Here is a 141,603-nt window from a genome sequence, read left to right on the forward strand (position 1 = left end):
CTCGTGGTTTCGAGCGCTGCCAAAACAGAAAGGTTGTTTGAGAGTATAATAACCCGAGTGATACTGCAGGGAATCCTTATTAAGGCCAACTCAATGGCCAGGAACTCAGCTACAAAAAACTCTGCCTCTCCCGTAACCGAGAGTAGAGTAAGCATGAAATGTTTACGGGCATAATGCGAAGCGCACGCGGACACGACGAGACGCAGGCCTGACAAGAATGTATATGCAGCGCGTTCGAAACTGTCCGAAGTGCGCAGAGGCAAAGCGTTTTCCGCACCACTTTGCGTATGTGACACTGGTGACGTTACCACTGGATTACGTCACACATAATTCATGACGAAGTTATGACAAATTACTGATTAGTGTGTAATGACTGATTAATGACTAAATACTAATAAACTGCTAATTAATGACGCTTAAGCTTCGCCTTTAGGAGTGGAACTCGACAGCGTGTTGTAGCGCTGCCAGGCAGTCCGCGGAACGCCACCACCCGTTCGGCGTGATGCCTCGTCCTTTAAACGCGACGCTTTTTGAGGAAAGGAAATTACGCAGTAATTCTCTGCCATCTCGGTGGACACCTGAGCCGCACCTTACAGGAAGGTAGGAACACCACCACCCGTTCGGCGCGATGCCTTGCCCTTTGAACGCAACGTTTTTTGAGGACAGGAAATGGAGCAGTAATTCTCTGTCATCGCGGTGGACACCCGAACCGCACCGTAAAGCATTTCATGCTTAAATATTGTGGCATGTATGTGCGTTTTGCACGCGTTATTAGAAATCGGAAATTATAATTCCGTGCATTATCAAACGCACAGCTCGACTGATATCTTGATAAACATTGAGAAGGCACTGTCAGCAGTTATTTTTTGTGACTCGTTTGGAGACCAACCGGCGCTTGCATGCCGGTCGCGTAGGAGGGCTTACAGAGTCTCGTTAATCTCTCTCGCTTCGGCGAGCGCGGCTTCGGCCGCTTATCCGATTTTTTCAGCAGCGTCCGCTCCGGCGGACGCAGTTGTTGCTGCGACGCGCGTCTTTCCTTTCCTCTCTCTCTCCTTCCTCTGATCTTTAAACTCTCCTCTATCTGCACGTGGCAGCGGTGGTGGCTTGGCTCGAGCCAGTAGCAGGCCCGTGCAATTTCCTTTTCATCCTTCTCTCAGTCACAACAACAACAAATCTCGTTAAGTCTCGTACGGTGCCCGGATGTTCTCGTTTCAGAGCCCGGATGATGGCTCTCGGTCTCGGCGTGACGTCACCACACTGCCGACAACGGGAGCTAAAAGCATTTCATGCTTAAAATAGGGGTATAGTCAGGGGCCCGAAATGAGTAGCTCCAATCAAGAGCCCCTGAGTAAATGCCAATAGCTGCCTTTTCATTTTGCTGGGAGGCATCTGCATAAACGGCAGTATGGTTAGGAAAATTGTCTAGGTACTCCTCTATAAGCCCATTTAACACATTGGCGGGCAGGTTCTTAGCATTCCTTGGGAGGATGTTGTTAAATAAGACTGCCGTATCAACCCCCCTGTGGTTGACTAGTCCTTAAGATCTCATTGATACAGAAATATTTGACAGCAGAGAATGAGTGAACACCACCTGAGAGAGCTTATACCAAGGCCTGATACTACCAGAGAGTTGGGTTCGTTGTAAATATAGGGTCAGCCAATCCAGGAACAGGCTCCAAAGACCTTAAAAATGTCCTCACAGTAATAAGCTCAAACCGCGAATTGAGATCAGGTATCCCCACCTCCAAGTACAACACAGCATTAGCTACTGATTTAGGCAGACCTAAGCAAAGACGCAGAGCGCGTCGCTCCATAACAAACAGAGGTTCACGCTTGTACTTTGGGCACCCAGAAAAGAGAATGGAGACGAATTCAAGTATTGGCCGTACAAAGGTCTTATAAAGAAGGAGTAGAGTGTCCCGTCGCATGCCGAATTTTTTGTTGCTGATCATCACCAACCGGCCAAGGGCACGTTCACCCTTAAGCGCAATGCTTCTACTGCGAGGCCGCTAGTCAAAATGCTGGTCATATATTATACCCAAGTATTTTGTTGAATCAACTTGCGGGATCAGGATAGAGTGATACGACAGAGAGATGTAAAGAGGGCTTGCCGGTGGGAAAACAAGGATGGCACACTTGTTGACATTTAAAGTTAACTTCAGGCTGTCTAGCCAAATTTCCAAAGCATTTAAATACTCTTGCAGTAATTGGTACAGTATATGAATGTATTTGGCAGAAGCGAAAAAAGCAATATCATACGCATACACAAACTTTGACGGCTGGGTGAATAGGGATATCCCGCATTAGCATGTTAAACAATAAAGGGTAAAGAACGGAACCTTGTGGGACACCTCTAGACCGGTCGTATGTTGTAGAAGTTAACGTACCCTTAGAACAAAACATTGCTCTATTCCTTACGAACTCTCTTATCCAGGCAAAGAGGTGCAAAGGAGGTTGTACATTAGCCAGTTTATGAAGCAAAATGCTGTGTCCCACGCTGTCGTAGGCCTTTGCAATATCTAAAGTAACCAGAGCTGATACCTCATTTTGCCTCATAGCAACCTTAATACGGCTCTCCAAGACTATATGCGCGGTCCAAATCGAACACCCCCGGCGGAAACCAATCCGAGCCTAGCTAAATCCTCCAAGACTCAGAATATGACTCGTGAGGCGGCTGAAGACTACTCGTTCTACAAGCTTAACCAAATTAGATGTGAGAGCAATCGGCCGAATATTTTCTAGATCAAAACCCTTCTTCAGCAATAAAATAATTTTCGCTGTTTTCCAATTTTGTGCAACCGAGGCTATTTCCAAAGGCCAGTTCACAATCAGCAATAGGTACGGGGCAAAGTCTTGCATTAAGATTTTCAGCATGCCAACTGTTACTCCGTCAATCCCAGGGGCAGCAGATTGCAGGCAATTAACTGCCGACACAAAATCAGATATAAATACTTTAGTGAAGTCTTCACCCAAATGAAACGGGATTGATGGAAAGGTAGTTTTTGCCCTAAAACGCACAGCAAGGCCTTGAGCTATGGACTCTAGTTGATCTTTTTCGTCCTGAGGTGGCAGTACTGTGGACTGAAAGATATGAGAGGCGGGCAGCACATTAGTACGTTCCATGAATCTATAGAGAGACATTCGTTTTGACTGGGTTAGACAAACAGGTGTTCAGGCTGGCATTGTAATCATCCTTAGCTTTAGATATTGTTCTTTTAAAAGAGGCTGCAAAGAATTTGTAATTTGTCCAGTTATTTGGGCACTGGTTATGCGCTAGACTCTTCCATGCGCATTTCCTTTGACGATAGGCTTTTTCGCAGTCGTCATTCCACCAACTCGAAGGAGTCTTATTTTTAATTGCTGACTGGACTGACGGTGCCTACACGCATTCAGTGGGTTCAAGCTCGCACAGATGTCCACAGCATCGCACCTGACATGACTGGACTTTAAAGACTGCTCGTCGAGTGGCGTCTAACACGGAATTTAATACTTGAGGACCCCCGTCAGATTTATCGGAGGGGACAGCAGACGAGAGGTTGAAGGTTTTGAACAGTGTAGTATCGATAAATTTTTGTGCCGAACCAGTCGCCCTGACTGGGCTGCACGCAATAGTGAAAGTGATTGGGTAGTGGTCACTTGACGTACCGCAGTCAGCTGTACAACACGAAGGTAGAGCAATACCATTAACAGCTAACGTTAAATCAATAGTTGGTCGAGAGTTTACCTTCATGTAAGTTGTGGCGCGACTATTGTAACCGCATACAATGTTTGCTGAAATCCAAGACCAAAGTAAATGCCCGCTAAAATTTGTTCTGATATCCCAAATAACATGATGAGAATTGGTCACCAGCTAGAACTACTCTTCTGTTGTTGCGCAGTAACGCATCGAGCCCATCCGTACTACCGACACCTCCGGGGAAGTAGATATTTGCCACCGTAAGAGGGGCGCACTGCGGAGTAATGATTTCAACTGCAAGTATCTCACAATCAGGTCGCATAATTTTGTGAGACACTTTAGCACGATGAAACAGTTTCGTGGAAATCAATGTTAGTAAGCCCCCACCCCTGCCGTGAAATTTTTAATCGCGAGAAATTTTTAATCGCGAATGGCCGATTAGAATTGAGGCACGATTCCTGTATTAAAATATTTTCTGGACTATGTTTAAGTATAAGCTGCTGTAAGTCGGGGAAAGAAGATGAGATAGAGCGACAATTCCACTGAAGTACAGATATTCCCGCTATGATTATTGCTTTAAAAACGAAGCAGCAACAGCCTTTTTCAACACATCTGTTTTCTTTGAAATTCTAGGCGAGCCTTTCTTAGTCTTAACATGCGGAAGGTCAGATTTAGGAGGAGAAGAGGACGCACGACGCTTCTGAGATGAAGTAGTGATTTCAACATCTGACTAACAAGCGTTAGAGAGGTAGACTAGGTCAGAGTCATTTACACCCACGGACGTTGAGGTAGAAGAGGTGGTGGGCTGAATATTATCAGCAGTTGCAAAGGAGAGAGGACAGGTAGACAAGGTTAGGTTACCTAAAGCCGATGAAGCAGCTTGCGCGGAAATGACCTGGGACAAGGCATCGCTGACCGTTGTGATCATGCAGTCAAGTACACCAGCAGCAGCCTTCTCCACCGCAGCAACAACGGATTTAGTTAAGGCTGCCTCCGCGTCAGTAGCGGTAGTGCGGGCAATACTTGCGTATGAGCTCTGCCGTCTGTAAAGGCGGGCATATGCATCAGCGCGCGAGCACCTGTCACGCTGAATAATGTCCATGACGATCTCTTCACCGGCACGCTTCGGGCAGGTGGGGTCGTCAGCTGTGTGATCAGAGTGGCAAAGGCAGCAGTTACGCGGCTCAGAAGTGCAAATGTCGGGTGCATGATCACCGCCGCAAACGCGACAGCGCGTTGCAGACTTGCAAGATTTGGCACAGTGATCGAACCGCCAGGAATTCTTACATAGTAAAGGACGGGGCAGCAGTGGGTCCACACGGTACACAATAGGCCAAACTTTGATCTCGGATGGAAAAGAGGACCCTGCAAATGTTGCAATAACCGACTCAGTTGGTATACGAGAGCCTTTGGGAGAACCCCCAGACAGTGTTCACTTTGGGACCTCCTATTGTCAACAACATGTGACAATATCATCATTTCCGCTTGTTCCCGGCCCAATTCTTCTCTTTTCGTCTATCACTCTGTTCCATAGCTCGCTGCTCTGTCCTCAATTTAATGTCAACCCTTTCGTTAGCCTCTGCCCGATTTTTCTGCCCGACCGGTGAGTACCGGTAAGACAGAGCCGGTATACCAGGTGTTTCAGTGAAGCCCGCAGCTAATTTTTAAAAATAGGGTTGTTGCAATGAAAAGAAGCTTTTTCCCGGCATAGCAGTACAACTATAGATGAACGTCAAAAAATAGATGCATCATGTTACTAGTAAAGTGTTTGACTAAATTATAATAGCAAACTTTTTTAAGTATTAGCGTTATGCGCCTGAGTGCATATACAGATTGCTAGCCGGCGGTTAGTAATGGCCATATTAGTTTTTAAATTTCGAAATCGCGATTACTTTTACCCCCGTGGCTCGAAAAATTATAGCCGTTTCTCGCGCCGTTCGACAAGCGCTCGCCGGCTGGGAGCGCGAAGCGACGTCCATGAAAGCGCGACTCTCCATGACGACATATCGTTTGACAATCGCTGCCCTGCCCTCGCTGGAGTAGAGAAGTGCCGAGGAGCGGGGAGTATCGCAGCGCGGGCAGGGCGGCGATTGTCAAGCGATATGTCGTCACAGAAATTCGCAACTTGATGCACGTCGCTTTGCGCTTCCCGCATTCGCTCAGTTTTCGAATATCCCCCCGCACATAGTTCTCTCACCAAACTCGAAGTGGTTGTGTGGAGGCACCTCCAAACCAACACCTTCCCCAACCCCGCGATATATGCCCGCATATACCCTGGGGTCTACTCCCCTTCCTGTCAACTATGTGTCCAACATACCACTTTATCCCACATAACCTGGGCTTGCCCTCGGGTCTCCCCTCCTCGAGATTTGCAGCTCTCGAATCCTGACCAGTGGGAGGCCGCATTCCTCAGTTCCGACTCGGACACACAGATCCGGGTTGTGACAAGAGCCCTAGAAGTCGCCGGACGCCACGGGCTCATGGCCGCTTGATGAGGCTATAAACCCACAGTACCTGCTACTTTTGTCAGCGGCAATAAAGTTTATCCTCCTCCTCCTCCTCGAGCGGTACCAGAAATATACCAAATTTGTTGAGCCACAGTGGCGAGGGTAATCGTGTTTCTGAAATTCCTAAAAGTTATATGTCCTGACGGCTGGCTACAAATATCTAACTGCAGTAAGACACCTATTGCTAAAATGCTAAATGTTTCTATTTAGTCAATCACTTTACTAGTTAACGTGATTCGCCTTTTTTTTTCCTTGATGTGCGCCAACAATTGTATTACTATGCCGTAAAAACCTTATTTCTAAATATTAGTGCCGGGCTTCCCTCAAACACCTTATATTTCCCTCGTGAGGAATATTACCAAGCTACTACTCATGACCTGAGAGCACTTGACGAATGCACCAAGTCCACTTCCTGCTCTGCTGGTTATTTCACTCTCGTGGTGCCGGTTTGCGGTCACTAACTGCCTTAGATAGATCTATTTCCTTATCACTTCCAATGTTTCACTGCCTATCCTAATCTGTTGTGCCCTTCCGAGGCTGTTGGCGTTACTTTAGTTTTATGAATACAAATTTTAGACCACCGCGGCTTTGACTGTCCAGGTCCTCAATGCGATTCGTTGCTGGACATGTTATAGTCATCAGAGAATCACAGCATCAGAGATTACTATGGTAACCTTAAGTAACTTTAATTCGCAACGCTTCCCATCTAAGCTCTCCGAGAAGTGGCGCTTATTTATTTGGTGCTGTCAACAGCAAAGGGTAATTTTTCTGTAAGTATAACACAGCCGTCATAGAATTAATACAGTGCCTTTCGTGTTGCGCAAATGGCATTATGAGTTACCGTTTATGACACCTACACACTCGTATTCTTTTTCTACGTTTTAGTGCCGTATCGCAGCCCCACCGCTGGCGCTTCGTTCAATCGCGTGATTTTTCATTTCGTACGAATATTTTCGCAAGCAGCGAAAATTTCTAGCAATTTTCAATTCATGTTCGATTCGTCTATATCCCTATTCAATCCGGTTTATAGCTACAGCATTCGAATTCTATTTGGCAGAACAGCTTGATTTTTCGCATTTGATTCGCCTTTTAGCTGCAATATTCTAATTCAATTAGGTAGCAGAGCTATATCTTACTCTTATTCAATTCGGCTTTGAAACGTACTATTCGCACACTGCTAGGCATTTCCCATTTATTGGATCAAATGGAAAGAAGGTTAAAGGTATTATGGATAGTGAAGGAAATGCCTCTGTAATTAATTAACCATTATATGATGCAGTTGTCCCCAAAAAACCGCAGACAAGAAGACAGGCTCGTAGCCAGGAGTTTTTTTGTTTTTTTTTTTGTAAGGGATCCAAAGTAATTTCTTGTATCGGACGAGGTGGTACTTTCGCAACAAGAGTGCTGCTGAAAGAATTTTGAGACTTATCTTTATAACAGGCTGCCGCTTTCTTCAAACACGTGCCTACGAAATGACACTTCATACTAATCAGCAATTTTTTAATGTTGATTAGAAATAATAAAGGGCTGACAATAGTCCCATGAGGCACGCCACATGTTACATCAGAAACTGAGGAAGAAGAAATGTTGACTGCTGTGAACTGCCGGATAGAGGATCGAAAGTTATAAAGGCACAACAATCTTACACAGCCTAGCCAAAGTTGAGAAAAATTCGGGAGAAGACGTTAGTGGGCAACGCAGTCGGGTGCTTCATAAAAGTGTGGAATATTAACGTCTACATTCAAATGCAAGTCAGTTTTTTATTATGACATTGCACGTCACATAAAATTTTTTCCCGAAACATTGCTGGTTAGGAAACTCACAACAAGGAACTATATTACAGGAGACCGTAAATCCAAGAACCAATAATGTGCCTGAGCAACAGAAGATGCATGTTACTAAAATGGGACGTAGCTTACAAGTAAATTGGTTTCCGTTCTGAACATAGAAAATATCGAGTCAATTTTCAACTTCTTAGGTAGCAAACCAGATGATAAAGGTTGCAGGAAGATGAGGCACTGTGTTTGGCTGGATATGAACACAGTGTTCTTTAGTACGCTAAAAATAATGCGAAGACCTTCATTTGTGGAGAGAAACTTTATGTGATATGAACAATATCTTCAGCGGTCATTTAAAAGGACCCACATACTGGTTACCATGATTAAGTAACATGGTAATGGTAAATTTGGTTATTCTTCTACTGTGAATACAGAAGAAAAGTATCTGTTAAATGGACGCCGCGTTCTCTATCCAAGGGTGGTAGTTGGTCATCATCACACAGATAAATATCGCTACTGACACTCTCGGACGATATTACGAGCCGAAACTATTTAGGATCTGATTTTAGGAGCGAGATAGGGTCACGCAAAAATTTATTTTATTTGGAATCGCGAATAAACAAAGCAATAACATTTTAAACGTTTCCTGTATCATTCCAAGCCGACGGAGCAGGCGCAAGCATTGTCTTTCTGTACAAACTTCTTTTTGTTTGTTTCTAAGACAGCGAATTGATTTGTTAAACCACGAATCAGATTTACCTTTGGATATAAAAACCAAAGAATCGTATTAGTAAGCTGATTAGCTACCATGTTAATGAAAAGCTTTTCTATTCAGTAGTCTTCAGCGGTATCTGTCCTCATTTTCTCCTATGGAAACTATATCTAAACGTGTGCAAAAATACAATGCAGGTCAACGTGAGTTTAAGAGGCAGTTCTGTGCGGCGGAGCGCGCGTGGCATGTCAGAGCAGGAAGAAGGTCCCTGAACACCACGACAAAGACGACGACTGCGATGAGCACGCGGTGGAGCATTTGATTACAGAAGAGAGCCACTTATTGGTTTAATTTGTTGAGAACGCTGTTTTCAATTTCTGCGTATTTCTACTAGTAAGATGGTACCTATGACATAGTACATGCACACAGGGTTTTGTTTCTTTACAAAGATTAGATTTATTTGCCGAAAAATATGTAATTCTATTCGAGAACCGCCGTTCAAGTGGCGCATTGTGTTTGTTTTCTAATTAAGAGCATTACAAAAACGCTTCAAATTTCACACCGCGTATGGCACTGGCACTAGACGAGTTTTTTTTTTTTACGTATTAATGTACCGACGCTTATTCGATGTTCATGCGGCCGCTATAGCTCAGCGGCAGAGCGCTGGTCTCGTAAACCAGCGGTCGTGAGTTCGATCCTCACTGGCGGCATTTCTTTTATCTCCGTTTGTAATGGTTGCACCTTTTTTTTTTATTTGTTCGCAAATTTCCATTGGGAGTGCAGTGTTTTAATGTGGCCGCAGCCACTGGTTCGCGCATGCCGGGTATATAAGTTTGATCTCTGGGCGTCTTGTAAGACGGCTTCATTTTTGGTATTCTACGTGCCGGAACTGTATGTAGGCTATGAGACGCTGTAGTATTGGGCTGCGCTCACATTTAAACCATGCGGGGATTTTTAATGAGCACTGATATACACACCACGCGGATATTTTTGTTTCATTTCATGATGATAATATAATAAATGTATTATGACGACAACGGAAGCCACTAGCAAGTGGGCGGTGAAGGAGCGCCATTGCCCTGCCCCCGGCTGGCGAGCTCGCGTTGCTCCATGACGCCAGCACGCTCGCCGACGGCTGGGAAAGGCAACACGGTGCTCAAAAGCAGAACGAACATAGCAAGGATCTCTTCTGAATTTTGCCTTCAACCAAACTCGACCATCGCCTCTGAAATGCGGCGGCTGCGGTCTGGACTCAGACCCTGACCATAGGGTGCGTCTTGTAAGGCGGCGATTGTATAACTTGGTCAAAAAAATATTGCGACTCTGCCTAGAGACGTTGCACACTGATCAGTTTGTTTTGACACGATTCCCGTCGTACTGTGGCAGTTTTGTTCTCACTCTTATCTTCAGACTGCGTACTCTAACTCTACCCTTCTTTCGTCCCCCCCCCCCCCCCCCCTCGAGGTGGAAGCGCAGTTCTGGTGCGTAGTAAACCGGTAAGCTCGAAAGAAACGGCTTGTATTTTTCATAATATAGATTAAAACTTTATTCGAAGTGTATAGTCATACATGTCAAGAAGAAGGCCAAAAGGGACAACGCCTGATGAGGCCCTTCCTTCTCATCGTGGGCATAATGCATTCAGACGGTTATAAATAGAAAAATACATACAGAAACCGCGTAATATAAGCGTCAAAGCTTGATGGCATAATGGGAAAAATCTTAATCTGTTGAAGAAGTAGAATACCTGCCATTAGAATACCTTTCATGCAGTAAAAAGAACACAACAACACCGCATGCTGCATTTGGCGAAACAGCAAACTGAGGCTAATCTCAAAAGCAAATTTGGATATATCACAAGTTAACAGACACCAGCTACACCTTTTGGTATAATAATGCAGGCTATAACAGCAAAGGCGGTCTTAAGCAACAATAAGTAGCCTCGTGTTGTTCGTCTCTCGTCTCTTGTGTCTTCTTTTGCTGCGCTACAGAATATTGGAACTATGTACCAACAAGCCCAAAAAGCCACGCTACTGAATAAGTAGCCTCATTGACAAAGCACACTGATAAAACGCTTAGGACTTAAGACTGGCGACATGCATCACCTCTGGGGTTAATGCAGAGCCGGAGACTTGGGGTGCAGATTCGTGACTTCTTGGGTCACGTTGCTTAGTTGCCTCAAGACGTAGTAAGGACCCAAGTAACGATGCAGTAGTTTCCCAAACATGTGGACATGGCGGAAATGGCAGATATGCACGACATCAAAGAGGTAATTGTTGTGCTGGAACAACTAGGCAGCGACAGCATTTATCACGGCCGCCTTGATCATGCGCGCGGCACGACCCGCAAAGTTCGCCCTGAGGGCGCCAGATGACGCCACGTGCCGATGTGCTGGATGCAGCACGCTTCATGCATCTTGAACAACCAGCGCGTGAGCAGTGCTGGCGCCCGATACGGTCGCGGTACTAGAGGTACGAAAAGTCTCTATTAGATAATAGATGCTTTTAGCACAGCGCGCGCCGATACCGCGCACCGCGCGCAGCCACTGCACACGAGCTGATTGGTCCCGGCGTGGCAGGCGAGCGGGCTTCTCTGCGTGCCGTGACAATCTTTTAGCTCGTGCTCTGCACCTGTGCAGAAGGCTGTCCGCACGGGATGCGTTCTTTGCAAACGTCCGCTCATTGCCTACAATCCCGCTACTCTCAGTTGCACCAGATTTCAGCCGGGGCTCGGGATGGAAAGACTATTTTGACTCTCCTCTGAAAATTCCGTGCGCAAACTGCGCTGTTATGACCAAAAAACACGGGTCATCACGCATTCATTCCTACAGAGGGGTAGTCTCGGCGTATCACGGATTACATCATCATCAGCCTGTCTCTTCAATTAACCCTGTCCTGCGCAAACTGCGGCCGCCCTAACCCGCCGACTTAACCTCATCCGCCCACCTGACTTACTGCCGCCTCCTGTTGCGTTTGCCTTCTCTTGGAATCCACTCCCTCGTCGGTTACCTTGCCTTCAAATTACACGCCTTGCCCAAGGCCATCTTTTCGTTTTCATTTCGACTAGGATGTCACCACATTTTTTTTTTTTTTACGCAAGACAGCAGTCAGAAGCCGCTACCCTTTCATACGTCATACCCCGTCCCATTTTGCGGAATAAAGTTTTATACTACAACTACTTAAGTCGCATTGATCACCATATTGCCGCGAAACTTTGTCGGCTTTGTTCTTTGATTATTTTCGTTTATCGCCATTGGCATACGGCCTTATTCTTTGACTGCTAAGCAAAAAGCGACCAGAGCGCTCTGGCAGAAACACTGTCATGCGTTGCTGTTTCCGCGATTTTCGAGACAATTGTCGTTTTCTCGTGCATCCAACCACGAACTATCAATACTCTCTTTGAATTAACTACGGCTGACAACGACCGCCATTCTGACCTTCGACGACCGCCCAACACATTTGCCGCTGTCACCTCCGAATAGTCATTTGTGTTTGCGGCAGAGGCTGGACAAAAAAGAAAAAACAATTTGTTTCACGTTCGTCCTTCGAATGCCGTCAACCCCTGTATCCTTGCTGCCATCCGAGCCGCCTGGCAACATTCGCAATTCTTAATGGCGCACTTGAGTATTAAGAGCTCTTCTTTTTACGGCGGAACCTAACCTACACGCTCCGAGCATATTTAGAAACTTGGAATTATTGTTCTGTGCTGCCGATTTTTCTATTAAATTGGGTTAAACGTCCGCCTCCCGCCTTTTTTTGTTAACTGACCTTCGAGAGTAGGAGTCAAGCAACGCATGGAGTGCCTTTCAGCCAGTCGTGTGGCGGCTTGCCGCTCTCGCATCGGTGGAGTGATACGTACGAATACGCGGAGTGATCTGCGGAAGCAAAAAGTCCACCTGTATTTTTATTTCCATGGGCCTAATCTGCAGCTGTGTTGTCTGCGACTGAAAGCATTTATTCAGGGAATTCATACTGGTGTGGCACCACAGGGACAGGGACAGAGACAGAGTGACAACAACACAAGTGCTCACTAACAACTGACAAAGTTTATTAAAAGCACAAAAAACTGCATACTGGTGGTGCCACACCAGTATGAATTCGTACCAACTCGCCCAATTTTCAACCCTTTTGAACTTTATTCAGGGAAACCTAAAGAACAAAATAAAGGCGAAAGCGAAGCCGCCACGCGACTGGCTGAAAGGCACTCCACGCGTTGGTTGACTCCACCTACTTTCCAAAGTCTGTTCGAAAAAAAAAAAACGGGAGCTGTCGTCAATTAAGGCAGGTAAATGAAAAGCATTGAAACGTGAGGGAACATGCATGCTCCATCCGCGATTACGGATAACAGCCGGCTTTATTGCGAGGCGCCACAGGAACAAATTTTTTTCCGCAAATTCGCTTCCCGTAAGCTTTCTTCCTTGACTGTACAGTACATGGTTAACGGCGTGTGTTCCATCTTCAGTCAAATCACTGCATCAAGTATACGGGTGATATAATGCTATAGTTGTCAACAACTAATTCTCAACAACTCAACAACTCATTCTCAACAACTTGTCATTTTCTATGCGCCGTTGGTAATTTACTTCTGCAATAAAGCTGACAAGCAACGTAATCAACGTTTCTGTTATTAAGACGTAGCCAAATAATGAAAGCGAAAACTGCTTCAGGGTGCCAAAAAAAAGTTGTGCAATGGACACACAATAATTTACTTGCAGTTCAAGTTGCAACGTGTGACAAAACACTTTTTTCCTGCCCTGTTTGCTCGCCGAATAGCATTGTGTGAAGCATATTTCGAAAAAGCGTTTGTTTCAGCGCGGTAGCACTAGGTGCCTCGCTAGCCAAAAAGCCGTCCTGTCTTGGGGTGAAGCCTTGGAGTAACTCGGGTAAGCTTAGAGGAGCGTTGCGCCAGCTGCAGCCAATGGGAGGAAGCTCGGAGAAGCTTGGAGAAGCTCGCAGAAGCTCGGAGAAAGTCGGAGAAGCCCGGAGAAGCGTCGCGCCAGCTGCAGCCGAGTGGAGAGTGGTTGTAAAGAAGAAGAGCGGTTGCATGAACATGCAGATGCCAGAAAGAAGAGGCAAATAATGATGGCACTGGAGGAATGTGCCATGTTTACTAAGGTAAACATGGATGAAGCCGGTCTTTCAACAGGTTCCGTGACTGAACGACGTGCTCGCCGAGGTGAACAGCAACGCAAAAGGAAAGAGCGCCAACCTGAGTCAACCGATCCAGTAGACACAGCGAGCCGGCAAACTGAAGCAGAGCGGCGAAGACAGTATAACCTTGCGAAACGGGATGCTGTAACGGATGAAGAGCGAGAAACTCGGAAAAGGACGAGAAAGAAAAGTCGAATGCTAAGTCGCTGGATTAACCTGCACTCGAGAGGAGGGTTGGTACAAGTAGCTTCAGAGACCACCGAACAGACGTAGAGGTGGCTTATCGCAAGAGGGAATCCGAGGAGCGACTGCAAGAACATTTGGGTGCAACTAGAATTTTCGAGGATGTAAAAAACTAAACAAAGATAAACAGAGCTCAGCAAGGGCAAGCGTTCTAGCGCATTTAAATTACATTTAGCTTCACCAGGTAAATCGGGGGCAAATTTTTCTTCAGGGCGACGAATTTTGAGCTCGAAGTCCCCTCACCATCCTATCGAGTTATTCAGTCTAGAGTTCTCGCGCCTAAGCCAGACGAAGAGTGGTTCGTAGTACTCCAGCAAAGGTTGGGCTGAAATCATTGGTGTGCCCGTTGCCATTTGCAAGGCCTCCCTCCAGTCTATGGAAGCGCCGAAGGCCATCATGCGTCTGAAAAAAGAAAGAACAGAAAAAAGTAATAAAAGTTATAATCTGCTTAAAGCGGCCATACCAGTGACAAAATTTAAGCGACAACTCTGTACAGCGTTTCCGAGCAGAAAAAGCAGATAACAGTTGCCAAAAAGCAGTAATACAAGCAGCGCAAAAGAAAAAAATGTAGGGCTAAGCTCACCGGCTTACCGCATTAGTGAGCAAGAGCTGTTATCGGTTTGTTGTAGCCATTTAGGTCTGCATCTGGCCATAGAAACTATAATGTTAGCCGCAAGGAAAAACATAGCCTTGCTCATGCGATACAGAGAAATCTGATCTGGCAAGCCGTTGCGTGCCAGCTTTTTCCTCTAGCACCTCCCTCCGCCTCCTCTCCCCCAACCGAGGTGAAAGTAATTTCTGTTTCTCAGCTTTGGCACCTGCGAACCACGGTAGGGGACCGCCACCAGCCCCAATTTACAGGGGGCAGCTGAGTTAAATTCAATTTAAATAAATTAATTTACAGTAAGTTAAATTAAGTAATTAAGTCCTTGTGGCTTGTAGATTCCCCAGTAGAATGTCGGGCTGCATGGTTAAACCAATCCTCTTGCAGCTTTCTCTGTAACCCACAAACGAAAAGACATCTGAAGCAACAATTCTGCGAAATCATTTCAATTCACCTCGATGATTAATTGATATTTTTATTATAGAACGCTTTTAATGCAAGTCGAGGTTCTACACTCTCGTAAAAAATTTCCTTGAAGGGGAAAGTGGGCTGAAAGGGGCGATGGGTGGCGCTTCTGGAGGCTGGAGGTATGGTGGAGTGGGGGGTCGAGAGTGACAGAGGGTGAATGGGTGGTGGGGACATAAGGGTGTGGGGTGGAGAGGTGGCTGATGGGAGGTGTTTCTGGAAGATAAAGGCTTCACTCTTGTAGGCTAAAGATAAGTGCCAGCGTTTTCATAGAGCGTCTACACTGAATTTTCCAGTGCTTGTCGGTGTCTCCGTTCCATCTCTTCTTTGATGCGCTGTTGATCGACGCACTATGAATATGTCCCAACTCGCCGAAACTTCAGCTTTAGCCAGCATTTTCGCTTTGTTACACAAGTACTACTTTCACAGTAAAATTAGAAACAGTAGCTATATGGTTGGTTGGTTTATGGGGTTTAACGTCCCAAAGCGACTAAGGCTATGAGAGACGCCGTAGTGGAGGGCTCCGGAAATTTCGGCCACCTAGGGTTCTTTAACGTGCACTGACATCGCACAGTACACGGGCCTCGAATTTCTCCTCCAAAGAAATTCAACCGCCGCGGGCAGGATCGAACCCGCGTCTTTCGGGACAGCAGCCGAGCACCATAGCCACTGAGCCTCCGCGGCGGCAGTAGCTATATGCGTACATGCTCACAACATTAGAAGGACTGATCATTGGGGCCACCTATTGAGACATGAAATGCAAAGCATCAAAGTTTTTCTTTATGACAAACATGTGACCGAGCCAAACAACGGCATTATTGAGCATATATTTTCGGCCATATGAGGGGTGCATTGGTGACACATCTTGGATTCCTTGGCTTGATGTTTCATTCCATAAGTACCGTGCGACGTATTAGCGCGCCTTTTATTGTCTTTATTTCTGAGCTTCTGCGCAAAAGCTCTTTGTTGGGCGGCAGCGTGTGCTTTCAAAGAAACTTAATATTGTATTAAGTGCCCACCATGTCTCCCCTTTTGTCTTCGTATCTCGCCAGTTGCGCTCTCTTATACTGAATATTCTGTTAACACAAACCAGAATGCCTAGATCTCTGTGCAGGGAGGTACTATATTTTTATTTGTTAGACCTCCGACAGTGCTAGCAACGCAAACCAAATTGCCTCTATCACTTTGCAGAGATGAAACACAGCGTTATGCAGCTGGCCTTCGGCAGTTTAGTCAGCAAATATGCTGTGCGGTATTCTTAAGTGGTAGCTGAAAATATCACCAGTTTCCTACTTCGAATGAGCAAGTGCATGCGAATATATGTACCACATACTTTGTTAAAAGCTATACTTTGCGAGTTATTCCAGCGAAAAGCATTCACCAGCACTGCACGTACCTTATTTTATCAACAGCCGGTGTTTTCCTGTCCACGCAGCAAAAGGCCATAGGCTCCTTTTGATGGCCTTCTGAGCACATTGTTTCGAGCAGTTGGTAGTCAAGGAAACGCGCGAAGAAATACCTGCAAAAAAAATGCCATTTTTTTTGTTCACACACGCAAACGCATTTGCTCGGTAAAAGTGAAGGGCTTATCGGAAAAAAAAATTATTTTCGTTTAGCGTCTTAATCCTCAGTATTTATGCATTCAAGCGGTGTACCAACCTCTTGCACAGTAACAGCTGCAAAAAAATGCGTTACGAACAAGTTGTCATGAACAAGACACTCGCGACTCGCTTACGCGGTACAGTAATGGTCAGTAGCGGCCCTTCACTCCAATATGCGAGGTCCCTATCAGTTTGTTTTAAAGCTCATTTTTTCTTTTTTTGTATAATTGGGAAAACTTAGCATAGTGTGTAGCACTAGCAGTACCACCTACCACGACCGTCTGCTACCACTCACAAGGCGTAGGTGTCCCCGACGGGCCAGGTGCCGGTTAGTTGCGCGTGTATGTGACGCCTTGGGGCCACCTACGTATCCACCGTCGGGATCGGGGACTGGCAGTCGCGGTAAGCACTGATGATATAAGCTGTGCGGAAGCTTTATTCTATCATGCCGGTCTGTTATGTCACACACTTCGAAAATATCTTTGGCCAGCGTCCTTGTTAAAAAAAAGGAAGATGGCGCTTACGGGTAAATTCCAAACACGTTCGAAAGGCGCAGTCGAACAAAAAGCGTTGAGTCGTGTGATTCGCCCAGCTTCAAGGAAGCGTGGCAAGCTCGGCACGGGGCACCTGTACGCGAGGTGAATTTCGCGCGGCCTACTAGCTTCGAGCATTCTAGGGATGCTGGGAAGAAAGGGAAGGCCCTAGGAATAAGGAAATGTGCACAGTTTGCCGACAGTTTTGTAATTTTACCCGAGGAAAACTGCGGTGCGCTCTATGGTCGAGTCTCCTCAGTGATGTCTTGTGTTTCCTGGCTACATAATTTTATTTCATCTAATGGAGACTATATATATAAAAACTCCCCAAATTAGAAATCCAAGAATGCGAAGTGGGAGCCAGAAGCAGGCACGCTCCTCAGTGGCTTGGGGAGGTTCTCAAGCAGGAGGGGTGAGCCTTAGCTATTGAAATTGGGTTTGTTGGGCAGTTTCACAGGAAGCGTCAGCAGTAGACTCTACACATTAGCATGTGCTACAACCTCTTTGGGTTAGAATCTGAAACACCTGGATTGTACTTGGGTGAAATTGCTACCGCGAATTGTGAATTACAAAAGAACGATGCAGCAATATTCAAGGGCGCCCGAATTCCATCTCATACAACACGTGCTTAGCTGTTACTAGCGATGATTTCCAGTGGCACTCTAGGGCGAAGTAATCTCCGTGTTTGTGAATTATTAAACGGCTATGTCCAATGCTTCCGCTGCAGATCATTAATCACGTCTTCTAAGGTACTTCACGGCCATTGTGACCCCTTATGAGACGACGATAATCTGTTATTAATGGCTTTTTTCAAGCTGCAAGAGGTAGATCTAGCAATCCGTCAGTTGCATCCGTCTAAAACGCCTGGTCATGATGGCATTTAATGCGAATATAAAAACATTTCAAACCTATTCTGAGTTTCGTCCTTTTTTTTTCAGATTTTCGCAATGACTCTTGATGCAGAGGCCTTTCCTCAACTTTCCGCTAAAAATACGCGCTAATTCCATAAAGTACTGATGAAGGAAAACTGCATCCGTGGCCGGCTATTGGCCCCTCACGTTGGCAAATGTGTACAAAAAAAAATGCTCGCTGAATTTTTATCAATTCGTCCGAAATACGCGATGTGGCTTCTCATTGACTGTTACCAGTCGTGCGGTTTGAAAGGCTGCTCTATTCAAAGTAACATAAAGATTGTCGCACAACTCTCGTGATATCTGATGCCGCACAACTCTCGTGATAATCTGATGTCGCACAACTCTCGTGCCGCACAACTCTCGTGCCGCACAACTCTCGTGATATCTGAAGCCGCACAACTCTTGTGCCGCACAACTCGAATCATGCTCCAGCTATGATGAGTAGCTTGCACTGCATAAGGTCAACCTTGCGAAGGCAAGGATCATGGACGTCATTCATTCCTGTTTTCTCTTCTCGAGCGCGTTATTGTTGGGTCAGCTGTACATAAACGGGTTAAACTTAGCTACAGGAATTGTTCGATTCCCTAGATTATTAATGGTGAGTTCTCAGCGCCTGTCGCAATGCGGCCATCCGTAAAGGAAGGCGTAGCCGATGTCCCTGCTACTTTTCGCCTTTTACCTGGAGGCGCCTTCTTTGAGAGCTATACGTAGTAGTATTATCAATAGTTTCACTGTTTTCTGCAATGAAGTCAAATTCCTTGCATATGCTAACGATATTGTTTTTTTTTCTGCATTGGCAAACCCAGCAGAGACGAGACTACATACGAAAGACCATTTTTGCATCGTCTTTGGCATTCAGATGAATTCCTTTGAAGGTTCGGGTCTGTGGTTCGGTTCATGGAGTTCAATAGCGCCTTAAGCTGGAATAAAATGGTTCCACTTCACACATTTAAGTCAAGAGCACATTAGTGATGGAGCGGGCCGGGACCTACAGTGTTGTGCTCAGACTTTTGTTTCGCATCGCTTTCAAATCGTTAGTCGAACCCAGGCCTGTAAAATTTTCACGGCAACAAAAGTATATTATATACTGCAGGCACTCCAATGTGCTAAAGGCTACATCCTAAGCTCTCAAATCAAATTTGCGATATTTATATATGGTCATCCAGTTTAAAGACGATGTCGCGCGATAATCTTTTCAATCTTATTTGTGCGGGGGGACTGGGTTTGGCGCGCCGTTGTGTCAGGCAATTAGTCGCTCGTTCCTTTTTATTTTTTTGGCTACAGCTTCCATCTATTATCAGATCATTCCTCAAGTCAACTTTGTTTACCTGCTTTCCAACTTAGTGGTGTCTTCAAATTTCACCGAACTCCCCTCTTTACTCGGATTCATGCAAGATTTTTATGTTTCGGTGCGTTTTTTTTTTTACACTTCTCTTTTCTAATGAATAGTCATACTCAGTTTCGCGTAACATTATATGCAGGAATTACTATCAAAGCTCTTTCCGCTTCCACTCTATCGCTCTCTCTATTCTGGTAATAAGGAGCACCATGTTTTAACGCGAGTGCGTAAAATGGCAATTACACCTTGCACTGAAACATTTTTCTTCAAACTGCGCACCGGAGCAGAACCTAATAAAATGTGGTTCCAAAGAAAAAAAATGTTTTCTTTTCTATGAACTATTGTCTGTGCGATGCACTGGAAAATATAGAACACCGCGCTCGTGGCTGCAAAGGTGGAATTTTTTATAGGGACAATCTACAAAGGATACTGAAGGAATACTTTCATTTGAGTTCCCACAGCGTGCGATACCTTGTGGCCACTCAATACGAGCACGAACCCTATGACGCGACTTTTCTACTTGGATTAGCAGCCTGCGAAAAACGCTGTTATAGCACCCGAATGATGAGCCTACCGTTTCCCCCACAACACTTTTTGGCCAGGCGATGCTCCAGCTGAAGGACCGTTAGGATGAACTAACTTTCCGCTGGACTGGTCTCTGTTGCTGATGCATTCTCTTTCTTTGCCACCCATTGGCTACGTTAGTTGCTTTAAGTTGCACGTTACGGTTTGGTTGTGTTTTCTTTTAAGTTACTGCTGCGTAACAACTATAGATGGTTAATAAACAGTCGCTGCATATAGCTCCCTCCTGTACATAAACCCGTGTAATAAATATGTTGAGAAACAAAAAAAAGCACTTGCACACTTCAGTGGCAGAGTGCTGGTCCTGTAAGCTAGTGGTCTTGACTTCGATTCTCAGGGGTGGCTTGACATTGTGATGTACTTCCCCCTTATTTTCATTCCTTCCACTGTTCCCACCTTACTTTTTTCCAACAGTAGATCCGTCAGTGGTTTTCGTATTATGGGTCACGAACTGAGGTTTTAGCGCATGCAGACAACTGCGTTTTTCTGAGCTGATAAGCCAAACATCAAGTAGGTTCCTCCTTTCAATGGAGGGCTTTGGTTCAGTGTCAGGAGCTCGGATTAATTGTTCTAAGAGTTGCGGTCTCTAGGTTGGTATGTGGGGATCGACACCTGCTTAATATGCTCGTGTGGCATGGGCATGTATGCCACCCGAGTACCTTGGCGTGACTTTAAGTGTCTATATGCATAAAAGAAAATACTGCTACGCAATGACGACAACACAGAAAAGAAAAAGAAAACATATGCAGACACTACCAACGATTTATTGCAAGAAAAGGGCATATTTATAACCCTCACTCAGCACGTAATAACGCTCTATCGCTCTCAGCGCTGCCAGTAACAAGTAATCTGCAAATGAGAAGGCTAAATACAAATCGCAGAACGCTTCTTCTAGCCTGCACTTAAAGCACTAGCTGGTTTAAAACAAACGTCAGAAACAAAAAAAAATTCTTAGCAATGGCAGCGTCAGTCAATCATAAGAAAAGCAGTGTCATGCATAGGAAGCAAAAGCAGTCAATACCTAAAACGTAAAAGCTAAACAAAAACAAAGTAAACAAGTTGGAGGCTTATCAAGGTTAAGCCCAGTGGATGCGAAGCAGCCTTCGTTTTGCATTCTTATTATTAACGTCCTTAGCGTTTGGAGGCATCTTGACCGCATACACGCCCGGCGCAAAGACGCTAGCGCGGTTGCGGGCACAGAGACTGAAGCGACGGCGGGCGCGCGCCGCTTCATCCCTGGGGTGACGTCACATATCACGTGATGCAGCGATGGTGGCGCCGCCGCCACGTCGCGCGCGACGGCGCGAACCAAAGCGTGGAGGCCTCCGCCGGGCGACGTCCGACGGCGCGATATGAGGCCCCATCTGCAGCCGGTGTGACGTCATCACGTGACGTCACATCATGTGATCTCACTTCAAGGTCAATGGTGGCCACCGCCGGGCGTCGCGCGAAGGCCCAAAACCTACGTTAATATGCTTCGCATAATAACAAAAAAGCCACAACAACCACACAGCTAGGCTCAGCTGTCGGACGCAAATTAAGGAAGACGGAATTCTTGGCGGCACAGGTCGTCATAAAAAATTAGAGATCACGGCGGCTTCCCGCATTGGAGGAATGCGAAAGCATTGACGCCTCCTCGGCACTCGTCGCCCCTCTTTGTTTTATTGCGAAAGCAATACTACTTGCACTTTCACGCCGTTGCGTGCCGCGGCCGGTGACCACCATTGACCTTCATTTCACCTTGATTGCATTAGATTGGATTAGATTGGATTAGATTAGATTAGATTGGACTTGACTGGATTGGATTAGATTAGATTACATTAGAGTGGAGTGGAGTGTATTAGATTGGATTGGATTGCATGGGATTGGATTGATTTGAATTGGATTGGATTATATAACCGATGCATCACCACAAGTCTAACCACAAGCAGCACCACCAGCTGCACTTCCAGCTGTACCATGGCGTACATACGGATGTTGCTTTCGCAATTACCGGGCTTTACCAAGCTAAGCCACAGGGAATTTTTTTCTCTTTGGTTCTATATAACCTTCTTTTCCTCTGACGTCATGGTAGCCACATTCCATGAAGGCGCGCATGGCATCATTCGTCTGCATCGCAACTACGTTGGTGCGGCGGCTCACCGAGACACCGCGGTGGGCGTTCTGCTCTAGCGTCACAGTGACGTCACCAGACGTCATGGTAACCGCATTGATCAATTATCTATGAGTCCATTAATTATAGATAAATTGATTATGTTTCGATCAATTCATCATTAACCCCCAGATTATTAATTATAGGTTAATTGATTAATTACATCCCAATTGATTGATTATCAATTTTTATCCTTATCGGTCAATGATTGATTACCCATTTCGGTGTTCAAATTCTCCGCATTAATTGCTTTTATGTGGAGTTACTATATACCTGTCCAAACCATTCAATCCTCCATTGCTTTTGCTTCAAGCTAATTAACTAATTACTCCAAATCAATCAATTGTTTTTATCTATTACTTTGTATTTTATTCACCAAACCCGTTTCCATCCATTTCGACCTATTATTTTTTCACTAATTTTGTACAATTCCCTGCTATTGCTTGCCGTCCGCGCTATTTCGACATATATAATTTCGTCCTTTTGACTTTAATTATTCGCTGTAATTAAATACCTAACCATCTCAGTGACAGTTTTTCGCGTATCATCCTCACACCATCTTCTATCGATCACAGCCATTCATTTAATGCTACCCCTTCTGAGGACGTCACAACTGCTGCGGACACGTTTTGCGGACATGGTTTCGTGACACGAGCCCGCCTACATACCCTAGAAATTATTTCGCATTAAAATGTTTCCTCATAGAAAATTTCATTTATTCGAACCGTTACAAGGCTATCAGTAATACGTGCGTTCCCCTTATTTTGAATCATAAAGGATTCCAGAATTTCACGTGCAACCTGATCGCGACTTCTGTTAACCCTACTAAGCACTGGCTCACACTCTCATTCTTCACAGTAGGAAGGCAAATTCGACCCCCCCCCCCCCTCCAATCTCTAGCGATGTTTTGGGTTCCCGTGCTATGTCATTGATGCAACGACCCGTCTGGCCTATGTAGAAACTTCCACATGTCAGTGGGATTTCATAAACCATGCCGACGGCGCAGGAAAGAAATGGCTCCCCATGCATCTTATTGCACTTTTGGTTTCTTATTTTGCCCTATCTGTGAGCATAACCCTCTCAGCTTTCTCGGTGCAGAGAACACGACGGGTAGTTCTTAACAGATTGCCGCCTTTTTCACAGCGTGCGCCACTCAGTGTATATAGGGGGCCACTAGTTGCCGTCGTTGCGCCACAGTATTTTCAGTCATGCACCAACTCGCCCCATGGGCGGTCATTCTAAATCGTCAATAAGCAAACTGCACTTATTATTTATTTCTACCTTGGGGATCACATTGTTTAATCTGTAAACAACCGAAAACAATAGACCACGTTTTTTGCACTTAGGGAGGGGATTTACTTTTGGGACATCTTGCAAAAACTTTAAAAAAGGAATTTGCGCTAGACTGTCATGGTAATCGGTACCTCTCTGTACAGAGTGAGGAAGGGGCACCATTCAACCTTATGATGCTAACGGGCCTCCACTGTATTTGGCGCTCCAGGATGGCAGGATATCATGGCGATCCTGACCCACGGCCAGCACGGATCTATTTTCGGGAAAGCATGCATAACTATACTGAAATTCAGAAACTTGCTCCTGAAGCTCCCCAGTGCCTCGAAAGAGTGGACCCTCTGGGGCAGCTAAGAGAATTTTAACATGACGAAGCCACAACCCACCAGGCGGATAGTGTTATTGTTAATTATTGCTCATTCTGTCGTGTAATTGGTTTTTTTTTCTATTGTGGCTCTTGCCGAAGTCAGGCAATAAAGAAAAAAATAGCTCAGCGTCAGAGCGCTAGTCCTGTAAACCAGCGGTCGTGAGTTCGTTCCTCACTAGCGGCTGAAGTACCGCAAGAAATTTTTTTCTTTAGTTAGGTCAGCATCCATATGCCAATTATTCCGACGAGATAGAAATCCATAGACACGATGCAGCGAGAGACGCACTAGCGCTTCCCTAATGCCCGCTCCGAAAGGTCGCCTGTAACAAGCGCCGCTACAGCTGGAGAAAGACGAAGACATTGTTCGAAGCAGACACGTTTCTCGATGTTCTCCGCACAAAAGGTTCAATCGGCCGAGGTACTGCTCAGGCTTTTGCCGGCCGTAATGAATACCGTATCGTTCTGACCCGACTCCCAACCGGTAAGCTGGTGACCGACTCCGTTTTTCTGCATGAGTACCTTGCCGGGCGCCCGTACAGGGCACAAGATTTCAGAGACTCCTTGCGAAACGTCAGAGACCTAAAAGAAATTAGCTCCATCAGACAATTGCAGATGTCTCACTTCTGGATGGTTACTTGCAAATCGGCACAATCAAAAGAAAAGCTCATGCGGTGACCTCTTGGTGAAGAGCCGCTGCTTTGTTGTTGTTGACCCGGAACCGAAGATGGTGATGCTGGAGCTTTTGTGGCTTCCCGAGCGCTTGGAAGATTGCTTCATCCGTGAGGCACTCCAGGTGTACGGGAAGGTGACATCTATCTCGGTGGATATTTGGAAAGTTTCAGACATGGACCAAAAGAGAACTTTAAGCCGTGATGTCGTCCTGTCTCTTCCTGAAGGTGTCGGGGTTAGTGACGTTCCACATCAGCTGATTGTGTGTGGCATACAGAGGCTAGTTCTGATTCCGGGAATAACAACTCTCTGTCTTCGTTGCAACCGCGCTGGACACATTTGTGGGCACTGTCGTACGCCCCGGTGTGAGGACTGCCGGCGTTTCGGCCACACAACGGAGGAGTGCGTCCTGACGTAACTATATCACCCGGATGTGGCTCTATTTTGCAATCCCACAGGATGTGATCGTAGTTGGCTCGTTGGCAAAAGTATTTCCAGTTCGGGTCGTGTAAATCCGGATAAATGTGTACTTAAAAGAGTGCAGAGTATGAAGGTTCCGGCAAGGGTTAAAACGTTCTTTTTTGAACTGGGTCATTAGGGGTAAAAATATGGCTGGATCAGAAACGACTTTTTGCGCTTTGGGGCGTACACGGCATTATATGCAGAAAAGATGAAACAGTCGAACACATGCTTCTAGAATGCTGGGATGCCATAATTATGTGGGATGTGCTCCTGCGGACACTTAAAAAAGAACTGCCCGTGAATCCTCATGGAATTAGATTTCTTCTGGTAGAGAGCGATGACGGCATCCCACTAGATCTCATAGTGCTGCTTCCACTCCATTGCATCTGAAGAAGCAGAATGGCTGTAGAGCAAGCTGACACAGATGCACGTTCTGCAAGAAAGCTCTTTAAGAAAAGTATGAGGGCATATGTGGAGGAGCAAAAGGCTATGAATTTAGATCCTGAATGGCTAGCGGTTGCTCAAGGGCTCGTACATGTAAGAGACTTTTAATCCTACGACTTCAGCCGAAGGGACGCTGAGGCTTTTACTTTAAACCCTAACTTTCCTTTTTTTCACTGTGCTGAAGTTGTGTCACCTGAACTGTGCATGTATATGCTCAGGTAAGGCATGTATATGTTCAGGAAAGTCTCTCAAGACATTTTTTTTTCTTTAGATAGCATCAATATACCCATTAATGCGAGGAGACAGAAATCCATGGACACGACGAAGCGAGAGGTGCGAGCGCTTCCCTAATGCCCGCTCCGAAGGGCCGCCTGTAACAAGCGCCGCTATAGGTCAGTGGCAGAGCGCTGGTCTCGTCAACCAGCGGTCGTGAGTTCGATCATCACTGGCGGCTGATGTCTCTCAAGAGATTTTTTTTTTCTTTAGTTAGGTAAGCATGAATATACCAATTAATGCGACGAGACAGAGATCCATAGACACGACGCAGCGGGAGGTGCGAGCGCTTCCCTAATGCCCGCTCCGAAGGGCCGCCTGTAACAAGCGCCGCTATAGGTCAGTGGCAGAGCGCTGGTCTCGTCAACCAGCGGTCGTGAGTTCGATCATCACTGGCGGCTGATGTCTCTCAAGAGATTTTTTTTTTCTTTAGTTAGGTAAGCATGAATATACCAATTAATGCGACGAGACAGAGATCCATAGACACGACGCAGCGGGAGGTGCGAGCGCTTCCCTAATGCCCGCTCCGAAGGGCCGCCTGTAACAAGCGCCGCTATAGGTCAGTGGCAGAGCGCTGGTCTCGTCAACCAGCGGTCGTGAGTTCGATCATCACTGGCGGCTGATGTCTCTCAAGAGATTTTTTTTTTCTTTAGTTAGGTAAGCATGAATATACCAATTAATGCGACGAGACAGAGATCCATAGACACGACGCAGCGGGAGGTGCGAGCGCTTCCCTAATGCCCGCTCCGAAGGGCCGCCTGTAACAAGCGCCGCTATAGGTCAGTGGCAGAGCGCTGGTCTCGTCAACCAGCGGTCGTGAGTTCGATCATCACTGGCGGCTGATGTCTCTCAAGAGATTTTTTTTTTCTTTAGTTAGGTAAGCATGAATATACCAATTAATGCGACGAGACAGAGATCCATAGACACGACGCAGCGGGAGGTGCGAGCGCTTCCCTAATGCCCGCTCCGAAGGCCCGCCTGTAACAAGCGCCGCTATAGCTCACGTACGGGGCCTTGGAGCAAGACGACGACAATGTCAGCTTAGTCGCCTTCTCTTAGATAATGACTTACATATAGTGGGAGTCCAAGAGACAAAAATTGAGAGCCAGGAGCTCACCGACCGAATGGTGTCCAATTTTCGTGCTCATTTCGATGTGTGTATTTCTCACGCGATTGGTGGATCAGGTGGTTGCGCCATATTCATACGCAAAAACTTTGGAATCTGCGTGCAGTCAGTATTTTCATGTGACAGTGGACGCCTCTTAATCGCAGATATCGTCTTTGGCGAATTAGAGTGTCGCGTCATCTGTGTATACGCGCCGAATATTGACATGGAACGGCGGGCATTCTTTGAAAGCCTTGAGGTGTTCCTAAATTGTCAGAAAGTGATAATACTGCTAGGTGATTTTAACTGTGTTTGCAATGTTTATGACCGCGCAAAACATTCGCGTGTTCGTGACAAGAGTGCAGAATTTCTTAATACACTTGTGCACGAATATGACCTTGAAGACATTGGTAGCGTTTTCGCCAGCGGTACTCGTCCGCAGTTTACACACTTCCAGCAAGACAGCCATGCAAGGTTAGACAGATTATATGTCTCTGCCGAATTGATACCCATGTGTAGCGAGTACGAAGTGAAACCCATCGCATACAGCGATCACTGCTTGGTAACGGCCGCCTTTGGAAAGACGCAGAGAAAACGAATCGTTAGCTGAGACTTGTGGAAAATGAATGCGCAGCTGTTGGATGATGAAGCTTTTGTCGACGCTGTAACGAAAGAACTGAAAAATTTGACTGCAAGCGAGCCAGAAAGTTACGCCATTCGTTGGGAAGATTTTAAGCAGAAAGTAAAAACAATGGCTATTGAAAGAAGTAGTGTCATTCGACGCAATCAGAAAGAAGCAGAGACAAAGCTTCGCCAGCAACTGCAGTTTTTTGTTAGTATGGAGAATGTCGAACCTGGTCTGTGTGTTAGAGGAATAAAGGAAGTGAAAACTGAACTTGAACGGATAGATTAGGAGAAGTACAAGGCGGCAGTAGTGAGATCAAGGTCCGAGAAGCTGTGGGCGGGAGAAATGCCAACCAAGCGGGCTCTCTCAGATGAAAAAAGATACGCATGTCAAAAAGAAATCCGCCAACTAGCTATAGGTGAAAACGTCACGTCTAACAGAAATGAAATTAAGCAAGCGATTGCCGAGCACTTTAAAGAAATTCTAAGCCATCCAAGGGACCTTAAAGATTGTTTCCAAAAAGAATTCCTTCCGTTGATGCCAAAGCTTGACGAAGAAGTAAGGACACAGCTAGAACAACCAATCACATCAAGTGAGATAGAATGCGCAATAAATGAGCTGGCAGTCGGGAAAGCACCTGGGCCGGATGGCTTAGGGGCCATTTTCTATAAAACCTTCCGGTCTGAGGTTGCCCAAGTTCTTTATCACGTTGTTAGCGAAGCGTATGACCAGAAAAGACTACCCTTGTCCTTCACAACCTCGCATATCGTGCTAATCCCGAAGAGTGATGATGCTCAGAAACGTTTGTTGCCAGGCTCATATCGCCCAATAACTCTTGCTAACGTCGACTATAAAATATTCACCAAAGTTCTACCAAAGCGACTGCAAGGCGTTATTAAGAAGTTGGTTGGACCACACCAGACTTGTGGCATTAAGGGCCGCACTATCGCGACGAATGTGCACGTGGCTCGAAGCGTGCTCGAGTGTTGCGATGCGCTGGGCGATCACGTCGCGATGATGCAGCTTGACCTGGCAAAAGCCTTCGACCGTGTCTCGCACAAGGCATTGCTCTGCATACTTGAACACACGAATGTGGGCGGTGTGATTACGGAAGGCGTCACGATGGCGTACAAAAAATGTACAACGCGTATTATTGTTAACGGTGAGCTGACTGATAGCTTGTGCGTGCTCTCGTCGGTGAGGCAGGGATGCCCCCTTTCACCACTGCTGTTTGCCGCTTATCTTGAGCCACTCTGTCTGGCGATGGAACATAATGCGCGCATAACAGGTTACAGACTACAGGCTGCCGAAGTCAAAATTCTGGCGTACGCGGATGACATCGCGGTGTTCTGCGCCAGCAAAGATAGCATTAGAGAGGCAACTAATGTCGTCGAAAAGTTTTGTGATGCGACTGGAGCCCAGATAAACTGCGATAAAAGTCATGGCTTCTGGCATGGCGATTGGGTGGACACACCAGAAGCCTTTTGTCGGCTCACCTGGTCAATGGTGCCAACGCAGTACCTTGGTGTGCCTCTCGGAAATTATCGCGACCCTGAACCGTACTGGAGGGATCAAGCCTTGATGGCTAAAGAAAAGGCGAACGGGTGGCAAGGCAAGCAACTGTCAATGTTTTCTAGAGCCACTGTCTGCAACCTTTTTTGATATCAAAAATCTGGTACGTCATGAATGTGTTGTGTGCGGCGAGGATGAGCATTCAAAAAATGCACCGGGTTTTTGCTATTTTTATTTGGGCCTCGACTTGGGAGCGGTCCAGTCGAACGAATTTGTTTTTGCCTGTAAAGAAAGGAGGTCTTGGCCTGGCTCACTTGTTTCTGCGACAAATTGTGGCACGCTTTGTTTTTTTACGGGATCAGAATGATATCTTCCTGCGCACAGTTATACAAGTAAGACTGTATAGACTTCTGCCTGGATTCGTAGTCTCGTCTGTTCAAAATATGTGCGGAAGGGTGACTGGATACCTGCATGAAGTTGTTTTCTCGTATAGGCTGTTGAATGTACGTTTTTCCCAGCAGTACCTGTCAACCGTTACAAAGAAAAAACTCTACAGAGACCTTGTAGATGTCATGCTCCCTGTACCTTTGTACCGTTCTCCACATCGCGGTGGCCCAGGACAGGACGTCCTAAAAAGAGTGAAGAAAATGCCTATACTACCCTCCGCCAAATCGTTCTTTTTGAAGTTACATACAAACACCCTCCCAGTTAAGACCTGGCTTCACGATAAAGGACTCTGCATTCCCTGGAACACTGACTGCTTTTTATGCAAGAAACCCGAAACAATAGAACACGTATTTCTAGACTGCTGGGACCCGATCTTTCATTGGGATGTACTCCAAAGAACTTTAAAAAAACAGTTACCCCTGGATCCGTACGGCATACGTTTCTTGCCTGTGAATCCCTCAGAGGAAATACCTTATGACCTCATTATGATCCTGGGCCTCCACGCGGTGTGGAAAACACGAATGCAGTTTGAACACGCGGACTTGGTTGTTCGCCCGGTTCGCGAACATTTCATTGAGAGCGTTGTGCGCTTAAGAAATGTGTACAACGCACTGCCTGATCCACCACAATGGATAACTGTACTAGATGGATTAATGTCGCTCAAAAAATTTTAAAGTCGTGTCGGCCGAAGTGTGGCCGCCATGTTTTATTTCTTGTAACCTCTTGATTTGTACGTCAAAATCGGCAATAAAGAAAAAAAAAGCGCCGCTATAGCTCAGTGGCAGAGCGCTGGTCTTGTAAACCAGCGGTCGTGAGTTCGATCCTCACTGGCGGCTGATGTCTCTCAAGATATTTTTTTTCTTTAGTTAGGTAAGCATGAATATACCAATTAATGCGACGAGACAGAGATCCATAGACACGACGCAGCGGGAGGTGCGAGCGCTTCCCTAATGCCCGCTCCGAAGGGCCGCCTGTAACAAGCGCCGCTATAGCTCAGATTCAGTTGGATCTTGCGAAGGCCTTCGATCGGGTTTCACATGACGTTCTTTTTTGCATTCTTGACCATTTGAACGTAGGGCGCGTTGTAGCGGAAGGCGTGAGAATGGCTTATGCGAACTGCAGCAAGCGAGTAATCGTAAATAGGGAGTTGACCGACCGAATAGAAGTTAATTCTTCAGTGAGGCAGGGATGCCCTCTTTCGCCCCTACTGTTCGCGACTTACATAGAGCCACTCTGCTTGGCCATAATTAACAGTAACCGTATTTCCGGCTTTCAACTGCAGTTATCCCATATGAAAGTCCTCGCCTATGCAGATGATGTTGCCATTTTTTGTTCAAACAAGGACAGTGTTACTGAAGTTACCAGCCCAGTCGAAAAGTACTGTCAACAAACTCGCTGCCTGATAAACTGGGACAAGAGCTGTGGGTTTTGGCGCGGTAATTGGGATGATGCACCGGAACACTTCTGTCGGTTGCAGTGGTCAAAACTGCCAACGCGGTATCTTGGCGTGCCTCTCGAATGTTATCGGGATCCCAATGACTGCTGGAACGATGAAGCGTCAAGGGCGAAGGATAAGGCCGACTCGTGGCAAGGGAGGCAGCTATCAATGTTTTCGCGCGTCTCTGTCTGTAACATTTTCCTTGTGTCAAAGATATGGTACCTAATGAATGTATTGAGTGCATCCCGAGCCAATATTCAAAGGATTCACCGTGTCTTTGCTGTTTTTGTCTGGGCGTCGACATGGGAACGAACCAGTCGCACCAATTTGTTTATTCCTGTCAAAGGTGGTGACCTTGGTCTTGTTCATTTGTTTTTACGCCAGGTTGTATCACGATTTATGTTCCTCCGTGACCAGTCGGACAGTTTTTTGCGGACTGTTATTCAGCTGCGATTGCAAAGGCTGCTTCCTGAACTTGTGGTGTCTTCGAGTGAGAATATGCGTGGTTCCGTCGTGGGGTACATGAGAGAGGTTGTACTCTCGTTCAAGCTTCTCCAAGTGCGGTTTTCTCTTGACTACTTGAGTAAAGTTTCAAAGAAAAAGCTGTATAAGGAATTAGTGGATGTAATGATGCCAATTCCTCTTTACCGAAGCCTGCACCGTGGGAGTCCAGGGCAGGATGTTCTAAAAAGAGTTAAAAGCATGCCAGTTAACCCATCTATGAAAACGTTTTTCTACCAGTTACATTCAAATACGCTCCCTGTTAAACCATGGCTGAACGAAAAGGGGATTTTCGTCCCCTGGACAACTAACTGTATCCTATGCAAGAAACCCGAGACAATAGAACACGTATTCCTGGATTGTTGGGATCCCATCTTTCACTGGGACGTCCTCCAAAGAACTATCAAGAAAGATCTACCCCTGGACCCCTACGGTATTAGATTTTTGCCCATCCAAAATGAAACAGGAGTGCCCTATGACTTACTGAAGCTGGTCAGCCTCCACAGCTTGTGGAAAACCAGAATGCAGGTGCGGCATGCAGATGTAAACGTGCGGTCTGTGCGAGAAAACTTCATTGCAAGTGTCGTGTGCCTGAGAGAAGTATACCGGGCACGAGCTGAACAGCCTGACTGGCTCTCTGTACTAGATGACTTGGCTGTATTGAAAAGATTTTAATCACCCTTGTATCAGCCGCATTGGGCTGAGGTGTTTTACAATTTTTTGTAATCTTGGTTCTGTGTCAAAATCGGCAATAAAGAAAAAAAAAGCCGCTATAGCTCAGTGGCAGAGCGCTGGTCTTGTAAACCAGCGGTCGTGAGTTCGATCCTCACTGGCGGCTGATGTCTCTCAAGAGATTTTTTTTTTCTTTAGTTACGTAAGGATGAATATACCAACTAATGCGACGAGATAGAGATCCATAGACACGACGCAGCGGGAGGTGCGAGCGCTTCCCTAATGCCCGCTCCGAAGGGCCGCCTGTAACAAGCGCCGCTATAGCTCAGTGGCAGAGCGCTGGTCTTGTAAACCAGCGGTCGTGAGTTCGATCCTCACTGGCGGCTGATGTCTCTCAAGAGATTTTTTTTTCTTTAGTTACGTAAGCACGAATATACCAACTAATGCGACGAGATAGAGATCCATAGACACGACTCAGCGGGAGGTGCGAGCGCTTCCCTAATGCCCGCTCCGAAGGGCCGCCTGTAACAAGCGCCGCTATAGCTCAGTGGCAGAGCGCTGGTCTTGTAAACCAGCGGTCGTGAGTTCGATCCTCACTGGCGGCTGATGTCTCTCAAGAGATTTTTTTTTCTTTAGTTACGTAAGCACGAATATACCAACTAATGCGACGAGATAGAGATCCATAGACACGACTCAGCGGGAGGTGCGAGCGCTTCCCTAATGCCCGCTCCGAAGGGCCGCCTGTAACAAGCGCCGCTATAGCTCAGTGGCAGAGCGCTGGTCTTGTAAACCAGCGGTCGTGAGTTCGATCCTCACTGGCGGCTGATGTCTCTCAAGAGATTTTTTTTCTTTACTTACGTAAGCATGAATATACCATTTAATGCGATGAGATAGAGATCCATAGACACGACTCAGCGGGAGGTGCGAGCGCTTCCCTAATGCCCGCTCCGAAGGGCCGCCTGTAACGAGCGCCGCTGTAGCTCAGTGGCAGAGGATTCCATTTCCGGACGCCGCGGTGAACGGACGCGTGTGTCATGGGCTCTGTAGGAGCGGCTTCAGCGGCCCAGCAAAGCCGCGATAACAGTATTTCAAGCTCCGATGACCGAGATTATCAAGTGTTTTTGCCTCAGCTACCTACAGGGCGAGTTGTCTTGAACAGTTTTTTTCCATGCCGATGTGCCTGGAAGGCCATATTGTGCGGAAGATTTCCGTGACACACGGGCTAGCCTAGGCCTACTACCTGCAGTTATCGCCCTGGGGACGTACCAGATTGGTCATGTATGGGCTGTAACCTTCAAAAACGGAGACTGCGTGCAAAAGCTTTTGGCTCTGAAGGAATTGACTGTGAAGGAAAGGCGGTGCGTTGTGATAGATCCTAACAACCAAGCTTTGCGTATCAAACTTCACTGGATGCTTCACAGCGTACTTAACGATGAGACACAGGCAGCACTCTTGCCGTATGGCAGAGTGACGGACGTCTCCCGGGAACGGTGGCATGCTCAAGGTGTGCAAGACGAAGCGTCCTCGACACGCTTGGTGGCCTTAAATTTGAAGACGGACGTGATAGTGGACGACTTGCCACATCAGATCCGTGTTGCAGGTGTACTGGCGCTTGTGTGGTGCCCGGCAGGGCCCCTCTATGCTTGCGCTGTCGGAATGCCGGCCACATTCGACGTGACTGCCGCGTGCCACACTGCGCACTATGGCACCGATACGGCTACGGAGAAGAGCAGTGCGAGAAGACGTATGCCTCTGTCACGCAGAAAGTTACGAGGGAATTAGACGTCAACGACCTGCTGATGGATGAAGCCGAAGCTGAGGAATCTTCGAAAGGAGCAAAGAATAGTGGCGAGGACGCGAAGTCTCCAGAACAGAAGTCCAGAGGTTACCACAAAGCCGAGGGCAGTGATTCTGCGTCTCCCACTACTTCTAAACCGGGGCGTACTTCGACAAACATGACTACGGGCGCAAGCCCTCTAAGCTCGCACGGTGGAACAATTCCTACGAATGAAGCTGAGGCAATGGACGCCAGAGAGAAAGGCACAAGCGGTGTGGTGGTGAAGAGAACTCATGATGAGTTAGCTACCCAGAATGGACCACCAAACAAGCCGAATAACGATGAAGCCCCGCCAAAGACGCCGGGAGTGCGTCGGGCGACGCTACGCCCGAAACCGAACATTCCGCCGGATAGAAGTTCGGCGGTGATTCCCACTTAGCAAACTTGGTGCCCTCGATGGTGCCGGGCTACTTGTGATTCGAAATGGAAGAAACAACGGAACCTTCCAGCAACACATTCCAGGTACGGTTGAAGATTTCACTGGACTTGGTTTTATTGCGAAAGCAATACTACGCTCATTAACGGCTTTTCGCGTAGCGGCGACCGGTAGCCACGGCGCGCCGCGCTCCTCCCGCTAGAGGCGCTAGTGACGTTTAGCGTGACGTCATACCAGGAGCGAGAGACGGGCTACCAACTCGGCGCGTCCGGTAACAGCGGCCGGTAGCCACGTGTGAGCTGTAGACGGGGCACACTGCGTTCCTTCTTTAGACGCGGCGCGCCGCGTTTCTTCCGTTTATAGGCGCTGCGCTCGCTTTCACAACCTACCAGGCCTAACCAAAGTGAAGCCCCCACCAATTTTTTGATTTGCCAGGCAGAGCAATGACATGAAAATTGCGAGGGTGGGGGGGGGGGATGTAATGTATCTGGGTCCCTACATACGCACCCTTGCTCTTTGGCTGCATGGTGCCACGCCTGCCTGCCGCCTGCCAAAGACCTAAAGGAGCTTATCGCTGCACCTTACAAGCATATAAGGGGCCCTCAAACTACAGGTAACCACTCTTCGAGGTGGTGCAGTGGCTAAGGCGTTACGCGACTGCGTTGGGCAGGTGCACGGGCTAGTAACCCGGCCTCGGAGACTGCACCCAGGTTGGAGAAATGGGTGCGAAAACGCCCCTGTACTATACGGGTACACGTACAAAGGGAAGGCTTCCGTAGGTCTCCACTGCGGAAATAGAACATTTCGTAACAAAACGGTAAATTAACATAAATAGAAACAAGAAAACTATAACTGTAAGAAAATATAACTAATTGAAAATAAAAATAATAGTACTGCAACTGTAAAATAAATTATATAATGTAAAATAAAAATTAATAATACTGCAACTGTGAAATATAATATATAATGTAATTAATAATTTCAGAATAGTGTAAAATTGGGATCGCTTACCGCGGCCGCTAGTGCGCATGCGCAGATCTGCGCGTGCGCATTGGCGGCTGGCGGCCGCGGTGAGCTGAAGGTGGAGGGTGGGTGGGGGTGGAAGCTCGCAGGTGTCATAGAATTTTTTTTTTATAGCGAAGAGCATACCTTTCGGCCTAAGTTAGGAATGAGTGTGGAGGATCTTGGACACGGAGGATAGAAAAGAGTGCAGTCTAGTTTCAAGAACAAAGCCGCCTATAAGGTCCACATAACGGCTTTAAAGTATCGACTCTCATATGCGCGGTTTGAACGAAATGCTAACTCCCTGAGGAGGCGTACCAGCGCTGAAGCCTCCGCTCGCCGCGTCCACAATATCGACCCCGGTGGCCTCTATCCGATGGCCTCGAAATTTGGAAGTGTGATTTTTGGTCTGTCATGTTGTTATTTTTCACCTTAGACTTGATAGAACAGTGTCAGTCATGTTTGTAATGACACCGTTCGTATCTTTCTGCTTGATTCACTTTAATCAAAATGGCAAATAACTGAAATTCTTCCCTACGCATAGCGACAATTGATGTTAGGGGCTTGGCTGCATGGCGGTGGCAATACCAGCTTAGCCGCCTTTGCATGGAAAACGAGCTAGATCTAATTGCGGTAAAAGAAACACAGGTGGAAGAACAAGAGCAGACTGATCGTGTGTTGTCACCTTTCACAACGTTTTATAATGTCTGTGTATGCCATGCCGTAGGAAGATCTGCTGGCTATGTTGTATTGATACGCAAAATTGTGGGGATTTTTGAGGAAATGATTACGGCCGCCACGGTGGCTCAGCGGATTGCACTTCCGGCTTTCGAGCGGAGCGGTCGCGGGATGGATAGCTCCCACGGAGCGGTTTTTGCGGCGCAAGCCAGCCGCGGTAACAGGTTTTTTGCTTCTGGTGCTGATGATTATCAAGTTATTCTGCCAAATCTGCCTACCGGTCGCATCGTCGCCAACACCGTTTTTATGCACGGTGATCCAAGGGCCCGTCCGTACCGTGTCGAAGATTACCGGGACACTTTGGCCGAGCTCGGTGCGCTCCCCAACGTTTTAGCGTTGGGGGCGTACCAGATGAACCACGTGTGGGCGGTGACGCTGACAAGCGCCGATGCTGCCCAGAAGCTACTTTCCGCCTCCGATGTCAAGGTAAAAAATTGTCGTTGTTTGCTTATCGACCCAAACAACCGGGAGGTTCGCTTGAAGCTGCATTGGCTGTTGCACGGAGTTACAGATGAAGATGTTCGTGTGGCATTGGCGCCCTATGGGAAGGTGACGGAGGTGACGCGAGAAAAGTGGCGTGCCCTAGGCGTTACGGAGAAAGGTTCGACGACACGCACAGTGGCACTAAAATTGCACGCGGGAGTCAAGATAGACGACATTCCCCACCAGCTGAAGATAGCCGGAGAGTTGACCCTTGCCGTTGTGCCAGGCCGCGCTCCGCTTTGTTTGCGCTGTAAGAGCACTGGGCACATACGTCGAGATTGCCAGGTGCCGCGATGCAGGCGTTGTCGCCGCTTCGGCCACGAGGACGACCAGTGCCCCAAGACGTACGCCAGCGTCGCGGGACCAGTGGATGCAATTGATTCTTCAGATCACCTCATGGACGAGGCAGACTCGGAAGAAGCAGCAAGGGCGAGCCTCAGTTCGGCCACCGAGAAAGGCTCATCGGACACCGGAAAAGATAAGCACGCTGTCGTCGCAGACGAACCCGTCGCCGAGCTTCGACAAGATTGCCCAGATGATGGGGGTGAGGGAGCGCAGACCAGCAGTGCTGACAGCAGCCTTCTCAACGTACCCGCTGTGACTCACAGCGAACCGGAGCCAATGCAGGGGACCGATACGGACAGTGCCAACTCAAGTGGAAAACGAGCTCACGATGCAGTGGAAAAGGTGTCTGGTCCTGGTGCAGTCGGGACGGATGAACCACCAGCCAAGACGACTCCTGCGCGGCGCCCTCCCTATCGTCCTCGCCCGAATACTTCGGTGGAGCGGAAGAAGGCGGAGACACCGCCTTTGCCGCTTTGAGGGATTCTTTGTGCCAAGGCACTCAGCAACACAGCCCAGTTGTGAGGTAAGCGCCATGCCTCCGGTATTTACTCCGCCTTGGAAAAAAAAAATCGTAATGGATAAGTCAATTCGTGTCGCGACTCTAAACGTTCGTGGGCTTGCCTCTAGGAGGAAACAGAGTCAATTGTACCGATTGTTAAGCGACTTTGACTTGGACTTTTTAGCAGTGCAGGAGACAAAGGTTGAGGGCGATGTGGAAACCGAAGGCATGGTGCACCGATTCCTAGCGCGATACTGCGCTGTTGTGAGCCATGCCGTGGGTACTTCTTCTGGGTGTGTGCTATTTGTGCGAGAGAGCCTTGGTCCAAAAATTGAATCTGTAATAACTTTCCCGTCAGGTCGCCTTATTATATGCGATGTTTCATTGTTTTCTTCAAAGTGGCGTGTCATTTGTTTGTACGCGCCAACTGTGGCCGAGGAAAGACGTCAATTTTTTGAGCAGCTGAAACAATATATTCGCTGTGACAGGCTCCTCATTGTTATTGGTGATTTTAACTGCGTCCTTTCAGCCCATGATAAAACTAGCACCCGCCCATACAAAGACGCTAGCACCACTCTGCTAAGCGAGATAATAAGAGACTGCAATTTGGAAGATGTGGCCGAATGTCTTGGCGGTGGGAGAGCTGCACAGTATACCCATTTTCAGGCATCCAGTCACGCTCGGCTAGATAGAGCTTACGTGAGCCTTGATGTAATACCACTTTGCAGGCAATATCAAGTGAGTGCTGTTTCATTTAGTGATCATTGCTTAGTCAGTTTTGTAATAGGTAGTGCAAAAGAAAGAAAAAACAGTTTCGAGTGGCAGTTGTGGAAATTAAATTCAAAGATACTCAACGACGAACAGTTCATGGCGGCTATAACTAATGAATTTCAAGAAATGAATGCGATGAATAACAAGACAAAGAGCGAAAAATGGGAGATCTTCAAGCAGGCAGTCAAGATGAAAGCATTAGAGCGATCGAGCGCTATATGCAGAGAAAAGCGAGAGGAAGAAAAAGTGATGCGCAGGAACCTGGAAAAATTGATAAGTGAAGAGTGTCGAATGCCCGGCTTTTTCATGGACGATATTCGAGCGCTAAAGCACAAACTAGAGCAGTTTGACGTCGAAAGATACCGTGGTGCTCTGGTCAGAGCAAGGGCTGATAGGCTGATAGCGGGAGAAGCACCTTCAAAGAGAGCGCTGAGCTCAGAGAAGTGGCATGCACGGCGCAACCAGATAACGGAAATTGAACATAATGGAAAAGTTAGCGATACGGCGGAAGACATCGAACGCGCCTTCTACGAGCACTACCGCGCTTTTTTTGCCAATCTTTCAGTCGACATAGATCGTTTCAACAACGATTTCCTGTCATTGATGCCAAGGTTAGAGGACACAACGAGAGATATAATAGAGGCACCTATTTCAGCCGAAGAAGTGCGAAGCGCTATCGAAAGCATGCATCCGGGGAAATCTCCAGGACCAGATGGTCTGACTTCAGCCTTTTACAAATGCTTAAAAGGTGCTCTTTCTCCAGTGTTGGCGGACGTGTACAACGAGGCATTCGATAGAAATGTACTACCCCCTTCTTTCTCGTCTTCCCACACGGTCCTCATACCGAAGTCAGAAGACCCAGTTGTACTGCGCAGAGTGACGTCTTACCGACCCATTTGCCTCACGAATTGTGACTACAAGATAATGATGAAGGTATTGGCTAAGAGGCTGCAGACAGTTATTCACGAGTTAGTGGGGCCGCATCAAACATGCGGAATTAAAGGCCGGACGATTTCAACAAATATACACATAGCGCGAAGTATACTCGAGTGTTGCGACGCAATGGGTACGCAATGTAGCAATGCTCCAAATAGATTTGGAGAAAGCGTTTGATAGGGTGCCTCATGATGTTCTGTTGAGTGTTTTAGATTATGTAAATGTCGGTAGAATTATAAGAGACGGGGTTTCCATGGCGTACCGGGATTGCTCAACGCGGCTAATTATCAACAAGGTGGTGGGAGAGCGCATCCAAGTCCAGCGCTCGGTGCGCCAAGGTTGCCCCCTCTCGCCGCTGTTGTTTTGCTTGTACATTGAACCACTTTGTTTAAGTGTCATAAAGAGTGATTGTGTACGCGGTTTCAAACTGCAGGAAGCGGAAGTCCGTCTCTTGGCTTACGCAGATGATGTAGCGATGTTCTGCGCTGACACTGAGAGTGTCGCGCATGCTGTCCAATGTGTAAAAAGGTTTTGTACTGTTAGTGGTAGCGCTGTAAACTGGTCTAAGTGCCTGGGATTCTGGCACGGGGATTGGCCGGCGACTCCAGCCACTTTTGGCAACATGACAGTAAAGATCAGGTTCTTCTTCTTCTTTGCACTACAGGTGCACCGCCAGAGACGGTTGGTAACTCGAACTGAAGCTCTTCGCACCAGGGGTGCCACGTCAGAGACGCTCGTGTGATCAGTTGACACGCAGGGATAAAAAAAGGGCAATAACTGAGGTTTATGTACAGATATTTACAGCGTACAGAAGTTTAGACACTCGAGACAAATTAAAACAGCAAAGGACAAACAACAAAAAAAGGTGGATCTGGCTAATACTAGGGGAGGCCCCTGCTCGGCGTTGCCGAAGATGCGTTGCATCTGACCTTAGCCCAGAACCCAGCTTCCGGCTCCGGGGCCCAGTTTTAAAGCCCTAAAGGCCCAGCCCACATTCGGTAACTTCCAATCATGTTGCGCTCTTAACATGGTTGGTTCATCCAGGGCATGGCCAGCCCTCCAGCTTCCGTAAGGTAGAGCGCTCTCTCCACACAAAATAAAACAAAAACACAAATATACATTCGTGCCAGAACGTGCTCGAATCGGTTCCGCGGGGCGGGTGGACACCCGTACTTCCCGGCGCGTTCGCGAGCGGCCGCGTTCCAAGAAAGGAGACGCTCCGCTTTGAGTGCCCCCAGCCGCGTTCCAATGACCCCCGCGAACACTACCGATCCCTTACACGCCCTTCCCAAGATTCTACAAAGGGCTCAAATGCCACTTTTAGAATTATAACAAAGGGATCGGTACGGGTCACAAAACCACCCTGTGGGTGACATACCGCGGATACACTAGCACTGGCACAAACAAAACCAAAAGCAAAATAATGCACATGGGCGACAACACAAAATTAAGGAAAATGCGTAAGGCACCAAGAAAACATAGGCAAATTGCACACTAAAATACACACAGTGGCATGCCTGCCGTGCGCCGTAACACAGCGTCCAAGTTGGTGCGTTGCACCCAGTTCACCACCTCCAAGTGGACACACTCGTCCTGCTCGCGAACGAGCACACACACACACACACAGACACTCGCAACTTGAGCGTTCAGTAGCACTCGCACGACGTCCGTAAGTGGCCACGTGAGCCTCCTTAGTCGCACCGAGCGTCCCTGTGTGCGTTTCGAGCCACCACGTGTTGTCAGTAACACAATTAACGCCTAAACGGTAACTCACTCATTAGGCTCTCGCCACAACGGGGCGTGAACTGAAAAGACGGTGCCCTCCAGGATCAAAAACGTCCTGGTCATCGATAGGTGAAAATCTCTGACCATGCGACGCACTTGAGAGCACTCTCTCTCCGGCGCACCAGTACGACTCGCGTGGTGCGTAAAGAGCATAGCCCCTGGCCCGTCCAAATATAGCAGTACAGTCAGTCTTGCTACACTTGATATGCCGACCTCTAGCACGGAACATACTGTTCCTCGCGTCGACTTTCAGCGTGAAAGCCACGCACCTGCCTCCTGCCACTCCACCTCGCCCGGGGCCATCTGCACCTTTACTGCACGAGCAAACTTTGAAACCGCCGCTCCGTGCTTGATCAGCGCCCGCTGGCCCCGTGGCATAGTCTGACTCCGAGGCTCCACGAGCTCCATGACCGTCACTTGACCCGGGCTTGCCTTGCGGCAAGTCGCCACTCATTTCCGGGTCCTCAACTGACCTGGTCGGGCACACACCGGGTGCGTTCAACAACTGCGCGGCGTTCTGCCCGGTCGGCCCAACAGGCCCACCTCCGCTCTTTGCCTCGGATGAAGGGCTCTTGCCACCAGAAACGCAACGGGGCACTTCATGCTCCATACCCGACACAGTGTGCGGTTGCGTCAACGCCAGAATTTCACTGGCTGTTACTAGCTCCGCGTCAGAAGTCACAATCTTAGTTATAGAGCCTACAGGAATTGCACCGCTGTCCTGTTTGTTATCGGACACCTTGGTCACGATTGGCCCTAGATCACTAGAATTGGGCTGCTCCTGTTCTTTGCTAGCCGCCCGCGGTGGCGGAAAAGCTGTGGTATTTCCGCGTCCTTCAGGAATCCTGTTTTCACTTCCTGAACCTTTCGCGGCATTTCCTAAGAAAGATGCGTTCCCGCATACCGGCTGATTGCTTTCAGCGTCCTCACTGCTTTTTCCCTGACCTGTGCATGACAAGCATAATCCTTTGTCTTCCAGCACAGGCTGCCTCACCTCTCGGGACTCGGAGCAGTTCTCCCTGGTTAGTTCACTAGCTTTCCTAGACGCCTTGAGCTCAGCGAGCTCCAGCGCTAGCTGCTGGCGCTTTGCTTCTAATTCATCCAAGACGCACTTAACATCCTGAGGTTTCTCTTCGCACAGCGGCGCCTTTCCTCCATTCACTCTCGCAAGTTCAGCCTGAAAGTACGCTAAGCGCGCCTTCGCTAATTCCACTTGGGACCTCACATCGAGTGAGGGCCGGCATGGATAGCCCTCCATACCGCCGTCTGTACTCCTCAACTGTCCTACCGGCTCGAACACATGCACAGGGACGCTAACAATGCGACGAAGGAAACTCACAGTTTCGATGCGTCGATCCGCATTGCCAGCTCCTTGGCGTCGCAGTCCACCGCCACTTTCACCGGACGCCTCGATGAGCTGTCGCACGCCGCTGGTCCGCCGCCGGTGACCGTCGAGTTCTCGACGCGCTGCTTCCTTGACCGGACGCAGTCCCGCGTCGCTGGACTACTGTCGTGGTCCTTGCGTCCTTGCCGCCGTGTCTCCGCAGGTCCGTTCACGAACGCTGACCTGTCGCCTTGTCGTCACCTTTCTCCCTGCCTTGTCTTCTTCCTGCGCCGTCTTCCGATGGCCGCAGGATCCTTGTCGACTGCGCCAGTAAAGATCACACAGGTTCTTCTTCTTCTTCTTCTTGTCTTCTTCCTGCGCCGTCTTCCGATGGCCGCAGGATCCTGTCGACTGCGCCAGTAAAGATCAGGTTCTTCTTCTTCTTTGCACTACAGGTGCACCGCCAGAGACGGTTGGTAACTCGAACTGAAGCTCTTCGCACCAGGGGTGCCACGTCAGAGACGCTCGTGTGATCAGTTGACACGCAGGGATAAAAAAAGGGCAATAACTGAGGTTTATGTACAGATATTTACAGCGTACAGAAGTTTAGACACTCGAGACAAATTAAAACAGCAAAGGACAAACAACAAAAAAAGGTGGATCTGGCTAATACTAGGGGAGGCCCCTGCTCGGCGTTGCCGAAGATGCGTTGCATCTGACCTTAGCCCAGAACCCCGCTTCCGGCTCCGGGGCCCAGTTTTAAAGCCCTAAAGGCCCAGCCCACATTCGGTAACTTCCAATCATGTTGCGCTCTTAACATGGTTGGTTCATCCAGGGCATGGCCAGCCCTCCAGCTTCCGTAAGGTAGAGCGCTCTCTCCACACAAAATAAAACAAAAACACAAATATACATTCGTGCCAGAACGTGCTCGAATCGGTTCCGCGGGACGGGTGGACACCCGTACTTCCCGGCGCGTTCGCGAGCGGCCGCGTTCCAAGAAAGGAGACGCTCCGCTTTGAGTGCCCCCAGCCGCGTTCCAATGACCCCCGCGAACACTACCGATCCCTTACAATGACCTTCGTTAGAACTCCAGTCAAATACTTGGGTGTGCCCCTCGACTGTTACAAGGATAATGAATCGTACTGGAGGAGAGAAGTGGACAATCTTCGAGATAGAGCAAATAAGTGGAATGGGTGGAATTGGTTGATGTTTGCGAAGGCCACAATTTGTAACATTTTTTTAGTTCGCAAAATTTGGTACACCCTCCAAGTCTTGCATTGCTCAAGGGTAAACATACAAAAATTTCATCGCGTGTTCGCCGTTTTCATTTGGGCATCATCTTGGGAGAGAACAAGCCGCACTAATTTGTTTTTGCGAGTTCGGAATGGAGGACTTGGTTTGGCGCATTTGTTTTTGAGACAAGTGGTCAATCGCTTCTTTTTCTTCATGGATGTGAACCATCCTTTCTTACGTACTATCTGTCAACTTCGCTTGGGGATGCAGCTGCCTAATATGGTTGTGCCCGTCGGGAGTTTGCCTGGCGGCGTCCATGGCTTTCTGCGTGAAGTCGTGATTTCGTGCAGGTTTCTGTCAACACGTTTTTCACTTGAATATCTGAGCGAAGTCAATGGGAAAAAGCTCTATAAAGATCTCTGCGATGTGGTTCTGCCAGTAGCGCTATATTGGTCTCTTTACAGAGCAGGCCTTGGGAAGAACGTTTTAAAGCGCGTGAAAGCAATGTCAATCCCAGCTGGTGTAAAGTCTTTCTTTTTTAAACTCCATACGGGAACTCTCACTGTAAAACCGTGGATGGTCGAAAGGGGTTTTTTTGTTCCATGGGGTACACATTGTATAATATGCAGAAAAGAAGAAACAATTGAGCATGTGTTCCTGCAGTGTTGGGATGCTGTGTTCCTCTGGGATGTGCTCCAGCGTACCATCAAAAAAGAGTTTCCACTTGACGCCTATGGAATTCGTTACTTACCAATAGAAAGTGATGACGGAACCCCTTTTGACTTGATTATGTTAATGTGCCTGCATAGTATTTGGAAATGCAGAATGGCGGTTCGGCATGCTGATCCTGATGTAAGACCTGCACGACTGTATTTTAGAGAAAGCATCAGAAACTTTTTTGAGGAGCAAAAGTTGCAGGAATGTGTCCCAGAATGGCTGTCACGTTTGGAACCGTTATTGTCGATGAAGGACTTTTAAGTACGTCCGCACAAGGTGTGCGGTCGTTTTTAACTTAGTGGGTGATTGCGGTTTGTTTTGTACGTATATGTGAATACCGGAAATAAAGAAAAAAAAAGAAAGCCACGGTGGCTCAGTGGCTATGGTGCTCGGCTGCTGTCCCGAAAGACGCTGGTTCGATCCCGGCCGTGGCGGTTTAATTTCTTTGGAGGAGAAATTCGAGGCCCGTGTACTGTGCGATGTGAGTGCACGTTAAAGAACCCCAGGTGGTCGAAATTTCCGGAGCCCTCCACTACGGCGTCCCTCATAGCCTTAGTCGCTTTGGGACGTTAAACCCCATAAACTAAACTAATGATTACTGTATCTGAAACTGGTCATCATCTTCGACTTTTTGTTGACGAGGGAAAAGTGGCGTATGGTTTGCGTCTATGCCCCCAACAATGTCAATGAGAGATGTATTTTCTTTGAACAAATTAATCACTATCTGCCTTATGAAAGGAATGTTATTCTGCTGGGAGACTTTAATTGCGTTTGCTTTTCGGAGGATAGATCTAAAGTGGCATACGTACGTGATCGAAGCGCCGACTTGCTTAGCTCCTTGGTGGTTGACTATAACTTGGAGGAAGTAGGTCAGACAAGAACAAACGGCGGGCGGCCACAGTTCGCTCACACCCATCAAGGTAGTCAAGCAAGGCTTGACAGAGTTTACGTGTCCCTAGCTTTAATTCTCCAGTGCAACAGTTACAATGTTATACCTGTTTCATTCTCTGACCATAGCCTCGTGAGTTTTGTCATTGGCAATAAGCAAAAGCAGCCATGATTTAACTGGCCCCTGGGGAAGTTGAACGCTAAATTGCTCAATGGTGAACCCTTTGTTAAAGGAGTTGGGGAAAACTAGGGCGGCTAGTGAATGATGAGCCAGAAAATTACTCGACTGCATAGGAAGAATTTAAAAATGGAGTTGAAATGGCAGCGATTGAAAGAGCAAGCATCAAGCGTCGAAATGAGATTAAGAATGAGAAATATCTACAGCGCCTGCTAGAATACTTGTTAAACACAGTGAGATTGGAGCCTGAAAAAGTGGCAGACGAATTAAGAATAACCAAAACTGTACCTGAGGTTATCGGCAATGAAAGATATAAGGCAGCTATGATTCGTGCACGAGGCGAACGATTATGGTTTGAGGAAGCACCGAATAAACGCTCTCTTACTGACGAGAAAAGGTATGCATCAAAAAATGAAATCAAATAGATCCCCTATAAGAACGAGGTGTCGGGTGAGCAGAAAAAGATAGAGCAAGCGTTTGTGGAATATTATCGCGAGTTGTTTAGCAACGTTACTCGTGTCAGCGACACTTTCATCACGGAATTCATGACTGGTATGCCAAAGATAGCAGATGACGTCAGAGACAGTCTTGAGGAAGAGATAAGTGTCCGCGAAATTGAGGCCGCTATCGGCGAACTGCCGGCAGGAAAGTCCCCTGGACCAGATTGCTTAGGAGCCTATTTTTTACAAAGCGTTCGCCCATCAACTAGCATATGTGTTGCAACGCGTTATCAATGAGGCGTATAAAACAAGGCAGGTGCCACCGTCCTTCAGAGCTGCTCATATCGTTTTGATTCCTAGCACGGATGATCGTGACAAGCTTCTGTCAGTAGGTTCATACAGGCGTATCAGCCTTACGAACACCGATTACAAAGTTTTATGGAAGTGCTCGCGAAGCGGGTGCAAACTGTGATCAAGCACTTAGTTGGGCCGCATGAAACATGCGGCATCAAAGGTCGAACGATCTTCACGAACACTCACGTAGCCACAAATGAGTTAGAATGCTGCGATGACATGTACGGCCAAGTTGCCATGTTGCAACTCGACTTGGCGAAAGCTTTCGACAGGGTGTCACACGAGGTCCTCTTCGGCATATTGAAGCATGCAAATGTAGGCCAAACAATTTTAGACGGTGTAATGATGGCCTATCGCGCTTGCTGTATTCAGCTCATAATAAATAAGTCATTCCAGTACAATCTGCACTGAGACAAGGATGTTCACTGTCTCCTCTCCTGTTTGCTATATATGTCGAACCCTTTTGTTTAGCAGTAATTCATCAAACAGCAATACGAGGTTTCAGAATCCATTCTACTGAGGTAAAACTGTCGGCGTATGCTGACGACAGAGCCGTATTCTGTCAAGATCGCGAGAGTTTGTTGGAAGTGGTCAACCTCGCTAAGGCTTTGTGTAAGCTAACGGGCTCAGAGATAAACTGGGAAAAAAGTGTTGGTAGATGGCATGGTAACTGGGACATCAAACCAGAAAGGTTTGCTTGTACGACATGGACAGGCACACCTACGACGTATCTTGGTGGGCCATTCGAGCACTATCGGGAGCACGCAATGTACTGGAGCGATGCAACGGAGAAAATGAAGGAGAAGACGGGAAACTGGCAGGGTAGCGGCCTTTCAATGTTTGCGCGTGCCTCTGCGTGCAATTTGTTCTTGATAGCCAAAGTTTGGTATGTGTTGCAAGTGCTTTGTATGACCCGCGCAAATGTGCAGAAAATGCATCGGGTTTTTGCTGTCTTCATATGGGGCTCCTTTTGGGAGAGGGTCGTACAATCGAGGCCTGGGTCTTTCTCATTTGTTTATTAGGCAGATTGTGTCACGTTTCTTTTTTCTGCGTGACCAAAGCGACAGTTTTTTCCGCACAGTCATATATGTTCGACTTGCGAAAGCGCCTCCTGAATTTATTGTGACTACAAGTGATATAAGATGTCGCTGTGTGACTGGTTGCTTTCATGAAATTGTTGTTTCTCTCCGCATGTTGCATTCAAGGTTTTCAATGAATTACCTCTGCTCTGATACAAATAAGCAACTGTATGCAGACTTAATTGAAAATCTACTGCGAGACACCAATGTACAGGTCTGTTTACTGTGGGGGCCCAGGAAAGGACATTTTAAAACGGGTTAAAAAAATGCCGGTAAGAGCTTCAGTGAAATCCTTTTTCTTTAAGCTGCACACGAACACACTACCCGTAAAAGCATGGCTAGATCAGAAGGGATATTTATACTCTGGACAATTAAGTGCTTACTGTGCAAAAAACCAGAAACTATTGAACACGTATTTATTGACTCTTGGGACCCTATATTCTATTGGGGCATACTGCCGCGAACTCTAAAAAACTACCAATAACGCCATACGGGATCCGGATTCTCCCAGTCAAGTGTGATGAAGGCATTCCATTTGATATGTTTATGCTGCTGGGCCTCCACAGTCTGTGGCAAAACAGAATGGCAGTCCGCCATGCAGATGTTAATGTTCAGTCTGTACGTGAAAATTTTATTCAGCACATGGTCTACCTGAGAGAAGTCCATCAGGCGTTACCTGACCCCCCTGAGTGGATTAATGTATTTGATGAAGTGGTGTGTCTGAAGAAATTTTAACTGTATTCCGCCAAACGAAGTCAGGCTGGTATGTTTTGTCTGTATGTTGAATGTCATGATACCGCTAATAAAGAAAAAAAAAGCTATAGCTCAGTGGCAGAGCGCTGGTCTTGTAAAGCAGCGGTCGTGAGTTCGATCCTCACTGGCGGCTGATGTCTCTCAAGAGATTTTTTTTCTTACGTTAGGTAAGCAAGAATAGACAGTTTTAGCTGAGCGTTTTTACGGCCAGCGGAGAGGAGTGGACAGCCGCAGATGCCACTGCGCATGCGCACGTAGCTGGGCCGGACAGCGTTTTTACGGAGCGAAGCTTACGCCCGCGCTGGGAAACCCTCTCCAGCGGAGCGGTAGGCAGCGCGCGAGCGTGCGTAAGAGCGCGCGGGTGTGTATGGGTATTTAAAGGGGCTGCGAAACACTGCTTGGGGGTATACCCTCTATACATCAGGTGGATTCTTTATGCTGACTTAAAAAGAATTACAGGAATCGATGCACAGGAACGGGAGTTATTCAATGAAGAAATTTCAAAATACAAGCAAACAAAATGCTGCCCTCAACTCGATTTTGGCGGGTCTTCCCACCCCTATTTCGCTCTCCCGATGACGGCACCTGGCGCAACCAATCAAAACAGCCTGCCAGAGCACGTCGCGGAAGTTTGCACTACATGGTTGCCTGCTCTCTGTAACTCGTTCTTGCTGAGACTGGCAGCGTCATTTCCATGCCAAGAGCCCCTTGTGGTGTATTTTTATTTTACTTGCTTTTCAGGTCTTTTATCTAAGACAAACAAGTTGTTTTTGTTGATCTAATATAAAACGAGGACAGGTGGCAAAACGTTTCTCTATTTATTCACATAATTTGCAGTATATTTACTGTTTGTACAATCATCAAACTCGCGCCAGCTGATGTCATATCCGCTGCTGAAACCCGCCACGTGTGGGGACACCATCAGAACCATGAACTTGCTTTTGGGAGGACATTAAAATATTAAAGAACGGAATATACGCGGTATTACCGACGCTAATAGCACCATTGTAACTTACTGTATGCGATCAACAGGCAAAATAGTCAACTAAGATAGTGTTTCTGGGCCCGGCAGCCTCTTTTGTACATCTAAAGCGCAACATTTACCCAATAAATAACTAAAAACGCAGAATCTACCTTTACTAAATAGTTTCAGCGCATTATTAGCACAATTAATTGATATTATTTTCACTCTAACTCGAATTGTGACCTATCAGTGGAGCAGCAGAGCAATTCGATTCTAGTCCGCTCGAGAAGACGAGCGATCCGCCCGGCTAAAACTGTTTTCTAGCGCTCGTCTCCGCTGGTGTATCCGCTCGCCCGCTCCGCCCCGCTGGCCATAAATACGCACAGCTAAAACTATCTAATATACCAATTTATTCGACGAGATAGAAATCCCTAGACACGACGCAGCAGCGGGAGGCGCGAGCGCATCCCTAATGCCCGCTCCGAAGGGCCGCGTGTAACAAGCGCCGCTATAGCTCAGTGGCAGAGCGCTGGTCTTGTAAACCAGCGGTCGTGAGTTGTTTTATTTATTTTATTTATTTAAAACATACTGCAGTCATTGAAGACCAAGCAGGAGGGCAATACAGGTCATCAGTAAACGCAATTCAGCACCACCACTAGCAAGCAATCACAAAAAAGCAACACAAACAATCATAAGCAATCAAAGGGTCAAAGCAATCAAACGCGCAGCATGTAGTGCAAACACAGAAAAAGAAAGAAAAAGAAATGAATCAGCAAAAGCGAAGAGTAACATCAACCCAGAGCTTTTCGTACTCGTTCTTCGAAAACATTTACATCATGCACGGAAAAAACTTCTATTGGGAGTGCATTCTATTGTGAGACAGTGCGTGGAAAAAATGAGTTCTTAAACCTGTTAGTACGCGCAAAGATTGGTTCCAGGTTGTAAAGATGGGTGTGCCGAGTTTGACGACCCTCACGTGGATGAATGAACAATCGCGCATTGATACCAAGTTGGTGATTGCAGAGCCGATACAGAAACCGCAGCCTGGAAATCTTTCTTCTGCTTTCTAAGGTCAAAATGTTGTTAGCATTCATGAGAGACGATGGTGAATCTAATCTGCGGTATGAATTGAATATGAAACGAACTGCCTTTCTCTGTACCATTTCTAGTTTATTTACGTCTTTTTTCAAGTGAGGGTCCCATACTGTACAGCCATATTCCAGCTGAGGTCTGATAAGGGTATTGTATGCAAGCAGCTTAACATTGGAAGGGGCCGACCTTAATTTGAAACGAAGGAACCCTAGTTTCTTGAGGGCTGATGTACAGATTTTATTAATGTGGCTGGTCCAGTTCAAGTTGTTAGTTATCGTAACACCTAAGCATTTACACTCGTTGACCTGAACTAATGGATATTCGTTGATTTTGTACAAAAACTGAGCCGGAGATTTCTTGTTAGTTACCCGAAGAAGGACAGATTTTTCTCTGTTTAATTCCATAGACCAAAGATTACACCACTGGTTCACAGCATTAAGGTTATTGTTCAAAACGATTTGGTCCTTGGTACAACGGATAGTTTTGAATAGGACACAGTCATCTGCAAACAGCCTTATACTAACGGATGCGGTGTCAACTGAGGCAACGATGTCATTAATGTATATGAGGAATAAAATAGGGCCAAGGACACTTCCCTGGGGGACCCCAGAGCCAACCGGTAGAATTCCAGATGAGCAGCCATTGACGTGGACGAACTGTTTTCGGTTAAGGTAGGCTTGAATCCATTTCACAATCGGTAGAGGAAGACCAGTGTTCTGGAGCTTTAAGATTAGTTTGTTGTGTGAGACGCGGTCAAACGCTTTACTGAAGTCAAGAAATACCATGTCAATTTGCTCGCCCCTATCAAGTGAGGATGCCACTTCGTGAATGGTAGTTACTAGTTGAGTAACAGTTGAAAGACCTCTCCGAAATCCATGCTGGAAACGCGTTAAAACACTGTGTTTTTCAAGAAATGCGATTATAAAATTGGACAAGACATGTTCCATGAGTTTACACGTACTGGAGGTTAATGAAATTGGGCGATAGTTAATAACATCAAGGCAGTCACCTTTTTTGAAGATTGGAATAACTCGGGCTATTCGCCAATCATCAGGAAGAACACAGTCCCGCAATGATAACTGGAACAGATGAGTAAGAATATGGGCCAGGGGTTCCGCATAGCGGCGCAGGAATACGTTGGGTACATCATCAGGTCCTACAGAGGTCTTCACTTTAAGGTTGAGTATCATATTAAAGACACCTTCGTACGTAATGAAATCAGGTGACAGATCCGGGAGGGAAGAACCAAACTGAACGTCGTCGTGAGTCGTGGTGAAAACAGAGTGAAAGTAGTGATTAAAATGGTTGGCAATGACTGACGCGTCATCTGCAATACAATTATTAACAGATAACTGGTTCGGTTCTTTCTTAGTTTCACTGAGGTATTGCCAGAACTTCTCAGGACTGTCCTTTAAAAACCTCGGGAGAGAATGAGTGAAGTATTTTGCTTTTGCGTCGGAGAACTGACTGGCTAGCTTAGTTTTAAGGGCTTGATGGGTGCTATTGAAATGACCTCTACGCTTGGCACGTTTTAACTTGCTATGGATATAAATAATTTCTCGTGTCATCAATGGGTTCTTTTTGTTAGTTTGGGCACGTCTGCTTGGTACATGATTTTCTAGGCAGAACTGAACAATCTCCTTGAATGACGTCCACAAAGATTTCGCATTATCACATAGATTGTCAGAAAAATGCCACAGGGTGTCCAAAATGGCTTGGTCATTGGCCCGTGAAAAATTTTTCACAACGCGTACAGATTGTTGCTTGCTGCCTTGCCGATTTTCAATGGGAAAAGACAAGTTTACGACATGGTGATCAGATATACCAGCGTCTACTGATACCGTGTAATCAGACACACTCCTGTTGACAAAGATTAAATCAAGAGTAGAACGGGCATTCCCGATTTCACGAGTATAATCAGTCACAGTTTGCACAAGATCGCACGCGAGCATGATATCAGTCAAAGGGTTACCAATGACATCAAAGACAGATTTTGGGTTACCCCAATTGATTTCAGGTAGATTAAAATCGCCAGCAAGAATAAGGCGATCTTTTTTAAGCAGGCATAAGTGAACGTAAAGTCTAAACAAATAATCAGGAGAACACGATGGCGGTCTGTAAGCAGCACACACTGTGAATACATGGCCCCAACAATTTACTTGGACAATTAAGCTTTCATGATCTGGGATTTGATTAAGGACTACTCCATTTAGAGGGTTTTTTAATATCACTGCTACACCACCTCGTCGTGTGGGTCGGTCCCGACGAAAGATTTGGTGGGAGCTGGGTACCAGGACAGAATCACTGACAGCATCATGCAACCAAGTCTCAGTGATGACTGTTATGTGTGGGTCATGCACTAAAAGAAGGTACTCAAGTTTATCCGTCTTATTGAGGAGACTCTGGGCATTCAAGTTTAATACTCTCAGATCTTTGGATTTAGCACCTGCTTTCTGTCAATAATTCGTGGAATTTCGCGACGAAGGTTCCGGGCAGTCATCTTTTGCTTCACTTTGCGATGGAAGAGCCACACGCTCATTTCGTGCGTCATCCCAAATGTATAATACGCGGTCAATTTTCAGCTTATCATGAACAAGGCTCACGCGTTTCTTGGCATCTCGTTCTATCTTTGAACTTTCCCACAATAGTTTACGTTTGCGCAGCGTGCACTGGCTATAATCATTTTGAACATACGTATTTGACCCTTTTAGTTTTTTTTTTTGAATTTTGCAACACAGCCTGCTTTTCCATGAAATCTTGAAAATACGCGATCACGGGTCTTCGGCTGCCTTGCCGTCCAAGACGATGTATACGGGCAACAGATTTGCATTTTAAACCAAGTTTTTTTTCAAAGATCCCAGTTATAACCGCATTTCTTAAAGTGTCTTCGTTTTCATCGGGAGGCTCGTCTATACCATATACGATAATGTTTGAGCGTCGGCTTCGATCTTCGAGATCAACCAATTTGTTTTTCTGCCATGCCATCATGTCTTGCATGGCAGCGGTTGAATTCACGAGAGAAGCCACCTGTGGGGGATTAGAGCACAATTCTTTCAAACGTCCGCTCAACGAGGATAGCTGTGAATTAAAACCGCGTAAAAGTTCTTTGGTGTTCTTGATACGGGTTTTCATTTCTAGAAGTTCACTACGTATTTCAGCCTGTCCGTCCAAAATACTGCGGCTGATGGCGGCTGATGTCTGGCGGCTGATGTCTCTCAAGAGATTTTTTTCTTACGTTAGGTAAGCAAGAATATACCAATTAATGCGACGAGATAGAAATCCCTAGACACGACGCAGCGGGAGGCGCGAGCGCTTCCCTAATGCCCGCTCCGAAGGGCAGCCTGTAATAAGCGCCGCTATAGCTCAGTGGCAGAGCGCTGGTCTTGTAAACCAGCGGTCGGGAGTTCGATCCTCACTGGCGGCTGATGTCTCTGAAGAGATTTTTTTGCTCACGTTAGGTAAGCAAGAATATACCAATTAATGCGACGAGATAGACATCCCTAGACACGACGCAGCGGGAGGCGCGAGCGCTTCCCTAATGCCCGCTCCGAAGGGCCGCGTGTAACAAGCGCCGCTATAGCTCAGTGGCGAGATTCCACTTCCGGCTACCGAGCGTGACGGACGTGTAATGACAAGCTCCGTCGGAGCGGCTACAGCGGCCATGTCTGGTCGCGGAAACAGGAATTTTAGCTCGGACAGCGAGTACCAGGTTGTGCCTAGTTTGCCTACAGGGCGTTTTGTTTTGAACACAGTTTTCCTGCACGGGGACATCAGTGCTCGCCCCTACAGGGTGGAAGATTTTCGAGATGCGCTCGCTCCACTGTCGCTCCTGCCCGAAGTTATCGCCCTGGGGGCGTATCGCATTAGTCATGTGTGGGCCGTAACCTTCAGGGACGCCGACGCTGTGAAGATTATCAACATCGGTGAGCTCAAAGTGAAAGGTGCCCGATGTCTTGTGATAGATCCTGCAAACAGGGACGTCCGAATGAAGCTACATTGGCTCCTACACAGCGTACCGGACGAAGACGTGCGGCTTGACCTCGCTCCGTTCGGGAAGGTGACGGACGTCACAAGGGAGCGATGGCGTGCACAAGCCGTGTCGGACAAGGGTTCAACTACGAGGCTGGTGACCCGTAAGTTGAACGCCGGCGTCAAGATGGACGACTTGCCCCACCAGGTGAGCCTAGCCGGAGAGCTTGCGCTTGTGGTCGTCTCGGGCAGGCCTCCCTCCCCTTTGCCTGCCCTGCCGCGGAACGGGCCATATTCGACGTGAGTGCAAAATCCCACGTTGCGGTGTTTCCCGTCGTTTCGGGCACGAGGAAAGCCAGTGCGCTCGGACGTACGCCAGCGTCACCGGGCCATCGACCAGTGAGGAGACGACAGAGCTGCTCATGGATGAGGCCGATGATGAGGACGCATCGAGAGCGGCGAGCGGGCCATTGGCGAGCGAGACCGCGTCGGCTGCTCCTCGGGCGGATCAGTTAAAGGCGCAACTTTGCCCTGTCGACACTCCGTCGCAGTCGCCTCCAGCTCCTGCACATGCTGACGATGTCGGGACGAGAGATGCGAATGCAATGCCTGGGGACTCTCCGGTGAGCGCCGCCTGTACTGTGGCTGAGCCCTTGGACATTCCTCTAACAACCAGTGTCACGGCCGGAAAACGGGCGCATGATGACAGCGCAAGTAAGGAGCGGCAGCGGGATGCCAGTGGGGTGATGGGCCTCCTCCTAAAACGCCAGGTATGAGGCGAGCGTCCTACAAGCCGCGGCCGAACATTTCGGCCGACTCACGGCAGGCGGGGAAACCGCCTCCGTAGTTTTGCACTCTATAGCCTGAGGTGGGGCGTGGGTGGTTTGTGCTGCGAGCGTGGTGGTAGACACCATACGATAGGGTCCCTTTTTTTCACTCGATATGGCTATCAATCTCGCGGAAGAGCTGTGTGTAGCAACTCTGAATGTACGAGGCCTCGGGGCAAGAAGGCGACATGCCAGTTGAGTTCTTCTAGAGAACGATCTGCACGTAGTAGCAGTTCAAGAAACTAAGATTGAAAGTGAGGGGGCAACTGATCGAATGGTGTCTGTTTTCCGTACGCATTTCGATGTATGCGTGTGTCACTCTGTTGGCGCCTCATGTGGCTGTGTTCTCTTCATTCGTAACAACCTTGGTATCACTGTGCAGTCCTTGTTATCCTGTGAAAGCGGCCGACTTCTTGTCGTTGATTTCATGCATTGCGGCCAGAATTTTAGGGTTATTTGTGCGTATGCGCCAAATGTAGAGACTGACCGAAAAATGTTTTTTGAGCGCTTCCAGACATATTTAAAATGTGACAGGGTGCTGGTGTTAGTGGGCGATTTCAATTGTGTTTTTCATGCCTCAGATCGTGCAAATGGTGCTTCGGTGCGAGACAAAAGCGCTGACATCTTGAAAGAAGTGGTCTACGAGCACTATTTAGAGGATATTGGGAGTGTATTCTCATATGGTACCCGTCCGCAGTATATTCATTTTCAGGGAAATAGCCATGCACGGCTAGATAGACTGTATGTGTCAGCAGAGCTTGTACCTCTATGTACCATGTACGAAGTAAACCCTGTGCCCTTTAGTGACCATTCCCTAGTAATAGCAACTTTTGGAAACAAACAAAAGAAAACTCGTTTCAACTGGCACCTGTGAAAATTTAATACTAAACTATTGGAAGACGAGGGGACTGGCACACTTATTTTTGAGCCATGTGGTCTCGCGTTTTATGTACCTCCGAGATCAAAACGATATGTTCCTACGCACCGTAGTCCAAAGTCGGCTAGGTCGATTTCTTCCAGAGTTTCTGGTGTGTTCGGGCCAAAGCATGGGTGGGGCCGTGAGAGGGTATCTGCGAGAGGTCGTACTCGCGTATAGGATGTTGCATGTGCGAATTTCTATGGAATATTTGTGTGACGTAGGGAGGAAAAAACTGTATCAGGATTTAGTGGACATAATGCTACCTGTACCAATGTACCGTTTCCCGCATCGTGGAGGCCCAGGAGCAGATGTTCTTAAGAGAGTAAAGAAGATGCCAGTATCGCCATCAGTCGAATCCTTTTTCTTTAAACTTCACACTAACACATTATCAGTAAAAACATGGATGCAAGAAAAAGGCATCTTCATTCCCTGGTCAACAAACTGTTTTGTATGCAAGAAAGCTGAAACCATAGAACATGTCTTTTTGAACTGTTGGGACCCCATCTTTTTCTGGGATGTTCTTCAAAGGACTTTAAAAAAAGACACCCTTAGATTCTTACGGCATAAGATTTTTACCGTTACATGACGCAGATGGCATTCCATTGGATGAGATTATGCTCCTGCGCCTACGTAGCTTTTGGAAAACAAGAATGCAGTTCAACAATGCTGATGTAGAACTTCGTTCTGTACGGGAACATTTTATTCAAAGTGTTGTACGTTTCAGAGAAGTGTATCGAGCACTCCCTGAACCGCCAGAATGGGCTGATGTGCTTGACGTTTTGACGCAACTGAAAAAATTTTAACATACCGTGTTAGCCAAAGCTTGGTTGACGCGTTTTATCTATTGTACATTTTTGTGAACGTCGAAGTCGGCAATAAAGAAAAAAAACTATAGCTCGGTGGCAGAGCGCTGGTCTTGTAAACCAGCGGTCGCGAGTTGGATCCTCACTGGCGGCTGATGTCTCTCAAGAGATTTTTTTTTTCCTTACGTTAGGTAAGCAACAATATACCAATTAATGCGACGAGATAGAAATCCTTAGACACGACGCAGCGGGAGGCGGGAGCGCTTCCCTAATGCCCGCTCCGAAGGGCCGCGTGTAACAAGCGCCGCTATAGCTCAGTGGCGATTCTACTTCCGGCCACCGAGCGTGACGGACGCAGGATCATGAGCTCCAGCGGAGCGGCGATAGCGGCCCTTTCCAGCCGCGGAAACAGGCTCGAGGACAATGAAGATAGCGACTATCAGATTATTCTGCCAACTTTGCCCACCGGACGCGTTGTTTTTAACACGCTTTTTTTGCACGGCGATGTGCGGGTTAGGCCATACAGGGTCGAGGATTTCCGCGACGCCCTTGCCAACGTTGGTGCGCTCCCCGACGTGTTGGCGTTGGGGGCGTATCAGATCAACCATGTGTGGGCTGTCACCTTAACCAGCACAGAAGCAACAAAGAAGCTGGCGGCGTTCAAGGAACTGGAAGTTAAAGGTCGCCGCTGCCTCATCATCGATCCCGAAGACCAACAAGTGAAGCTGCGACTCCACTGGATGTTGCACGGCGTGGCAGATGATGACATCCGGACGGCCTTTGCGGCTTTTGGGAACGTGACCGAAGTGACCCGGGAGAGGTGGCGAGTTCAAGGCGTCAAGGAGAAGGGGTCCACCACGAGGGCGGTGCTCCTGAAATTGAAGCCGGGCATCAAGGTAGATGACTTACCGCACCAGCTGCGAGTCGCCGGGGAATTAGCCCTTGTCGTTGTGCCTGGGCGGGCGATGCAGTGCTTACGCTGTCGAGGCACGGGACACGTCCGCCGCGAATGTAAGGTGCCCCGATGTTCGAAATGTAGGCGCTACGGACATGAGGAGGCTGACTGTGTGCTCACGTACGCTTCGGCCGCGGGACCTGGAACGAGGGAGCGGTCGGCAGAGCTCACTATGGACGTAGTCGAGGCAGAGGAGGCGGCAAAGGGAACCGGAGAAGAGCGTACGCAGGCACAGGAGACAGACTCGTCGGGAGACTCCCCTCGAGACATCAGTGCTGCCAGCGGTGCGGGGAGGAGTGACGCTACACCTGACCTCCCTAGGTCAGAGGAAGAGACGTCACCTCAGCCGGCAGACGACATGGAGCAGGATAACGGGGAGGAGCACCCGGACACCAGCGGTACTCGTTCGCCAAGCGTCACAGCCCCAGCCAAGCGACCCCACACACAGACCGATCTCGAAGGTGACAAGGCAACAGTCCCCGGTGTCGACGAGCCGCCAGCAAAAACAGTCCAACCCCGGCGGTCCACACTACGTCCGCGGCCAAACCTTTCTTCGGAGAGGCGTGCAGCGGACAAAGCGCCCCCGCTGCCAGTTCAGCCGCTCGCACCAGACGGAGGCGGTTCCAACGACGGCGTCTAGCCGCGCGCTAGACGAGGAAGGTAAGCACCATGCTCTCGGTCTATTCACCCTTTATGAAAATGGCGCCTGAAACCCCTTTGAGTGTAGCCACGTTAAATGTCAGGGGATTGGCAGCCAAAAAGAAGCAGAGCCAAGTACACCGCCTGCTAAGTGACCATGATATCGACGTGCTTGCCGTACAAGAAACAAAGGTTGATGGGGAGGAAGAGACCGGGAGCATGGTGCAACGTTGCACGGCTAGATTTTACGCCATTGTGAGCCACGCGGTAGGGACATCGGCTGGGTGTGTATTGTTTGTCAAAAAGCTGCCCGGACTGATTGTACAGGCTCACTACTCATGTCTGTCAGGACGGTGTGTTGTAGCCGATTTTGCATATTCCAATGCTGAGTGGCGCATTATTTGTGTGTATGCCCCTAACATTGTTGAGGAAAGAGCAGTGTTTTTCGAGAATGTTATGCAGCAGTTAAGTACGGAGAGGCAGGTTGTAATGCTGGGCGATTTCAACTGTGTACTGAATGCTCGGGACAAAACCAGCACACGCGGCTTCAGAGACAAGAGTACTGATGTGTTGTGCCAGTTAACAAGCGAGTGGAATATGGAAGATGTGGCTGAGTACCTGGGGGGAGCGCGCGCCGTACAGTACACGCACTTCCAAGGTGCGAGCCACGCGCGCCTTGACAGAATTTATGTGTCGCTGGATTTGATTCCCGTATGTAATGAATACCAAGTTGTGCCCATGACATTCACGGATCACTGCTTAGTGAAATGCGTATTCGGCACCAGAAAACGAAGGAATGCATTTAGCTGGGAGTTATGGAAATTTAACAACAAATTGCTCAGTGATGAAGCCTTTAGACAGGTTGTACTAAATGAACTCATTAAAGTAAGGCCGGGCACATTGTACGAAATCTGGAAGCAATGGGAGATGTGCAAAGAACAGATTAAAATAAAGGCCATTGATAGGTCCAGTTGCCTGCGGTATCAGGAGAAAATTAAAGAAACCCAGCTAAAGGTTTTGCTGGAAAAACTACATGAGCAAGAATGTAAGGCACCCGGCAAATGGATAGAAGATATTAGGAAAATAAAAGAACAGCTTGCGTTGATGGAAGAAGACAGATACCAAGGAGCGTTAGTGAGGGCAAGGGCGGAAAGCTGGAGCATGGGCGAGATGCCCTCGAAAAGAGCACTGGCATTAGAAAAGGCTCATGCAGAGAAAAATCATATTGATAAGATTGCATGGGGTGGCATGCTATCGTCAGATGACGAACATATCAGACAAGGCTTCTTCCAATATTATCAGCAGCTTTTTAACAAACAGGACGTCGACATAAACTTGTTCAAAGAAAAGTTTCTTAAGGCTATGCCACGACTAGACGAGGACACGAAGAAAAGATTAAAGTTGCCAATCACAGAACTCGAGGTCGAAAAAGCAATCGATAGTTTAAATATGGGAAAGTCGCCTGGGCCAGACGGCTTAAGTGCAGCTTTCTATAAGGGGTTTAAGAACGAAATAGCGCCAATATTGACTGCGTTGTTCCAAGAAGCCTACGAAATAAACAGATTGCCGCTGTCATACGGGTTATCTCACACTATTCTAATTCCCAAGACAAATAACGAGGAAAAGCTCCAGCAGGTCACAGCTTACAGGCCAATTTCCTTGACTAATGTCGATTATAAAATTTTAATGAAAGTGCTAGCAAGGAGGCTGCAGTCAGTAATTCAGGATATTGTCGGCCCTCATCAAACGTGCGGGATAAAGGGGAGATCAATTATGACTAACATACACACGGCAAGATCGGTTCTGGAGTGTTGTGATCTGACTAATGAATGTGTGGCCATCCTCCAACTAGACCTCGAAAAAGCATTTGACTGTGTCGCCCACGAAATTTTGCTCAGTATTCTGGACCACGCGAATGTAGGTTCCGTAATTCGAGAGGGCGTGGCCATGGCGTACCGCAGCTGCACTACGAGATTAATTATAAACAAGAGTCTGGGGGCCCCCATTCGGGTGCAACGTTCGGTACGCCAGGGCTGCCCCCTCAGTCCACTTTTGTTTGCCATTTATATAGAGACACTATGTTTGAACATTATTAAGAACGAGGCTGTTCAAGGTTTTAGGTTGCAGGCAGCTGAAGTCAAGTTGCTTGCGTACGCGGATGACCTAGCGGTGTTTGCTGTGAATCAGCAGAGCATACGGGAGGCTGTTGTGTCTGTTGACAGTTTCAGGAAGGCAACCGGAAGTAAAGTGAACTGGGCAAAGTGCCAGGGACTTTGGCATGGGGGTTGGCCATCAACCCCAGATCGTTTTGCGAATGTGACTTGGGTAACTATCCCCCCAAAATACCTAGGAGTGCCACTAAATTGCTACCGGGACAGTGATGCATATTGGAAAGAACAAGCGCACGAACTACGGGAAAAATCAGATAGATGGAAGGGGGCACATTTATCAATCTTTGCGAGAGCGACGGTGTGTAACTTGTTCTTTTTAAGCAAACTGTGGTACGTCATGCAAGTGTTGCACTGTTCCCGGGCAAATGTACAGAAGATACATCGCATTTTAGCTGTTTTTGTTTGGTCCTCGACCTGGGAACGGTGCCGACGGACGAATTTGTTTAGACGTGTGAAAGATGGTGGCCTTGGGCTAGGACATCTGTTTCTGCGCCAGCTTGTAAACAGGTTTTTCTTTTTCCGAGATGTGCGTGACCCTTTTTTGAGAACTATGTGTCAACTAAGGTTGACCCGTGTTTTGCCTGATTTTGTTGTGGGAACAAATTATTTTTCCGGAAGAACTTTAGGTTACTTCAGAGAAGTTGCTGATAGCGTTAAATTTCTGGTTGTGCGTTTTTCGAGAGAATATTTAAGTGACGTGAAGCGGAGAAAGCTATACGCAGATCTGTGTGATGTTGTTTTTCCAGTGCCAATGTACAGAGCTTTGTACGATGGAGGCCACGGAGGGGATGTTCTGAAAAGAGTAAAAAGAATGCAAGTACAGCCAGGAACCAAAACTTTCTTCTTCAAGTTACATACGGAAACACTCTCAGTTAAAAGGTTTTTAGAGGGAAGGGGTTTATTCCTACCGTGGGGTTCGCATTGCCTAATCTGCAAGTGTCCCGAAACAATAGACCATGTGTTTCTTCACTGTTGGGAGGGGGTGTTTTTTTGGGATGTTTTGCAACGAACAATTAAAAAAGAGCTGCCGCTTCATCCCTACGGTATCAGATATTTGGCAATTGAAAACCAGGACGGGTTTCCGTTTGATCAGGTAATGCTCTGGGGCCTCCATAGTATATGGCGCTCCAGAATGGCGGGGTATTACTGCGATTCTGACGCGAGACCAGCCCGCATGTATTTTCGGGAAAATGTACGTAGATTTGTGGAAGTAATGAAACTACAAGCATGTGTACCCGATTGGCTACCCAGGATGGAAAATTTGGCTCTGTTGAGAGAATTTTAAACTTGACAAGGCCTGCCAGGAAGATCTGGCAGGTTGCTGGTTTTCAAAGTTTGGTGTCTGTATTTTTGTGTTGTTTTCTTGAAGGCAATAAAGAAAAAAAAAAAAAAGCTATAGCTCAGTGGCAGAGCGCTGGTCTTGTAAACCAGCGGTCGTGAGTTCGATCCTCACTGGCGGCTGATGTCTCTCAAGAGATTTTTTTTTCTTACGTTAGGTAAGAATGAATATACCAATTAATGCTACGAGATAGAAATCCCTAGACACGACGCAGCGGGAGGCGGGAGCGCTTCCCTAATGCCCGTCCCGAAAGGCCGCGTGTAACAAGCGCCGCTATAGCTCAGTGGCAGAGCGCTGGTCTTGTAAACCAGCGGTCGTGAGTTCGATCCTCACTGGCGGCTGATGTCTCTCAAGAGATTTTTTTTTCTTACGTTAGGTAAGAATGAATATACCAATTAATGCGACGAGATAGAAATCCTTAGACACGACGCAGCGGGAGGCGGGAGCGCTTCCCTAATGCCCGCTCCGAAGGGCCGCGTGTAACAAGCGCCGCTATAGCTCAGTGGCAGAGCGCTGGTCTTGTAAACCAGCGGTCGTGAGTTCGATCCTCACTGGCGGCTGATGTCTCTCAAGAGATTTTTTTTTCTTACGTTAGGTAAGAATGAATATACCAATTAATGCTACGAGATAGAAATCCCTAGACACGACGCAGCGGGAGGCGGGAGCGCTTCCCTAATGCCCGCTCCGAAGGGCCGCGTGTAACAAGCGCCGCTATAGCTCAGTGGCAGAGCGCTGGTCTTGTAAACCAGCGGTCGTGAGTTCGATCCTCACTGGCGGCTGATGTCTCTCAAGAGATTTTTTTTTCTTACGTTAGGTAAGAATTAATATACCAATTAATGCGACGAGATAGAAATCCTTAGACACGACGCAGCGGGAGGCGGGAGCGCTTCCCTAATGCCCGCTCCGAAGGGCCGCGTGTAACAAGCGCCGCTATAGCTCAGTGGCAGAGCGCTGGTCTTGTAAACCAGCGGTCGTGAGTTCGATCCTCACTGGCGGCTGATGTCTCTCAAGAGATTTTTTTTTCTTACGTTAGGTAAGAATGAATATACCAATTAATGCGACGAGATAGAAATCCTTAGACACGACGCAGCGGGAGGCGGGAGCGCTTCCCTAATGCCCGCTCCGAAGGGCCGCGTGTAACAAGCGCCGCTATAGCTCAGTGGATTCCATTTCCGGCCACCGAGCGTGACGGACGTGTGTGTCATGGGCTCCGTAGGAGCGGCTTCAGCGGCCCAGCAGGGCCGCGGTAACAGGAATATTGCTTCAGACAATGAGTACCAAGTTGTTTTGCCTAGTTTGCCAACAGGGCGTTTTGTTTTGAACACCGTTTTTCTACACTGTGATGTTAGGGCCCGCCCGTATCGGGCAGAAGATTTTCGCGATGCGCTCGCCGAGTTATCGCTCCTGCCGGAAGTGATTGCCCTCGGAGCCTACCGCATGAGCCATGTGTGGGCGGTGACTTTCAAGGACGAAGATGCGGTGAAAAAGATTGTCGGCATGGGTGAGCTGCTGGTGAAAAAGTGCCGCTGTATTGTAATTGATCCTGCCAACCAGGACGTTCGCATGAAAGTGCATTGGTTGCTGCACAGCGTGCCCGACGACGACGTACGGTTTGCCTTCGAGCCGTACGGGAAGGTCACAGACGTCGGCCGAGAGCGGTGGCGGGTGCATGGCCTAGCAGATAAGGGCTCAACTACCAGACTGGTCACCTTGAAGTTGAAGCCGGGCGTAAAGTTGGACGACCTGCCGCACCAGGTGAGCGTCGCCGGAGAGTTGGCCCTCGTGGTCGTGCCAGGCAGGGCTCCGCTCTGCCTTCGGTGCCGTGGCACGGGCCACATTCGTCGCGACTGCCGCATCCCCAAGTGCAGTGCGTGCCGACGCTTCGGTCATGAGAGCAGCCAGTGCGAGCGGACGTATGCCAGCGTAACAGGACTGACAACCACCGACGACGCCTCAAACCTGCTCATGGACGAGGCGGACATGGAGGATGCAGCATCGGTGGCAAGTGCAAGAACGGAGGTAGCCGAAAATACGGTGATTCCACTGCCGCAGCAGGAGCAACCCGGAACCGAAGCGGTTACTGCAGAGCAGCATCAACCGCCTTCGCAGGATTCTTCGACAGCTCCGAGCGCCGAGCTGAAAACCTCAGTTGATTATGAAGCGGCTCCCAGCACCTCAGAACCCGAGGTTATGGACATCCTTAGCGCTTCAGCCAGCCTGCTGGCGGGGAAACGACCACACGACAAGACCCTTAGCGTTGGGACGAAGGAGGACGGCGGGGGCGGAGACGAGCCACCCACCAAAGCCCCAGATATGCGGAGGTCTACCTTGAAGCCGCGACCGAACATTCCGGTCGATTCGCGGCAGGCGGGTAAACCGCCCCCGTAAATTTAGTTTGTCTAGCTAAGGTGGGTTGGGAGGGGTTTCCGTAAACGCCATGGCCCTCATCATGAGCGGTTCGTTTTTCGTGTTCGGGCTTGGAAAGAGGTGCCAAGTTTACTTGGACTGTCCTTTTTTGTTGGTTAGAGTTTTATTTTTTTTTCCTGGCCTTCGACGCGCTTATCGCCACAGTATCATGACCACAGACCCTTGGGCTATTGTAATGGGCACCATTCTACCGTGTAACCATGGCGGTTAATATCGAAAGAGCGCTACGGGTAGCGACGTTAAACGTACGGGGCCTTGGAGCAAGACGACGACAATGTCAGCTTAGTCGCCTTCTCTTAGATAATGACTTACATATAGTGGGAATCCAAGAGACAAAAATTGAGAGCCAGGAGCTCACCGACCGAATGGTGTCCAATTTTCGTGCTCATTTCGATGTGTGTATTTCTCACGCGATTGGTGGATCAGGTGGTTGCGCCATATTCATACGCAACAACTTTGGAATCTGCGTGCAGTCAGTATTTTCATGTGACAGTGGACGCCTCTTAATCGCTGATATCGTCTTTGGCGAATTGGAGTGTCGCGTCATCTGTGTATACGCGCCGAATATTGACATGGAACGGCGGGCATTCTTTGAAAGGCTTGAGGCGTACCTAAACTGTCAGAAAGTGATAATACTGCTAGGCGATTTTAACTGTGTTTGCAATGTTGATGACCGCGCAAAACATTCGCGTGTTCGTGACAAGAGTGCAGAATTTCTTAATACACTTGTGCACGAATATGACCTTGAAGACATTGGTAGCGTTTTCGCCAGCGGTACTCGTCCGCAGTTTACACACTTCCAGCAAGACAGCCATGCAAGGTTAGACAGATTATATGTCTCTGCCGAATTGATACCAATGTGTAGCGAGTACGAAGTGAAACCCATCGCATACAGCGATCACTGCTTGGTAACGGCTGCCTTTGGAAAGACGCAGAGGAAACGAATCTTTAGCTGGGACTTGTGGAAAATGAATGCGCAGCTGTTGGATGACGAAGCTTTTGTCGACGCTGTAACGAAAGAACTGAAACATTTGACTGCAAGCGAGCCAGAAAGTTACGCCATTCGTTGGGAAGATTTTAAGCAGAAAGTAAAAACAATGGCTATTGAAAGAAGTAGTGTCATTCGACGCAATCAGAAAGAAGCAGAGACAAAGCTTCGCCAGCAACTGCAGTTCTTTGTTAGTATGGAGAATGTCGAACCTGGTCTGTGTGTTAGAGGAATAAAGGAAGTGAAAACTGAACTTGAACGGATAGATTCGGAGAAGTACAAGGCGGCAGTAGTGAGATCAAGGTCCGAGAAGCTGTGGGCGGGAGAAATGCCAACCAAGCGGGCTCTCTCAGATGAAAAAAGATACGCATGTCAAAAAGAAATCCGCCAACTAGCTATAGGTGAGAACGTCACGTCTAACAGAAATGAAATTAAGCATGCGATTGCCGAGCACTTTAAAGAAATTCTAAGCCATCCACGGGACCTTAAAGATTGTTTCCAAAAAGAATTCCTTCCGTTGATGCCAAAGCTTGACGAAGAAGTAAGGACACAGCTAGAACAACCAATCACACCAAGTGAGATAGAATGCGCAATAAATGAGCTGGCAGTCGGGAAAGCACCTGGGCCGGATGGCTTAGGGGCTATTTTCTATAAAACCTTCCGGTCTGAGGTTGCCCAAGTTCTTTATCACGTTGTTAGCGAAGCGTATGACCAGAAAAGACTACCCTTGTCCTTCACAACCTCGCATATCGTGCTAATCCCGAAGAGTGATGATGCTCAGAAACGTTTGTTGCCAGGCTCATATCGCCCAATAACTCTTGCTAACGTCGACTATAAAATATTCACCAAAGTTCTAGCAAAGCGACTGCAAGGTGTTATTAAGAAGTTGGTTGGACCACACCAGACTTGTGGCATTAAAGGCCGCACTATCGCGACGAATGTGCACGTGGCTCGAAGCGTGCTCGAGTGTTGCGATGCGCTGGGCGATCACGTCGCGATGATGCAGCTTGACCTGGCAAAAGCCTTCGACCGTGTCTCGCACGAGGCATTGCTCTGCATACTTGAACACACAAATGTGGGCAGTGTGATTACGGAAGGCGTCACGATGGCGTACAAAAAATGTACAACGCGTATTATTGTTAACGGTGAGCTCACTGATAGCTTGTGCGTGCTCTCGTCGGTGAGGCAGGGATGCCCCCTTTCACCACTGCTGTTTGCCGCTTATCTTGAGCCACTCTGTCTGGCGATGGAACATAATGCGCGCATAACAGGTTACAGACTACAGGCTGCCGAAGTCAAAATTCTGGCGTACGCGGATGACATCGCGGTGTTCTGCGCCAGCAAAGATAGCATTAGAGAGGCAACTAATGTCGTCGAAAAGTTTTGTGATGCGACTGGAGCCCAGATAAACTGGGATAAAAGTCATGGCTTCTGGCATGGCGATTGGGTGGACACACCAGAAGCCTTTTGTCGGCTCACCTGGTCAATGGTGCCAACGCAGTACCTTGGTGTGCCTCTCGGAAATTATCGCGACCCTGAACCGTACTGGAGGGATCAAGCCTTGATGGCTAAAGAAAAGGCGAACGGGTGGCAAGGCAAGCAACTGTCGATGTTTTCTAGAGCCACTGTCTGCAACCTTTTTTTGATATCAAAAATCTGGTACGTCATGAATGTGTTGTGTGCGGCGAGGATGAGCATTCAAAAAATGCACCGGGTTTTTGCTATTTTTATTTGGGCCTCGACTTGGGAGCGGTCTAGTCGAACGAATTTGTTTTTGCCTGTAAAAAAAGGGGGTCTTGGCCTGGCTCACTTGTTTGTGCGACAAATTGTGGCACGCTTTGTTTTTTTACGGGATCAGAATGATATCTTCCTGCGCACAGTTATACAAGTAAGACTGTATAGACTTCTGCCTGGATTCGTAGTCTCGTCTGTGCAAAATATGTGCGGAAGGGTGACTGGATACCTGCATGAAGTTGTTTTATCGTATAGGCTGTTGAATGTACGTTTTTCCCAGCAGTACCTGTCAACCGTTACAAAGAAAAAACTCTACAGAGACCTTGTAGATGTCATGCTCCCTGTACCTTTGTACCGTTCTCCACATCGCGGTGGCCCAGGACAGGACGTCCTAAAAAGAGTGAAGAAAATGCCTATACTACCCTCCGCCAAATCGTTCTTTTTCAAGTTACATACAAACACCCTCCCAGTTAAGACCTGGCTTCACGATAAAGGACTCTTCATTCCATGGAACACTGACTGCTTTTTATGCAAGAAACCCGAAACAATAGAACACGTATTTCTAGACTGCTGGGACCCGATCTTTCATTGGGATGTACTCCAAAGAACTTTAAAAAAACAGTTACCCCTGGATCCGTACGGCATACGTTTCTTGCCTGTGAATCCCTCAGAGGAAATACCTTATGACCTCATTATGGTCCTGGGCCTCCACGCGGTGTGGAAAACACGAATGCAGTTTGAACACGCGGACTTGGTTGTTCGCCCGGTTCGCGAACATTTCATTGAGAGCGTTGTGCGCTTAAGAAATGTGTACAACGCACTGCCTGATCCACCACAATGGATAACTGTACTAGATGGATTAATGTCGCTCAAAAAATTTTAAAGTCGTGTCGGCCGAAGTGTGGCCGCCATGTTTTATTTCTTGTAACCTCTTGATTTGTACGTCAAAATCGGCAATAAAGAAAAAAAAAAAAAAAGCCGCTATAGCTCAGTGGCAGAGCGCTGGTCTTGTAAACCAGCGGTCGTGAGTTCGATCCTCACTGGCGGCTGATGTCTCTCAAGAGATTTTTTTTTCTTACATTAGGTAAGCATGAATATACCAATTAATGCGACGAGATAGAGATCCATAGACACGACGCAGCGGGAGGTGCGAGCGCTTCCCTAATGCCCGCTCCGAAGGGCCGCGTGTAACAAGCGCCGCTATAGCTCAGTGGCATTCTGCTTCCGGCAGCCGAGCTGATCGGATCGCGGGGTCATGAGCTCCAGCGGAGCGGCGATAGCGGCCGTTGACGGCCGCGGAAACAGGATCGACGAAAGCGAAGATAAGGATTACCAAATCATTTTGCCGACACTGCTAACAGGACGTGTTGTTTTCAACACCGTTTTTCTTCACGGCGATGTGCGAGCGAGGCCGTTCCGCGTCGAGGACTTCCGTGACGCCCCGGCCGAGACCGGTACGCTCCCCGACGTGGTTGCGTTGGGGGCGTACCAAATCAACCATGTGTGGGCGGTTACCCTGCGGAACACGGAGGCAGCAAAGAAGTTGCTCGCCTTCAATGAGCTGCAGGTCAAGAGACGCCGCTGCCTCATCATCAACCGGAAGACCAGCAGATAAAGCTGCGGCTACACTGGATGCTTCACGGTGTGGCCGACGACGACAACCCGAGGGCATTCGCGGTGTTTGGCAAAGTGACCGACGTTACGCGTGAGCGGTGGCGGATACAAGGCGTCAATGACAAGAGCTCAACGACAAGAACCGTCCTACTGAAGTTGAAGCCAGGCTTGAAAGTGGAAGACCTGCCACACCAGGTACGCGTCGCCGGAGAGTTGGCTCTTGTTGTGGCGCCTGGGCGTCCAATGCAGTGCTTGCGCTCCTATGGTACGGGCCACGTGCGGCGTGAATGCAAGGCTCCCCGCTGTACGAAATGTCGGCGGTACGGCCACGCGGATAACGAGTGTGTCCGCCCTTACGCGGTGTCTACGGGCGGTGCATCGAAATACGACTCTGCGGAACTCCTGATGGATGTATTCGAAGCCGAAGAATCTGCGAAAGGCATAGAGGAACCCGAAATGCAAGCAGGCTCGATGGGCTCTTCGGGACCCTCCAGCAGCGATGCTGGACGGAAACCTGAAGGGGCAAAACCTTCTAGAAAGGAGATGGAGGCGTCGAGTGGTGGAGAAAACGTGCCGGCGCGCCAAGAAACCGAGCCAGCGACTCTGACCGAGGAGAACCTTGACCAGAGCGGCGCCCGCACGACCAGCGTCCCTGCCCCATCGAAGCGGCCACACGCCCAGACTGGAACCGAAGGAGACAAGGCGGAAGCCCCCAGCGTCGAGGAGCCGCCAGCAAAAACGACCCAAGGGCGGCGGTCCTTCATCCGGCCACGACCTAATGTGTCGACGGAGAGGAGAGCCCTCGACAAGCCGCCCTCTCAGCCGGGCCTCGTACCAGCACCGGATGGCTCTGGTGTCAATGATGTCGTCTAGCCAAGCGCTAGACGCGAAGGGTAAGCACCATGCTCCCGGCCTCTTTCTTCTGCATGAAAATGGCTCATGCGTTCCCCATGAAGTCGGTACACTTAATGTCAGGGGACTGGCAAGTAAGAAGAAGCAGAGCCAAGTGTACCGCCTTTTAACAGAGCATGGCATTAACGTCCTGGCAGTGCAGGAAACGAAAATTGACAGGGAAGAAGAGACCGGGAGCATGGTGCGACGTTTCACGTCTAGATTTTTTGCAGTAGTGACCCACGTTGTAGGAATGTCTGCGGGTTGTGTCATCTTTGTAAAGAATGTACCGGGACTTGAGGTTCAGGCATATACCGCGTGTCCATCGGGTCGATTTGTTTTTGTTGACTTCCTGTACGACAAAACATATTGGCACATCATTTGTGTGTACGCCCTAAATGCGGTGGATGAGAGGACAGTCTTTTTTCAAAACGTACAAAAGTACTTTAGTTGTGAGAAATCCCTGATCGTCATGGGCGACTTCAATTGCTACTCGGAGGCTGTGACAAAACCAGTGCACGGGCGTTTAGGGACAGAAGCACTGAGGTACTCTCAGAAATTATAGACACGTGCAACTTCGATGATGTGGCCGAATGTTTAGAAGGCGCGCGATGTGTGAGGTTCACACATTTTCAAAGGTCTAGCCATGCGCGGCTAGATCGCATTTATGTGTCGCCGGACGTCATTACAAAATGCAGTAGCTGCAGTGTAGTATCGGTATCATTTTCTAATCATTGTTTAGTGTTGTGTTGGATAGGGACAAAGAAACGAGGAAATCAGTTTTCTTGGGAGATGTGGAAATTAAATAATAAGCTCATTACAGACGACATCTTTAGCAGGAAATAAACGAAGAAATCAGCAAATTAAAGCCGAACGGGGAACTGAAAGTATGGCAGCAGTCGGAACTTTGCAAACAACAAATAAAGATAGCAGCAATTGAAAGGTCAAGCTGTATACGACAAGAGGAGAGGCGTGAGGAGGAAAATTTAAGGTCCTTACTGGCTAAACTTCTCTAAAAAGAAAGCGAACAGCCAGGCAAATGGATGGACGACATCAGAAAAATAAAACACAAAATTGAACTCTTCGAGGAAGAACGCTATCGCGGTGCACTTGTGAGGGCTAGGGTGCAAGATATAGCTGTTGGGGAGACAACTTCAAAACGAGCTCTAGGAACCGAAAAAAACGCATGCTCAGCGAAACCACATTGAAAAGATTGAATGGGGCGGGGCGTTATCTGGGGACAGCGGGCATATACAGCAGGCATTTCTTGAATATTATCAGGCGCTGTTTGCAAAGCAAGAAGTGGATGTGAGCGCATTCAAGGAAAAGTTTCTTGGTGCTTTACCGCGATTAGATGACGAACAGAAAGAAAGGCTGGAGCTATCGATAACTGCGTCAGAGGTCGAGCAAGCTATAGAAAATTTGAACCTGGGAAGATCTCCTGGACCTGATGTGTTAAGCGCAGCTTTTTACAAAGCATATAAACACGAAATAGTGCCAGTACTGACAGCAGTGTATAATGAAGCCTACAAAGTAAATGAATTGCCCCCATCTTATGGTAAATCCCATACAGTGCTAATTCCTAAATCTGACGAAGTAGAAAAGTTACAACAGGTCACAGCATATCGTCCTATCGCCCTCACAAACGTAGATTATAAAGTTTTCATGAAGATTTTAGCCCGTAGACTACAGTCAGTAATTCAAGATATAGTCGGTACCCACCAGACGTGTGGGATCAATGGACGCTCTATTGTTTCCAATATTCATAGAGCGAGGTGTGTGCTGGAATGCTGTGTTAACACAAATAGCGGTGTAGCCATCCTTCAGTTAGATCTTGAGAAGGAATTTGATTGTGTTTCGCACGATCTCCTATTCTGCATACTAGACCATGTGAATGTAGGGTCCATTATTGGCGAGGGAGTGGCCTTGGCGTACCGGTACTGCACGACAAGATTAATTGTAAACAAGAGTTTGGGGGCCCCCATTAGCCTGCAGCATTCGGTGCGCCAGGGTTGTCCCCTCAGCCCTCTTCTATTCTGCATTTACATTGAAGCGTTGTGTTTGAATATCATGGAAAGTGAAAAAATTCGTGGCTTCCAGCTACAGGCGGCCGAAGTTCAGCTGCTGGCTTATGCGGATGATGTCGCGGTGTTCACAGTGAACCGGGAAGGTGTAACCGAGGCCGTGGCATGCGTAAAAGAATTCACCAAGGTCACCGGTAGTAAAGTGAATTGGTCAAAGTCACTGGGGCTTTGGCACGGAGAATGGCCAACGAAGCCCGGCAATTTTGCAAACATGTCCTGGGTGACGACCCCAGTAAACTACTTAGGCGTCCCACTGGACGGTTATCGCGATAGCAATGCGTACTGGAAAGCAAACACGCAAGCCACGCGTGAAAAGGTGGAGAGGTGGAAACGGCGACAGCTTTCAATTTTCGCAAGGGCCACAGTGTGTAATCAGTTTTTTATGTCTAGGCTGTGGTACGTGATGCAAGTGTTGCATTGTGCAAGGATGAACGTACAGAGACTGCACCGGATCTTCGCCGTTTTTGTGTGGGCTGCGGACTGGGAACGCTGCAGCCGGACCAATTTGTTTAGGCGGGTGAAGGACGGTGGCCTGAGTCTGGGACACTTATTTCTGCGGCAGGTTGTAAGCAGATTTTGTTTTGTGCGCGATGTAAGCGATCCGGACTTTGTTGTCTCAACCGAAAGTTTCTCGGGACGCATTTTTGGTTACTTTAGAGAGGTTGTCGCGAGTGTTCGATTCCTGTCTGTTCGATTTCCGTACGAATATTTATCTTCTGTTAGCAGGAAGAAGTTATACAAGGATTTGTGTGATGTCGTACTTCCACAACCCATGTACAGGGCCTTATACAATGGAGGCCTGGGACGCGACGTACTTAAGCGTGTAAAGGCGATGCAGGTGCCACCAAGTGCAAAAACATTTTTCTTTAAATTACATACCGGAACACTACCAGTAAAGAAATTTTTTGAGGGGAAGCATTTATTTCTACCTTGGGGATCACATTGTTTAATTTGTAAACAACCAGAAACAATAGACCACGTTTTTTTTGCACTGTTTGGAGGGGGTATACTTTTGGGACAACTGACAAAGGACTTTAAAAAAGGAATTACCGCTGGACTCTCATGGTATTCGGTACTTGCCTGTAGAGAGTGAGGATGGGACACCATTCGACATTATTATGCTAATGGGCCTCCATTGTATTTGGCACTCCAGAAAGACAGGATATCATCGCGCTCCTGATGCACGGCCAGCACGGATCTATTTTCGGGAGTGCATGCATACGTATATTGAAGTTCCGAAACTTGCTCCTGAAGCTCCCGAGTGGCTCGAAATAGTCGAGCCTTTGGTGACGCTTAAAGAGTTTTAACGTGACAAAGCCGCGCCCCACAAGGCGGATAATGTTGTTAATTATTGCTCATTGTGCTCTGTAAGTGTATTTGTGCACTGTGGTTCTTGCCGAAGTCAGGCAATGAAGAAAAAAAAAGCCGCTATAGCTCAGCGGCAGAGCGCTAGTCTCGTAAACCAGCGGTCGTGATTTCGATCCTCACTGGCGGCTGATGTCTCTCAATAGATTTTTTTCTTACGTTAGGTAAGCAAGAATATACCAATTAATGCGACGAGATAGAGATCCATAGACACGACGAAGCGGGAGGTGCGAGCGCTTCCCTAATGCCCGCTCCGAAGGGCTGCGTGTAACAAGCGCCGCTATAGCTCAGTGGCAGAGCGCTGGTCTCGTAAACCAGCGGTCGTGAGTTCGATCCTCACTGGCGGCTGATGTCTCTCAATAGATTTTTTTCTTACGTTAGGTAAGCAAGAATATACCAATTAATGCGACGAGATAGAGATCCATAGACACGACGAAGCGGGAGGTGCGAGCGCTTCCCTAATGCCCGCTCCGAAGGGCTGCGTGTAACAAGCGCCGCTATAGCTCAGTGGCAGAGCGCTGGTCTCGTAAACCAGCGGTCGTGATTTCGATCCTCACTGGCGGCTGATGTCTCTCAATAGATTTTTTTCTTACGTTAGGTAAGCAAGAATATACCAATTAATGCGACGAGATAGAGATCCATAGACACGACGAAGCGGGAGGTGCGAGCGCTTCCCTAATGCCCGCTCCGAAGGGCTGCGTGTAACAAGCGCCGCTATAGCTCAGTGGCAGAGCGCTGGTCTCGTAAACCAGCGGTCGTGAGTTCGATCCTCACTGGCGGCTGATGTCTCTCAATAGATTTTTTTCTTACGTTAGGTAAGCAAGAATATACCAATTAATGCGACGAGATAGAGATCCATAGACACGACGAAGCGGGAGGTGCGAGCGCTTCCCTAATGCCCGCTCCGAAGGGCTGCGTGTAACAAGCGCCGCTATAGCTCAGTGGCAGAGCGCTGGTCTCGTAAACCAGCGGTCGTGATTTCGATCCTCACTGGCGGCTGATGTCTCTCAATAGATTTTTTTCTTACGTTAGGTAAGCAAGAATATACCAATTAATGCGACGAGATAGAAATCCATCGACACTACGCAGCGGGAGGCGCGAGCGCTTCCCTAATGCCCGCTCCGAAGGGCCGCGTGTAACAAGCGCCGGTGTATATCTTTACCGGCCTTTTAGTTATAATATGTTACTATTATGTTTCTGCCACGTAGCGCCTACCTAGGTGCTCTGTAAATAGTTGTTTTTGTGTGTGTATATATACACACACATCTGTATATATATGCTTTGTATACAAAACCATGTAAATAAATACCATGAAAGAAAAAAAAAAAGCGCCGCTATAGCTCAGTGGCAGAGCGCTGGTCTCGTAAACCAGCGGTCGTGAGTTCGATCCTCACTGGCGGCTGATGTCTCTCAGGAGATTTTTTTTCTTACGTTAGGTAAGCAAGAATATACCAATTAATGCGACGAGATAGAAATCCAGCGACACTACGCAGCGGGAGATGCGAGCGCTTCCCTAATGCCCGCTCCGAAGGGCCGCGTGCAACAAGCGCCGCTATAGCTCAGTGGCAGAGCGCTGGTCTTGTAAACCAGCGGTCGTGAGTTCGATCCTCACTGGCGGCTGATGTCTCTCAGGAGATTTTTTTTCTTACGTTAGGTAAGCAAGAACATACCAATTAATGCGACGAGACAGAAATCCATTGACACTACGCAGCGGGAGGTGCGAGCGCTTCCCTAATGCCCGCTCCGAAGGGCCGCGTGTAACAAGCGCCGCTATAGCTCAGTGGGATTCGACTTCCGGCCACCGAGCGTGTCGGACGTGCGTATCATGGGCTCCCAAGGAGCGGATTCAGCGGCCCAGCCGGGCCGCGGTATCAGGAGTACGATCAAACCGAACGAGGACTACCAGCTGATTTTGCCGCATTTTCCAACAGGTTCGAGTGTTTTGCATACTGTTTTTTTGCATGGCGACGTCCAAGCCAGGCCATACCGTGTTGAAGACTTTCGTGACGCTCTTGAGCGTCTGTCATTGCTGCCGGAAGTGGTTGCCCTCGGGGCATATCAAATGAATCATGTTTGGGCCGCGACATTCTGCAATGAAGAAGGAAAAAGCAAAATGAACAGGCGGAGGCGTTCAACGTCAAGGACCACCGCTGTGTGGTCATTGACCCATGCAACCAGGGCGTCAGGCTGAAGCTGTTCTGGCTGCTACACGGCATTCAAGATGACGACGTGAAGGCAGCTCTGGCAGCTTTTGGAAAAGTGACCGACATAACTCGGGACAAGTGGAGAGTCAAAGGCTGCGTCGACAAGTCATCTACTACGCGCTCAGTGACATTGAAGCTGAAGGTGGGCGTTACCATTGAGGAGTTACCGCACCAGCTGCGTGTTGGAGAGGACGTCGCACTCGTCCACGTTCCTGGCAGAGCTCCGCTCTGCCTCCGGTGCCGCGGCACCGGACACATACATCGGGAGTGCCGTGTGCCACGTTGCGGGCTCTGTCGTCGCTTCGGCCACGACGACGCCCAGTGCGTGAGTGCGTGCGAACATATTCTACCGTAGCTGGTCTTGGTCGTAGGGATACTACTGAGGAGCATATTATGGACGAAGTCGACACGGTAGAGGCGACCCGTGACAGTCGGGAAGACGCAGTACCAAAAAGCATAGCCTCAGAAAAAGCAACGCTTCCCACGCAACATGAGGCTGCCAACTCAGCAGAACCATCTGTGCCTGACACCAGAACTGAGGCGAGGGCGGGAAAAGGAGATGATGCTACGGTAGGTGCACCTGAGACGGTTTTGGAACCGACCGACGAAAAGGATCGACATTGACACGGAGAAGCCCGCGGCGTCAACTTTGCCAGCGAAGAGGACGCACGACGAAGCTGATGACAAGGCAACGAGCTGCGACGGGATGGACCATGAGGAACCTCTTCCCAAAGCGCCTCCTGTTCGACGTGCGGCCTACAAGCCCAGGCCGAACGTCCCTCCTGATCGTAGGACTTCGTCGGCGGTCCCTCCGCCTTAGCGCAGGTGCCTCGCAGGGTCTTCGAGTTGGTAACCCGGTCTTCGATCGGGTTCAGTGCTGACACCGCCGTACTTTACAAACTAGAAGGATTTCTGATGAGGTGAGCTGCAAACCGATGTCACTTCGAGAGCGGCGAATCCCAACCGTTTAGATGGCGTCTCAACTAACATCTAGCTTGCGTATTGCCACACTGAACGTGAGAGGTCTTTCTGCGCGAAGGAGGCAAAATCAGCTTAATCGTCTCCTGTTCGAAAACGAAATCGATCTGTTGGCTGTTCAAGAGACAAAAATTGAAAGCGAAGAGTTGACAGATACGATGGCTGAAATTCACCGTACACAGTTCAGTGTTTGCGTGTGCCATGCAAAAGGAAAGTCGGGAGGGTGTCTGATTTTAACTCGAAACTGCAAAGTCGCCATGGAGACCGTATTTTCCTGTGAAAGTGGCCGGATTGTAGCATGCGATTTTTACTTTTATGGTGTAGAGTGGAGAGATGTGTGTGTATATGCACCTAATATAATTCCCGAACGAGATGCCTTTTTTCGCCGTGTTCAACCTTTCCTGCTGAAAAAAAAGCGTGTACTATTGCTTGGAGATTTTAACTGTGTGTGTAGACCTGAAGATAGAACAACGAACAAAACCGTTCGGGACACGAGTGCCCAGCTGCTGTTCGAGATGATTAATGAAGCAGAATTGGAGGACATTGGCATTGTAATGCAAGGGCGAGAACAAGCACAGTACACGCATTTCCAAGGCGTTAGTCATGCAAGGCTGGACAGAATTTATGTTCCTTCTGAGGTTGTGCCCTTGTGTTCCCAGTACCAGACTTTGCACGTCAGCTTCAGTGATCATTCTTTAGTTGTGGGCACATTTGGAGAGAGGAAAAGGACTGTCAAGTTTAGTTGGGAATTATGGAAATTTAATGACACATTGTTGGAGGATGAGGAGTTTAGCAAGAAACTAAAAGACTCAGTCAAAAGCTTGTTAGAAAAAGAGTCAGACTTTATACAAACATGGGAACAATTTAAATGCGACGTGAAAGTGGCCGCTATAGGAAGAGCATGTTTTAAAGCGTAAAGAAAAACAGCAAGAAAAGGAACTTCGTAAAGAGCTTGATTTCATGCTCAGCATGGAAGGCGTCAAGCCGGGGTTGTACAGACAAGAAATAAGAGACCAAAACTAAGCTTGAACTAATAGATGAAACGAAATATCGAGGTGCTGTGATAAGGGCGCGCAGCGAAAGATTTTGGCTTGGGGAGATACCCACAAAAAGGGCGCTCAGCGAAGAAAAACAGTATGCAGTTTCGAAAGAGATAAAGGAAATTTGTTATCGCAATGACGTAACTTCCGAATCTGAGATGATTGAAAGGGCGTTTCTGGAATATTACCAAAACTTGTTCAGCCTTAAAACGCCTGGTGTTGAACACTACAAAACTGCATTCCTGTCGCTAATGCCAAGAGTCGAGGATGACCTGGCGCAGGTACTTGAGGAGCCCATAACGGCAGCAGAAATCGAAGCTGCAATACAGCAGCTGAGCTTAAACAAGTCGCCTGGGCCGGACGGCCTCGGTGCCGCATTTTACAAGGCTTTGAAAACAGAAATCGCAATAGCATTGCAACGTGTAATAAGCGAGTGTTACGAAAGAAAGTTAACTCCGCTGTCTTTTTGAACTTCCCACGTGGTGTTGATCCCAAAATCGGACGACCCGAGTAGGTTGCAGTCAGTTGAGTGTTACCGCCCAATAAACTTAACTAACGTAGACTACAAAATTTATATGAAAGTGCTATCCGGACGACTCCAAACAGTAATTAAAACCCTTGTTGGCCCACGCCAGACCTGTGGCATAAAAGGCAGATTCATTTTTACTAACATACACGTAGCTAGGAGTGTCCTTGAATGCTGTGATGCAACGGAGGGTCGTGTCGCCATCATCCAACTAGACCTGCATAAGGCGTTAGATAAAGTTGTGCATGAAATTTTGTTCGTGCTTTTGGAACATGTGAATGTAGGATATATCATCACTGATGGCGTGAAAATGGTTTATGATGGCTGTACATCAAGGTTCATAATTAATAAGCTCCTGAGTAATAGTATTCCTGTCTTGTCGTCAGTGAGGCAGGGTTGCCCTCTTTCTCCACTGCTTTTTGCACTTTACCTGGAGCCCTTTTGTTTAAAGCTGTTAACTACGCAAAACATTCGAGGTTACACCTTTTGTCACAATGAAGTGAAGGTATTGGCATATGCAGATGATATAGCAGTGTTCTGCAGAAACCAGGAAAGCGTGCAAGAAGTGGTGAGAGAAGCCGTAAATTTTTGTGACGCAAGTGGCTTTGCGATAAGCTGGCAGAAATGTTTCGGTTTTTGGCATGGAAAGTGGCAGGCCACGCCGGAAGTATTCTCTCGAATGAAGTGGGTAGACACGCCAGGAAAGTACCTCGGCGTGCCGCTAACCAACTACAGAGAAAGCAAAGAATATTGGGCCCATGAAACCGAAGGAGTCAAAGCTCAGACAAGCAAATGGGGCGGTCACAACTTTTCCATGTTTGCAGGAGCTACTGTGTGCAACATGTTTCTAATAGCGAGGATTTTTTATGTTCTGCAAGCGTTACCTTTGCCAATGACTTCAGTGCAAAGGCTGCACAGAGTGTTTGCAACGTTTACTTGGTCGTCAACATGGGAACGTACCAGCCGATGCAATCTGTTACATAAGGTGCGGAACGGGGGACTAGGATTATCAAATTTATTTCTGAGACAGATAGTGACTAGATTCTTTTTCTTGCGTCAAGGTAATGATTTTCTGCGAACTGTTATACAAGTGCGATTGTCAGAATCACTGCCTGATTATGTTGTGTCATCCATATCTGCAGGTCGGAGTGGGTTAAGTGCTTTCTTGCATGAAGTTGTTGCAGCAGTCCGTATTCTTCGGTCAAACTTTTCCGATGAGTATCTAGCCATTTTAACAAGGAAAAAGATGTACAAGGACCTGCTCGATGTTTTTCTGCCAGTGCCTGTTTATCGCAGTGCATATCTTTTGGGTCCCGAAACCGATGTGCTAAAAAGAGTAAAAAAAATGCCGGTGAAGCCTTCAGTGCGTTCTTTCTTTTTTCAATTGCATACTGGAACCCTCCCAGTGAAGCCATGGTTGCAGAGCAAAGGCCTTTTTGTACCTTGGTCAGTGGAATGTCTAATTTGCAAAAAAGTGGAAACTATAGAACGTATAGCTTACTTAATTAACAGAGAACAATTTGTAGCAATAGATGAAGAACGCTCATCGACTTCATCAATTTCCTCTGGTGTTCCGCAAGGGTCCGTTCTGGGTCCTATATTGTTTTTATTATATATTAATGATATTGCGAATGACATACACCCTCTCGTCGAAGCGCGCTTGTTTGCTGATGATATTGTGTTATTTTGTCGCGTAAAATGCCTGCGAGACCAGGTTCTCCTGAATGACTCCTTGTAGGTTGTGTATGATTGGTGTGTGAAATGGGACATGAGCATTAATTATGATAAGTCAACTTCTATGATTGTGTCGAACAAAAAGTCTCCATTAGTGTTCCCATACATGATTAATAACAAAGAACTAAAGCGTTCTAGTGAATTAAAATATTTAGGTATCACGATTAGCCATGACTTAAACTGGAGTGATCATGTGCAAAAAATTTGTGGAGCAGCTCAACGAAAACTTGGATTCCTAAGGCGGAAGCTAAAAGATGCACCATCGGATGTCAAACTGCAAGCATATAAATCAATAGTAAGACCAACTCTGGAATACGCAAGCATATATTTTGGGATCCGAATCAGAAATACCTTGTAGAAAAGGTTGAACATGTTCAAAGATTGGCAGCAAGGTTTATATTTTCGTCTTACCGAAGAACGCAGTCCGTATCAGAGCTTCTATTACGAACACAGTTACCAACATTGGCTATTCGCAGAAAAATTGCTAGGCTAAAGTTTTTTTATCAGCTTTATCACAATATGTTCAATCTGGATTCTACCTTGTACTTGCGACCACCCGGAAGACTGTCATCGCGTACTAACCATCCCTTTGTAGTTATGTCATACATGCCGAGAGTTGATGTGTATAAGTTTTCGTTTCTGCCTAAAACAATTATAGAATGGAATAACCTTGACCGACACGTATTCAACAAAACTTGTTCACTTGAAACTTTTGTAAAAGAGCTGGAACTGTGTTGTACTAACTGACTATACCATTCCCACCCTGTAATAGCCCGCAAGGGCTAACAGTATTTGGAAATAAAAAATAAATATCAGCTAAAAATGTCCCCTCTACGGCTGCGCCAGTTGAAATCCTCTCTTAAGATCTCGTAGAGGGAAATTGGGTTAAAGATTATTGTTGTAGGATTCTTGACGTCTTGCAGATTCGAATTGCTCAATCACATTGCAAGAGGACACTTCTGGAGAGGTTAACTTTTTATAACAATTAAAAGCACAAAGGAAGATACAAGCAAGGAGAGAACATATTTACACTTGACTGGCTCGTACTTCTACGTGACAAAACCAGCCCTCGGTCCTGCCGAAGCAGCGCGTTTTAAATCCTATGTCCCCGCCCTCGGTGGGAGAAATAACCAATCAGGTACTGTACAAACATCCACCCAATAACTTATTGGGGAAAGGAAAACACAAGCAATCAATGATTGGGGAAAGAAGGTAGCTCATCGCGACACCGTACACATATCGTATGTACACTTTCCACCATCACGATTTTGCTTTCCTGCTGCGAGCTTCGCGAGCATTCTCACTTTCCCATGATGCAGATTACTTCAACGTCCGATTGACCCAAGTTCGAGGAAAGCCACTTCAACTCATCTGTTAAGCATCGTCGCTCCTCATGCCTGCAGCTAGCGTGACAAAATGTCAAAGCACGCCCCTGCAGACATGGCACAAAAGCCCACGCACTGTGATGCGGCCTAACGACTCCGTCCATGAGGGGAGTTTGACGTCTCCCGTAATCCCCCGTCATTCGGCGCCCCCCTCCTCCCGCTGGGTTGCTGACCCGTTTCTGTGCGGTTGTGCGGAGGGCCCAAGAAAAGAACGTAATGGGCATTCGACTACGCGACCGGACGCGGCAAACAAAATACAGCACCGCGAACTTCACTATATCCTTCTCGATTGTCATGACGCTGTCTTTCTTTGGGATGTCTTGAAACGCACCCTGAAAAAAGAGTTACCCTTGACGCCTTTTGGAATACGTTTCCTACCATGTGCAGAAACAGGTGAAGTGCCTTGCGACCTGCTAATGTTGCTCTGCATGCATAGCCTATGGGGCACGCGAACGGATGTCAGGCATGAACATGTTGTTGTGCATCCTGCACATCAGTATTTCATTGAAAGCATTACGTACACACAGGAAGTTTTCGGACAGCGAACTCCACAACCTGAGTGGTTGCCTGTCCTCGACCAACTAAAATCATTTAACCCATTTTATCATCGTGCACTAGCTAGAAACTGACCAGTGCTTTTATTGTCATGTCATCGTATTTTTGTTTTGTTTCTCCAGCCAAGTTGGTAATAAAGAAAAAAAAGCCGCTATCGCTCAGTGGCAGAGCGCTGGTCTTGTAAACCAGCGGTCGTGAGTTCGATCCTCACTGGCGGCTGATGTCTCTCAAGAGATTTTTTTTTTTATGTTAGATAAGCAAGAATATACCAATTAATGCGACGAGATAGACATCCATCGACACTACGCAGCTTGGGGTACACATTGTATAATATGCAGAAAAGAAGAAACAATTGAGCATGTGTTCCTGCAGTGTTGGGATGCTGTGTTCCTCTGGGATGTGCTCCAGCGTACCATCAAAAAAGAGTTTCCACTTGACGCCTATGGAATTCGTTACTTACCAATAGAAAGTGATGACGGAACCCCTTTTGACTTGATTATGTTAATGTGCCTGCATAGTATTTGGAAATGCAGAATGGCGGTTCGGCACGCTGATCCTGATGTAAGACCTGCACGACTGTATTTTAGAGAAAGCATCAGAAACTTTTTTGAGGAGCAAAAGTTGCAGGAATGTGTCCCAGAATGGCTGTCACGTTTGGAACCGTTATTGTCGATGAAGGACTTTTAAGTACGTCCGCACAAGGTGTGCGGTCGTTTTTAACTTAGTGGGTGATTGCGGTTTGTTTTGTACGTATATGTGAATACCGGAAATAAAGAAAAAAAAAGACACTACGCAGCTGGAGGCGCGAGCGCTTCTCTAATGCCTGCTCCGAAGGGCCGCGTGCAACAAGCGCCGCTATAGCTCAGTGGCAGAGCGCTGGTCTCGTAAACCAGCGGTCGTGAGTTCGATCCTCACTGGCGGCTGATGTCTCTCAAGGGATTTTTTTTTTCTTATGTTAGGTAAGCAAGAATATACCACTTAATGCGACGAGATAGAAATCCATCGACACTACGCAGCGGGAGGAGCGAGCGCTTCCCTAATGCCTGCTCCGAAGGGCCGCGTGTAACAAGCGCCGCTGTAGCATGGTATTTATTTACATGGTTTTGTATAAAAAGCACATATATACATAAGTGTGTGTGTATACACACACACCCAAAAAAAAACAACTATTTACAGAGCACCTTGGTAGGCGCTACGTGGCAGAGACATACTAGTAACATATTATAACTAAAAGGCCGGCAAGGATATACAGCGCAACGGGAGAGGAAACCAATCCGATACAAAGTCCAATTTTTCGTAAATGTCAGTTACCTGTAGCAACGTTCGGCTGAAGTGAATTCTTGGCGAAACAACAGATTCAACGTTGCGGTCTTGCATGCGCGTTTTGCAAAGGCTATGAAGTCCAATCAGACGAATCATATCATAGGGGTTCGAGTCAGGTTGGGAAACAACAAGGTAGCGCACACTGTATAGAATTTAGAAGAAAATCTTTCTGTAGCGTCCTCTGCAACACATCCCAAAACAAAATCGCGTCTTTGCAGTCTATAAAACAATGTTCAACTGTTTCAGGCACATTGCACAAGCGACAGTTTACAGAAGACACAAAAATGTTTTTCCTATCGAGCCACCTCTTGACAGGTAGAGTTTCAGTGTGTAATTTGTAGAAAAATGTTTTTGTGGAAGGAGAAATTAGCATTTTACGCACTCGCTTTAAAACATCATGACCCATGAGCCCGAACTAAACGGAACGGTACAGTGGGCGCGGGAAGAGCATCGATATCAAATCCCTGTACAGATTTTTGCGCGAAACAGAATATAAGTACTCATTTGAAAACCGAATAGCTCAGTGGCAGAGCGCTGGTCTTGTAAACCAGCGGTCGTGAGTTCGATCCTCACTGGCGGCTGATGTCTCTCAAGGGATTTTTTTTTCTTATGTTAGGTAAGCAAGAATATACCAATTAATGCGAGTAGATAGAAATCCATCGACACTACGCAGCGGGAGGCGCGAGCGCTTCCCTAATGCCCGCTCCGAAGGGCCGCATGTAACAAGCGCCGCTATAGCTCAGTGGCAGAGCGCTGGTCTTGTAAACCAGCGGTCGTCAGTTCGATCCTCACTGGCGGCTGATGTCTCTCAAGGGATTTTTTTTCTTATGTTAGGTAAGCAAGAATATACCAATTAATGCGACGAGATAGAAATCCATCGACACTACGCAGCGGGAGGCGCGAGCGTTTCCCTAATGCCCGCTCCGAAGGGCCGCGTGTAACAAGGAACCTTAAAGAAAGATTTACCGCTACCCCCGCATGGCATCACTTTCTTACCGGTAGGAAAACAAGACATCCCTTAGTACACTATTATGCTCCTTGGCCTCCATAGTTTATGGAAAACAAGGACACAATTCAACCATGCATAAGTAGTTGTGAGATCTCCACGCGAGCATTTCATTGAAGGTGCCATACGTCTGAGGGAAGTGTATCAGGCACTGTCTGATCAGCCAACTTGGTTAAATGTGTTGGATGACTTGGTTGAACTGAAAAAAATTTAACAGTGCAAGTGTTGTGCTGACATGTTTTACTTCTTTGTACCCGTTGTGAAAATGCAATAAAGAAAAAAAATAGCTCAGTGGCAGAGCGCTGGTCTTGTAAACCAGCGGTCGTGAGTTCGATCCTCACTGGCGGCTGATGTCTCTCAAGGGATTTTTTATGCGAAGCATATTACTAGAGCTACACTACAGCCCGTCGAGCGCGGCGGTGGAGCTACCATTGACCTTTAGCGTGACCACGTGACACCACGTGACAACATGACGTCACAGCAGAGGAGAGATGGGCTGCCGGCTCACGCGGTCGGCCGCGGCGGTGGAGGCTCCACATCAGAGGCGCTGCAGCTGACCACGTGACGCTACAGCAGCGGTATAAAGCTGAGCTTGCCTCGCTCTCTGGGCACTTACGAGGCGGCCAGGTGTTGGGATGCCGCCTAGAAGCAGAGCTGATTTGAACGAAAAGCGAAAACTTCAGCGTTCCACAGAGACCGATGAAGAGCGGGATGAACGTCAACCAAGGAAAGCCATGTATTACCAAGCCTAGCCATCAATATCCTTCGCATCTGACTAGGCTTAACCTTAGCTAAGCCTCAGCCATTTTTTTCTTATGTTAGGTAAGCAAGAATATACCAATATTCTTGATAGAATATTACCAATATTGGGGAGGCTGCAGCTGCGCTCCTCTCAGTGCGCTATATCGGATGATGTGTACAAGGCGAGGCTGGAACGATCTGCTGCGGCCAAGTGACGGCGCCGCGCCGAAGAAACAGACGAAGAACGGGAAGAGCGGCTAGCTAAACAACGTGCGTATGCAGCAGCCTGGCGATCACGCCGGTCAACATCGCTTGATGCGGGTGCATCTACAAGTGCAGGGCCAAGTTTAATGAGTGGTGTTAACGATAGCGAAACTTTGTAGATAGCCAGTTTGGAGACAAGTTTCATGGACACTCTTAATGCCGAAGGTACTTCAATGGGTGAAGAATCTACGAATAGTATGGGACTACACAATCTCAACAGAAGAAAACGCTGTGCTGAAGAAACGCCGCAATAGAGAGAAGAGCTGAACCAACCAGCTGAACCTAGATGAACCAGCTGAACCTATTGCTGAGTTATTGCTTTCGCAATCTTCCAGGCTTAACCAAGCTAAGCCACAGCCAATTTTTTTCTTCAATTTGGTTAGCATGAATATACCAATTAATGCGACGAGATCGAAATTCATCGACACGACGCAGCGGGAGGCGCGAGCGCTTCCCTAATACCGTTCCGAAGGGCCGCCTGTAACAAGCGCCGCTATAGCTCAGTGGCAGAGCGCTGGTCTCGTAAACCAGCGGTCGTGAGTTCGATCCTCACTGGCGGCTGATCCTCACTGGCGGCTGATGCTTCTGAAGGAATTTTTTGTAGCGTAAAGCTACAGTACGAGGGTCAGGGCCGAGTTTCGCGTGAGTGTGCGCCGCCCGTTATGCGCATGCGCGAGAGCCGCGTGACGTCACGAGAGGCGCAGGTGCGTCGCCTCCTCGCCACAACGGGTGCGCGCTCCTCGCCGCCACCGCCGCCGGCATGCTCTTAAGGCCCATCTCCATGGACACATCCGAGGCGCACCAGCGCAGCTCTTAAGGCCCATCTCCATGGACACATCCGAGGCGCACCAGCGCAGCACCTACGCGTACCAGCGTACGCCGGAGCCGGTCTGCGCATGCGCGACGCGCAGACGCGAGCTGGCGCTGACGCTTGTCAAATATCTGTCCATGGCAGATGTTCGCGCCTCGCGCGCGCCTCGCTCACGCCGGCGCCGGAAGTGGCTCGCTGGTTTGCGGTCGGTGTAACCAATCAGAGAACGCAGTTCTCTCGGCATCCGGTACGGCCCTTCGCGCCGTTTGCTTCGCCGAGCCGAGCTGAGCGCGGTAGCAGCGACAGGCCATCGAGTTGCATATGTTTTCTGACGCTTGTCGCGGTGCGGCGCTGGGCGCGTAAGCGCTGCGCTGGTGCGCCTCGGATGTGTCCATGCAGATGGGCCTTTACGCGCCCAGCGCCGCACCGCGACAAGCGTCGGACAACATATACAACTAGGTGGCCTGTCGCTGCTACCGCGTTCAGCTCGGCTCGGCGAAGCAAACGGCGCGAAGGGCCGTACCGGTTGCGGAGAGAACTGCGTTCTCTGATTGGTTACACCGACCGCAAACCAGCGGCCACTTCAGGCGCCGGCGCGAGCGAGGCGCGATTATCTGACATGGAGAGATATTTGCCAAGCGCCAGCGCCAGCTCGCGTCTGAGCGTCGCGCATGCGCAGGCCGGCTCTGGCGTACGCTGGTACGCGTAGGCGCTGCGCTCGTGCGCCTCGGATGCGCTCATGGAGATGGGCCTTTACGACAGTTGCACCGCGCGCTACTGCGCATGCGCGAGGAGAGTGTGCCGCGTGTATATAATGCGCGTGGCGGAGAAAAGACGGTCGCGCTCGGCATGGAAGCTAAGGAGAGTCCAGCCGCTGCCAAACGGCGCAGAAGTCTGGAAAATTGAAATTCTTCCGATCCCCAGGTTGTCCAAGCATAACCGTCGCTTTACGCTAGTATATCCAGGCAGAGATAAGCCACTGCCAATCTTTTCTCTTTAGTTAGGTAAGCATGAATATACCAATAATACGACGAGATAGAAATCCATAGACACGACGCAGCGGGAGTCAGGAGCGCTTCCCTAATGCCCGCTCCGAAGGGCCGCGTGTAACAAGCGCCGCTATGGCTCAGTGGCAGCGCTTTCTCAAGCTGGTGGCATATGCGGACGCTGGCGCGATCTCGAACGTTGATCTGGGGGATGTAACCGAGGCTGCTGATTGTGTCAGGAAATTCCTCAAAACGACAGGCTGTCGAGTGAACTGGTCCTAGTCCGCGGGTGCTATGGCACGGTGGATTGCAACCGCCGCCTGGTATGTTTGCAAACGTATCGTGGGTTACGACCCCAACCAGGTACCTGGGCATTCCCCTATATTGCTATCGCGACAGCGATTCACATTTGAGAACGCATACAAATGACGGATGTGAAAAGGCAGATAGGTGCAAAGGGGTATCCTTATCGATTTTCGCTAGATCTGCTGTCTGCAACCTGTTCTTCATTAGCAGGCAATGAAATCTGATGTAAGTGTTACATCGTTCTAGGTTGAACATACAGAAGCTACAACGGATGTTAGATTACTTTGTTGCCTGAGAAATGTGACATATGCAGCCGGAGAAATTTATTTAGAAATGTTAAGGACGGTGGAGCAGGCCTGGGGCACTTTCTTTTGTGTGTGTGTGTGTGTGTGTGTGTGTGTGTGTGTGTGTGTGTGTGTGTGTGTGTGTGTGTGTGTGTGTGTGTGTGTGTGTGTGTGTGTGTGTGTGTGTGTGTGTGTGTGTGTGTGTGTGTGTGTGTGTGTGTGTGTGTGTGTGTGTGTGTGTGTGTGTGTGTGTGTGTGTGTGTGTGTGCGTGTGCGTGCGTGCGTGCGTGCGTGCGTGCGTGCGTGCGACTGTGCGACTGTGAATATATTTTTGTTCCTTCTTGATGCAAGCGATCCGTGTTTGGTCACCGTGTCCTATGTAAAGCTCGTTCGCAGGCCGCCAGATTTAATATGGACGGCAAAAGTTTCTCAGGAGGCCTTTTTGTTTTTTGCATCAAGGTTTTCAAATGTACACATATATATTGTGAAACAAAAGGATGGACAAGGATTTGTGCCAAGTTGTTCTGCCGAAGCCCATGCACAAAGCATTGTACAATGAAGGCCCGGGCTGAAAAAGTGTTAAAATAGGTAATGAAAACGCTAGTGCCGTCATTGGCTGGAGCTTCCTTTTTCAAATTCCACTTTTGAACGCTGTCAGTGAAGATATTACAGGTAAGGGGATTACTTCGTCTTTTGCGTATCCCGCTGCCTACTCTGCAAACATCCAGAAGCAAATGATCATGTTTTCCTTCACTGTTGAGAACAGGTATTTTTTTAGATATACTAAAAAGGAAAATCAAGAAATAATTTACACCTCACCCCAATAGAATCCGGCATCTACCCTCCTGCAATCAGCATGGCGTACCGTCTGATTTTATCAAGCCTCCGCAGTACTTGACGCTCTAGAATGGCAGGTTATTACTGGGATCCTGAAATACGAGCTGCAATTATTTATTTTGTGAAACTATGCACTGGTTCGTTGATATTGTGAAAGTTATTGGTGATATTCCTGAGTTGTCGTCAAGGGTGGAGCATTTGATTGCTCTGAATTTATTGCGACGAATCCGAGCCCTAACGGGCAGATTATATCAATGTATAGGAGCGTTGCGTTCGTGCTTTTGTTTTTTGTGCCGTGTTGTGCTTTTGCAAAGTTAGGGAATGAAGAAAAAAATTGTTACGGTTTTAACGTAACTAAACTGAGCAGGACGTGCGAAAGCATTTGAGGCAACACCACCTTAAAGGTAACCGCATGCGAGATTTTATCGTCACCCGCTATCAGCAGCCCCGCGCTGGGAGGGGGGTGCCAGTTCGCCCTGTACAGGGAGCCGCTATCGGCAGCCGTGCGCGGTGAGGGGGAGGGGTTGCCGGTTTTGCGCTTTGACGGAGGAGCTGCGCAAGGCCTCCACCGCAGGCGCTCTGTCAAAGGTTGAGGCTTCACACATACCTCGGGTTCTTAGACTTTGTTAGTGAAGTAGTGCCTTCGCACTAAATAATCAGTAGCACAATGCGGGTCTTGTAAACCAGCTGTCATGAGTTTGATCCTCAATGGCAGCTCAAGTATCTGAAAAAAATTTTTTTTTTCTCTTTTACCTAGGTGAGCATTGATATGCCAATAATTCGATAAAGTAGAAATCCAGAGTCATGAGACAGTGACATGCCCGCGCTCTTCCTTGAAGCCTGCTTTGAAGGGGGATGCTGTAATGTGTGCCATTTCAGACCGTTTTCTCGTGGGCGATGTTTTTATTGGACAAGTGGCGCCTTCTACCTGCTCGTCTCACAATGAAAGCTATGCTGGAGTGGGAGGCCGGCCGCAGCTGCGTTTCGCTGAGCTGGCGCACTGAGTATTCGCGTAATTCGAACTTATTTGCACAGGAGGTTCTTGTGCTGAGGATGACATTTGCTTGGGAAAAGTTCTCGCGGCACTTGAAACTTTTATCTGGCACAGCTGTCGCTGGTGCGGCAACTTTCTGCGTTGCGCGGACGTTCCATTCCGAAAACGTTTCGGACTAATGCGCCCCCATCCCCTCCCCAGAAAAAAAAAAAAAAAAACATTGTGCGTAATTTTTTGCGTGAAGAAAGTACATATATACCAAACACTGAACATAAGTAAATAGGCGTTGAGTAATTTTTTTTTTTTTCTCAGCCAGCACTATGGATCTCTTGCATACGTCGGCTAGAACGCTCCAAGCGTACTCCGAATTGCAATAATGAATTAGCTGTCCACAACTTCCCTATGTATGGGACCGCATCTTCAAGCCCGGGCCCGTGCTACGCGCGGCGAAATAGCACATTTTCCGTCCCGATCCCGTACAGTGCTGTAGTCGATAGTACTTTAGTAGCCTTCTATGTGGCACACCGGATGGAAATAAACAATAAGTAAACGCGCAACGGACAAACTTTTGCTACTCTTGCAAATACTGGCGAATAAAAATTAAGCTGGATACTTACTCAGCTGCGTATTGCGCTGTGTAATGCTTCTTCCCCTGACATACATGCAAAACCCACATGTGAATCATGTGCTGGTGGATAGTTGCCATTTTTAGGATTCGAATGAAATATTCACATAGCTTACTCTCACTTCTCCACTGACGATATGTACAGTTAGAATTCCCGATGACTTCATGAATATAGCCCCATTTGTCTCGCAGCAAGTATTTTGTATACATAAGCGCTATAAAATTTTCTTGGTGCCTTTGTGAGGAAAGCGTGCAGTATAGAACGTCTTAGGAAGTAAAACAAACGGATGGTGCTTGATGTAATTTTTTTCTATACTCGAACATTCGAGATTTCCTAACCAGAACAAGTGCACTGCGTTTATGCGTGTCATTAATGCAAGTCCAAAGCACGACTCCAAAGCCACGACACAGCTAGGGGCGCACGCGCGCTCTTCCCTAATGTCTGCTCCTATGGGGGCTGCTGTAGGGAACGCCGCTAGAGCTCAGTAGTATCTTCCGGGGGAAAAAAAAAGAGAATTGGATTTGAGGAAGTTAACGGCAGAGTAAGTGCCTCACTTCTCAGCGGACAGCCAAACAGCACGGAAAGAGAAGGAAGGTGAGAATGAAAGAAGAAAAAGAGAAATAGGTACCGCAGTGGAGGTCTCCGGGATAATTTCGACCACCTGGGGATATTTAACGTGCACTGCTATTGCAGAGCACACAGGTGCCTTTTGTGTTTCGCCTCCATCGAAACGAGTCCGCCGCGGCCGGTTAGCCGAGCTCTCTAACCGCTGAGCCATCGAGGCGGGTTGCGGGGAAGAAAAAATATGCTCATTTTGCCGCTTCTACACTTTCGTCAAATGGCGCCATTTAAGTAGACAAGGCGGGGAGGGGGAGGAGCCACGCTTTCCTGGATAAAGTGCACCCCGAGTGCGCTCGTCTATGAGGAACGATTGCCTCATCTCACCACTATTTTTAGCCTACGTCGAACCACGGTGCAAACATCTGCTACACAATCATAACGTAACGAACTCTAGGCTTCGTACGACGCACGTGAGAGTCCTAGTTTATGCGGAGAGACTTTCTTTCATGTGTTTGGATTAGGATATTGTACCCAAAGCTGTTACGGTTGTAAAAAAACAAGGCAAACGTTAAGTTGTCTTCATAATCAAGTGAGAAAAAACTGGAGCTTTCTTCGCGGGCAGGATGGCCTTGCGCCAGAATATTTCGCTTTAATGGTGGCGGTGGTGGTGTGACACTTTTTATTAACAGCCTTTATGATAGGCGTTCAATAGGTCCTTGGCCAAGGAGACGAGGGCGCGTTGCAGGTTCAGGTCCCGGGAGGCAAGCCAGATGGGCCACGGTGGGGGTGGCGCGAGAGGGTAGGCGGGGGACTGGAAGGTTTCGTGGCACTGTGTAAGGCAGTGTTCTATGTCTACATATGTGTGTGGACAGTTTGGGCACTGAGGTGTGGAAGTGCGCCGGTACAGATAAAGTTTGGCTGGTGTACGTAGGAGATTAAATTGTATTCGGTGAAGAATGCGAGCTTCACGGATCGATAAGGATGAGTGTGGTGGTGGTAAATCAGCTAAGTCCAATTTTTGCTGCGTGTAGTATTCGTCGACAGTGTGTCTGTAAGCCCTGACCACCTGCTCCGTCGGTGGGCTCATCCATGGGATCCCCGGCGCCCGGTGTATAGTTTCGCAGGCAAGCTGGTGAGTCAGCTCATTGCCGGGGATGCCCATGTGACCAGGGATCCATCAAAGGGTCACCGGTCGTGGGCTTAATAGAGTGGTCACCGTTTGCGTGCGATGTAAGTACATCATCGCGGCCAACTGGATGGAGCAAACATACCTTGGGATGCGAAAAGTGGGAGGTTGGCAGGACAGAGCTTTACGTTTTTGCGAGGCAGTTTGTGTAGTGTTCCTCTAAAGCCAAGACTATGGTACGTCGTGATTTCTTGTTAACGGAGCGTGTCAGTGTACCAAAGATTCACAACACCTTGCTTCGTTTAGTCCTCCACGCAGGAAATAATGAACCACACAAATTTGTTCCGGCCGCTCAAAAGCGGTGGCCTTTGCCCCGCTCATTTACCGACACATTACATTGCATCCTAGTTTCTTGATCTTCCTGACCATAGTGATTACTTTTTCGACCTGGTACTGAAGTGAGAGTGCGTGTAACTTTTCCAACAGTTCATAAGATATACAGCTTCCAATATTTCGTATGAGATCTCTATCTGCTGTCCCTACAGAAATATATAATATGAACCTTATTCGCACCATGTTACCTGCCCCTTTGCCCCGCTCTCTAAACTGTAAAGTTCCTGTACGTAAAATTCGAATGAGAGGAAGGTGTATGGCAGCCGAACAAGAGCTGCTATTGTGTTATTGACGATAGACTTCCTCCTCTGCAAGATGCTAGACACTCTGGAACCAGTTTTCATTGTTTTTTTTTTTTTTTTTGGGGGGGGGGGGTCTTAATATTTCGTCCTCACCTTCGAATAATCAAAATAAAAGAGCTACCAACTGATCTGCATGTAATTCGTTTTCGGCCAGTTGGCTATTAAGCAATAACTTACCGCATAATAATTCTCCTGAGCCGGTGAAACTTTTGAAAAGCTGCGATGCAAGTAAAACACGCCGACATTAATACAAGCCATGTGCGGGACAATTTCATCAAGAGTGTCCTGCACATAGTACAGAGTGCGAGTTTTTCCCTATCCATCGAATTCGTGACTGTCCTCTGCAATCTGGATGTCGACAAAATGTTAACCCGACCACATCATTCAAAGAATTGGGAACACAATTCAGGAAGTAGCATGCTTTGCCTGTCTTCTTATGCCACACCTCGGGAGCATACATTACAAATGTGGCTAAATACAGTTCTACTGTTTATAGATTTATGTTCTGAAATTATTTTTTATTATTGCCAACCTGGACGTAAAGGGTTGCCGGAGTAGCAGAGTGCTGGCCTTATGAACCAATGGTTCGGAGTTGAGCATTTTGGATTTTTGAAATCAATCATCATTCCATTTTTTCCCGGTTTCCTTGGGGGTGTAAAGCTTTAAGCGAATATTAACAGAAAAAAAAACAGAGTCGCTAAAAGACATGCGTTAGATAGCCGATGGTGCCCAATCTCGGGTGAGGAACGATAACCGCACGTACGTAAGCGAAAAACAAGTCTTACCAGCGATATCAATGCCACCAGGCGTAGCCATGGCCATCACTGTAGTTTTGTAAAATTCGCGTGTACTCTCATAATACGGTGCTATAAACAAACAGCAGTAATTTTGGTTTCCCCATACGTGGGCTGTACATACACACACACTTCTCGGGTTCCTTGCCCTTCTTTCAATAGATCGCGGCAAAAGGTGAAGGCGCTCTGACCTGAAGTAGGGTATGAAGTGGGACACGTGGTGTTTTCCTCCAACGTCGAAGTATCTCCTCGCCTCCTGTGTAGGCGGCTTCACGCCTTGGTATTTTTCTCTTTGAGAGGATAAAAAAGGAACGGACAATTACATAAGCATGATTAAATAAGCTTGATTCACCGCATGGTTTTTGATCAGTAAAGATGTGCTGACTACCCTTTGAAAGTATACGCATCGCAACAAGGATGTTACTATTTTCTATTTTTTTTAATTTTTGCAAGCATCCATGCAATGACATTCTCTCTAGGGCATGTTACCTTAAGATGGTTGTGCAACCTTGAAATGCGATTAGAATTATCATATTCGTTAGATTCGGGGCTCTTAGTTCTCCCTCGGCTTTGCTTGTCTGTACTGTTTCTTCCATAGCGGTTTATGCACGATCACATTAATTCATGCGCGAACTCTCGACCTCAGCTCGGTGCATAGCAATGAAGGCCTGGTAGGGCATACCGGTAGTCCCATAGCGAAGAGGCCAGGTTCTCGGCAGGGATCCGGCCTAGAAACACCTCGTAGCGCCATCTCTCCACGGAGAGAATCCAGGGCAATGGTACGATTTTGAATAATGCCTCCCGCAGAAGACGTGCCACCACGTTGCGGCCGGAGGGCTCAAGATTCTTGGGTCCTATGCCTAGATGCACTGGAAAGCCTACAAAAATCAGCAGTAGCATTTTCTTCTAGTGACGAATAAAGAATTTCTTGAAACAAAGTATCTGCCAAAGAACAGTTCGTGTAAAAACCGAATAACGCAACACTCCGCATTTATTCGACTGCAAATGCGTTTTTCCCTTTTCACGAAGGTTGGTGATGAAAGATTAAGAGGGCGAAGATACATTCGGAACTCGATCAAAGAAAAAGCCGCTCGGGAGAAAATTTGTGGGGTCCCAGGAACAATGTTATCCGTTTCCAACTCGCCTCCTAACTCACAGCTTTGCTTGTTATCGTATACGCGCGGATTAACGTCCTCTTGCAGTCTCGTCTCTTCTGCTAGACTGAAGGCTAGCCTTCCCGGTGGCCCAGGACCAGATGTATAACAACCACGTGGTCCCGACGGCATAAGCGAACGCGATAAGCGTCGCTGAAACGGAGGATCGCAACTCAGGCAGAGGCGAAAGAAAGTCGCGTAGGCGTGACCACGGAGACGGAAGTGTTCGCCTTTACGGCCTCGAGTACAAATTTCGGGCTTATCGCGTCGATAAGGCGACCGACACAACCGCGTAATGCGCTTACTCGGAGCGCCGGTAGACTTCCTGATTTCAGATCAGAGGGGGCGCCGACTTACGAGGTAGGGTTGCGTGGTTGAAGGTATGAACGCGCACGTCTGCACCCTTTATCGTAATATAGGTGCAACGTTGGACAAGCTGAAGTTGGGATTAACCCATGAGAGCCTATATTGCTTGACTGGATTGCACTTGAGGGCCTTTCGGCATTGGTGTGCGCTTCGAATGTCGTCGTGCCGGCTGTCCTGTCAGGCCAACTTTCCGGCTATGGTCCGCCTAACATGTAACGTATTTAGCGTTGTAAAACACCACTTATAAAATTCATCTTCCGACTGATTCACGCCAGATCCAGTCTCCCCAGTGCTGCATGGTTTTCAGCCAGACAAGCAACCGACGACACTCGATATGCGAATTCTCCTGGCTCCCTACCTGTGTGGCATTGCCGCGAGCTCTCACGTAACGAAAAATTTCCCCCAACGTCGTTCTCCGTGTAACGCATTCCGTGAAGATCTCACCTGTGATTGGCTGTACGGTCGTGGCTTGGATATCCTTGGATTCCTACTCAAGTTAGGTTAAGCTGGGTTGGAAGCAAAAGCAACTGTCGACGGATAAAGCAAGCTAATACGCGTGGCACGCAGCATATGTAGGGCACCCCTGTCTACGATGAGGCCCGCTAACTTGCATCTCCACACGGCTTATAGCAGAGTATTTAAAGTACGGTTACCAAGAACTGTCGATATCTTAGCTAGGGAGATATGGCAGGCTGTGGCGTTTTCTCAGCTACATCGCAAAGCGGACGCCTGCGTGCTGTCCGGCAGAGCATGATGTTTAAAATTTGAAGCGGCACAAGGCAAATGAGCCAGAGGTTTATTATTCGAGTCGAACGCATTCGGTTTCTTTCCATTTAGGAGAGATATGCTTAAAGTATTCATATGCATAATCGTATTTAAAAAGGTTTGAGATCTGTAAAGACTTTTTTTTTTTGTCTCATTCAAATTCACTCCATTCGAACTTCCAGTTTACTTGAACCGATAGTTCGATCCCGTAAACATCAGAAGCATTAATAATGCTCCTTTGCGTTCAAACGCTGCCTAATTCGACAAAATTTCTGGCCCCTTCGAGTTCAAACTCGCGAGAATTGACTTTAATACACAGTCGACGATCGGTTATTATTGCCTTAATTCTTTTATTTACCGCTATTGCTGCATGTAGTACATTCTCTGAGGGTAACGGCCGCCGTTGGCATATGGTGCGTCTTAACCGAATACTGCCACATTCAGCAGCTGACAACTGAATAGGGTGCCCAGATATGGCATTTACTGGATGTTCTCTGCTGTGCTGTAATGAAATTAGGGGGGGGGGGGGGGGGGGGACACTGACCAGCTGATCCTCTCTCTTCATTACTCATGTAAAAGGCAAAAAGTGCTGTTTTCTCTACTTACCTTTCTTATTTTGATCGTTTTTCTTTGGCCGGCAATTATGGTATGGCATGTGTGGATGGACATCCCAAAGCTGCAGCAAGTCTGCTAAGGGGCAAGGCCGCTATGGATGGCTCTGGACTGATTTCGACGATTTGGAAATTTTCATCGTGCACTGTGAACTGAAATCTCCCAACAGACGGGTACCTTTAACTTTTCCCTCATAAAAATAGTGACTGACGTGGCTGGAATTCAATCCTGCAACCTTCTGTTCGACTGCTCAACGTTTTTACCGCTGAACTACCGCAGCGAGTGGTTGGCGGTGGTCGCACGTATTGCTGCCGACACACTTAACTAATCCTTTCGTTGTTGAACCGCAAAGAGCTTTCGAGGAAGGGGGCGGGGGTTATTGCACTAACACAAAGCGCAGCAGCTTCCACAGATTTTCTCTCTTTCAATTAACCACGTCTAGTGAAAACTGCAGGCACTATGAGAGGACAGACAAAGGGAGAAAGGCTTGAAAGGATAAACAAAAAAGTGGAATACATGAAGAAAACTTTATTACTGTTGCTCGGCACCATCATGCTTGGTAGCATAAAACGGATCAAGTCAGTTACCCAAAGCGGGCGCAGTGAGCGGCTTTACCATTGTATTGAAGAAGCGTAGCTTGTTGGGCCAGTTGGGGCATGGCAAGTGGAAAAACCAGCAGAAAGGACGCGTTCACAAGCAGGGGAAGTACACAGGACAACGCTGGAAACACAACTGAAATATTCTTTAATTGGTGAACCGCCAACAGAAGAAGAGAGCGCACATGCGCGAAAGCAACCACAAACACTATCAAAACAACAAGAACAAAATTGATTGAGCGACAGATAATTGCATGATTGATAGCGTTAGTGGTTGCTCTCGCGTATGTGCGCCCTCTTCTGTTGTTGGCGATTAACCAAGTAAAGAATATTTCATTTGTGTTTCCAGTGTTGTCCTGTGCACTTCTCCTGCTTGTGAACGCGTCCTTTCCGCTGGTTTTTCCACTTGCCTGGCTTTAACATTGCTTGAGGGGACGTCGCAAATATAGACTAAGATAAAAGAGACATCACGTTAGGCGAAGACAAAGTTACGTTACAGTTCACCAGAAAAAAAAACGCGGTAACGACAGCGCAAGGCTAACTTACCATCAGACGCCTGTGCGGCCTTGCAGGTCGCCGCGTGGCCGAAGGCTTCCCCGAGCGCTTCGTGCAGGGCCGCCAAGGGCGCCGTCCTGAACAATGACCGCTGATGTCGGTACGCCATGAAGTACTGCACGTGACCCATTTCATGAAACGCGGTCTCTTGGTCCGTCTCAGAGCCAGCCAGGCACGCCTTTATCCTTTGTTGCCGACGAGAAAGAAAAGAATGACACGGTGCGTGCGATCTTTGCAGGACATTAATAGACGCGCGGTCGCACGGCACAGCACGATAAAGCTTCCTTTTGTGGGCTTCATAATATACGTGCAGCGCGTTAGGTTGCTCGCTATACGGTGGCTACGAATACTTTCTCTCCATAGAACCCCCCGTGAAATAGCTGGAAACCGTTCTTTTTCTATTCGGTGACCTTTCAGCAACTTTGCTTTTCATAATTGTTTGTGGAACGAAAGTAGTACCATGTAATTTTCTTATCCAATATAAGAGAACTGATTCCCAGACCTGTCTTACCACTCCGTGTCGGATGTAGAATGCGCTGTAGTACTTCGCTTTTTCAGTTCATTTCTGAGCGATGACATGTCCAACATTCTGGGACAAAAATTTTGAAAATGAAAAATTGTAAGATACTGTTGTGTAAATATTGAAAGTAATGTTTTAAACTTCTTATATGTAGAAAAATCTTTCTTTTAAAGCGTTTCCATCTATCGCATCGAACAGTTAACCTTAGAAAACCAATGGGGGACACTTTTGACGACCGCAAAAACGATGAAAAAAAAAAAATACATGACTGCCATCGGGTTATCTGTGGATAATTATTGTTATAGTGAAATCATACATTAAGGGGAAAAAATGTGTTCATGAGCGGTTTCCCGCCCAAAAATGTTTTTGTCCGAAATTGCTGGGTGTGAGTGCAAAAGAAGGAATTTCCGAACTGTAGCACTATGTTCACGGCCAATGTTCTCGCACGTGAAAAATATCACTGTGTTGAAATACGGTCGTGAGAAAGGCAGAGAAAAAGAAAGGGGGAAAAAATCTATTACCTGAAGTCACTGCCGTCGCCAAAATCGTAAGCCGTAGCGTGGCAGTCCATAGCGGTGTAGTTGTCGGGCCTTTCGAAGACGGAATTCCTCCAGAAAAGCGGCGGCATTGGCGGAAAACCCAGGGCCACGTAATGTGCCTCTGCTTTTCTAACGCTGTCGGTGTCCGTGCCATGCCTTCTCTGCCGGCGCTCAGCGGGACTCCCAAGACTGGGCGGCAAGACCAAGTCTTCCAGGTTTCTCCAGTTCTCGCCGAAAGGATTGCCTGGTTGTGGAGAGCGGGTCGTATTGCTGTCACAGAGGCGCATAGCCTTGGCAACCGTTTCCTTACATTTGTGCTGCGACAGCAATGAGACCAAATATGTTCGACTTGCACTGTAAGTTTTCAATGCGAGATCCGCAGTTTACGCAGATGCACTATCTATAAGCAACTTCCTGTCAGGCGCACATACCTACACACGCACGCCCGCGCGTCCACGCCACCCTTCCCGCACGTACAGATGCACCCCGACAACTCAAATTATTCTTACGCTGTACTCTTTCTTGATTGCAAAGTGCCTCCCCTTCATGACACATCTCCTGGCTAAGTACGCCGCTTCCAAGAAAAAATTTAGAGGACGCTTAAAACTCCTTACGTGCCTGAAAGGCGGAAGCGTTAGTGTGTCATCGTGAACGTTCGACCACGACGCAGGTTGCACACTGAGAAATGAAACTAAGATGCGCCTCCGGACGTTAATTCTAAAAACGCTGAATACAGAAAGGCCCGAGTGAAACACCCGGACACTCGGTTCGAGTACCTGTCGTGAGCTTGTTTCCAACCTTACTAAGAGAGCATGCTAAATGCAACGAGAAATCGTATGACACCACCTGCAACGGTGTACAACGAACGGTTGCTCACAATTTTGGTGCGAATGTAGTCGGGAAAACTGGCGCCATATTGAGGTCCGCCAGTGGGGGCATATATAGATTAACGGACATGTATGCGATGCCGTTTCGTGTAGATGGCTTCGTAAGTTACCCAGTCTGGCAACTGACATCGACGGGGAGCTAGCGTCGTCAGGTAAGTCATGTACTATCAGCAACGAATGAAACGCGAACAAGAAAACGTAGGTGGCAACACAAAAACACCAACGTATTAGCTCCTGTATTGGAAATACAAGCGCGGTTGAATAACACTTCTAAAGAAGAGTCTTCGTGCCTTCAAAATGAATAAAGCAGGATCTAGTATACAGCTTCCCCTGGCTAAGAGCTGCTTATTTTGAAGTGCGTGGTTCAGTAGCCTTGTTCGCGTTTCATTTCTTGCTGATAGTACGTGTAATAAATAGCACTGCATCGATAACTCACCCCCTTTGCATATCCTGTCAATAGTTAGTTTGGTTTATTGGTTTATTGGGGTTTAACGTCCAGAAGCAACTCAGGCTATGAGGGGCGCCGTAGTGAAGGGCTCCGGAAATTTCTACCACCTCAGGTTCAGTCAATGTTAATAGGTGTCAATTGTTCGTCGAGGTTAATTGCTTACGGCCTTTTGAAACGCGATATATTCATAGTTATATTGTCAGAGACGCATTAAAAAAATTTTAAAGAGTCTAAACAAGTAGATCCTCTCACAAATGCGTCTCCGGAATTTCGATCAAAGCCATATGAAAGTGGAAGCATACGCCTCCGCTGCACGATATCTGTGCACGTTAAAGAACTCCAAGCGATCGGAAGGAAACTACGGCGCTTCTCATAGTCCACGTAAGCTTCGGCATGCTGTACTGCATTTATCATACTAGGAGAATGTATTTGGTTTCAAGGCTCAGCAAACCGTTTTTAAACCATCCCTCTTTTGTGCTAGCATTTTGAACTTCTCACATAAAAGAAGGAAAGGAAAAACTTCATGTGAGGCGACTACTAGGGCTTTCTGAAAAGGTTGTTTTTTATCCCCTCTTATGTCGTTCCATGAAGGTGTCTGTGGTCTAATAAAGGTAAATGCGGGTAAGCATTTGTTATATGTCATGTGGCACTTGTTACGTACTAAGGGCAAGATTTTGTTATAAGACTGATACCGTTCTATCACCCCCCCCCCACACACACACACACACACACACACTCCCCAGTACGGCTTAATACGATGTGAATAGACGAAAAACGGGGTTCGGATTGGGTCCGATGATTGCTTAAATTCATTTGACTGCGTGCTGTTAGGTACCGAGAGAAGGGGCCAGCCTTTGTGGCGTTAACTGTAGTCGCCCCAGAAGAAACGGGAAGTGAACTGTCATGATACTGAGGGGGTGGAGGAAATAACACCGCAAGTCGTAGTAAGGTGGAAAGTCGGGCAAAGTTGAATTTGATCCATAGTAAAAGGTAGCGCGAAAATAACAAGCACCAAAGGAAGAGGCGCTCGTGTTGTGTCTTGCCTCTTCCTTTGGTCCTTGTTCTCTTCGTGCTACCTTTCATCATGACCTGTCCCTGAACGGTGGTCAGTAACAAACGCTTAATGGGTTATCGTGCTGGCTTATGCTGAAGATTACTGTGTCTTTTGAACGGCTAAGAGTTATCAGCTTCCCATCGTACCTTTGCGATCGCGGCTGTGCAAGACGAGGTCGGTGCCTAGGTTAAACCGCGCTGCCACCAGCGCCGATACTCAAGATATTTGTGGGAACCGGGTCACGATGTGAAATTAATGGCGTCCCTGCGACCTTGTAAAGCGACGCTCCCAAGGGTAGAGAATTCCACTCGAGCAAAACGGCGAAAGTCTTTTGATCATACACGGTTCGAAAACCTGCTCACAGCACAGTGGAATCTTAGTGCGAAATGACAGCTTCCTCAAGTTTAAAGCCCGTTCTAAAGCGACCGGTGAAGTCGTGGGTCTTCATCCTCCCCTTTCAATAGCGCAATCATTCCTGCCCTCACACCCACTGATGTGGCCCAGTGGTTAGAGCGTTCGCCTGATCAGTCAGTACCCTCCACAGTGGCTTAGTGGTTACAGCGCTCGGCTGCTCAGCCAGAGTACCCGAGTTCAAACAAGGCCGCGGCGGCCGTGTTTCGATGGAAGCGAATTGAATAAAACCTCCGTCCACTGCGCGATGTCAGTGCACGTTAATAAACCCCAGGTGGCCGGATATCAGGAGCCCTCCACTACGGTACTTCTTTCTGTTTATCTCCTTTCACTTCCTTCTCCATTCCTTCCTTCACTACGCGCCTGCGGCGTCCGCCCACCACGATGGCTCCGTAGTTCAGGAGCAAAAGTACCAGCCGGTCACGCATCGTTCTAACATACGAGAAGCATTTCAGAATTCCTCTGGCGACTTACTGGCGCCATCTGTGGCTAGCAAAACAAAGGAATAAATAACAAAATGCGCGTGAACGACTACACTGAACAAACAATGAAGGTGAAACAAATGCGTTTTTTGGTCCGATAGCTTTGTGTAGTTTCACTTCGTTGGAGCATATGTCCGGAAGCTCAGCCGTAATTACATACGTGCCCTCGTCACTCTAGGTCAATCGGGGGCTTTAACTAGCATCTCAGAAATCTGCAAACGCCGCGAAGCCAGCAGATTAGGATACTGAAGAGCGTGCCTGGCCAGTACGACTGCCAGAGAAGGAGGCATGATAAAATGCATTCTCTAGAGATGAGCGTAAGTGCTTGGTTGGCTTTAAATGAGATTAGAAGGCTAGGAGATTGATGCACACTTCAATTCTTTGTTGGAATGCGGTGATGGAAATCTAAAGTCTATGCCACCTTTTACGACCGCGATAACGCTGGTTGGTGTTACAACAGTGACCATATTTCTTTGCAGTTTTCGCCCATCTTTTCTGCGCACTGACGACATCATGCCTGTCTCATTTTGCGCACAACTTCTCCGGTCTTGCCTATGGAGTACACTGCCGTACCGATGATCTCTTTCGCATTGACGATTCTTTATCATGCCGCGCTAATGACCCATATATCAAAGCAATACAACTTTGTAATTCATGAGGAGTTTTCGCTACCGCATAGCGTGCCTACAATAAGGGGTGTCGATTTTACGATTATAAAGAGATCGTAAAGTAAGCGTGGGCCAAATGTGCGATTCGCTACGGCGACATTTTGACGCGCGCCGGTACTTGTCAGTGATGCTTCTGCGGCACGACCACAGTAAGAGTAATCTAAATTACGCTAATATGAGTGAGTGAGCGAGCGAGCGAGAGAGCGAACAAGCGTGCGTGCGTGCGTGCGTGCGTGCGTGCGTGCGTGCGTGCGTGCGTGCGTGCGTGCGTGCGTGCGTGCGTGCGAATCTATTTCACACAGCTTATTAGGTGGAAGTGCGATGAAACGGATAAATTACAGCGCGAGGATGAAGGCGAGTACATGAAAGACGCGAAGGTGTAGCCGGGGCTTAAGCAGCCACGCCGTTCCATCGTTGATGCTGCCACGGCGGAATTTCATGGCTGTACCAAAGACAGCTCGAGACGAAAAGGCAGCACAACAAGAAGGTGCCAGCAGTATATCAGAGAAAGAGCACTTACCCAAAAGATGAACGGGAATCGGTTCGTGAGGTTGAAACGCCTGCCCATAGCGTCGTCGCAGTGCCCCGCGTACGTAAGCATGCAGCTCTAGGTAGAGCGGCTGGACCTGCTCCCAGAGGCGAGCGCTCTCCCGCTCTACGTCCAGGCCTTCGTTCCAGCTCTCGGCATAATGGTGGTAGCCTGTGCGACATGAGCCGTTGGCCCAAAGCAAGAGATGGGCGGAGGCCCAGCGCCACTTTGATTGATTGATTGATTGATTGATTGATTGATTGATTGATTGATTGATTGATTGATTGATTGATTGATTGATTGATTGATTGATTGATTGATTGATTGATTGATTGATTGATTGATTGATTGATTGATTGATTGATTTCTGAAAAATAAACCAGCATGTATCCTCCCATCGCACTGCATTAAAAAGCGAGGTTTTCCCCGATAAAGTGCAAAAAAAGGTTTTCTTTCTGATGCTACGATGTGTGCTTCAGGACTAAACGCTTCTAGAAAATTTAACGACGCTGGCTTTATTCGTTGTTGCGGAACAAAAACAAGGAAGGGGAAGGGGGGAGGGAAGGAGGCAATGGAGGGAAATTATCCAACAAATCTAATCCAGCATCAATTCAGTCCCCTAGCAGCAAGTATAGACGAGGGAACGGCAGACACGAACAAATTTTGTGGTCAAAATGTCCGGGTGGCAGCTAACGTACAGAATGAAGAAATACGAGCAGAAGAGTTATACACTTTCTGAGATGAAGCAGGTTTTTAGAAAGCTAAAAAAAGATTTTAGCTTCACAACAGATGTAACTTAAGCATCCCGAGGCACTATCCTGAGAAATGATTCAGCCCTGTGTTTGAAGCGGCGTTTGAGCCCTTCATACTTGGGAGTGGATGCGCGCACGCGGAAGGAATAAAAACAGCACTACAGAGATAAGTAAAGCTTAGGGGAAAAAAAAAAATCATAGTGGTAGGACTTCCTTTCCACGCAGTGATAGCGGTCATTTTAAACTCTGTGCTTTCTCGCTGCATCCAATATACAATTTGCAAATTTTAGTACTGCTGCGCACATGCATACAGGGTCTGTTCTGAAAGTAGTAGGGCTGGTTTTTTCCTGGGCGAATGGGCGGACGAGAGGCGGTCTGCGCGTGCAGGATCGTTGAATGGGGATATTGGGAATGCTGGGGAAAATCGCCAGTCGGCTCTCGGCCACTGAAGAGAGCAGGCCGCATATATTGTGAACCCCTGTCGAAACGTCTCGTCACGCAGAATCATGGAGCGTTTACCGGATCTGCGATACGCGATCAAATTTTGTGAAAATCTTGGTAAAATGGGCAAAGAGACGCACGAAATGATTAAGGAGGCCTACGGTGACGCTGCCATGGGTAGACCGGGTGTTTTTTGAGTGGCGCAAGCTGCTCTGAGAAGGTAAAGAAAGAGTGAAAAACGACGACCGCTCCGGACGCCAACGAAAATGTGTAGCGAGTGAAACATTTACTGAACTGTTATTGTAGGATGAGTATCAGAATGATTGCTGATGACTTGAGCATTCCTCAAACCCAAGTTTTTGAGATCGTGACAGAAAACTTAGCCATGAGGAAAGTGTGCGCAAAGTTGGTGCCGGGAGTGTTGTCAGAGGAGCAAAAGGCCAACCGGAAAGCGATCTGCCATGATCTTCTTCATCATGTGAATGAGGACCCCGATTTTTTGCCCAGCACAAGGCGGCAACACTGCCTCAGCCCCCCTACAGCCCCGACTTGGCCCCGACAGAATTTTTCTATTCCCGAAAATAAAATCGACGCTCAAGGGGAAACATCACGGATCGGTACAGGCGGTTCCACAGGCCGTCACGAGGGAGCTTAACAGCATTCCGGTCCAGGCGTTCCTGGAGACGTACGAAAACTGAAAAACTCATTAGCAGCAGCGTGTAGGTGCGGAAGGGTGCTACTTTGAAAAATTCTAATCGTTTTTACTACTCTCATGAATAAATGTTATTAAAAAAAATGAGTCCTACTACTTTCAGAACAGACCCTGTAGGTGACCGTTGAACGTACTCCCTCCCTAATGAGCTGCAAAAGTGTCCTTACTTGATACAGGCTTTGCAACCAAAACTAAGCTTCAACAGATCCGCATTTAGCCACTTCTTCACTGTCTGACGTTCATTGTTATGCGCAGAGACGTTATATTAGGTGATATAATCGCGAAGTTATGTTTTCTGTATGACTCTAATACTTACCATTGGTAACGGCAGCTTCATTCAGCATGGATACCAGCGCTTTGAAGCAATCTACCGATGTGTTTTGCCACTGTGCCCAACGGAGCCAGCGAGACTTCAACTCGATAGGATCAGTGGCTTGAGCCATGTAGCTTTCCAATTCCTTGTTGTTCTTGCTGGCAGAGTAAGAGATCATAGATGTTCGGAGTTGGGATACTTTCCTGTAACAGGGAAATAACAAGTAATCGATTCATTAATACGCTTCCACTAGATATGTTTCACATCATCTGCTCTTGCCACGACTTCTCTCATACATCGGAGGTTGTATAAGGAAAGTCGTCTCAGCAACTTGCATTGTTTGACAAAGCGGTGTATATTAAGTTTTTGAAGATGAGCCTGCAATGTTACGCGAAGCGTGAGGCTGAAACAGAACAAGCCAGGTGCTTTCCTGTCCTGTAGCTGTTTAGCCTTCGTCTGATATTTCCGCTCCTAGCCGCAAACCTTAAGGAAAAAAATTTATTGCACCGTAATCACCGAGAAAGGTTTTAAGAAGGAATATCTCCCGCCCTAGACCGGTTAACAGAAAAGCCCAAAGCTTATCTCAGTGCACTTTTTCATTGAAGGTTTAAATCACTTCTCTTTGGCACCGCGAGAGTAGAGGCAAAATTAAAAAAAAAAAGTTTTTATATTTTTTTATTTTTGCTAGTGCCAGCTGTTTGAGTTGAATCTTTTCATCTGAGGACATCCGCTGCGTGTTGTCAGTTTATTCATGGCGATAACCGCTTCCCACGGCGCCGCAAACCTTGCAAACACCGTAGGTCACTCAATCATACTGAAAGCACACGGGCTCGGTATGCGGCCACGAAAAGATTTATAAGGAAGGCTTTCTTACTTCGCACTGTGAGGATCCTGCATGACAATGCCGCTCTTCATCATGCCGATAAGATGCATGGAAGACTCCGGACACGTTCCCTCGATGTCCGTGAAAGCCCTGGCCCACTTCTTCCAGGAAGTCATCCAAACGTTGTAAAGCGGCTGAAAGTTGTCGCGCTCCGCCTTGCTCTCGGAGGTCATGTTCGTGGCGAAATTCCAGTCGGCCTTCTGAAGGCGGTTCGTCATCTCCCGGTACTCGTCCTCGAAGGCGGCCAGTTTCTCTTCCGCCGAGCACGTGGGTTCTGTGTGAAGAAATATCAATGTTCAGTTTTCCCTGCAACCCTACCTTGACCCACCCGCACTGCTCCACATGTGAGGCGGCCAAGGCCGCCCTCATGCACTAACTAGCTGTGGGAATGCCTCTAGTCCATGTTGGAATGCCTCCTGTGGGAATGGCTCCAACGATAAGGGAGTGAGTTTTTACTGTCAGAACTCCACGGAGATTTGCCCCAATCACAATGTTATCGGTACTGGGTCGGTCGATTCGCTCCGTGGCTCGGTACTCACCTGATTTCCTCATATTAATGTTCGCATTCTCAACTGAAAGGGCTTAGAGAATATAATGTTTCGAAACATCTATATACAGTATCTTTATTCCTTTGTACGACAGCGGGAGAAATGTTGTCCCCTTTGCTTCAGATGTACGCAAACGGACAACGGTACACCTACGTACAGCCTTTGTCAAAAGTTTGGAGCCCAGGGGCGTTTTCTTTTGAGCCACACTGTGTCGTTCTTAATGGATCTCTAGTGCTCCAAATTTTCTGGACATGAGAAGATTTCGGGTACTGCCTCCTGCAATAGGTAGGACTTCCATGAATGCACCTGGAATCCCAATATAAAGCTTAGAAGTGAACCCCCTGGGCTCTAAACTTATGACAAAGACTGTACCATATTTTTGCGTGCTGAGTAGTAGTCGTGAACTATCAAACAAACCATTCAGCATGTTTTTATTTTCGATAATATATCTCCCTAGTGTTCTGTAGGGTTTTACAAGCGTGAGTGTACAGTTTGAGGCAGCCCATGCGGGCTAGACAAACAAAATTTGGAAAATTGTTCAGCTTTTGAGCCTTTTTCGCCGATAAACTGCCTCACAAAACTTTACGTAGATAAGACTAAGGTAGGGATAGGTACCACATAAGAGATATTTTTACGAAATGTGTACTCTCTTTTGTACAGATCTATTGCTCGAAACGGCTCTAAAGTGATGTCATTCAAATTATAGAGCCATTCTGAGTGCAATTTGACCGTTTGTGTGTAGAGAGACACACGGACACAGTTTGCGCCTTTAAAGAGTTAAAGTATCATAGTTCTGAGCGCCTACAGCTCATTCTTTCTTTTTCACATCAGAATTCACTTTTCTTTCCTTCTGGGGTAGTATTCAGGCACTGAATGAGCAATCATCATCACGGTAAATGAGTCGCTACCGGCAAAAAGACCAATGATTGCTTCAATCCACAATGCAGGCAATCATAATAGTAACTATGTATTCCAAAGCAGCCACAGCAGCCAATTTCGTCCATAAAACCAAAGTTAGGCATCTGTGTGTTCTTTGTTTCAATAAACATATATGGCTAATAACAATCAGCCGTTACCTAAAATGTCAAGGCATTGCAAAGATGATGGGCATGAAGAACATTTCTTTTCATTACACTTAATTATTACGGAGGAATATTTTGCTTACCTGTGTTCCAGTATGCACTCACTGTTGTAAGCCATGCTACGAATGTCAGTGCAGGAAATAACATCGCCACTTGCGGGAATATAGAGCCACTCTGAAAAAAAAAAATTTGCTCGTATTAAACATTATTCTTAGTCACAACTGATATCTGAGATAAACCAGGTTTTATTTTCTGGAACTGCTTGGTCTTCTGCGCGAAATGCTATATGACCAGACATATTGGCGAAGGCCCAGCAAATCATTACATTGCATAGCAAGAACAGACAAAACAATGAAATGAAACACGAGAACAACACAGTCGTAGGCACCAACATTTTCAACGACAGATAACATACGAGGAATACATCAGTGGCGCAAACGAAGAAAAAAATAACACACAGAAAGGATGTCTCAGCTGATTGTGAAAAAAAAATGTAATCAGCTTCTTTGAACTAAAACTAGGAGATGATTTGTGTTCATTTAATATAAATGAAAAACTCTGACCCAAAGAGTAGTTTGTATTTAAACCTGAACAGCGGTGGCGTACATAATACATGCATACTCAAAAAAGAAGGCTGCAAACTCTTTCGGGTTAACTGTCAGTTTAGGTTACAATGCTACGCATTGTCTTGCACGCAGCTAGTGCAGTCATATATTTTTCTGAACCTGAGTTCATTGGTTTATCTTCTGTTCTGCTGACACAAACAGCAGCACAGTCTTCAGTTCGCATCCGAAAAAGACAAGCAACACTAGTTGATGCCTTAATGACCGTCTGCTCAAGCGCGGGCTTTGTTTCAATACAAAGAGTAACATAATGATCAAATTTCTAAAGTGTGCTATCACGAAGGCGCAAAATATTACCAAAGATGAATCTTATTCGGAATATCAGTTTTACACAACTGACAATAAACCACAAAGCGAGACTTCAAGAAGCTTGTGAAACACAACATAGCGAAGCGCTCTGTCACTGTGACAGCGCTTTCCATGAGCACGCGCGACAGGCTACAAGAGCAAACACGATGGCTGCGAACACATCAAAGGCGGTGCCACAAAGGACGCGAACGTAGCGACGACCTGAGAGGACGTGCCTTTGAGGCAACACTCCCGACGGTGAGTGACTTAGAAATCAATGTAAGGGAGCAAGAAGCAGTCCCTGTTACCACCTGACAACAGCTAGAGTAATCCCTTCGGAAAACTCCGACGCACTCTTCGGCATGGTTGGCGTGTCCGTAACGACAGAAAGAGTGACAAGCTGCCTTTTATGTTGGCTTCCGGCTTACGGCAGAACCATAGACCATAGAACTGAAACATTCACTATTTCTTCGCTTATGGCTCTCATACCTGACCGCCGGAGTAGGCAGTCATTCTCAACTTCTCAGGTTTGCTTAACATGCAATGGTCTTTTTTGTTGATTAGCACATGATGTTATTGGATTCGAAGTGCCGACAGAGCGACTTAGGACTCTGACATGGAATAACTTACATCTAACGAAGATGTATTAAATAATCCGTATGCCAAGGACAACAATATGTACATATATCATTCCATGCAAGAAACAAAACAAAAAGAGACGCATTATGATCATGCCCGACCTCATGTTCAAAGTCATTACCGTGTTCGAAGAGCTCTCGCTGCTTGTGTAGCTCGCCGTCCCTGAACCGCAGATTGCCGTAGCCCGAAAATCGCCGAGTACTGCAGAGCGGCCTCCGCGCACGCGCAGTGGGGCTTTCTAGGCCTCTTCCCACCAGCCACACACGCACGCACATGCGCACTAGCGCTCCACGCTCGCTAAGCACACGCTCAAGCTGACACGCGAACGCAAGTGTGCCAGAGTTGACGTACGAAAGATACCTCAGAATAGCCTGCCCCCATCAACAGCCTTTAGATGACTTGTTCCTTCCTCTGCTTGCCGGGTTTCAAAGAAAATATTTGCTCTGATTTCCCAAACCTTCATTACGCCGCACTCACACCCGGCCACTTGATGTCTCACGCCACTGGGGGGACGCCGCCTTCAGCGGATGTCGTTCCTTCGCAGAGAAAAATCTCAAAGCATGAGTGAAAAAAGCACGCACAAAAAGAAATGCACACACTCTGTGCGCTGTCTCCTCTGGGAGCAGGGGATGAAGTGGACTCCGGGGCCGCACTCCAAGCTCGTCTTAGTTGCCATCTTCATAACTAGTTGCTTGCTTGCTTTTTCACTTGAACAAACAGGGCTGCGCTGCCGATTAAACGCCTCCAAGAGGCGAGCTCCAAAGCGACAAGTCAGAGATATAGCCTTTCAGTGCACCGGTTATGAGCTTCCGAAAGATTCGTGGGCAGAGATTACATCATAAAGGTGCCCACTCGTCGGCTTTTTGGAAACGAACGCAACGTATTTCTCAGTGCTGGCCAGATTGGAACTCAGGAAAGAGAATTGCGACCATTGGGTTTGAAAAACATCCTTAACGTCTTCTATGTGGTTTTTGGTAGTGAACTTTGATCGAATCAGCCAAACAAACACAAAAAAAGAATACCTACGAACCAGTTTATGATGACGTCAAGTTTTCATTTTCTAGTAGCCTGACTAGCAATTTTTGGATTCCTTTCTTTTTTATGGTGTGCTTAGGTACGCCTGACAAATTTGTACTTTTTTGTGCTTTACTGTCCAATCTTCATCTTAAACTGCGGCTCTTCCCCCTAACTTATTTGTCTGCTGGTTATATTCACTCTAGATTATTTTGTGAAAAGTGCTTTTTGGCGCAATACAAGAATGTTTTGAAATGTATGGAGATAAATCCAAATGCGGCACATTTTGTTTGCTGGTTTCGTGAAGTGGTGTTACAAACTTTATGATTACGTCAACAAAGGAGAATATACAACAAATTGCAAGGCATCATGGCCTCACAGCTTTGCGTATGAGGCTCTCACTCATGCCTCATTTCATACGTCTCTTGGAGCGCTTTCACATAGGCATTCCTTTTTTTTCTAATCTGAAAATTAATGCACTGCAGCCATTGCTGACCGCATACTGAACGATAGCCGTTTATTGGTGTGGCCCTTATTGGTGAGGCGCCTTAACACTCAGCAGCTCGTGAATTATACTGCCGCGCTACGAATGCCGCAATAGGTTTCCCGCGATGACCAACAGCCTACAAGCTATACGAATGCCGCCCTTGCTGGAGAGTTGAGAATAAGATGCACGCCCATTAATTCCGCCCCCGTAGCATGCAACGCACAGACCGCAGTAGCTTCAGTAACCGGTTCCTGCGTTCGTCAGCTTCGGGATTCGCCTACACCGTGAACATGAAGGCACCAAGCATTCGAAGCACCGTACTTGAATGCTTCAGCCCTTTCCTCTTGCTCTGTAGCTCTTCATCATATCCACCGATATACGTAGAGTATGGCCCATAAATTGCATAATCAGGCTAAAGTTTATACAGTAACATAAAGAGGGTACAGACGCAGATTTTCGCGGTGTTTTTTTTTTTTGGTTGTCTTGGAAGAGGCTTACAGTCCTAGTCATGATGAAAATGAGCTCAGAACACCAGTACGTAGCATTAATAAATAACTATCTTCGATTTCTTACCGCCAGTTTCGGTCTCGGTCAGCGCCAACGCTTAAGTGTACTTTGACGCCACGACCGACCAGCCAACCACGACAGCCACATTACTGATCACGTCGGCGTCGCCGGCAAGCACTGCTTCTTCCTGAGAACAATCAGTGGGTTCGGTTACGTCACAATAATTTGGGCAAGTGTACCCTGACGTCACTCGATGCGGGTGGAAAGGCCGAGTGGCTGCTTGGACAACATTAAAAATCCTATCAGTTATGTTGCGCTCAATGCTTGCGACTAAAACTTATTAGTTGGCCTGCCCTTAAGTCCATGAAGCAAAGCAATTGTCTGTTCCCGTTAGAAATTTTGTGTTTGTACCCCTTTAAACAGTGGCTCTTTCCCTATCCGTGACTGAGAGAATGCATCGTCATGCTGCAGCAAGCACAGCTCGCAGATCCGCCACCAGCGGCTAGGAGGCGCTCTGTACGCGACGAGGCATGACGGAGCGCCGTGGGTGAATGAGCCGCCGTTGCCGTAAGGGGCTGGCATCCTCTTTCACTGGCATTCAGCGGAGCTGAACACGAGCACACGTCGTCTTCGATTCCCGCCTGGCCACGTCTTCGCGATTACGAAGGAACCCGCAACAACACGAACGGGTCCTGATTCTCGTGTTGCACGCGGGCTAGTATAGGGCGAGGGTTTTGTGGACGCGAGAAGGTCGGAGAAGGTTACCCGGTTTTCTCCTCGTGCTCGGCGGAGGCCCGTTAGCCGATTATCCCGGCTCGAAAGAGGCGCCCAGTCAAGGTCCAGATGGGAAAGGGGTCAAACGCAGGCCGCCGCCGCCGCCGCCGCTTCGCACCGTAATCTGCGGGTCCTAATAGGAGCGCGCTCGCTCCCGCCTGGAACGCGTGTGTCACGATTTGAAACAGAGCGCCTCCGGGGCGTCTGAGCGTGAAGACAGAAGGTTCAATGGGATCCCGGTCTGAGGCTATTTGCGGGCCGACAGAGGTCGGTGGATGTGCTTTGAAGAATTCCTACGACAAGAGAAGAGACGCGGAGGTTTCTGAAACCATTTGGCGCGTTCCAGGCGATTGTGAAAGTTAGTACTGGCGCTTTTGTTCGGCCTGGTCGCTTCGAAGTCTTCTTTTTGCGGTAGCATGCAGGAAACTAACGGACTAGACATTGTACGGAAAAGCAATAGCTTATCTAAATGCGCTCACAGAGATTCTTGCATATGCGACCTAAGCAGTCCGTAGTATAGATATCTGTCGGTAGTGCAAGATATAAATTGTGATTTCTCTTTTCCTCCCGGACCGAAGAATTGGCATCTGGGGAGAGAGAGAGAACAAACATTATTGAGAAACTGGTCTCGAGAGTTGCCTGACGATCAGATGGGTGGCGTCCTCATTCCAGAACTCCCATGGCCCGAGCTGCTTCACGAACCTGGTAGAAGCTGATCTTCCAAGGATACGCTAGTCAGTTGAGCCTCCCACTGCTTGTAAGACATATGTGTAATCTTTAAAGGCTCAGGCTTTTTCCGCACACCTCCACTAAAACGTGGAAAAGTGTGGGACAGGTGTCAGAGCATCGAGTAGGATGCATTTTACTGTATTTATGTAGGTTTTGAAATAAGTTGGTATTTGGCGCCAGGATACAGCAGCTGCTGTGCTTAGCTCTTTGTGCGGTGGAGGGTGTCTCCTGCGGTTAAGGCGTAGTAGTTCCACTCGTTGGCTCTATGCGGATGGAAGGGCTGGGAGGTGTGAATAGGAAGGGCACGCTCGGTTATGTTCGCATCGAAAACAATGAGTACACCTGACAACGATAGCGACATCCCTACACCGCGCAGCAGTCAGCTACGGAGAGCCCGATCCTGCTTACACCTCCTCAGTCTCTTTCCCTCTCATTAAACTCTCATTTCTTTCTCTCATCCACTGCCATTACAGGATTGTCCAACGCGAACCAACAAACAGACCTTCACTGCCTGGCAAGAATGAGCCCGGCCTCGTGTAGTCTCGTGACGTCACGAGCCCGCCTGCTTGAGCGAGGCTACCTACTGATTGCTTGATTACTGATTAGTGATTAGTGATTACTGAGGCTACCGAGTATTATGACATCACACAGTTCGGGTAATGACGCTGTTCACGACGCCAACGTTTCCGCCAACGCCTCAGAACCTAGCTGCTGCAAACCAAAAACAACGGCTACTTCTTTCGGAGGCATCGACGATCATTAACGACACAGCACAGCAGCCCGGCCCATGTTGAGTGTACAGGAACTAACGGGAACCCACCCGCCCGTTATAGACGGCCCTGAGTAGTTCGTTAACCCAAAGACTAAATATAAACGCGCTTTGCGGGCCCGAAAGGCATATGAAAATTCAAAGAGCCTCGCTCGTAAGCGTGAAGCCGTTTTGTAGTGAAAGGAATCATTCATGCCCCGGCTAAGCACTTCCCTAATCTTAACTCTGAGAGGTCTTTCGTCGGGCTACTGGGGTCTATTTTTAAAAGTGCACCTGTACCGCGGACAACAGAGCGTCGCCTCAGCAACCTTGCGCTAGATCCTTGTCGCTGTCTGCGCTGTGTAGCCACTCTTAGTATAGTCTTTGCATACAGACCTGCCGCCGGCTTCCAACTTTGGTTCCCTATCCTGGTTTCTTGCGCCCAATATGACGCGCTGAGTAGTAACTAATATTATCGCGCGCGGTCTACAAGCCATAAAACCGTTCAAAATAGGCCGATAAAATCAGCCTGTAAAAGCCTACCCTTTAATGTCCTCTAATGCATTAGTCGTTGATTAAACATAAGACAACTAATCGCTAAAACACATCACTCTGCAGTGCCATTTCGTCGTCTTTGGAAGAGTTACCTCTTTATCATACGCACGTATGATAAAGGGATATTTAAAGAAAACAACAAAAATGCGGCAGCTGAGTTCACCTGTCACGAAATTAGTTTCATTTCTCGGGTATTTCATAATCTTATCTATTTCAATTAACTCCCGTTTTATTAAAGTTGAGTGCTTCCACAACCTCCCACAAGGTCTCGGTCCAGAAAACGAAAGAGTGTGAATACGTGCGGGTGGTATTAGTTCTACTTATTAATGTGTTAGCATAGCAGGGTTCTGTGCAAGTTTAAATGGCAACCACCATCTGTGAGTAGCCTGTGGCAGATGGCCCTCTGGACTACGAACGAACTTAGTATACCACCATACGAACTTAATATACTACCCCTGAAATAACAAACCATAGTGTGCCCCCTTGCATATAACGATCTATCGTGTGTTAACCTCGGATATAACGAACTTGAGTGTATCAACCTTGTATATACCGAACCTTTACCACCTCGATGTAACGAAGTTTCGTTTGTCGACCTCGGATGTAACAAACCTAATTATGCGACCTAGGATATAACAAACTTAGGATGCAACCAACTTCAATGTACCTCCTAGGATATAGTAATGAAGTTTAGTGTGTCAACCTGAGATATAACGAACCATTGACTGCTAAGGCGTCCAAACGATCAATCGAGGATCGCCTAAGACTTTTTTTCTCTCTATTCATGTTGCCTGCCATACACAACAAGTGACAGTGTGCCACACGTTATTTCCGTCTCAAAGCCACGCGAACTCTGGCTGAAGAAGTCGCACAGCTGCATTGCTTGTTTTTTTACTTTTCTTAGAAAAAAGTGACCCCTTAGCTCTCCTTAAAAATGAGAGCATGTGTGCCCCTGATGTTAACAATGCTTTTATTTTACCTGGTGTAAACTCAGCCTCAACTTGGACCGCAGCTGCCGTATCGATTTGTTTATGCTTTGTTTTGTTTTGTTTTTTTACATCCGTGACTATGGTGGCCAAGCAAATCCGACGTGTGTGGCCAGTGGCGTGTATCTGCTCGTTATTTCACGTGTGAACTCGGTAATCTACTTTCTGGACACACGGTTGCGACTTCAACTCGGTACCCAAGCCAGTGTCCGTTGAAGCAGCTCACTTTTCAGTAGGCAAACACTTTGAAAAGGCGGTGCCATTCAATTCAGTCCACTCCTCGCGGGCAAAGACGCTGCCGAGCCACTGCAGAGAACCCGAGCATCATCCGAAAAGGCTTCTCGTCCAGACGGGACCGCCCGCAGTTTAGGGAGAGCTGCTGCCTTCAAGGGCCGCTTTTTTGCGGTGAATGGGCGGTCGTTGCGCTCCCGGTCTGTGTATATATTCTTCGTTTCAAATCTCTTCACCGTATGTACCCAGTTGGACAGCGAACTTTCGCTGCTATGACGTGATTCGCACTGAGATCGTTGCATAACTCAATATAGAACTCTCTCTTTTCTTTCTATTTCTTTTGCACTTGATGTCTTGCATCGTGTGTACATTAAGTTTTCAATGAAGCTTTTCTGATATTTTTGCGAACCGCTAAACTCTGCCGTTTACTTGTTTCTTTGTCCTAAAGCAACCACAGTATCACGCTATATGGCCACCATACCAGTGCCGGCACCAAGCATCGAACGGGCACCTTTATTTTCGTGCCTCGGTGCTAGCTTCGTGTCGTCACTGGAGTTATGCATTCGTTTTAGCCTATCCAGAATTTTCAGAGTATGAAATAGTTAAAGCATTTCTCAATGGCGTTCCGGCTTCCGGCTCCGGTTTTCATTCGATTTCGGTGTGCTGCCTTCAATAATAATTGCGCTCCTTGTTCGTAATTATTCCTCTGTGTTGTAACACGGATGAGAACCTTCTCTTTACGCGGTTCTCCCGTCAGAATACTCACCGCGTTAGTTTTCTGACTGAGCAAAAAAGTGAAGAAAAAATGACTAACAGATTGGCTGGATAGTCTTGGAGTGAAAATGTTTATTAATTACGAGCACTTGCGAAAACCACACAAAGAGGGGCTTATGGAGACACTTAGCGGACTTCACCCTCAGATACTGCTTTCCCCGTTTCCTAAGAAAAACAAAAGAAAACAGGACAAATATAACGTAACCATAGGAAACACACTCAAATGTCGTTAGAAAAAGCTAAGTCGCTCTCAAGTAGCTGCTTTGACAACCTAAAGGAAATGCATAATTCTGATCACTTTTTGATTTAAAAAATGTATCTGGGGTTTCTTTCCATCTGGCGTTTCCATTTGTAAACAAACATTGGAAATGCGCAGCCGCGTTTCGGGCAAGAGGCAGAAGAGTGTAATGTGGGCGAGCTTTTTAGGCTATTATAACGCTGACGGAGATGAATGTTGAGGCAATGCTATGTCTGCCCAGTCAGTTGTTGCGAAGAGCTACATATGTGTTGAAGCAGAGCTGTGCTAAAATACAATAGGAAGAAAGAACGTGAAAGTAACGAGAAGCACACGCTTATAGCTATTTCATGTACTTATTGTTGGGCCTAATTACTGTGATGCAACTCCGACCTCAATGATGTAACCTTCGAAAAAAATTAGATGCAAATTATCTTTTAGTTGAAAGTTACATCAACGGCAATGTAAATACGTGGAATGTAATTGCGACTATCAGGCTTTCCGGCCGAAGAAACAAATTACAATTGTCAACGCCACAGGAAAGAAAACACAGGATGCGGAACTAAAGACATTCCTTCTTTCAAATTACCCGCTAACTTTGCACACTCACCGAAACACGTGGGACTGTTTGTAACTTCTCTGTGTGTCGCGCGAGTGTGCCACCCACTGGTCGCGTGACAATGCTTCCGGCATCTGCGAGTCACGTGAGGGACAATGAGGCCCATCCGTACTCCCTGACGGAACCAATCGACACGTCCACGCCGGCCTGTCCAGGTCTGTCTCACGACCCGGGGGGTCACATCGGCACAGGACGGCCGGGCCTGGCATCCTTTGGCGTTCCTTTCCGCGTGGACGCACCCTGACAGGCATCGTGTAAGCGCGAAGGCTTTGACACGTTTTCCGTGCTCCCAGCAGGAGGCCCGCCCTGGGAGCGCCGCTTGAGCCTGTGCGGGTTCTGTAATATCCACATGCGTCGGGGGCGACGAAAACACACATCTTTTTGGACAGTCTGATTTGATTAACGGCCAGGTTCAGTAGCTACTTACCTCGCATAGAGAAGTAGTGAATTTGCATGCATTTCTGACGGGTAAATAGCAATATAGGTATTGGAATGCGCAAATGAATCGGAACCGACGGAGCTGGAAAACCTCTGTTTAGTCAGTTTCCGTGAGTGACTTGATGTTGATGGCAGAAGAAAGTTCTCAGTCAAAAGGGTGTTAACTTGGACCTTTTTGTGGCGCATCTAACTAGAACAGAAAAACAGAATAAGAATAACGGGCCGAAGGAAAAGGCACTTTCTGAAGAGAAAAGAAGAGAATCTGACATCGTTTCCCTGGAGTTTATTTTCTCATGCCGTCCTTCCTGCATTATTTACCCATTCCATTTCAGGAAGCTCAAAGTGTTCCTATCGCCCAGTGTTTTCTAACTGATATCCGGCTTCTTACCAAACAGCGATGGTGCGACTCTGCGAAGGATTTAGAAATAATCCTCCGGTGGCGAGCAGTCACACCGAAAAGCAAATGCCCTCATGGTGCGCCCGGCGAGAACAGAATGAGGCCGTGTATTTTAAATTGGTATTTAAAATATTTGCACAAGGCAAATAGTAATCGCGCAGTTGTCAGAAATAGTAACTTCGTAAGCGCGAAATTCTAGTTAGTGCTCAGTTTGCTAAGCGCATAAAAGCTGTGAGTGCTAGTACCGAATGGAAACAGGGTCCTTTTCAGGGATAGGGAACCGTATAGCAAAGTGTTCACGAGATCGTCTAAATCAAAGCCAAGCATCTTCACAGGCATCTCTATTGCAGAAGATGGAAGGCTGTGCAAAACAGACCTCACAATAGCACAGCAAACGCTTAGCGTTTCCGAAACCATCCGTGTCATGTGCGAGAGGTGTGGGGTTCGATTCCCCGAGCCGCCAGGCACATAGCTGTTTTCAATGGGTACAAGCTTTCAACCTGGTCTGTATTCGGATTCCCTGGGGCGAAAGGCCGGTGGAGTGGCTTAAGCCCGCGATAACGCCGTTAGGTGCAGGTTTACCTCCACTCTTAGTTTTGCCTTTTCTTCTCGGACGTCCCTATAAACACGGGGTAAAAAGGGTGGAAAATCAGTCTTTGACTCCGCCTAGGGCAGACCAAGCACGTTATCTTTAGAGAAGCTGCCGTTGCAATCAAATCACAGTCAATGTCGATGTTTACTAAGTCTCGTCTTCCTTCCCCATGTCAGAAAAAGAAAATCCAAGACGAAAAACATTTTTTTTTCTCAGCGTTTAAAGGTCTAGTGCAAACAGACAGATCACGATAAAGACAACACGCATAAGCGCCACACACAAGTGTGCGTGTGTGTGTGTGTGTGTGTGTGTGTGTGTGTGTGTGTGTGTGTGTGTGTGTGTGTGTGTGTGTGTGTGTGTGTGTGTGTGTGTGTGTGTGTGTGTGTGTGTGTGTGTGTGTGTGTGTGTGTGTGTGTGTGTGTGTGTGCGTTTGTGCGTGTGTGTGTGTGGGGGGGGGGTCTGCGAGCACGCATGCGTGCATGTGTGTTAAAACAAAGCTAAAAGAAAACCAGCGACGATAGGACAAAAAAAAATAAGCTAGAGCAGTCAGATGTTGACTACCGACAGAGTTACTGCAGCAGCAACATCTTTCCCACAGACGACAGCAACACTATCGGCAAGGCCAAAATTATTTCCCACGTTTATCTTTCGTCCTTGCTTGAGAATGCCACGGTTGTCTGCTTTAAGGGATAGTGTTTTTGTCGCCCAAGTAAATCAGTCAGGAGTTAGAGCCTCTGTCTGTTTGCTTGATTTTCCCCCCATTCGTCTTCTATATTTGTGCCGTTTCACCCTGATCATGAACGAACTGACTTTGCAAACATTACTGCCACGTTTCAAGCACCACCGATTGAAAACAATTCCTGACACAACTGTCCGCAAAGCCACCCTCGTTTTCTCAATGTCTGTAACGAGTGCAAATGGATGGAGTGCTAGCGAAGAACCAAACCATGTTGGCACGCGTGCAACCACGCCACAAGACAAAAAATAAAAGACAGCCAGCAAAAACTCGATCGGCTTCGCCGGTAACGCTGCTGACGTTCGGAACGCCCCAGCAGTGCTCTATAAGCCTGTGTCAGCAGGCAACGCCCGTTTCAACCAAGGCAAACACGTCTTTTCCCTTTTTTCATCGCTTGTTGAGGGCATCCAGCCCCCTTCCGTTGGTCTGATTTGTAATTTTGCACAGCTAGGCTGCGTGAAGCCTGCATAGAAGCTCGACTGAAGGGGTGCGCACGTGGATTTGCGAAAGGGTGTCTGAATGCCGCTGTGTGGGCTTTTTGCTTTTGAAAAGAAATCGCATGTGCGCTAGATGACGGTCCTTGAGTAAAGCACCAAACCACAACCATCTAGGAAAGCACATAAGCGTGCTGCGCATCAACACGAAGAACTGTGCCTGGAGATCCAAAAACCAACCGTCAACTGTAAATAGTTTGTGTACATGTATGTAAAAGCATGTGCCTCTTTCTCTTTCTTTGCTGTTCATTCTTTCACACAAGCCTCATAATAGAGAAGTGATAAGGCAACATAATAATAGGGCGAGTAATATGGCTGTTCGTGAGCTTATAACAGGAAAAATAGATGGAATAAAGAGATACAAGCAGCAACCACAGCATCTCCACGAGCTGTGAAAGCAGCGAATGGAGATAATTAGTCATCCTGTCCGGCCTTGGATCAGGAATCGAAGGTCAAGTCGCCACAAAGCACCTCCTCTCCAGCGCTATGCCGAGTGCCGCCGAATCAGCCATAGGCAGTTTATCCAGCCAGCCAATGCCACTGACGCACTGCACAGAGAGCTCCACCCAAACAAAAAGACACCTCACTGACGATTCATTTATGGCTTCATTTTTTTCTCTCTCCCTCTTGATGAGGAAAACAGAGCAAATACCTGCAGCCAAAGCTACAGTTTTATTGATCTTCATTAGCGACCAACTTGAGGGCGAATCACCACACGCGTCTTCCTAACGTGTCCAGTTAGCGACAGTGATTGGCAAGGTTGCGGCACCTGTCTAATCAGGAACCAACGCTTTTCATAGAGATTAATGGGCAGACACGTTCCTCAATAAGGTTATTTTTTCACAGTTCTTTTACCGTTTCATTCGTTTGCCTTCCTGCCATTGGTAAGCTTTGCCTTATTAAGTGGAGCTGGCGGATGACATTGATTGTTTCCTGTCAGGGCTCGCGTCACAGGTGGAGGCAACCAATAGCAGACTCACAGATGCAAGGGATAAAATAAATTAAGGAAAAAATCAAGGAAAAATTTTGGGTTTTGAGTTTGCCTACTGAATTTTGTTAGTACCTGAGGCCGCCAGCTCACTTCGCCTGGCGCAAAATCAATAGCATGTACTATCGCGCTCAATATGAGTTGCAACGCGCGGTCATCGACCGGGGCTCGTTCCGTGGTGTGCCTCCTCCAAACAGTCGGTCGAAATTCTGGGAGAAACTTTTTCCTGAGCGGGGGTGCTGTTGTTTCCCGGAACAGCAGTTTCTCCCAGAATTCCGAGCGACTGTTTGGAGGAGGCACACCACGAAACGAGCCCCGGTCGATGACCGCGCGTTGCAACTCATATTGAGCGCGATAGTACATATATGTCCTGGCCGTGTATATTGATAATCATGGAAACCTCGCCAGAACGTCAATTCCACATTCCAGAACTGTCTATATTTTTTAACCAGGCCACCTTATTACATCGTATAAACCTTTCATAAAACACGATGGTGCGGTTTTGACAAGAACAGTTCCAAATTGCTCAACACCTTCATCTAATACGGGACGATGCCTTGCCGGAAGCTCTAATAAGGTCATAGACAACGTCAACGGGTCGTGAAAGACAGAAAGTACCTGAGTACCACTCAAAAGTCTCAAACCCATCCTGGCCCTCCTCCATCGCCATTAAACAGCCGAGAAACCACTGCTGTTTTCTCAGTAATTTCTACTCGGACATCTGTATGACATCTGTTCCTACAAGTCTTTTCCTTTCCTTCAAGAGGGACGTATTCTTTCTTCAGCTTTTTTTTTATGGCACTTCGCACTGAGTCGCCCGAAGCAAGCTGCGCGTCACTGACGAGCTGCTCCACGCACGGCGCCTGACCGATGCGCCAAAAAACAGTCGGGAGAGAGAGGAAGATGGAGAGGGGGCTCCGCGAAGACACACCACCGACGACGTCCCAGATCGCGGCGGCGCCACGGGAGCGCTGCCGCCGTCGGCCGGACCATCAGATGGCCATCCACGCGGCCGCGCCTGCTGCCTCTCGAGAGTTCCGCCGGCTGCATCGCCAACCCGCGGCGGTGTGTGTCGGGCGGCGGCCCAGTGACCCCAATTTGGACGCTCCGCAATCACGGAGAAACGGGCACGGGCAATCAGCTCGCACCGGCGAGCTGGCGTCGGCCGCCGTGCGAAAAGGAGCGTTCCCTCGCAGGAGGAGGACCCCCCATACGGAAACCGAGATCCTCTCACGCGCCGCCGTAGCGGAGGACGTCGCCGAGGAAGTGCCGGCCGCCGACGGCTGAGCGAGCGTTTACTACGTGAGACAGCGTGAGCGGAGGCTGCTAGGGGCAGCGACGACCTCCGCCGGCGGCGCCGCCGTGAAGTAACCGCCGTTTTTATGGACGTCCGTGCGGGGTGCTGCAGCTCCAGCGTTGTAGCCACTGCGAGTGAGATCGTGACTGAGTCAGCGCCGCTGTATAATCGGGAAGCGGGTCGCGCGCCTCTAAGGCGGTGATGATGACCTGCGCGCTCACTCGTAGTACCCACATCATTTCGGAGGAAGTTTGCTTTGCTTTAGTCATCGCCTTATCGAAAGTCTCTCGAGATGCTACGAGAGGTACTTAATAAGTTCTGAGCGCTAAAATACGACGCAGATTACTGATGATGTTGCATTCTGGTAGGTATGTTGCGCAATCCTTCTAGTTAAAATAGCCGCCGCGGTGGCTCAGTGCTTCTGACACTCGGCTGATGACGCGAAAGACGCGGGTTTGATCCCGGCCGCGGCTGTCGAATTTCGGTGGAGGCGAAATTCCAAAGGTCCGTGTACTGTGCGATGACAGTGCGCGTTAAAGAACCTCAGGTGGTCGAAATTTCCGGAGCCCTTCACTGTGGCTTCAGCGTGGGTCGCTTTGAGACGCTAAACCCCATAAACATAAACCAAACCTTCCAGCTAATAAAGTACTAGGTCATATATATATCTCCTCTAATTCAATTTCTTGTGCCATCATGTTGAATGTTGCTAACTGGAAGTGCTTGAAACGAAGAGAACCATCAATAAATATACAGTGATAAAATCGTTACAAAGCCATCGTGGTTGCTGACCCGAATGACGCGGGTTCGATCCTGGCCACTGCGGTCACATTTTGATGGAGGCGAACTTCTAGAGGTCCGTGTACTGTGCTAGGTTAGTGCACATTAAAGACCCACAGGAGGTCGAAATTATCCAGAGCCCTCCACTACGGCGCCCCTCATAACCTGAGTCACTATGAGGAAAGTGGGTCTTTATACCCAAAAGCCCATTACAACTGGGTCCGTCGCACTGTTGAAATTAGCAATGACTAAATCTAGTGCGTGGTGGAATATGTCGATAAGGCTATAGGCGTGTGTGATCCCTCAGGTTTCTGTTGTGGAAATGGTCTGAAAAAAAAACGTATATGCGCGTCAAGGTACTGTTTGAATTGGCCTGACATTTAAGAAAAAATAACAAATGTTGTCATCAGAAAATCACCACGACGAAGTTGAACGATAAATACTTTGATGGACCATCCGGGGGTAGAAATAACTCCTCGATCGAATACCAAACCATAAAGATCGAACAATAAAAAAAAGCATGGCCTGGAAGCGCAATTTTTCGTGTTGCACAGAATTCTAAATGCAGCCTCTTTAGAGAGGATTGTGGCGATATTTTTTTAGGGGGCGTGGGGGGGGGGGGGGGGGGGGGGGGGGAGCCGAGGGGATTACTCTGCTGTTCAGCCGATTAATAAAGTACCCCTAGAACTATGATGAGAGACGTGCTATGTCGAAGTGTTGTTTCACTCGCATTTAGCCGTCAAGAAAATGCGCCGAGGAAAAATGGCGGTCGATTTGAGTAGTTAACCCAAATCAAAATTAGGTGCTCTAGGACTGTGTGGCCATAGTTTTGTGTTGTTTATCGTCCACCTGTCATCTAGATCACGTGACCTTGTGATGTCGTCATAACCTGCCATATATACTGCATGTGTGCGTACACACACACGCACGCACGCACGCACGCACACACACACACACACACACACACACACAAACACACGCCTGGGCAGTTGAGTAAGCTGCTACAAAGCAGGCTTCAGACAAACACAGAGCGGTTAAATGTGGAGAATGACCACTATAAGTGCTAACGTACTAAAAATGAGAACATATACTCTGCTGCTTCATGTTGGCGCCTCGGCACACACATTCCGTGTTGCTCAGGGCCCCTTTAAAGCAATGTGGGTTTGAAGCTGGCAACCACTTTGCGCATTCTCCTAACCGATCCGCCCTATGACCACCTTCCCGTTAGAGACCCTAAGGAACACTTCCGGAGGCAAAGTTTTCAGGATGACGATGGACTTGAATAACCAAACGAATTCTGCTGTCCGCAGTGCAGTAAAAAAAAAATTTCTTCGACACACGGAGTGCACACTGCAGCGACATATGCGGTAATTAACATTCGAAGGAACTGGGCTAAAGAAATGAAACATGTTTTTGGTCCCAGAGACGTCGCTTCTCGTACATTTGCGTTCGCAGCTTCGCTCCTTTGGCAAAGTACTATTTCTTGAAACTTTCCGCCTTTAGTTAATGAAAACTAGAATACAAGGGTATATAGGTCAAAACATTTCTATCATTTCTTTTCTTGCAGTGGTTTCTATCACATGCGCGCGACAAGGCGAACCATAGTTTGAGGTTGATTGATTGATTGATTCAATTTTTATTTCTCAACATTCATACAAGGCATGCTTGTTAAAACATCTGGATCCCTAGCTGGAAGCTAGTTGGGATCCATGCAATTCAGTTTCAAAGAAAATTGCAGGCATAACAAAAATTAATTACATTCATATAAAAGCTCATGAAATTAGAAAGACATAAATGGGTACATAGAGCAACAATATTCAGAGCACCAAGCCTCTTTTACAAACAGATACAAACACACAAAAATACATGAAAAAAAAAGCGGTGGCTTCACTCATTGTTTATAATATTTCTTCAGTGACACAGGAAAAGTTTTACAATGTTTGAGTTCACTTGGAAGCTTGTTCCACAGCTTAATACCAACATGGGTCATCCTTCTTTCTCCATAGACATTTTTTGTTTTCGGAAGAAGGAAATTTCTATGAGTGGCGTTGCGAGTGCATAGTGGTGGGATACAGAATAGCGATGAGTGTAACGGGTAATTGTCTGTAAGGCATGTGTGTATTGTCAAGACAGTCCTGTATTCAAGTAATGATTGTAGTGGCAGTATATCCATCTGTTTAAAAAGAGGAGCAGTGTGGGCGTTGTATCCTGAATGTGAAATGAATCGAATTGCCCTTTTTTGCAAGACCCTAAGTGGTTCCAAATAAGATTGGTAGGTGTGGCCCCATGATTCAATGCAATATGATAACTGGCTTTGAAAAATTGAGAAATAAATAGTTCTGAGTATGTCATTACCAAAATAATCTCGGCATTTGTAGAGTGCAAAGCATGCTGCAGCTAACTTTTTACAAAGCGCCTGAATGTATGGCTTCCAGTGCAGGTTCTCATCTAGAATTATTCCAAGATAAGTGATGTTATTGACAAGTGCAATAGGTGTTCCCAGCCATTGCACGGAAGGCAGGTTTTCATGTATTGTTTTTCTGGAGCCCCTATATATTATGCATTTTGTCTTATTAACATTTACAACAAGTTTATTTGAAATAAACCAGCTACACAAAGTTTCCAATTTTCGGTTTGCGGTGCTAATAAGATCCGTTGTAGATTCATGAGCACATAGAAGAGCAGTGTCGTCAGCATACATAAAAACAGAGAAGTGTTGTGTGAAATGCGGCAGGTCATTAATATACAAGGTAAAAAAAATCGGACCAAGGACTGAACCCTGAGGCACACCAACCGTAACTGTTTCAAAGTCAGATTTTACACCACTAAGTTGGATCATTTGCCGCCGATTATTGAGATAACTTCTGAAGAATTCTAAACTAATACCTCTAAACCCGTAATGCACCAGCTTCTTCAGTAAAATTTCGTGATCAATAGTGTCAAATGCTTTCATGTCCAAAAAAATTCCTAAGACTATTTTATTATCATTTAGGAAAGTGTTGATCGTGTTTGTTAGCGATATGACGGCCGTACCAGTTGATCTGAGGTCTTTACCCCTTTGGCCATGGTTTAATTTTACTTGGGGTCGGTATGCAAATTCTTGAAGATATGCCCCCGATTTCGACTAGGCGTCCCGGAACAGTGTGAGAATGAGTGAGGTCATCCAAAGCCCATGGCACATTCCGAAAAAAGTTTATAGCATTAAGTTGCGGGTTTTTTCTTCCCGCGGGCTTGCAACGTGTTGTGTTCTAGAGCTTAGACGTCAGCAAAACAGCACTGGTTAGAATAACCTTCACGGTCGCTTTAATTGGTCGCCAGGAGCAGAAATTTCAGTTCATGCTCATCACGGCCAGCTACAGCGAAAGTAAAGTACTATGTTCTGACTGCTTGTATGCCTGCTGAAGGCCGCATACAAGCAGGAGCAGAGATATGTCTGCATTCCTGCCATATCGCTGAAGGAGTAAAAGAAGCTAATTCCAGAACGATCTTGGGTGCCATGAATTTCCTTTAATTAAAAAAAAATCAGCTAATAACTGAGCGTTACTTCTTTTACGGCGATCCAACAGCAACTGTTCTGCTCACAATTCGTTTCAGTACAACGATACTGATCAGTATTTATCCAATCGCTCCCCCTCCCCCTACACACACAAACACCTCCCCATTCTCCACGCTGTCTCCTCCTGTACACCGAAGCATGCGCGTTTATTTGGAGTGTAGCGTGGTTGGTCGCGGTGAAGATACCACGCTGTAGCATATCTTTTTAATGAAAACGCGATGCACGTCTTATGCGTCACATGCAATCGTTAATTCAGGGGATGTGCATCTAAACCTCAAAGATGCTGTGAAACTCAACGAAGTCACTTGTACAGATACGCTGAGAGGTAAAAGTGTGACGAAATGTTGTCTCTCCTCGTGTGCTACATGCGTGTTCCCTCTTCAGTGCGCGAAAAATGGAATAAAAGTGCAGCCATCAGAAAACAGAACCGTCTAATGTATTAAATGTACGAAATTCCAAATTGAACAATAGCTCGTGCGAGATAAAGAAGATAGGTATGGAATGTTATGGGGGGTTTAACATTCCTAGGGTTCACATGAGCTGCGAGAGGCGTCGTGTAATGAAGGGCTCCGAATGAATTTAGACTCCTTGTAGTTCTGTAACGTGCACTGGCATCGCACAGCAATTGGTGTGTTTGCATTACGCCCACGTTCAAATGGGGCCACCGCGGCCTGGATTCGTTCCTGCGTCTTTGGGCTCAGCAGTCTAAACCTGTAACAGCTGAGCCACCGCGGTGGGTAAATAGATATCGCGATTACTCGAATTTCCTCAGATTGAATGTCAGCTAGCTGCATGATAATAAATAACGTCTGTTATCACTTTTGAAATGCAAGGTAACGTCTTGCCAGTCGCTTATTAAATCTTATAATCTTCAGAATTCTCAGGCTCTCTTTATACTGTCTCTTTCGCGCTTTGGTTTCAAAAAGCAAACAAACCGAAAAATAAGCGCAGTAGTGGCAAGCGTTCTCTGATGATTCACTGCATACAGTAGTAATTCGCATCGGCTGTATTCACACTACTCCTCACGACACGGACACGGCAGCACAATACGAAGGGGTACAATAACCTCCTTACCCCTTTGTGTCCTTAACCCCTGAGAAACACTTTCGAGTTCGTTCGGTCGCTATAGTACCCCCACGTGAAGGAGGCACAGGGCCACTATATTTACAGACAAGCGAGGACGCGAGAAGACAGCGCCTGAGGCTCGGCTGGTTTTCACTGCAGCCGATAACGGTGGAGCGCGTGCAAAGCCCGCAAGGGCGCGAGAGCAGCGCGCGGCGTTTGCAACCTACTTGGAATTGGAAAGTAGCGAGGAGGAGAGGAGGAGGAGGAGACAAACAAAGACAAAGATTCGGCCAGCGATGAAAGTGTGACTTTAAGCGTGTCGACACAATCCGGGACCACTCGCGAGGAAAGCCGCTCACTCACACACGAGCGCTGCGGAGCTTCGCGGCTGTGTAGAAGTGGCTCGACCAGTCCTTGGACGGCCCATGTGGAACAACAGGGCCGCCGCCTCCACCGCTTGAGGGAGGAGGGACGTTTCGGCTCTCGGGTCATTCGCGCATCGGACTCCGCCAACGCGGGAGCAGCGGGATCGGACCTGCCAAGCGCGTGAGTACCACCACCGAGGCGGTGATGTGTCTTTGCCTCCGACAGCGCGCGCTACGGAGAGCGCTTCCTTTTCTCGGTTGAGCTTCACGCAAGAACCCGCGTCTTTCAAGCACCGGGTTTGTTTGTTTTTTTTATAAATAGCGAGGTTTAGAACACTGCCGCATCTTCCTGTTGAACTGAAAGTAGTGGCTGATAATTTGTTTTCTTGAAGAATCGAAATCGTAGGCTTTGATAGAACTGACCTAGATTTAGGAGACGGGAGCTACACTAACGTGTGCCTGAAGCTGGTGAGAGTAGCTAAAAGGCTGCCATTTCTCAGCTGCCATGCAGGAAAAGTGTTCAGCGTTGGCGCTTCGTAACCCGTGTCCTTTAATAAATCATTTTGCGGAAGCATCAATTTCTGAAAACATTTTTTTTTAATTGCACGCGCGCTATGCACTAGTTTTGAAACTCCAGCCATCTCACTGACTCCGCGTTCTTATAGTAACACCATTAGAAATCAAAAGCACGGCACAGTCTTCGGTGTCGCTTAACGCGACAGATTTTCATTTGGCAGAAATTTCTACTGTGCGTATGAGTCAAATTGTGCAGGAATTATAAGCGGACCAAAACTGCAATATTGTTGGCGAGTGTATAGAACGAGCTGTTAAAAACGCCTCTCAAAACTGGCACATAACACGACTCACGCTTAGTTTCTGTGAAGCTCGACTTCTGTTGCCCACTTTGCACCTCACATACTACCACGTCCTTCAGCAGCACGAGTTTGAAGGAAGAGTAAAAAAAAAGAAACAAGTGGTGAGGCTCTCCTAACAAACGTAATGTCAGACTGCAATACATATTGTAACCGGCGTAGAATTTTAATGTTTGGGCCGTTCATCGGTGTTACTAGGTACTTAGGAACCCAGCCATGCCACTAATGATCTCTGCACTAACCTTCATTAGACAAGTTGCATTAAGATAACTTTACTCTGGACAAAAGCTTGACGCAAGCAATGAACACGTCTGTTAAAGAATGGGTATATCTTGACCATATTTTTACTTTAGGACGTCACAGAATAAGGCGCAACATCCACACGTACCTGCAAACCTGAGAACACGACGGGATAGTATAAAATAATAAGTAGAAAAATATAAACAAATCGCTGGTTTGGGCGCACAGAAAATATAACAAAATCAAACATGTGAGCCCAACGAGGGACGGTCACCTAATCTGGATAACGAGACGGCCAACAGTGTTCTAATAGAAAAGTTCGCCTTTCTCTCAATGCCAACGCGGAATAACACCGACCACGTCTGACGGTCGTCAGTATCACATACCCAGGTCATGTACGGTGCTCATTTCTCAGTTCCTCAACGCAACGCGAGCGTGAACGAATCTGATAGGGAGACTGGAAACTGTAGCCTGCTTTTGATGCCCGTTTAGATCTGCCCAGCCGGTCCTACTGAGATCGGACCGGCGCACTTCCGTAACCAGCCTACGTTAACATTGCAGTTTCTTCGTCGCCCGGGGTATTTCGTTCTCCTTCCGGCACGTCTATGCTGCAAGTTACGAGGATAAGCCCAGTTGAGCAGTGGCTAACGCTAGCGATATCTTGGGGCAGCGATGAGTCTAGGAGTTGCGACTTTTTTATCGTCTTTCCGATTATTCGCTCGTAAACTATGCTCCCCACTCGGTTTACATAACAAAACTGGGCAATGGCAACATTTTTTTACTTCTTTGTGACGTTCCATAAACCGATTCTGATCGAACTAGAGCCAAGGAGAATTTGGGAAAAGTTAAGATACACGCCTTAATTACCTACAAGAAAAAGCGTTTAGTCGTCTTTTATAACAGGGCGTAGACTAAATGCTGCCACTCACTGTGAGCCTGCTGGTTGCGAGGAGCTTGTTTCGATGGATACAATTCAGCCGAGCTTTTCAGCCGATGAAATCGAAAGAAACACAGCCCGCTCGCATACATTACTAAAGATGCAAACAAAAAGGTAAATCAGTGATGTCTTACTAAATGCTGATACTCTCTTTGCACAGAATGCTTCAAACAAGCATGTATAGTCGTAGTCGCCAATATAAGAGGGAAGAACGTTTGAGCATTCATTATTTGGCTACTCCATAATTATGTGCGACAAGCACTGTTTTTTTCTTCTGTTGCCTAACTAGCTTTCCTCTTGGCGTGTAATAGCCAAAAATCATTCTCCAATGTAGTTGGAGAAATAACCAGAAAATTTGCAATTTTGCGCGAAAGCTTCCTCAGTCTTATATTGCTGACAACTGTACATGCGGCATCAGGTCGGGGACACAGGGTTATTAACTACGCCGCTTTTTTTTTCTTTTTTTGCAAAGGTAGGCTGGCGTAAAAGCAGAACAGCTGAAAGTCTCTACTCCCGTCAAGCGTAAGGACCATTTAGCATTACGTGAAATTCGCACGACCAGGGCAGGTGTCTGGCTCAAAAACGAGCAGAGTTATTGTATGCTCAAAAAGGAACTGAATTATTGGAGGAGTTGAACGCGGGCTAGCAGATATTGCGGCCACCAGATAACCGGAGGCCGTTTATGATACCGCAGTGGACAGCGCGAGAAGATAAATGACAGCTGGTGTAGTACAGAGTTAATTGAAGGAATACGGCAGAGGAGTTTCTTCTGTTGTAAACGTCGTCAGCCTGATGGCAGTGATTATGATGTCGACCTTAATAACGTAATTATTAAAGAAGAGCGGCAGTTTTCACTCTCTGTTTTACGCGCGCAAGATAGCAGTCAAGCTACTCTATGTAGTTTAGACTTTTCGTGAAGCACGTCGTCTCCTTCGCTTGAAAGGAGATCGGCCGTGTATATGACAGTGGTCAACACTGCTAGCTTTCGATCCCAAACAAAAAAGAGAGAAACAAGAAGGCAATATTTTTTTTTTTTTTTAACGCACGGTCCTTTCCTCGGTGATATCTCCGGCAATTTTACTACAACAGGCGGAGGTGCGCTTTAGTTTTCTCGCGGTGGTTTTCATGTATTTCCAACAGCGTAGCCAGTGATCACCATGCCGCGGCGAGGCACAAGCTGACTGGAGATCTCAACACGCTCGCGACACCACTTTCATGAATGGTGACGTTGATTCCTCAAGACAGTGTTTAGTGAGGAAAACTCAACATTAAGATATTTATCTCAACAGCAACGCTGATAAAGTCACACTAGTAAGGTGACGAATTGGGCATGTAAGCACGACATGCCTTGGTGAATGCAACGGGAAAAAGAAATAAACGGAAGGGTGGGCCGATACATTAGAGACAGGCGAGTGCTAAACTCCCATCACTTTATTTCAAGCTGTTCATAGGTATATGCTTGTTTAAAGGCAATATGTTGTCCGTGACAAAAGTGAGATTGATGCGTGAGTAAAAAAAAAAAATCTAATTACACGGTGCAGTAGAAGCAGGGCTCACGCAGTCTGGGCCTAATGTCTCATTTCCTTCGGGTGCGGCAATTCCACGCTTGACCCAGTCCTTAATTTTTTTTTAATGATCCAAGAGTCATTAAATTTCGGTGTACGGTGAAAGATCCGACTATGACGGCAAGAAAATTATCATGCTCTTCTCCGAGCCAACTTTTTGTACTACTTGCATGGTCCCTAACTTTTTGTTAACGGGTCTCCCGGTTAGGCCGTCGTATTGCTCTAAGCAACGAAGGGAATTTGGTAAACTACGCCTTCTGCGCAATCTTTGCTCATACATATGCGGACTAACCGATCAAAATAAAGTATTACTGCGAGTTCAGCGCTCCTGCTTGTCTGATCTATCGACCTTTCTTCCTCCTATTTGTTTTGCATTCACCAAGCAATGTCGCAGTACTCAACATTTTAAGGTACTATATGCACATAGCTGTATACAAATCGAACTCGCAATTTTCATGACGTGGTGCTGCAACTAGCAGTGGTTTCTTTGTTTAAAGTGCAGGTGAATTTAGCACCCTTTATGTCGTAACTTTTTTTGTTATAGCTAATAGCGAACACAATAAACAATATTCGGCAAAATACTGAACGTGCTAACATTTCCTCCACTATTTTCACACAGACAAATCTTGCAACCGCTATTATGTTTTTTTTTTGTTTTTTTTTTACTGCTAGCTTGCGCCTTCAAAGCATAATGTGATTACACTATCCCTAAAGTATATATATGACAGAACCCATCATTTCGATGTTACAGCTTTCAACCGTTGCGGCACTTTGCACGAAACTTTCTACATGCCCCTAAAAGCTCAACCGTTGGTGTTTTGCGCAGCAAAACCAACGAAATGGCTTTCTTGATGCCTGAATATATTAACGAGGCGGAGAAATGTTTCTTTTGAATCGTAATAACCAGCGGAGCCTGAAGAGGCTAAGCCGGTATACGCATACGTACACCCTGTTTAAATATTTTTTCCTGCCCAGTATGCGGAAATCAGAGAGCGTAACCAGCGAGCGGTATTTTCGCTAAAAGCTCCTCGCATATCTGATGGGGAGCTGCCCAGTTGCGCAACGCCAGACTTCCGGCATGACGTCATTGGGTTGTTAGCCCACGCACAAGCCTATGCGGGTCGTCCTAATCCGTTCTAAATCTGGCGAGGAAAAGTAATCTTGAAAGGGTTTCTCAAATACCGGGGCAGGTCACGCACGTTCGGTATCCTGCCGCGGCGGACCGTCGAGAGAATTCGCTGGTCTGAGATAAGGTACGCTGAGCCCAGCCTCGGCACCGAGCTTTTCCTCCAATGAAGTACGTGATCCTCGGCTCAGGAGGCGACGACATTTATCGCATCTGGGTCGTCGGCGTGGAGGGATCCCGCGTCTTTGAAGAGAGTCTGCGACTAGGGTTTTTTTTTTTTACTTTCTTGTTCTTTCGTAGCAAGCAGACTCCCAGGGCGCGCTATCTAGCTTAAAGCACAAACAAGAAAAAATCTTATTTGCTCCGGGAGCAAACGCGACAATTGTCCTTGCACGTATCTAGACAAATAAGCAAGAAAAGACAAGGACTCGTAGCACCCGACGTTTGCGCTAAGGGAAGCTCGACAGAACCCCACGCTTTTCTCTTCCACGTGGTATACGGGAACTGTAAGTGTTATCATACCCAGTAATACTTTTTTTATGCGCTTGAAAATTTACCGTACACAACTGCAGTCTGGTGACATATATGCATCGGATCAGTTTTGGTCGTTCTTCTGCTCATTTGATATGAAAAGGGATTTTTGCTGGTATTCTTAAAAGAAACGGCGATATGAACGGAAGTTTCAAATTTCTGATTGCCATTTATTATAATTAAAGTATCTGGAACAGCCATGTTACGTTTTCTCGCACTTCTGGAAAACTGAAGGTTCGACCTTACTGGTACTGGAGAAATTTAATTAAGCACTGTATTTTTTTATTGCGCTATCGTACATTGAGGAGAAAGACAGAAAGACATTCGTTCAGATGTCGAATTAATGCTGCTATGAGAAGGTGGCGTGAGGGCTTGCTCTAAGTCCGCTGATGTTGATAGCAATCGAGTGCTCCTGGAGTCCGGAATGGATGGGGATAATTGGCAGAGACTAGAGCTAGGTGCCAGTTGATGGCATTCAATGTCTTGCTAACACACTGTAAGTGTGTTTACAAAATCGAAAGTGCAAAGTCTCTGTGTGGGTTTTAAAGAGTGCCTGAACTCATCTGAGTATCAAAGCATGTTCCATGGAGAGTTGTGGATGCGACGGACGGAGTAGTGTTCAGCCTTCCCTGGTGTTTATATGGTGTTGAATGATCTGCTCCTTGTACGATCTTGCGTATTGGAACTCGGCTAATTTAGGTCATGGGGTTGAGGGTGCTCTGTGACTTATTTCGCGGTTAATCGAATCGACAGTTCGCTGCCATCAATACCCACGTGACCAGGTATCCAGCGGAGGGTGATCTTGTATTGAGTTTTTCTCTCTAGTGCTTCTTTCAGTGTGACTTGGAGGCCGTAGTCGAGCTTTCGATTTTGAACGTTCTTTCATTCTTCAAATTTCATCACTATACATAAAGTGGCAGTGAAGGGGGCAAGACTTTTCAAACACCATTCAAACTTTTCGAGAATGAGCGACGATGAACGCCGCAGCTCTGGTTGATGAACAAACGGCTCCGGTTTATTTAATAGCTCCGGTACCCAGACGCTAGTGCGTGCATTCCGTTAACGTGGTATCTCGTTCTTGGTTCAAGGAAGTCGAAGACGTTGGTCATGCAGGATGAGAACCAAAAAAAAAGTACGCAAAGAACTTTGGGATGTACGGAAGAAAATGGGTCTCTATAAAGGCTACGTTACCCAACGGTCAACGACATTATACATTGCGCCCTATTTAAAGCGGCCAAAGATATCGCATAGAGGAAAATCTCGCTTCGCGGTCGTTACGCTAAAGCGTGAGAATGGAGGACCGACCAGACTTTCGAGGAAGAAGGCACCCTTACATAAAATACGGACGTATGAAGCACAGGCCGGCTACCGAGATAAAAATCTGGCCTATACGCGTAGTATATATAAAACCTAGGAAAAGATGACATATAAGCCCCAGGGGTTGGGGGAGGGGGCTGAGTAAAATAAAGCCCTAAATTTCCTCATCGCCTCCACGAGGTACAACGAGCCGTGAAGCGCACACGCTCGGCCACTGCTACGTCGGCCAGTTAAGTCAGATTATTTAAAAGTTTAGGAAATTGTCCTCTCATCGCAAGATAGTGTAAAAAATATATGCTGACAGTAAGTTTATTTATGTATTTATCACAGTACCCACAGCGTCATAATTAACATTACAGTGGAAGCGGAAGGGGGGGGGGGGGGGTATTACAATGAAAGGGGAACAAAAAAAGGTACACCTGAATTGTCATGTGCGCGAAGAATACACTGCTATAACTGTTGTTCTGTTATTTCTCGCTCAGTTTGGTTTGGTTGGTTTGGTTTATGGGGTTGAACGTCCCAAAGCGACTAAGGCTATGAGAGACGCCGCAGTGATTAACGCCTCCATTACACCTCCATTCACATCACTAGTGTGAAACCTCACTGGCGGGAAACCCTCTCAGGTTTCTGAAATTCATTTGATCACTTCTAAGCCAAAAAAAAACTACAGATGCCGAGCCACAAAAGCCACCGAAGCAGGCTAGTGTGACGTCAGGTAGGATATTACAGCAGTCACAATACCAGACCGTAGGCTTGCGTATTGAGTGGAAAGAAACAAATACAGCATAGTCTGCACGCATTAGGGAGCTAAGAATGCCAACTGGCGCCAGGCTCATCAGCACACTGTGTCGCCTTCTCTCTTCGCCCGCTATAACCACGTATAACCACGCCCACCGTGGTTCGCTGAAGTGACCCACAGTCGTCACGTCCTCGGAGTGTGGACAACCTTAGGCCAGCTCCATGACCTGCGCACTCGTGAAGTCACACACGCGGTTAGGCCGGAGTTATTTTGTCGCATCCGTTTCTAAACTCATATAAACTATCTACACCTCCTTCGACCAGTTTCTGCGAGTTAGAAGATAGATTGGTTTGGTTTAAAGAGTTTGAAGTACCAAAGCGACTCAGGCTATAAGCGACGGCGTAGTGAAGGAGTCCGCAAATTTCGACCACCTGGGGATCTTTAACGTGCACTGATATCGCAGAGTACACGGGCCTCTGGAATTTCGCCTCCATCGAAAATCGACCGTCACGGCCGGGATCCAACCTGCGTCTTTTGGGTCAGCTGCCGAGCACCATAACCACTGAGCCACCGCAGCGGAATTGCTAGCAGATAGAGGGATCCCTGCAAATTGAGTGGTCATCTATTGATGGCCTAGCAACATTTCTTTCTCCAGTATAGGTTGGTTGGTTTACGGGGTTTAACGTCCCAAAGCGACTAAGGCTATGAGAGACGCCGTAGTGGAGGGCTCCGGAAATTTCGACCACCTGGGGTTCTTTAACGTGCACTGACATCGCACGGTACACGGGCCTCTAGACTTTCTCCAGTATAACCAAGCTTTGAAGAGCGCTGTATAGTCCGACAGTGTGTCGGAAGCGGCATGGCATCTAACATCTAGGGTGCCTTCGGAGACAATGTACTAACTGAATGCTTCAAAGCACAGCCGTTTTCATTTAATGAAGAGACACCATCGCCATGTTTGTGTTCAGGCGCAGTTAATGCGGTCAGTAACATCTTTGGGACTGAGGATCGATACGCCGTGCAGTACTGCGGTCAGGCATCGAAGTCCCATTTCAGCTAACAACTTGGAAACTTCGTGTCTAGCGAATCTCAAAGTATTCTACGGGATAAATTTGCGCATACTTGGGCTAGTTGGTGCTTGGACTTCATACTTCGTTTCGTGTAGCCCTAATAAAATATACAAAACTAACGGACACAAAATAGCTACGACGGAGCGCGCAGTGAAATCAGTGTCATTCGTTTTAACGTATGTTTCATGTTTGGTATGACAGCGCATGGTTGGTTTGACAGCGCGCGGTCCAACCAAATGCAGGACCAGGATAGGAGTCTCCCTATAGAGCAATGGTTGTCTTCATGCTGAACTGGCAGAAAGCTGCAATGGCGGGTTCCTTCTTACCACTAAGTATTAAACAATCGGAGTGTTTTGACCGAATTTCAGAATTGCATGGGGTGACGAAAGATAACCGCGGTTGGCGAAGAAGCATTGCTCGCTCTAGAACAATGTCCTGTAAAGAGTTCGAGGCACGTACACAATACGGCCGACGCGTTGCCGCCGACCTACGCGCTCTGCACTACATCGCTATCGTGCACTACATTGCGTGCCCGCCTTTGATTACTTGTGTCACGAAAAACAGCGGTAAATCTGCTAGCGATAGTTGGTCGATGGCGTCCTACGCCGTGCACTTGCGAGGGTTGTGGGGCCAGCACATGCTATCGTCTCTTGTGGCGAATACGTGTTCTAGTACGGCAGCACTAGTCGACGCATCATGGACGTGCTTCCCTGAAGCGTGCTTTGTGGCAGACCCATCGGATTGTGGAAAACCTGCTTTAAGGACTTGAAGGTAAATTCCTTCAGGGTAAAGGCCCTTAGTTCAAACGTCATAGGCCTTTAGGTCAAAGGCCTTTCTGTTAAAGGTCTTCAGGTCAAATTCATTTAGGTGAAAAGACTTTAGGTAGAAGAACTTTATGGTAAAGACCTTTATGTAAAATGATTTTAGCACCTAAGGACCTTAAGTGTCCACCGTAACTAGTGCTACTGTATGATATTCCGCGCTTAGCCATGCAAAACAGCCTGTTAATTTTTTCAATACACCGCTAGAGTCAGAATAGAGCCAAATGCGAGAAAAACTGAGTATGCACCGACGTCACAACGGCCGCCATTTTATGGCGCATGCAACACGGCGAAAGGCTGCAGGTATACATAATCGGCTTATCGCCACCTTCTCCGGCTTGCACTGCTGAAGCTGCGTGCTGTGCTACTAAATGGCGCCCTAGACGTCACGTGATTACCTCTTATACTGGCCCAGCTCTCTTCCTCCTATGCAACGACGCGACGGCGAACGGTTGTGCAGGTTTCAGTGTTTGCGTTGGCTGCTCAGCTTGTGGCTTTCGTTCTGTTCAGCAGTGTCTAGAGATAAACATGTTATTTATCGATGCATGAGGCGCATGCGCTAATAGGGCCGGGACTGGCCACCGCCAACGATGGGCTAGTTCTAAGCCAGCGCTGCATCTGTCTAAGTGGCGCCCCCTCGCTACAAGTAAACAGACAGCTCGCGTCCAAAACGATCCATTTTAGAAGCGAGCATTGTGTCTGGCAATGAAAGTACACAGGAGGCGATGATATGACTGATCAGCTGTGCAAGCTTCCTCATTACTAGTTGTGTGAGGTTTTACTGGGGTATGAAAGAGCGACGCAAGTGAACAGCAGCGCAGCTAAGACAGCACAAGAAAAAGCCCGACATATGCGCATCCTACCAACTGTTTCAGCGCTGTTCACTTGCACCATGCACCAACTCACTCAACAATCAGTTATTCTTTTGAAAGAAACCTGCGAGCAACATGCCAGCATGTTGCATTACAGCATTGGAGGCTTGTACGCAGTTTCTTGCGAAAAATTGCGTTCAATCTTTGAATACCGAATGAATTTGTGTGTCACGCACTGACGGTGTCACCACATTGCGCTTTCCTCCTTGCAGCAAGCGCGTGCACACAGGTTTCGGCAAGATGAAGCTGGCAGCGCCCCTGGTGGTCGTGCTGCTCGTGGTCGGGGTGACGCGGGCATTCCCCGACGGCGCACCGGTGGGATCCTGCGATTCCTTCATGCCCCGGCATGGCACCACAGCCGCCCTGCCAAACCCAACGTCCCCATTCGCCGTGGTCCAGTCCAAGGCACACTACAACCCTGGGGACATCGTCACGGGTATATCCAGCATCTCCATTCACAGCTTCCGCTATATGGGTCTCCACTGTCGAGCCCCAACAGACCTTATTAAATAGTCCATGTAATGGAAGAGCCTTCGAATTTTCTGAAGCTGCTTCGTTAAGCACTAGGCTTAAATTACGCAAACCTCATACTTTTGCTGCCCGTCGCGCGCAGTACTACGCAGGGGTCCATAGCACTTTGCCACTCCCGTTCCAGCCCAACGTACTGTTATGTACTGCCACGGTTTTCTAATGCGCTATGCGCACGTTAGTCGTTTTGCTATTACGCTAAGGGTCTAATAAATCTAGCGTTCACCCTGGCGCACATTTCATTTGGGTGTGGTCCAGTTAGACGGCAGCGGATTGCAGGACTGGGTGCGGCTCAGGTGGAGAAGCAGTCTCCATGGCTTTGCAAGGCTGGGCCCGCGCGTAGTTTGGCACAACATCCAGCTCCTTATTAGCACGCATAAATCTAAGTTATCACGGTATGTATTACAAGCCAGATTGGCACCGTTTAGGTGTAGTGATGGTAAGCATGGATAAAATCTATTGGTGTTAGGTATATACTGTGTTGCAGAGAAATACAGACGTGAAGAAAAAGATAGAATCTGCATTCTGACTGCAGTGAACCAAAACCGGCGGCTTTTTACAAAGTGCATAAACGCAGATGGAAAAAACATCGGGATTGTTTCGATTTGCTGAAGCAGCTTTTATCTGCAGCAAATTTCTTGGATCTGCCCACATACAGCGCGTAGAGATGAGTTAGTATTGCTAAATTCTGTTTTCGCAAGCATATAGATTTTATAGCTACAGAAAGCCTAAACTAGACAGACGTCTTTCTGCGTCCTCTCCCCCTCCAAACTGCCAACTTCTCTGTTTCTCTGCACGTGTCGCCTGTAGGTATACATTCATTGCAACATGATTGGCTTCAAAGCTTCTTTCAGTTGTCTGAAAGTGACTGCTATTCTGACCTCTCCCCTCCTTCTGTCCCGTCTTGCCCAGTGACTGTGACGACGAGTGGCCCGTCCTTCAAGGGCTTCATCGTGCAAGGCTTCAACCCACAGACGCGGGAAGTGATCGGAGAGTTCCTGGGTGGCCCGGGAACCCACGTGATCCCGCAGTGCTCGTCCATCACGCACGAGAACAACCGGAACAAGAAGGCGGCCACGCTCAACTGGAAAGCGCCGGCAAACTCCGGACCTGTCATGTTCAGGCGAGCACTCTCACTCTCTTCCAGCCTATGTCGTCAGAGCTTTTTTTAGAATGCAGCAGCTTTGGACATTGTCTCTCGAGTAGATTAAGAAAAAACGGCAGTTAGAATGACTGAATTGTTTACACAAGCCTCCGTGCTCACGCCATGACGGCCTTCCTGTCTGGAATACGCAACTACGCTAGCGGCACTGACAGACATCGCAAAAATTAAATGCTTGCTTACTTTGAAGTTGAATGAATGTGACCAGTCCAGTGATCCTGACCTTTCAAACTTTTGACTATGTTTGTTTCACGGTCTATTCAGTTCACACAGCCCAGCATGGAGGTTTGGTCTTAGGGAGAGTTCAGAATTTAAATTCAAACACAAATACTGATCGGCTCATTCGCGGCGTACGACTTTGCCCCTTCGTATACCGCAAGTAAAAAAGAATAGAGGCTACGCATGTTTCTTGGGCGAGCAGGTCTAGTAGTAAACGTACACGAGAGCAATAGTGAGCCCTTACGGTGCACCTCTCCATTTCCTACATTTAATTTGGATGCACCACCCGGAACTGCTGTTACGTGTACAGCGTTTTTCACAAGTTGAGGCCACACCCCAGAATCGGTGTCTGAAGCTTCGAGGACCCCAAATGCAGCAGCTAGGGCGCGGCCGCACGGTTGGGCAGTCATTCCGCTCCCACGCGACGTGATTTATAAGCTTAACTCCATTGAAAATCTGGTTCACTAACAAGCGAATGCTAGCCAGTTGACGAGAAATGCTGGGATGTGTCTCGGAAGCTTGCTGGAAACAACCAAGTGGCATGAACAGAACAGGAGCCAAAGACCTTTACTTATGACAAAAAGACAAAAAAAGTGGGGAGCATGTTACGCCGCAAAATCTGCAGCCGAGGTCAAAAGTCTTCCGGCCGCATAGGTTGCTTCTCAGCCGCCTCGTGGGGCACCTATGGTATCTCTGCAACTCTGAACCGCTGGGGTGAGAAGAACTGAAGAAATCATCTTCAAAGGCCCTTTGGTCATTTGAGGTGCCGTAAGTGGTGCGCTATATCCAGAGAAAACCATTGTGGTCCGGAGACTGCTGAGCAAGCGTGTAACCTTCAAATTACCTCTCCTGCGCCACACTGTTCAATAGCAGCCGAAAAAGCCATCAGTGTAATTAAATTTCCTAATGGGAACAGAAGCAACTCACGAAACCGACGGCATTGAATTGTTGCCATCAGTATGCAAGCCCGAGCAGCGCTTGAAGGGTGAAGGTAAATGAGTTACCGTGCGGCCCGCAGCTTGCGAATTTTCACAACTTCTCTTTGGCGTCGTGTGTTTCTCTTTTTACGTCACTGGCTGAAATCAGTCTTGAGAGGAGGCTGTAGCCTTCGCAGCATATCCCGGCCCTTCCACTGCCGCTCGCTAGTTCACTAACTCGCGAAGTTAACTTTTAGTGGCCTGTCGCTAGCTAAGTACGCAATGCCTTCCTCAATTTTTACTTTAAAATAGTTAAACTACGAACCGTTGACCTCTCTTCAGTATCCTGCAGAAACCTCACTTACCTTGGCTCCTCTACAAAGAAATCAGGCCGAGTGCATGCGTTTTATTTGGTGCATATCTATGCCGGCGTTGAGACTAATTTTTCCTAATGGACTGAAGTTTCCAGCCATTAACAAGACTATGTCAACGTGCATACGACAGAGCCCGAAGGTCTCATTTAAACTTCATCCATAATCGACGCCGAGTATTTTAATGTCCTCGCGCAAACTGAAGCCGAAAGAGCAGGTTCGGTGTCCTTGGAGGTCGGTTTTATGCTTGCAGCTACAGCGATATATTACTGCGAATCAAGCCTGCTCTATAAACATGCGAAACGATGCGGTTTCTGCTTCCCTAATTACATAAATCATCCAAGTTATCGACGAAAACATTGCTAAAGCCAAGTCACGATTCCTGCCGCGCGTCCTTGCGTGCGTCGCTAAAGCGTGCCTTGCGTGCCCAAAAAACAAATAAATTCAAGCACGCGGTCACTTTTCCACACATACGGGACGTAATTTCTCAAGCATCTATCGCACAGTGCACTTTCTCGCTCATTTTAAGATTACGGCGCGTATATAGGTCGCTTATAAAACGGGCCACCCTCCTCCGCCTCGCCTGAGCAGTTGCTTGCGAAAGAGTCAAGTTAGTGCCGGCAGCCAACCGCAACTTTGTTCCGCCTTTCCTGAACACGCTACGCACTGACACAACGTGCTGACACAATGTGCTGACACAACGTGCCGGACCAATTTCTTTGTTTTCCTTCTTTTTCAGAGCAACTGTGGTCAAATCCTTCACAGAATTCTACGCCAACCTGCTAAGTCAAAGTGCAGGCTACTGAAGAGACAAATTCCGCGGACTTTTCAAGGAGGATCGTTCGTCGGCCAGCGGTGTCCACAAGTGATGACCCTGCCACGTTTCACTGCGCCCTGCTGAAGCACGAGTGTATACCCAGTTTTTTTTTTCTTCGCAAACCATTACTGTCTTCTGTAAATACATCGCCTTTGTTTCCTCAACACGCCTCGACGTTGCTGTCATTTGCACACTTGCTCACTTTATTCCATCGACAGCCAAGGTTACAACGTCGGCAGCTCTATCTCGTCCAACCAGTGCTTGACTACGGGATAGAACTTTGACTTCCACGCGTCGTCCAGTTTTCGTTCTTCTTGGACCTGCTTGTAGCGCCATTCTGGGATCATCGTGGACTTCTTGTTGCGCTTGTAGAAGGATGTCAACTGAAAAAGCGATAATTTTGGAGAGCGTTTAAGTATCGATGATGTCCTAGTTTTGTGTTGATCGTACATCGTTCACGACGCCATGATCGGGTAGTGTGAGAAAAACTTGGAGGCGAAGTACTTACCATTTCTACATCTGATGCTTCACTCGCCGACCCTATGAGCGACTCTTCGATTTGTAAGAGAGCCTCTGGCATCTGGCGGAACCTGCGATTAATAGAGGTGGATTATCGGACTGACGATAACGACTCACTCACTCTTACGCGGCAGGTCTCCCTCATTTTTCCGACGAAACAAGAAAAGCATAACAGTGTACAGTGCACTGTTATGAAGTGATGTATTTAAACGTACATGCATTTGACGATGATGATGAAGCAATTTCTTTCACGGAGTAAATATTCGACGCTGAGGGGCTTTTTGAACCACTGAAGTGTTTTTTATTATTTCTTTTCGGCACATAACTGCTTAATGAGTGGTCGAGTACGCAGCAATGGAAGAGAGATGATAGAAGAGATGAAAGAGAACAGAGATA

General features: G+C 47.5%; 6 protein-coding genes, 20 non-coding genes and 1 pseudogene across 26 annotated transcripts in view; 25 read left to right on the forward strand and 2 right to left on the reverse strand.

The window, feature by feature from the left end:
- Nucleotides 1-9,311: 9,311 nt before the first annotated feature.
- On the forward strand, nucleotides 9,312-9,383 carry TRNAT-CGU (transfer RNA threonine (anticodon CGU)). Its single transcript has one exon. It is a non-coding gene; the product is annotated as a tRNA-Thr (tRNA).
- A 4,919-nt stretch (nucleotides 9,384-14,302) lies between these two features.
- LOC149339532 (angiotensin-converting enzyme-like) lies at nucleotides 14,303-106,817 on the reverse strand. The gene is made up of 10 exons (XM_089550505.1): nucleotides 106,754-106,817; nucleotides 105,032-105,314; nucleotides 104,161-104,360; nucleotides 101,931-102,110; nucleotides 97,443-97,704; nucleotides 96,393-96,586; nucleotides 93,036-93,231; nucleotides 92,545-92,643; nucleotides 16,529-16,651; nucleotides 14,303-14,465 (listed from the first exon to the last, which is right to left on the reverse strand). Exons 1-10 carry the CDS (start codon nucleotides 106,815-106,817, stop codon nucleotides 14,303-14,305), a joined length of 1,764 nt encoding a protein of 587 aa, XP_089406631.1.
- TRNAT-UGU (transfer RNA threonine (anticodon UGU)) lies at nucleotides 30,212-30,283 on the forward strand. The gene has a single exon. It is a non-coding gene; the product is annotated as a tRNA-Thr (tRNA).
- TRNAT-UGU (transfer RNA threonine (anticodon UGU)) lies at nucleotides 32,153-32,224 on the forward strand. The gene has a single exon. It is a non-coding gene; the product is annotated as a tRNA-Thr (tRNA).
- On the forward strand, nucleotides 32,373-32,444 carry TRNAT-UGU (transfer RNA threonine (anticodon UGU)). The gene has a single exon. It is a non-coding gene; the product is annotated as a tRNA-Thr (tRNA).
- Nucleotides 32,592-32,663, forward strand: TRNAT-UGU (transfer RNA threonine (anticodon UGU)). Its single transcript has one exon. It is a non-coding gene; the product is annotated as a tRNA-Thr (tRNA).
- TRNAT-UGU (transfer RNA threonine (anticodon UGU)) lies at nucleotides 32,811-32,882 on the forward strand. Its single transcript has one exon. It is a non-coding gene; the product is annotated as a tRNA-Thr (tRNA).
- On the forward strand, nucleotides 36,107-37,316 carry LOC149339538 (uncharacterized). Its single transcript, XM_089550009.1, has one exon. The coding sequence runs from the start codon at nucleotides 36,123-36,125 to the stop codon at nucleotides 37,314-37,316; it is 1,194 nt and encodes a 397-aa protein (XP_089406135.1). The 5' UTR covers nucleotides 36,107-36,122.
- On the forward strand, nucleotides 53,205-53,276 carry TRNAT-UGU (transfer RNA threonine (anticodon UGU)). The gene has a single exon. It is a non-coding gene; the product is annotated as a tRNA-Thr (tRNA).
- LOC149339540 (uncharacterized) lies at nucleotides 53,481-54,668 on the forward strand (annotated as a pseudogene).
- On the forward strand, nucleotides 56,699-58,578 carry LOC149339541 (uncharacterized). The gene is made up of 2 exons (XM_089550010.1): nucleotides 56,699-57,609; nucleotides 58,544-58,578. Exons 1-2 carry the CDS (start codon nucleotides 56,733-56,735, stop codon nucleotides 58,576-58,578), a joined length of 912 nt encoding a protein of 303 aa, XP_089406136.1. The 5' UTR covers nucleotides 56,699-56,732.
- TRNAT-UGU (transfer RNA threonine (anticodon UGU)) lies at nucleotides 61,744-61,815 on the forward strand. Its single transcript has one exon. It is a non-coding gene; the product is annotated as a tRNA-Thr (tRNA).
- Nucleotides 61,963-62,034, forward strand: TRNAT-UGU (transfer RNA threonine (anticodon UGU)). The gene has a single exon. It is a non-coding gene; the product is annotated as a tRNA-Thr (tRNA).
- Nucleotides 62,182-62,253, forward strand: TRNAT-UGU (transfer RNA threonine (anticodon UGU)). The gene has a single exon. It is a non-coding gene; the product is annotated as a tRNA-Thr (tRNA).
- Nucleotides 62,401-62,472, forward strand: TRNAT-UGU (transfer RNA threonine (anticodon UGU)). Its single transcript has one exon. It is a non-coding gene; the product is annotated as a tRNA-Thr (tRNA).
- Nucleotides 62,655-63,956, forward strand: LOC149339546 (uncharacterized). The gene has a single exon (XM_089550504.1). The coding sequence runs from the start codon at nucleotides 62,678-62,680 to the stop codon at nucleotides 63,860-63,862; it is 1,185 nt and encodes a 394-aa protein (XP_089406630.1). The 5' UTR covers nucleotides 62,655-62,677; the 3' UTR covers nucleotides 63,863-63,956.
- TRNAT-UGU (transfer RNA threonine (anticodon UGU)) lies at nucleotides 67,601-67,672 on the forward strand. The gene has a single exon. It is a non-coding gene; the product is annotated as a tRNA-Thr (tRNA).
- On the forward strand, nucleotides 72,854-72,925 carry TRNAT-CGU (transfer RNA threonine (anticodon CGU)). Its single transcript has one exon. It is a non-coding gene; the product is annotated as a tRNA-Thr (tRNA).
- On the forward strand, nucleotides 73,288-73,359 carry TRNAT-CGU (transfer RNA threonine (anticodon CGU)). Its single transcript has one exon. It is a non-coding gene; the product is annotated as a tRNA-Thr (tRNA).
- Nucleotides 73,908-73,979, forward strand: TRNAT-CGU (transfer RNA threonine (anticodon CGU)). Its single transcript has one exon. It is a non-coding gene; the product is annotated as a tRNA-Thr (tRNA).
- TRNAT-UGU (transfer RNA threonine (anticodon UGU)) lies at nucleotides 74,126-74,197 on the forward strand. Its single transcript has one exon. It is a non-coding gene; the product is annotated as a tRNA-Thr (tRNA).
- TRNAT-UGU (transfer RNA threonine (anticodon UGU)) lies at nucleotides 81,147-81,218 on the forward strand. Its single transcript has one exon. It is a non-coding gene; the product is annotated as a tRNA-Thr (tRNA).
- TRNAT-CGU (transfer RNA threonine (anticodon CGU)) lies at nucleotides 81,851-81,922 on the forward strand. Its single transcript has one exon. It is a non-coding gene; the product is annotated as a tRNA-Thr (tRNA).
- TRNAT-UGU (transfer RNA threonine (anticodon UGU)) lies at nucleotides 83,051-83,122 on the forward strand. Its single transcript has one exon. It is a non-coding gene; the product is annotated as a tRNA-Thr (tRNA).
- Nucleotides 84,823-84,894, forward strand: TRNAT-CGU (transfer RNA threonine (anticodon CGU)). The gene has a single exon. It is a non-coding gene; the product is annotated as a tRNA-Thr (tRNA).
- A 30,097-nt stretch (nucleotides 106,818-136,914) lies between the features above and the next one.
- LOC149339556 (ferric reductase 1-like) lies at nucleotides 136,915-140,677 on the forward strand. Its single transcript, XM_089550506.1, has 3 exons — nucleotides 136,915-137,110; nucleotides 138,115-138,325; nucleotides 140,611-140,677. The coding sequence occupies exons 1-3, from the start codon at nucleotides 136,915-136,917 to the stop codon at nucleotides 140,675-140,677; spliced, it is 474 nt and encodes a 157-aa protein (XP_089406632.1).
- A 235-nt stretch (nucleotides 140,678-140,912) lies between these two features.
- LOC149339557 (aminopeptidase N-like) overlaps nucleotides 140,913-141,603 on the reverse strand; it is a 24,561-nt gene continuing 23,870 nt past the window's right edge. Inside the window, exons 20-21 of the mRNA XM_089550507.1 lie at nucleotides 141,197-141,278; nucleotides 140,913-141,071 (exon numbers count right to left, since the gene is read on the reverse strand). Of these exons, the coding sequence (XP_089406633.1) occupies nucleotides 140,913-141,071; nucleotides 141,197-141,278 (241 nt within the window). The remainder of the gene's footprint in view (nucleotides 141,072-141,196; nucleotides 141,279-141,603) is intronic.

Source organism: Amblyomma mixtum, chromosome 6, assembly GCF_055824585.1.
Source record: "Amblyomma mixtum isolate Tamu chromosome 6, ASM5582458v1, whole genome shotgun sequence".
Lineage (NCBI taxonomy): Eukaryota > Metazoa > Arthropoda > Arachnida > Ixodida > Ixodidae > Amblyomma > Amblyomma mixtum.

Excerpts from the sequence above, each read along its gene's own strand:
- LOC149339532 (XM_089550505.1), bottom strand. The coding sequence starts at position 106,817 with ATGTTATTTCCTGCACTGACATTCGTAGCATGGCTTACAACAGTGAGT. Across the intron at positions 105,315-106,753 it reads GAGTGCATACTGGAACACAG|AACCCACGTGCTCGGCGGAA; the intron begins GTAAGCAAAATA and ends TTCTTCACACAG. Across the intron at positions 93,232-96,392 it reads GGCCGCACAGGCGTCTGATG|GCTTTCCAGTGCATCTAGGC; the intron begins GTAAGTTAGCCT and ends TGATTTTTGTAG.
- LOC149339541 (XM_089550010.1), top strand. The coding sequence starts at position 56,733 with ATGAGCTCCAGCGGAGCGGCGATAGCGGCCCTTTCCAGCCGCGGAAAC. Across the intron at positions 57,610-58,543 it reads AGACATCAGTGCTGCCAGCG|TTAACAAGCGAGTGGAATAT; the intron begins GTGCGGGGAGGA and ends GTGTTGTGCCAG.
- LOC149339546 (XM_089550504.1), top strand. The coding sequence starts at position 62,678 with ATGGGCTCCGTAGGAGCGGCTTCAGCGGCCCAGCAGGGCCGCGGTAAC.
- LOC149339538 (XM_089550009.1), top strand. The coding sequence starts at position 36,123 with ATGGATAGCTCCCACGGAGCGGTTTTTGCGGCGCAAGCCAGCCGCGGT.
- LOC149339556 (XM_089550506.1), top strand. The coding sequence starts at position 136,915 with ATGAAGCTGGCAGCGCCCCTGGTGGTCGTGCTGCTCGTGGTCGGGGTG. Across the intron at positions 137,111-138,114 it reads CCCTGGGGACATCGTCACGG|TGACTGTGACGACGAGTGGC; the intron begins GTATATCCAGCA and ends CGTCTTGCCCAG. Across the intron at positions 138,326-140,610 it reads TCCGGACCTGTCATGTTCAG|AGCAACTGTGGTCAAATCCT; the intron begins GCGAGCACTCTC and ends CTTCTTTTTCAG.